The following is a 144,179-nucleotide window of genomic DNA, read 5'->3' as shown; positions in this document are numbered from 1 at the left end:
TTAGCCCTCCCCCCATCCATTTCTTCTTCCTCCCCCATTGCCACCACTCCCATCCCACATTTCCACCACGTCCCATACTCCTCCCATTTCCCAAAATCCCATATTTCCCCATCTCACCCTCCTCTTTTTCATCCCCTATTAACTCCCCTCACTCATTTCACTCCCTTATTATCCTACTTCCCTATTACCTTCCCCTCTCCCATTCCATTCTTCCCTCCCCACTCTCACTTCCACTTCCCATTACTCACTTGCCATTTGAAAACTATTAATATATTATTATACTATTTTTAATACTTATTATCATACACCCCTATTACTTCCCTCTCCCATTCCACTCCTCCCTCCTCACTCCCACTTCCACTTCCCATTACTCACTTGATATACACATTTGCAAACTATTAATATATTATTATATGATTTTTTATACTATTTGCAAACTTACACGTGGGCAAAATCACAGGTGTCAAAGCGATCCTATTGTGGTCATACAACAACTGTGCTTTTATTCAAGGGCGTATTTATCCTCATCAACAAGCTTATTTACTCAAGGTATGAAGTGCATAATTTGTGCACTAGGTGTTTACTTTGTTGTATCAAAATTGTTTGCCACACACACACACATATACATATACCGAGAATTTTCTAATATTATCGCATCTACATTTCTCCGATGGGCACAAAACTTTGTACACGCCTCAACCTAGGTTGTATTGACTTGCATACAAAGTGGTGCACCCATACCATAAGTACTTGTTCGGATAACACACCTCCAAATGTATTTTATGACGATTGTGCATAACACTAGGAACAAAATGGTGTATAATGTGAGATCGACTATGCAAAGCATATCCAATGGACACAAGACTTTGCACGTTCCTCAACCTAGGCAGTATTGACTTGTGTGCAAAGTGGCATCCCCATCCGATAAGTACTTATTTGAAAAATACACCTACGATCGTGTTTTTTGACGGTTGTACATGACACCAAGGCCAAAAACGGTATTTAATACTCAATCTACCATGTAAATCATATCCGATGGGCACAATACTTTGCACGTGCCTCAAAAGCGGTGGTATGGTATTCCATGCAAAGTGGAATGCCCATTCAATAAGTACTTTTTAGAATATCACACCTAGGACCATGTTTTTTATTGGTTGTTGTCCATGACACTAAGGCAAAAATGCTGATTTATGCTTAATCGACAATGCAACCCATATGCGATCATCACAATACTTTGCACACATCTCAACCTAGGTATTATTGACTTACATGCAAAGTGGCGTGCCCATCCCATAAGTACTTAGTCGAATAACACATCTAGGACCGCGTTTTTTGACGGTTGTGCATAACACTAAGGCCAAAACAATGTGTTTAATGCTTGTTCGACAATGCAAAGCATATCCGATGGGCACAATACTTTGCACACACCTTCAACTAGGTGGAATTGACTTACATGCAAAGTGGCACGCCCATCCCATAAGTGCTTGATCGGATAACATACCTAGCAGAGTGTTTTTTTACGGATGTGCATGACACGAGCAAAAATAGTATTTAATGCTCGATCGACCATGCAAAGGATATCCAATGGGCACAACACTTTTCGTACCCCTCAACCTAGGTGTTATTGAAATGTTCTCAAAGAGGCACACCCATCTGATAAGTACTTGGTCACATAACACACCTAAGGGCGTGTTTTTTTGTGGATGTCCATATCACTAGGGAAAAAATGGTGTATAATGCGTGATCAACCATGAAAAGCATATCTGATGGTGACAATACCTTGTACGCACCTCAACGTAGTTGAAACGGACTTGCGTGCAAAGTGGAGCCCCCATCCGATACGTACTTATTTGAATAACACGCCTACGGTCGTGTTTTTATATGGTTGTGCATGACACAAATGCAAAAACGGTGTTTTATGTTTGATCGACAATGCAAATCATATCCGATGGGCACAATACTTTGCACACACCTTGAAATAGGTGGAATTGAGTTACATGCAAAGTGGCATTCCCATCGCATAAGTACTTGATCGGATAACACACCTAGCAGCGTGTTTTTTTACGGATGTGCATGATGCTAAGGCAAAAATGGTATTTAATGCTCGATCGACCATGCAAAGCATATCCGATGGGCACAATACTTTTCCTATACCTTAACCTATGTGGTATTGAAATGTTCTCAAAGAGGCACACCCATCCGATAAGTACTTGGTCAGATAACATACCTAAGGGCATGTGTTTTTGCGGATGTGCATATCACTACGGGAAAAACATTGTATAATGTGTAATCGACCATGCAGAGCATATCCGATGGTGAAAATACTTTGAACGCATATCAACCTAGTTGAAACGGACTTGGGTGCAAACTGGAGCCCCCATCCGATAAGTACTTGTTTGATTAACACACTTAGGACCGTGTTTTTTCATGGTTGTGCATGACACTAAGGCAAAAACGGTGTTTTATGCTTGATCGACAATGCAAAGCATATCCGATAGGCACAATAATTTTCACACACCTTCAACTAGGTGGAATTGACTTACATGCAAAGTGGCACACCCACCCCATAAGTGCTTGATCGGATAACATACCTAGCAGCGTGTTTTTTTTACGGATGTGCATGACACTAGAGCAAAAATAGTATTTAATGCTCGATCGACCATGCAAAGGATATCTGATGGGCACAACACTTTTCCTACACCGTAAGCTAGGTGGTATTGAAATGTACTCAAAGATGCACACCCATCCGATAAGTACAAGTGGTCAGATAACACACCTAAGGGCGTGTTTTTTTGCGGATGTGCATATCACTAGGGAAAAAACGGTGTATAATGCGTGATCGACCACGCAAATCATATCCGATGGTGACAATACTTTGCGCGCACCTCAATATAGTTGAAACGGACTTGCGTGCAAAGTGGATCCCCCATACGATAAGTACTTGTTTAATTAACACACTTAGGACCGTGTTTTTCCATGGTTGTGCATGACACTAAGGCAAAAACGGTGTTTTATGCTTGATCGACAATGCAAAGCATATCCGATGGGCACAATACTTTGCACACACCTTAAACTAGGTGGAATTGACTTACATGCAAAGTGGCACTCCCATCCCATAAGTGCTTGATCAGATAACATACCTAGCAGCGTGTTTTCTTACGGATGTGCATGACACTAGAGCAAAAATAGTATTTATTGCTCGATCGATCATGCAAAGGATATCCGATGGGCATAACACTTTTCGTACGCCTCAACCTAGGTGGTATTGGAATGTTCTCAAAGAGGCACACCCATCTGATAAGTACTTGGTCAGATAACACACCTAAGGGCGTGTTTTTTTGCAGATGTGAATATATGACTCGGGAAAAAATAGTGTATAATGCATGATCGACCATGCAAAGCATATCCGATAGTGATAATACTTTGCACGCACCTCAAAGTAGTTGAAACAGACTTGCATGAAAAGTGGAGCCCCCATCTGATAAGTACTTGTTTGAATAACACACCTAGGACCGTGTTTTTTCATGGTTATGCATGACACTAAGGCAAAAACGGTGTTTTATGCTTGATCGACAATGCAAAGCATATATGATGGGCACAATACTTTGCACACACATTCAACTAGGTGGAATTGACTTACATGCAAAGTGGCACGCCCATCCCATAAGTGCTTGATCGGATAACATACCTAGCAGCGTGTTTTTTTACGGGTGTGCATGACACTAGAGCAAAAATAGTATTTAATGCTCGATCGACCATGCAAAGGATATCCGATGGGCACAAAACTTTTTGTATGCCTCAACCTAGGTGGTATTGAAATTTTCTCAATGAGGCACAGCCATCCGATAAGTACTTGGTCAGATAATACACCTAATGCCGTGTTTTTTTATGGATGTCCATATCACTAGGGAAAAAATGGTGTATAATGCATGATCGACCATGCAAAGCATATCTGATGGTGATAATACTTTGCACGCACCTCAAAATAGTTGAAACGGACTTGCGTGCAAAGTGGAGCCCCCATCCGATAGGTACTTATTTGAATAACACACCTACGGCCGTGTTTTGATATGGTTGTGCATGACACAAAGGCAAAAACGGAGTTTTATGCTTGATCGACAATGCAAAGCATATCCGATGGGCACAATACTTTGCAAACACCTTCAACTAGGTGGAATTGAGTTACATGCAAAGTGGTATTCCCATCGCATAAGTACTTGATTGGATAACACACCTAGCAGCGTGTTTTTTTACGGATGTGCATGACACTAAGGCAAAAATGGTATTTAATGCTCGATCGACCATGCAAAGCATATCCGATGGGCACAATACTTTTCCTATACCTTAACCTAGGTGGTATTGAAATGTTCTCAAAGAGGCACACCCATCCGATAAGTACTTGGTCAGATAACATACCTAAGGGCATGTTTTTTTGCGGATGTGCATATCACTACGGGAAAAACGTTGTATAATGCGTAATCGACCATGCAGAGCATATCCGATGGTGACAATACTTTGCACGCATCTCAACCTAGTTGAAATGGACTTGCGTGCAAACTGGAGCCCCTATCCGATAAGTACTTGTTTGATTAACACACGTAGGACCGTGTTTTTTCATGGTTGTGCATGACACTAAGGTAGAAACGGTGTTTTATGCTTGATGGACAATGCAAAGCATATCCGATGGGCACAATACTTTGCACACACCTTCAACTAGGTGGAATTGACTTACATGCAAAGTGGGACGCCCATCCCATACGTGCTTGATCAGATAACATACCTAGCAGCGTGTTTTTTTACGAATGTGCATGACACTAGAGCAAAAATAATATTTAATGCTCGATCGACCATGCAAAGGATATCCGATGGACATAATACTTTTCCTACACCACAAACTAGGTGGTATTGAAATTCTCTCAAAGAGGCACATCCATCCGATAAGTACTTGGTCAGATAACACACCTAGCGGCGAGTTTTTTTGCAGATGTCCATACCACTAGGGAATTAATGGTGTATAATACGTGATCGACCATTGAAATCATATCCGATGGTGACAATACTTTGCACACACCTCAATGTAGTTGAAATGGACTTGCGTGCAAAGTGGATCCCCCATCCGATGAGTACTTCTTTGAATAACACACCTAGGACCGTGTTTTTTCATGGTTGTGCATGACACTAAGGAAAAAAGGGAGCTTTATGCTTGATCAACAATGCAAAGCATATCCGATGGGCACAATACTTTGGACACACCTTCAACTAGGTGTAATTTACTTACATGCAAAGTGGCATGACCATCCCATAAGTGCTTGATCGGATAACATACCTGGCAGAGTGTTTTTTTACAAATGTGCATGATACTAGAGTAAAAATCATATTTAATGCTCGATCGACCATGCAAAGGATATCCGATGGGCACAACACTTTTCGTACACCTCAACCTAGGTGGTATTGAAATGTTGTCAATGAGGCACACCCATTCGATAAGTACTTGGTCAGATAACACACCTAATGGCATGTTTTTTTGCGGATGTCCATATCACTAGGGAAAAAATGGTGTATAATGCATGATCGACCATGCAAAGCATATCCGATGGTGACAATACTTTGCACGCCCTCAACATAGTTGAAACGGACTTGCGTGCAAAGTGGAGCCCCCATCCGATAAGTACTTTTTTGAATAACACACCTACGGCCGTGTTTTTATATGGTTGTGCATGACACAAAGGCAAAAACGGTGTTTTATGCTTGATCGACAATGCAAAGCATATCCGATGGGCACAATACTTTGCACACACCTTCAACTAGGTGGAATTGACTTACATGCAAAGTGACATTACCATCGCATAAGTACTTGATCGGATAACACACCTAGCAGCGTGTTTTTTTACGAATGTGCATGACACTAAGGCAAAAATGGTATTTAATGTTGGATCGACCATGCAAAGCATATCTGATGGGCACAATACTTTTCCTACACCTTAACCTAGGTGGTATTGAAATGTTCTCAAAGAGGCACACCCATCCGATAAGTACTTGGTCAAATAACATACCTAAGGGCATGTTTTTTTGCGGATGTGCATATCACTACGGGAAAAACGTTGTATAATGCGTAATCGACCATGCAGAGCATATCCGATGGTGACAATACTTTGCACGCATCTCAACCTAGTTAAAAAGGACTTGCGTGCAAACTGGAGCCCCCATCCGATAAGTACTTGTTTGATTAACACACCTAGGACCTTGTTTTTTCATGGTCATGCATGACACTAAGGCAAAAACGGTGTTTTATGCTTGATCGACAATGCAAAGAATATCCGATGGGCACAATACTTTGCACACACCTTCAACTAGGTGGAATTGACTTACCTGCAAAGTGGCACTTTACGGATGTGCATGACACGAGCAAAAATAGTATTTATTGCTCGAGCGATCATGCAAAGGATATCCGATGGGCACAACACTTTTCGTACGCCTCAACCTAGGTGGTATTGGAATGTTTTCAAAGAGGCACACCCATTCGATTAGTACTTGGTTAGATAACACACCTAAGGGCGAGTTTTTTTGCGGATGTGCATATCACTCGGGAAAAAATGGTGTATAATGCGTGATCGACCATGCAAAGCATATGCGATGGTGACAATACTTTGCACGCACCTCAACTTAGTTGAAACGGACTTGCGTGCAAAGTAGAGCCCCCATCCGATAAGTACTTGTTTGAATAACACATCTAGGGCTGTGTTTTTATATGGTTGTGCATGACACTAAGGCAAAAACGGTGTTTTATTCTTGATCCACAATGCAAAGCATATCCGATGGGCACAATACTTTGCACACACCTTCAACCAGGTGGAATTGACTTACATGCAAAGTGGCATTCCCATCGCATAAGTACTTGATCGGATAACACACCTAGCAACATGTTTTTTTTACGGATGTGCATGACACTAGAGCAAAAATAGTATTTAATGCTCGATCGACCATGCAAAGCATATCCGATGGGAACAATTTTTTTAAATTTTTGAATTACGATATTTTTTATTTAAAATGTGAAAATGTAAAAATTTTGTTTTTTAAAATCATCTTTGAAAAAAAAGAGATTAAAGTTATTTTTTAAATTAGAGCTATTTTTATTTAAATAAAAAAACATTTAAATTTTAGTTCATAGGAATAATTATAAAATATTTTTCAAATGCATTTTAAAGTTTTTTTTTTTTTGAATTACAACATTTTTTATTTGAAATGTGAAAATGTAAAAATTTTGTTTTTTAAAATCATCTTTGAAAAAAAAGAGATTAAAGTTATTTTTTAAATTAGAGGTATTTTTATTTAAATAAAAAAACGTTTAAATCTTAGTTTATAGGAATAATTATAAAATATTTCTAAATTTGAAATGCATTTTAAAGTTTTTTTAAATTATTTTTGGAATTACGTAATTTTTTATTTAAAATGTGAAAATGTAAATATTTTGTTTTTAAAATCATCTTTTAAAAAAAAGAGATTAAAGTTATTTTTTAAATTAGTGCTATTTTTATATAAATAAAAAAACATTTAAATTTTAGTTTATAGGAATAATTATAAAATATTTCTAAATTTAAAATGCATTTTAAAGTTTTTTTAAATTATTTTTGGAATTACGTAATTTTTTATTTAAAATGTGAAAATGTATATATATATTTTTTTGAAATCATCTTTTAAAAAAAAGAGATTAAAGATATTTTTTTATTAGTGTTATTTATATTTAAATTAAAAAACGTTTAAATTTTATTTTTAAAAATGATCTTTTTTAAAAAAAGAAAATAAGAGTTTAAGTTAGTGAAGTTTTTATTTAAATGTCAAAAAGTATATAATTTGTTTTTTAAAATCATCTATTAAAATATATATATATAACTGAAGTTTACAAATTACTGAAGTTTTGAATTTAATATAACGTTTAAATTTTATTTTTAGAAATCATGTATTAAGAACAAGAAAATAAGAGTTTAAAGTAGCTTTTATATTATTTTAGTTTATAGGAATATGTAATCTAATTATAAAATATTTCAAAATTTCAAATGCATTTTAAAGTTTTTTCAAATATTTTTTTTAATTACGTAATTTTTTATTTAAAATGTAAAAATGTATATATTTTGTTTTCTAAATTCATCTATTTAAAAAAAGAGAGATTAAAACCGAGGGAAGAGGAGGGGAGGATAGGGGAGAGGAGGAGTGGAGGAGAGGGGGAGAAGAGGAGTAGAGGAGAGGGGAAGGAGAAGGGAGGAGAAGCAACAGCAGGCTGCAGCGGGGGGAAAGCAGCAGCAGGAGCAGGGGGGAGCAGCAGGCTATAGCGGGGGGAGCAGCAGCAAGTCCAGGGGGGGAGCAGCAGCAGGCACGGGGGGGGAGGAGGCTACAGCGTAGGGGGGGAGGCTGTGCGGGGGGGAAGGGGCAGTGCGGGGGAGAGGGCAAGTAGGAGGGGGCAGCGAGGAGGGAAGGGAGGGGGCAGCGAGGAGGGAGCAAAAGGAGCAGCAGGGAGCGGGGAGAGAGGCAGCACGGAGTGGGGAGAGGAGCAGCAGCAGGAGGGAAGGGAGGGGGCAGCGAGGAGGGGAGCAGGAGGAGCAGCAGGGAGCGGGGGAGCACCAGTGAGCGGGGAGAGCAGCAAGGAGCAAGGAGAGCAGCAGTGAGGAGGGGAGCAGGAGGAGAGGGGAGCGGCGGCAGTAGTTCCGCCTCATGCCAACTCTTTCTTTGTCTTCAACTGAAGCAAAATATAGAGCACTCACTACAGGTGCATCTGAGGCTATATGGCTCAGAAGACTATTGGCAGAAACACTAACTACTTTGATGAATCAAAGCCAATAACAATATACTATGATAATCAATCGGCTCAAGAATTGGCCAAGAATCCAGTATATCAATCCAGGACAAAGCACATTGATGTCAGAGAGCACTTCATCAAAGAAAAAGTGTTACTTGGTGACATCACACTGTAGCATTGTGATAGCAAAGAGAATGTTGCATACATTTTTGCCAAACCACTCGGTAAAGAGCTTTTCAAGAAACACTGACAAGCTCTTGGCTTGACATAGAGGAAGGACATTCCCATTAAAGGGGCATGATGGAATGTAATGCTCATTCCTTCTTCGACTCCCCAGAATCATCATCTTGAGGGAAGGCCTACTTCATGATGTTGATCTTGAGGGAAGGTGTTGAGAGACCACGCTCAACATCATGTGATTACATGTGCATAGCACTAACACATATAGAGTGCTATAAAGGAAAGGGTTAGATGCTGTAACTCTAACCCTAAATGGGCTTGTATATATTATACATTTTCAACTAAATCTAGTTTATAGTTAGTCATTTCTGGTATGCTCTCTAGCTGTACCCTCTCTCCTCATCTCCACTCTTCTCCTCTCCCCTCTTCATATTTTGTCAAACTTTACATAGGGAAGATTCAAAGAAATGAAATTTCATAATATCGCTATATTGTTCAACATTCTACATATCATGTTTATGGAAGGTATCTTATCATGGAAGGGGGAAGAGATCTATAAGGAAATACTAAAGTCATACTCCCTGTAAATAGTAAACTTAAACATACATTGTACCTCTTTCAACTTTGAAAAAATCATGAAAACTACTAAGTTATAATTTTTCTTTTTCCTCATCAAATCTATTTTGATTTCTTTTACTAGTTTTAAGAATAATCTCAATCAAATAGCATCCTAAGGAGAAGGAGACAATGATATATGGGGGAATCATATAAATATAAAAGTATTTAATTTGCTAAGTAAGAATTTCTTTCTAAGTCATGATGAAAAAGGTGGGGCTCTAAATCAACTATTAAATGTGATAAACAAGGATAGAATTCAATGCATCCCCCATTATAATTGGAAAGCTTTGTGATTTTTAATTATCTTCCATTTGTTTAGCAAATGGAATACGACAAATGTGTGGAAAATTCTTTATTAGCCATTTTGATTAGCATCTATCAACATTGAATATCGAAGGCTTAATATGTTTATGTGAGGTTTGTGTATATTATACGAATTGCCCATAGAAAGGCTGTAATATTTGAATCCCTATACAATTTTCATTTCCAGATCTACACATGATAAACCTTAGTATTTGAATCTAGTGCTCCCTCGAGGGGTTCAGTATTTAGAAGTCGCCCATATGAGATGCATTTAAAAGGTTTGAAATTCCCTACTTACATTTGTTTTTTCAAATATTTTTGCATTTGAAAGTTTGATTTTTCATCCAATATTAACATATAAACCACTTGCGTAGGATTATATATTTTTAATTTTTTTGCCCCCCCAATGCATAGCTGACCTGTCAGTATCTTGATGTGCATCATATGCTTAAAATTTCGTATTTAGTCTTTATATATTGTCTAACAAAATAATCCTTCTAGAATTAATAAACACCCACTTGATGTTCTTGTAATATTTAAGGCTTTGACATCCACATCGATGTTTCTAGCTTGTACATAGGAGGAGTTCAAATATCAAAGGATGTTTAAACTTGTACATATAGCCTATAGGAGAAGTTCAAACATTAATCAATAGAGATGTTGAGGGAATCAAATGAAGTCGTTCCACGTAGTGTGCAAAGAGTAGAGGAGATGAAGGAGAAAATCTGTAGCCTTAGGATGAGGGAGGCAGAAATCGAGAAGCAACTTCATCATGTACAGAGCAAGACTGTTGTATTGATGACCACAATAGCTAAATTGTATGCCTATCCTATTATTTAGCAAGGTCCAAAATGCATGGTCTGCCACACCCCCATCTTAGATGACTCCATGATCCAATGGCCTACGTGCTACCACCCTGTGCATGTTTTTTGCTTTGGGGTGTTTGTGCATGCAAGATCACTACATAGAGAATGTCATTTGCCATTTCCCAGATCATGGACATATCAAATGTGCCTGCTTGCTATAGCTATCTACTACGCTGAGAAAGTAGATGCTGCAGCTCAATTTGCCATTTGGGCAAAAAATGCAAAAGACAAGGAGCTTGAATTGAAGAAGTCCAAGCCCTAGCTTGTGACTGCAAGGAAAGGGAGCCTAAAGGGAGGAACCAACCCCCTTCAGGAAAGGAGCAAGAAGGGATAGACCTGCAACTAGGAAGCTTAAAGCAAGGGAAGAGGAAGTGACATGAAGGGAGGGGCCGGGCCCCTGAACGAAGGAACCAGCCCCCTTCAGGAAAGGAGTAGGAGGGCCGAGCCTAAAATCAGGGAGCTCAAAAAGGTGACCTACTCAAAGCAACATGGAACCATCCCCCTGAAGGAAAGGAGTATTTGAGATGTAATCTGAAGGAACGGAGTCTTTCAAATGTAATTTATGTAATCTATATGTAATCTATTGAATTATTAATTTTCTCCAGATTTTATTTGGGCAATGTATCTGTTTTAGGATAACACTTTGCAACAATGTGATTTGTTCTAGTGTAATAGCTTCTAGTATTATAGCACTTGTTGGTTGCAACTTGGAGGTTGGTTGTGCACTAGGATATTAAGTGCCACCAGCGTAGTGGCTTGCTTCTATAATTATGAGGATATTAACTTACCTACCACCTATTGGTTGCACACTAGGAATATAACTGCCACCAATGTGGTGGTTTGCTTCTAATATTATTATTACAAGACAAGATGAATGGCATACAATTCATTCGTTTAGGAATTGTAGATATGTGGATTAGTTATGGGATTTCATATTTCTCAATGTAAGTGCCTTCGGGTGCCAACTCCCTTTAGGAAAAAAACCAATCAAAATCTTGAGTAAGAGATGAATTTAACAATATGCCATGAGTAGAAATTATTCAAATTAACATGGTTGTGTTTTACACTAAAAGAGCTTCAAATATGTCTTTACACCTTGAAATTTGGGTAACACATGAAAAAGTTACATTAACTTGAAAGGACATGGGTTTTCATATTTTAGTGTATTTTTTGTTTTACCCCCCCTCATCCAAAAGACCCCCCCCCTTGGGCCTCGCATATTATGAAAAATACATACGAATCTTAAAATCTTGCATATTTTTCAAAGTATATACCTTATATTTTGAGGGTGGGGGGACATGAAATTTTCATATTTTTCCCTTGCATATTTGAAATTTTTTAAGGAAATCCATGCATATTATATATGGACCTTGTCCCCCCATACCTTAGATTTTGGACGAGAGTAGTAACATATTATGTATTGATTTGGTGGCCCAAGGTAAGTGCAGTTGTTAAGATATATATATATATATACATATACATATAATAATATATGTATATGTATATATATGAAATATTATAATATTTTTAAAGTGATTGAAGTGATGTTTTCTCAGCTATGTGACTGGATTATGTCCTTTGATAGGCCAAGGACCATAATGTGAGACGAAATATTTCAATTAAATGGAGTTGAAGATTTGAAAAAAGGTGGTTACAATTGGATAATGCTAATGAGAGAGTGTGTATGTTTAGACAGTGACTCACGTGTCATGGGGATGTTGAAGAGATGTCGTTGGAGCCTCCACTCCAAGCTACTCCTTGTGAGAGCAATGCAAGGCATGATCTGCTGTCCGCATGTGTCACTCAAGTGGCCTCCGGATTGTTGCAATGTGTTTCCATGAGAGAAAGAGGGGAGAAGAGAGGGGAGAAGGAGAAGGGAAGAGGAGAGTGAAGGGGGATGGAGTGGCAAACACAACGAAACAAGGGAACACCCAAAACACTCTTGGAAGAGAAGAGGGAGCTTGTATTCAAACTTGTGCAAACAACAATGAAGACCAAAGTCAACACATTGGCCTTTTATACATGTCACCTTCTGAAGTGAGGGCCAACCCTTTTCGTTTTAGCACTCTCCCTCTCTTTACAATAAAAGGCTCTTGGGCCCATAGGGTGCCAAGGCATATTGCTATTTTTTCCATCTCTCCTTACTAGTAGAAATAGCACTTGTGTTAACCATATAAGAGCGCTTGGGACAAACCTGGCATTAGGAGGTGTTCTGACTCACAAATAGCGCTTGTGCTAGCCTCACACCTTCAAGGCTTAGGCTATTTGGGGATCAAACTCCCTGAGCTCCCTCAAGCCTTAAGCCATTTGTGGTTCAAACCCCATGCATGAGGCTCAAAACCTGGAGTGGCAAGGCTTAACTCCCGCGAGACACTTAACCACATCTTCTAGCTAGAACATACAAGTTGGCAGTTGGAACCTATAACCTAGTAGCTGGAACCTACAATCTATGCACGTTGCCTGAAATCTTTGGCCTTGGGGTATTTGGGGCTCAAACTCCTTGAGCTTGTACGGTACTCCTTCCATGACTGTAACCATTAAAGTAGATCATGAAGCCTAATCACCTCTAATCCTGCATTCGGCAACTGTACTATATGGATGTTAACATGCCCCACTTCTTGTTGCTAATCCGGCTGTGCTGGAGGAGGTGTGTGGTGAGGATTATCTGTAGTAGGACTGCATATCGGTCCAGCTGTCATGGAGTGAGCCAAGTGAGGTACGAGCCATACTTCCAAAAATAGGTGGCATGCATATCCTCATATGTGAGGATGTGGTGTTCGTAGAGATTGCGGATCGGGAGGTAGAGGCGGAGGTCCTTAAATTGCATAGGACCGATGTCAGGATTGAAGACAATCTATTGTGTTGGATTGTGGAGGCGATCGTCAATGGGGCGACTATGGGTGGGGAGATCGCAGAGGGGTAAGAGGAGGAGGCAATTGAATTGGACTATTGCTACGACAGTGGGATCTGGTACCAAGCCATACATGTTGAATTATTGGAGGCAAAAGCAAAATCCCTCCTGAGTCATCTCTTTGGGGAATTTGTACTTCGAGAAGTTGTACAACATATTGGGATACTTTTACTGGAGCTCTCTGAATTTTGCCCAAGTCCATCGCCATTCCATTGGCATATAGAGGGGGTGGATTCGACGATCAACGTGTTGGAAGACAAGCTCGGGTATGCTATCCCACAGATATGTTATAGAGAGTTGGATATGCCTATCGACACTATGATTGGTGTGTTAGTAGTTAGTAGTAGTCAAACCATGGTTCATACCCATGGTTAGTTTTTATCAGTCTAGTTAGGTCTTATCTTGTGGTTTTAGTTCTTTTTAGTGTGTTCACTTGGTTGATGTACTATCTTTTTCCTTCTAGTATGGAATAGACTGTGTGTTGGAGGCTGCTTGCCCACCTGGTGTTCTTCCTCATACCTAGGTGTTCCCACTTCCGCTACGCTATCTTCTTTGACATGGTATTAGAGCACTTCAATGCTTATGGGTGATCTGCTATGGTAGAGTGGTGTGTTGAGGCAGAACCCTGGTCATTTTTGAGGATAAGAAAGATGTTCTAAGCCTGTGTTGAAGAATTCCTGGCTTGTCCTCCCTTCTACAGGCAGCTTTTGGTCACGATGTCGAAATTTTGCAAATGAATACTCTACATTACTCAATTTGCCACTCTGAGCAATTTCAGGTCCATTGGACCTAGGTCTACTGTTTTTTGGCTGAATTTGATCATTTACATCCCCAAATTGCCGTTTTTAAAATTCATGTGAAGAAATCTGGCATATTGAAGCTGTGGAAGTTGCATCTGCTCAAGTCTGTTGGAGACTATCTACCAAAGCTTGGAGGCTAAGGAAAGAAGACCTCTTGAAGGTTCTCAAGAGATTGGTTGCCACTTATAGTTGAAAAAGAAATACAGTGGTTGATGCCTTACTATGCATGAGGTTATGCTTATTTGTTGTCATATTGCCGAGTGATCCTATGCTAGTGACATACAACCGGTGGATGCACCTTGGGGCCTGATATGGTTGATCCATGATTTTGTAGTGATATTTGAATATTTGCAATGGATCAGATGCCTTTGATCTTGCTGTGATACAGTGGTTGTGGTTTGAGGAGGGTTTGACGATCTTGATGCCTAGCAAGCGGTTGTACTTTTTATGCCTGATTCCGACTACATATTGATTGTTGTTTGCTCATGCTATGAGCTGCTAGTGATTGACTGTTGGAATATTGTGAGGCATTATTGGACACCTTGATTGCCATTATTGGTTGGTGTGTTTCTTTGCCTTGCCACTGAAAGGAGCAAAGTGCCATTTTGATTCCTATTGATCAGTTGTGCAGTGGTAATTGGAAGTTCTTGGACTGCAGTCAAAAGTGTGCAGGTGGCTGTTTTCAGCAGTAGATATCAGAAAATCCTTAAGGCGTTTGGATTTGCACTGAACTGGAAGTTTGTAGAGCCATGCACTAGCTACATTTTTGCTTTGGACAGTATTTGCATCCAAGCTAAGGTGTGAAAGATATTGATAGTCCAAAATAGTAAAAAGTTGCAGGAATCTATTTTTTTGTAATTATGGCAAATGCAAGTGGGTTTGATAATATCATCCAGATTGTTGGTGAGAAATTAGATTACCATAACTATCCCATTTGGAAATTTAGAATGGAGAACTTTCTGATTGGAAAAGGGTACTGGGATTTGGTTACAAGTGATGAGAAAGAGCCTAATTTGCTAGAAAGAAATGCTACTGCAGAATAAGTTAAGAATCGTAAAGCTTGGCTGGAAAGAGCACAGAGGGTGCTTCACTGGTTTTCAATATCTATTTCAGATGCCATGGTTATGCAAATTCTAAACTACAAGTCTCCCAAGAATGCATGGGATATCTTGACAAGATATTATGGCACAACTACAAGTGCCAGGAAAATTCAGCTGAAGCAAAAGTTCAACAATATGTCAAGGCAGGGTAGAACAATACAGGAGTACGTGACTGAAATCAAAACCATAGCTAATCAATTAGCTTCTATTGATGCTTCTGTGGATGATGATGACATGGTTGCAGTAACTTTGAATGGACTTGGTCCTGAATATAAGTCTTTTGACACTTCCATTTTAGTGAGGCCATATATGTCGGATTTCAATGAACTAGTTGCTCTTTTGATACATGAAGAAGTGAAGCTTGGGCTGAATACTGGTGCTAGTAGCTCTAGAAATAGAGATGCTATTTTTTACTCTAATCAAAGAGGTAGAGGTGGTAGAGGCAAGAGTGCCTCTCATGGTAGGGGTGATGTCAGATATACATCATAGGCTCAAGCCCATAATTGGAGCAATCAAAATCAGCCTCATAGAGGAGGAGGATATCTCCAAGGCAGGGGGAGATCTGGATCACGAGGTAGAGGGGCTTGGCAGCGACCTCACCATGTGGATCAGCCCAATAATGATAAGGTATGCCATTATTGTGGGAAGATTGGCCATATTGCCAGGGATTACTTCAAGAAGCAAGCGAATTAGAGAGGAAGGGCAAATCAGCAAGGTCATTTCGCTTCTTCAAGTCATACACACGACACACCCGTAGACCAGTTGTTTGCTATGATGTATGTACAAGATCATAAGCCTACTGATGGTAGCTTTGAGGATGTGTGGTACATAGATTCAAGAGCATCTAACCATATGACACCACATGGTGAGTGGTTTGAATAGATGACTCCTGGACTGCATGGATCTGTTTGCACTGGTGATGATACTCAGCATGGCATTACTCATACGGGTGTTGTACCTTTGGCTATGCATGATGGGTAGACTAAGAAATTTTTTGATGTGTTGCATGTGCCTTCTGTCACAAAGAATTTGTTGTCTGTTGGGAAAATGGCTAAGCAAAACTTGCAGGTGCGGTTTAATAAGCATGGATGTTTCATTGAAGAAATTGATAATGGTTGTAAACTTATTGCAAAAGACAAGGAAGAATGTTCATTTTAGATGCAGGCATACCGAAATTGAAGGCTCACATGTTCACCCATGGTACGGGTGTTGTTCAGGATTTCAAAATTTGGCACAAACGCATTGCTGAAAAATATGCAGCATAAAGGCATTGTTGTTGGCCTACCAAAGTTTAAGTATAATGCTTTGGAGCATGTATGTCCTACATGCCTATTTGGGAAGTAATCCAGGTTGCCATTTACTAGGCATATGTGGGAAAGTAATAGACCCTTGTAGTTGATTCACACTGATGTCTGAGGTCCACATCTCAAACTACCTCGATGGGAGGTTCATCATATTATGTCACATTTATTGATGATTTCAGCCCCAGTATACATGGCTGTATTTTTTGAAACATAAGGATGAGGTCCTGCTTGCCTTCAAGCATTTCAAGCAACATGTTGAAAAGGAATTTGGGTCATATATCACATGCTTGAGATCAGATAATGGAGGTGAATATCTATCAAATGAATTTGATGACTTCTTGGCCTATCATGGGATTAGATGGGAGCTTACATGCCCATATACACCACAACATAATGGACTAGCTGAACGTAAAAATGGGGTGATTGGTTTGTCTGGTAGAGCCATGTTGAATGAAAAGGACTTACCTGATTATTATTGGGCAGAAGCACTTGCAACTGCAGTGTATGTGCTAAATCGCACTGCTACTGCTGGCATTCATATGCTCACACCATATAATTAATTGTATCGATAGAAGCCTGATGTCAGTCATTTAAAAGTGTTTGGCAGCTTGGCATATGTCCGTATACCGGATGAGAAGAGGAGAAAATTAGATCCGAAGGCTGAAAAATGTGTGTTTATACGCTATGCTCAAGACCTGAAAGGCTATTAGTGTTACAATCGCTCTACTAGGAAGACTTTGATCAGCCACCGTGATGTTATTTTTTACGAGATGGGATCTTGGTATGGAAAATCCTAATATAGTGGTTCCACATCAAGCCTCGGATGCTCAGTTGAATGATAAAATTCAGCCACATACTACTTCTATGTCGGGACCTACAGCCAGTGGTGATTCCACTGTGAGTCCTTGATCAAGCAGGTTGTGTTCTTCCACCACTGACACCTCTATGTCAGTGAGGGGGAGAGATAAAGGGAAGAACAAGGTGAATGAGATTGTTTTAGTGCCTAATATTGAGGTTGATATGCCCCGTGGACCATCTAATTCAGGTTATGATTCTTCTGGTAACGATAGTTTGGATAGTGAATTGTACATTCCTTCTATTTCCACACGAGGTGTGAAAGTAGCAAGGACATACAGAGCCATCTAGATTCAATGATGTTGTGCATGATGAGCAATGGCGGATAGCCATGGATGAAGAAATGGATGCCCTTGCCTTGAATCAGACTTGGGATTTGGTTGAGCTTCTTGTAGGAAAGACACCCATTGGATGAAAATGGGTATACAAAGTGAAATGCAAGTCTGATGGACCAGTAGAAAGGTATAAGCAAGGCTGGTCGCAAAGGGTTATGCACAGAAGTATGGTTTGGATTATGAGGAAACCTTTAGCCCAATTGCAAAGATGGCTACTGTGAGGACAGTAATTGCTTTAGCTGCTGCAAAAGGATGGAAATTACAGCAAATGGATGTTAAGAATGCCTTTCTCAATGGTGATTTGCAGGAAGAGGTATACATGTCACAGACAGAAGGATATGTCCATCCTGATTTTTTGCAACATGTTTGCAGATTGAAGAAAGCCTTGTATGGGCTAAAGCAAGCTCCACGAGCCTGGAATGAGAGGATCAGTCAGTACTTGCAAAGTCTTGGTTTTATGGTTGGCAAGGCTAATCACTCATTGTTTGTGAAGAAGACAGATGCCAGTTATGTTGTGATTGTTATATATGTTGATTTGATTCTGACTAGCAGTGATGATGATGGGATTGCTAGAATTAAGAGCATGTTGAAAATGGAGTTTGACATGAAGGATTTGGGAAATTTGAAGTTTTTTCTTGGCATAGAGGTGTTGAGAACACCTGATGGCATTTGGCTTATGCAGAGGCAGTATGCCTTGAATATGTTGGAGAGGTTTGGCACGAAGGAATGCAAACCTATGGATACACATTTGGAGCAAAACTTGAAGATTATGGCTGATTTTGGAGCTGAGATTGAGGACATTACCATGTATAGGCAAATGGTTGGCAGCTTGATATATTTGACTATCACTAGGCCTGATTTGGCATATGCTGTGGGACTCATTAGTCAATTTATGCAAAAGCCACGGAAGCCTCACTTGGATGCAGTGAGGAGGATTATGCGGTATGTCAAGGCTACATATGAACATGGGCTCTTTTATGCATATGGCAAGGAAATAGAGCTGGCTAGATACACATATGCAAATTGGGCAGGATGTGCATATGACAGGAGATCCACTAATGGCTATGCATTCAGCCTTGGAAGTGCTATGGTTAGCTGGAGTAGCAAAAAGCAACCCACAGTGGCATTGTCTAGTATAGAAGCTAAGTATAGAGGTGCAACATTGGCTGCATGTGAGATTTCTTAGCTTCAAAAGTTGTTGCAGGATTTGGGATTGCATGTGGATAAGCCAGTCAAACTTTACTGTGATAACATGAGTAGTGTCCAGTTGTCCAGTTGGCAAGTAATCCCATATATCATGCTAGAACAAAGCATATTGAGGTGCATTACCATTTCATCAGAGAGATGGTGTTGATAAGGCAAGTTGACCTCATTCATGTTCGCACTCAAGATCAGGTTGCAGATATCTTTACCAAGTCCTTGGGTAAAGATAAGTTCACATGCTTTCAAGAGCTTCTTAGTGTCTTATTCCCTACTTGAGCTTGAGGGCGAGTGTTGGAAGACAAGCTCAGGTATGCTATCCCACAGATATGTTACAGATAGCTGGATATGCCTATCGGCACTATGACTGGTGTGTTAGTAGTTAGTAGTAGTCAAACCATGGTTCATACCCATGGTTAGTTCTTATTAGTCCAGTTAGGTCTTATCTTGTGGTTTTAGTTCTTTTTTGTGTGTTCACTGGGTTGATGTATTGTCTTTTTCCTTCTAGTATGGAATAGACTATGTGTTGGAGACTGCTTGCCCTCCTAGTGTTCTTCCTCATACCTGGTTGTTCCCGCTTCCACTACGCTATCTTCTTTGACACGACGTGGGCACTATGGTAGTATCACCAAAACTTCTCCAACTTTAGGAAGGGAAGGTGCCAGTGTGGATGTAGACCGCCGGCATCTGCATTGGTCATTGGGGACTGGAGCATCGGGGGCAAGGTTGTATCCTCCTCTTGTGCACTTTGGATGTGTGCATCACCAGTCGTCGAAGGACTAGGTGATGAATTGTGTGAGGGGGTGCAATATTGAGATATCAAGCTCCACTCGTGATATGCCAGAGTGACCGTTGTGCATTTATGTCACCGACTTGTTAGCTGCAGATGCGGTTGATACACCGCCCATGAATAATAGCTAGATGACAGCTATCTTTATGTACTCTAGTTAGTGGCTTAGTTAGTATGCCACCTTAGTTAGCTGACTTTGGTTTGAGACCCACATATAGGGTTCACCTATTATTTCGTACTTAGAGTTCTTTTGGCTTTCACAACTAAGAAGAGGAAAATAGTTTTCAGCCTCCACCTTTGTGTATATTCCCCCATTGTGTATGTGAGAAAGCTGCAAGTCACGACTCCTTCCTTCTCTCCCACTCTCTTCACATGGCATCAGAGCTCGGCTCGTGGTAAGGAGCTCAAGAAAGAAAACCAAGTTCGTCGTGTCCTAGTAAGAGGATCACTGTTGCTTTCCTTCTTTTTTGAGTTTGGGAGCAAATCTCTGCAGGTAGCACAGCCGAAAAGTTTTTTTGAATCGAGGCCATTTCAGGGCCCCGTTTTGGTGGCAGAAGTTTTTTGCAGGCACTCAGGAAAGTGCCTTGTTTTTTTGCTGTGCGACCACTGTTGTGCAGGTTGGTGAAAAGTTATCGCATAAATTACATCGTATGCCTGTGCGCAAAGATATTGGGAGTGATTGAATCATTCTTATTGCCTATTAATGCATAATCGTCACTAGGAAGTGACTGTGTGGTCAAATACCACTCTCGTCAATTTTGCATATTTGCCCTTGTGAGGCAGAAGTTGTGTTTTTTTGCAGTGACAGAATATTTTGCAGTGTTCTGTAATGGCGTTTGATGCTCTTTCACAGATTGTCACTGAAAAGCTTGACAAGAACAACTTCCAAGCATGGAAGTTTAGAATAACGAATTTCCTTAAGGGAAAAGGCTATTGGGAGTTCATTACTGGAGCTGAACAAGAACCAGTTATTCCTAATTTTCCCGATCAACAGGAGTTTCAGGCATTTAAAGGCTGGCATGAGAGAGCCATAAAAGTTATGTACTGGCTGTCTATCAGTATTTCAAACTCTATGATTGTGCATATTCAGGATGCAAGCACGCCAAAGGAGGCGTGGGATACTTTGACAAAAATGTATAGCACAAATACGCAAGCCAGGAAAATGCAGCTCAAGCAGGAGTTGCATAATGTGTAGACTCTAGAGAGAAAATATGAGCATCAATGAGTACCACATGAAGGTGAAGAAGATTGCAGATGCACTTGCTTCTATTGGGTCGCCAGTGGAAGATGATGATTTAGTTTCTGTGACCTTGAATGGTCTAGGAAAGGATTATGCACAATTCCGAACATCCATTGCCGTCCATGAAATTTTTTTGATTTTGAGGAGTTGATTGCTCTTCTAATTTCTGAAGAGCAAAGAAATGGTGGTGCATCTTCTTCAGGAGGAACTTCAAAAGAAGCTGTCTTCTACTCAAATGGTAGAGGCAGAGGTAGAGCAGGCCAATTTGGAGGCCGTAACAAAAATCAAAATATGCAACAAATTCAAGAAAACCAATCCTATGGAGGAGGACGTGGTAACTTTAGAGGCAGGGGGAGCCAAAGAGGTCGTGGTAAATGGTAGAAAGGCCAAAATGCAAACAACAATGTTGAATGCTACTACTGTGGTAAAATGGGTCATATGGTTAAAGACTGCTAAAAAAAGCAAAATGACATCATGATTGGAAAATTGCAGCAAGGCAATTATGCATCCTCTAGTAGACAGGGTGATGACAGAAATGAGCATCTGTTTATGGTGCAGCACATGACCAATTTTGTGACAAGTGTAGAAGAAAGCAATGATGTGTGGTATGTTGACTCAGGTGTGTCAAACCACATGACAGGTCATGCAGAATGGATGCAAGATGCAAGGAAAATGGAAAGGCCAGGATTTGTGGAGACTGGTGATGATACTGCACATCCTATTGTGCAGATTGGTAAAATTCCTTTGTCTATGTAGGATGGAAAAAAAGAAATACCTGTCTGATGTATTTCATGTCCCGAATATCACCAAGAACCTGGTTTCTATTGGTCAAATGGTTGAGCAGGGCTTGCAGGTCAGATTAAATCCTCATGGATTCTTTGTTGAGAATATGAAAAATAAAGGTCGCTTGATAGCAAAAGGGAAGAAGAAGGGCAAGATGTTTACGTTGGATGTGGACATGCTTGAATTGAGTGCAGCAATGTTTGCACATGGGACCAGTGTAGTTGCAGATATTGATATCTAGCATGAATGCATTGGTCATGTTAATGTACAGTGACTTAAATTAATGCAGGCCCAAAATATTGTTGCAGGATTGCCTAAGTTCAAGGTTGCAGAAATGCATAAGGTATGTGAAGCCTATCAATTTGGAAAACAGGCAAGGAAACCATTTCCTAGACATGTTCAAGAGAGTAAGAGGCCATTGGGATTAATCCACTCTGATGTGTGGACTACTAAAGCTGTATCTATTGGAGGCTATCATTATTTTGTCACTTTTATTGATGAATACAGCAGAAAAGTTTGGGTGTATTTTATGAAAAAGAAAAGTGAAGTGTTTGGGCATTTCAAAGCTTTTAAAGCTATGGTTGAAAAAGAAACAGACCTACAAATAAAATGCCTAAGGTCAGATGGAGGGGGAGAGTGTTAGATATCAATGATCCACTCTCGTGTAACTACGCGGGAACCAACTAACTCTACTTGTAAGCCCCCCATATGAGGAGAAGGCATTTGAGTAGCTCGGTTATCCGGTAGGTCCTGGTTTGGACACCAAATGGGGGCCATGTGTGGCCTAATGGCTGGACGGCTTCAGATAGAGTTGGCACACTGCCAACTAGGCTACATGCAAGTGCAGGAAGGCACCCCTTGACTGACCGCACTGAGGGTAGATGGAGCATTTCTCGAGGCAGCCCACTCTCGAGTTGCGAGGCCCGTTTGGAGCCTCAGATGATCCCGAATGGCTCTGGCCCGTAGGTTAGTTGCTTTGTTTTGCGCACCGGTTCTATCGTATGGTCAATGGCCTATTTCAGGACCGACCCCCAGTCGACCGTTTTGGGCGGATTGGGTCGGTCACCCAATTGAGCCTAACCGACTACGACTGGTGGCTATATAAGAGCAAGCCCATGAAGCCCATTTTATCACTGGCTACAGCAACCCTGATTCCTTAGCATCTAACCTCCGTCTTCTACTGTTTCCAGCATGCCATCGAAGCTTCTTTTACAGGAGCGCACGGTTGGGAGGCAGCGCCATCTATTGTATCAGTTCTATAGTAATCAAATTTTTGATTCTCCATACTATCTTGTTTTCTCTCTTGCATACGAGATCCTGTTATCTGTTGAGCATAGACGTTGTATTATTTTCTTACATGGTATTTGATCCTGGACTCTAGCAAGAAGATTTGGTAGTGTGTTTTCTGTTTGCGAGCAGATTGTGAGAGATGGCCCAGCCCGCAAGACTGCGAATCCCACGGTTTGGCGAAATCGGAAAGTTGGACGGCTCTAACTATCCACTCTGGAAGTTCAAGATGAAGACCATCCTAAGCGCATACGAGCTTTGGGACACTGCTACTGGGGTGGACATGAGGCCGGTTGCGAGACCGAATCTAGCCAATACAGGACAACAGATAGTACCAACTGCGGATGAGATTCTTGCGTGAACAATAAGAAATGCAGATGCACTGTGTTCTATTGTCTGCAGTGTTAGTGATTCCGTCATGGCGTTAATTCAACATGTCACCACAGCGGAGGAGGCATGGACGGTCTTGAAAAATCAGTACGAGACCACGAATCAGACGTGAATTCAGAATTTGGAGACTCAACTCGTGAACGAGAAGTTGTCTGAGTCTGAAGCAGCAGAGAAGTTCATCACCAGGGTGAAGAATCTGCACGATCAGATGACTACGATTGGCATCACCATCACCAGCGAGAATCTAGCACTAAGGTGCATATGGATTCTCCCACCAAAGTACGACGGTCTTGTTACAGCACTGAATACGCAGAACAGAAATCCACCCCTCAACTTTAAGGATTTCAGCGCGATGCTTCTGGAGGAGGACATGCATCAAAAGATGAGGACTAGAGAAGATTCAGCTTTCTGGACCGAATCAAAGAAAGGTAAGGGTAAGGACTCTGGTAACCCATCTTCTTATGATGATAAAAAGAGAAAGAAGAAGATCAAGTGCTTCTATTGCAACAAGGCAGGGCACAAGCAGAATGAGTGCCGAAAGAAGATTGCAGATGAGAAGAACGGAGTAAAGAAAGAGTCCAGCAACAGTGTGCGCAGGTAGTACCAGTAGAGCTGTTCATCACAATTGACGAGATTTGCAGGGAGGCAGTTCATGTACCTGCAGATGAACCGTGGATCATTGACAGTGGTGCATCGCACCACAGGACCAGTTGGAAGGATTGGTATACCTCTCTACAACCGGTAGGGAATGACATCCTGGTAGTAGTCGGCAATGATGCAAAATGTCCAGCAAATGGAAAAGGTATGATTGCTCTCAAGTCAGATGGAGTTGTAAAACAGTTGTCCGATGTTCTTTATGTGCCAGATATCAAGAGGAACTTGTCCGTTTCCGCGATCATGGATCGGGACCTCAAAGTTCAATTCAATAAGAATGGTGCACAGATTCTGGATCTTCAAGGGAAGGTCATCGGTAAAGGTACATGGCGCAACAACATTTACGAACTCTCAGCTTTTAGTGCTCGAGCGGATGTGAAGAACACTAAGCTGTGGCATGAGAGGTTTCGTCATCTAAACCTTAGTTCTTTGAAGGAGATGCGTAAAAGTGCAATGATTGCAGACCTACCAGAAATTTCAGATCTGCCCGATGTATGTGAAGCTTGCATGATGGGCAAGCAGCATCGGCATCCCTTTCCTAAAGAGGCCAGCAGGGCAAAGTCTCCTCTAGAGCTCGTTCACATGGACCTCTGCGGAAAGATGGAGATGGAAGCTTTGGGTGGTTCCTACTACTTCATGACATTGATCGATGACTACAGTGAAAGGATATGGATATACTTCCTGAAGACTAAAGACGAGGCTTTTAGTAGGTTCAAGGAATGGCATGTAATGGTCGAGAAAGAAACGGGGAGGAAGGTGAAGAAGTTGAGATCAGACAGAGGTGGAGAGTTCACATCAACTGAATTCAAAAGTTACTATAAAAGTCACGGAATCAAGAGGCAGAAACCCCCGCCACATACATCACAGCAAAATGGAGTAGCAGAACGCAAGATGCACGTCATCTGCGAAATGAGCCGGAGTATGATGAAAGGGAAAGATTTGCCAAAGACTTTCTAGGCTGAAGCATGTAACACTACAGTTTACATCCTGAATCGTAGCTACACGAAGGCTGTGAATGGGATGACTCCACTGCAAGCCTTTTCGGGTAAGAAACCTTCAACTGCACATTTCAAAGTTTTTGGATGTGATGGTTTTGTGCATGTCCCTGATGCTACCAAGACCAAATGGGAACCGAAGAGCCGGAAGTGTATTTTCTTGGGCTACAGTGAAGAGGCAAAGGGTTACCGTCTCTATAACCCTGTTACCAAGAAGGTAATTGTAAGTCATGATGTGGTCTTCTCAGAACAGCCGCATCAATTGGAGGAGGATGCTTCCTTCCCAGACAACCAGGACCAGGATATCCATCCAATATCACCACCAGTAGCAGACCAAACTCCCCCAATGGTGCTTGGGAGGATTCAAGACAAAGAAGATGAAGAAGAGCCTGCAGATCCACAACGGAAACAGCCATTCCCGAAGTGGGTAAAGTTGCTTTTGGACGGCAGAGAACCTCCAACCATTGAGGAGGAACCATCCGAATACCGCCGGTCCAAGAGATTAGAGGAGCAAAGAAGGGTGCAGGAACACTTGATCAACTATGCTTTGATGATAGAAGTGATCCGTGCTGATGAACCCAAGGGTCTTCAAGAGGCACAGGGCGATGATAGGTCGATGGAGGCTATGCAGTCGGAGTATGGCTCCATAATGAAGAACAACACTTGGGACCTTGACACTTGGTCAACTATGCTTTGATGACAGAAGTGATCCATGCTGATGAACCCAAGTGTCTTCAAGAGGCACAGGGTGATGATAGGTCGATGGAGGCTATGCAATCGGAGTATGGCTCCATAATGAAGAACAACACTTGGGACCTTGTGGATCGACCACCAAAACGCAAGGTAATCGGAACCAAGTGGGTGTACAAGACCAAGTACAAGTCCGACAGCAAGTTGGATAAGTACAAGGCTCGGCTCGTGGCAAAAGGATTTGCACAGGTACATGGTTTTGATTATCAAGATACTTTTGCTCCCACAGATCGACTAACCACAATTCGCAGTGTTTTGGCTTTAGCTGCCCAGGGAAGTTGGCCCGTGTTTCAGATGGATGTGAAATCAGCCTTTCTGAATGGAGATCTCAAGGAGGAGGTATACGTGGAACAACCACCAGGTTTTGAGATCCCCGGTTCAAAAGGTAAAGTCTGCAAACTGAAGAAGGCACTTTACGGGCTGAAACAGGCCCCACGAGCGTGGTACCAATGAATTGATGCCTACTTTCTGCAAAATGGGTTCAGGAGGAGCCCATCTGATGCAAATTTGTATATCTTCAGAGAAGGAGGTAGGTGTATGATCGTGGTCCTTTATGTGGACGACCTTGTCATAACAGGGAACCATGAAGAGAAGATCTCACAAACAAAGCATTTGCTAGGAAGAGAGTTTGAAATGACAGACCTCAGACTGATACATTTCTGTTTGGGGATTGAAGTTTGGTAGGAGCCGAAACAGATCTTCATTTCACAACTGAAGTATGCTGGAGAGATACGCAAGGTATTTGGCATGGCTGAGTGCAAGACAGTTGGTACCCCTGTGGAGGTTGACGCGAAGCTCTCAAATGAGGATTCATCACCACTGGTGGACGAAGTGAAGTACGGAAGGCTTGTGGGCAGCTTGATTTACCTGTGCAACACACGGTCGGACATCAGTTTTGCGACTGGTGTACTAAGCAGGCTTTCCAATAAGCCCCAGGAGAACCATTGGAGGGTAGGGATGCGGGTGCTAAAATACATCAAAGGCACACTTGATTATGGCATCACCTATACCAAGGGCAACATCTTGACCGGATTCTATGACTTGGATTGGGCAAGAGACGTGGACAGCAGGAGATCAGTGACAGGGTACTGTTTCTCACTTGGATCTGGAGTTGTGTCATGGGTCAGCAAGAAGCAACCCACAGTTGCTCTTTCTTCTACTTAGGCCGAGTACAAATCTACATGCTTTGCTTCTTGCGAGGCAGTGTGGTTGAGGAGGACTTTGGGGGACATGGGTGTAGTGCAGAACAAGCCTACGCAGTTATCATGTGACAATCAGAGTTGCATGGTGATTGCAAAGAATCCGATGTTCCATGCTCTCACAAAACACATTGAGATTCAATATCACGTTGTATGTGAGCTCATCATGGATGGAGAGGCCGACTTGGTATACTGTCCGACTTTAGAGAATGTTGCGGACATCTTCACGAAGGCTCTTGGAAGAGACTCGTTGGAGAGGCATCTTCATCAACTTGGCATTCGACCGAAAAAGTAAGTTCACTTGCGGGTGGACATTGAGGGGGGGTGTTAGATATCAATGCTCCACTCTCGTGTAACTATGCGGGAACCAACTAACTCTACTTGTAAGCCCCCCATATGAGGAGAAGGCATTCGAGTAGCTCGGTTATCCGGTAGGTCCTGGTTTGGACACCAGATGGGAGCCATGTATGGCCTGATGGTTGGACGGCTTCAGATAGAGTTGGCACATTGCCATGCAAGTGTGGGAAGGCATCCCTTGACTGACCGCACTGAGGGTATACGGAGCATTTCTCGAGGCATCCCACTCTCGAGTTGTGGGGCCCGTTTGGAGCCTCAGATGATCCTCGATGGCTCTAGGCCGAACGGAGACCATAGATTGGTTGCTCTGTTTTGCGCACCAGTTCTATCGTATGGTCGGTGGCCTATTTCGGGACCGCCAGTCGACCATTTTGGGCGGACTGGGTCGGTCACCCAATTGAGCCTAACCGACTACGACTGGTGGCTATATAAGAGCAAGCCCGTGAAGCCCATTTTATCACTGGGGCTACAGCAACCCTGATTCCTTAGCATCCAGCCTCCATCTTCTACTGTTTCCAGCACGCCATCAAAGCTTCTTTCATAGGAGCGCACGGTTGGGAGGCAGCGCCATCTATTGTATCAGTTCTACAATAATCAAATTTTTTATTCTCCATACTATCTTGTTTTCTCTCTTGCGTACAAGATCCTGTTATCTGTTGACCATAGACATTGTATTATTTTCTTACAGAGAGTACCTCTCAAATGAGTTTGCAAGTTTCCTACAGGAGCATGGCATAAAGCAGCAATATTCATGCAGTCATACCCCACAGCAAAATGGAATTGCAGAAAGGAAAAACATGCATATTGGAGAGGTATCTTATGCCATGCTCAACGAAAAAAACCTGCTAGATTATTATTGGGCTAAAGTAGTTGCTACAGCAGTCTACATAATGAACAGGACTCCCACTGTAGCAATACATGGCATGACGCCAGAGGAGAGGTATACTGGTATGAAACCAGATATTTCTCATTTGAAAGTTTTTGGTTGCATTGCCTATGTTCATGTGCCAGATGAGTTGAGATCCAAGTTGGATCCAAAAGCTGAGAAGTGCATCTTTATTTGTTGTTCTCTGCAGCAGAAAGGGTATAGATGCTATAACCCTTCTACTCGTAAGTTTACAATGAGCAAAGATGTTTTTTATGAGATGAGCAGCTGGTATAAACCAGTAAATGTGATTGATGATGTAGATGCACAAAATGGTAATGTTGCACAGAATTCACAGCAGCAATCACAAAATATTAGTGGACGTGTAGTGTCCTCTAGCAATGGTTCACATACTTCACCATGGATAGGCAGATTGAGATCAGGAGGAGCTCCTCAAAGCAATGCAGATAGTGGTATGCAAGTATCATGAAAAGGAAAAGAGAAAGTAGATCAGCCCATGGTTGATGTGAATGCAGGTCACTCTTATGTGGATGGTGAATCCAGTGGCTCAGAACAGAGCCTTGATGATGAGTTGGGTATTCCTTCTGTTGTTACACCTGGAGTAAGGAAGAGAAGGGATGTTTTGAGAGCACCTGGTAGTGAGCCTATTTTGCACAGGTCTACCAGAGCTAGGTATCCTGTGGATAGGTTGAAATATGATGGATTTACAGCCATTCACTATGCCTATATGGTCAAAGTGATACATGAACCAGAACCCACTTCTTTTGAGCAAGCCATGGGAAAAGAAAAATGGGAGAAAGCCATGGATGAAGAAATGGATGCCTTGGAAGCAAATGCTACATGGGAATTGGTGCCTTTGCCTAAAGACAAGAATGCAATTGGCTGCACGTGGGTTTATAAGGTGAAGCACAATGCAGATGGTTCTATGAGCAGATACAAGGCAAGATTAGTTGTCAAGGGGTATGCATAGACATATGGCATTGATTATGAAGAAACATTCAGTCTGGTTGCAAGGATGGCAACCGTAAGAGCAGTCATTGCTATGGCTGCATCAAAGGGATGGTCGTTACATCAGATGGATGTAAAGAATGCTTTCTTGCATGGTGATTTGCAAGAAGAGGTCTATATGGAGCAGCCACCAAGTTATGTTCATGCTGTTCATCCTGAGTTTGTTTGCAGGTTGAAGGAAGCCTTGTATGGTTTGAAGCAAGCACCCAGAGCATGGTCTGACAAGATAGGACAGTATCTTGTCACTATTGGCTTTCAAATTTCCAAGGCAGATTTCTCACTTTATGTGAGAAAAACAAAGAAAGGCAATATGATGCTTGTCATTTATGTTGATGATTTGATCATCACAAGTGATAGTGATGAAGATATCCTTCATGTGAAAATGCTATTGAAGCAGAAGTTTGAGATGAAGGATTTGGGAGAGTTGTGTTACTTCTTGGGCATTGAGGTGATTAGATCCACAAGTGGGATATGGCTCTTGCAGAGGCAGTATGGATTGGACATGCTGTCCAAATATGGGATGATAGGCTGTAAGCCTATTTCGGTTCCTTTGGCCCAGAATGTGAAGTTGAGCACAGATGCAGGTGAGCTTCTGGAAGACCCTACTATGTACATATGCATAGTAGGAAGTTTAATTTATATGACTATTACCAGGCCAGATTTGAGCTATGAGGTTGGGTTGGTAAGTAAGTGTATGCAGGCTCCAAGGAAACCGCATTTGGATGCGGCTAGATGCATACTAAGGTATGTGAAGTCCACATTGCAGTATGGACTATTTTATGAGACTGGGATTCAAATACAGTTGCATGGATACATTGATGCTGATTGGGCTAGTAGTATTTCTGATAGACAATCTACAAGTGGATATATGTTCTCTTTTGGGAGTGCTGCAGTCACTTGGAGCAGCAAGAAACAGCCTACAGTTGCCTTGTCAAGCACAAAGGCTGAGTACATGGGTGCAGCAATGATTGCATGTGAGGTAGCTTGGTTGCATAAGCTACTTTATGATATGCATCAGTCTATAGATGGGCCAGTTGTCATTTATTGTGACAACATGAGCAGTATACACTTGGCAAATAACCCAGTAAATCATGCTAGAACAAAGCACATTGAGGTGCATTATCACTATGTGCGGGAGAAGGTTCTAGTAGGTTTTATTGATCTAGTTTATGTTAGCACAGAGGAACAAATAGCTGACATATTCATGAAGGCATTGGGTGCAGAGAAGCTACGCAAGTTCAGAGACCTGCTTGGTGTGCAGGAATTGGGATTGAGCTCAAGGGGGATTGTTGAGATATCGAGCTCCACTCGTGATATGCCAAGGTGACCGTTGTGCATTTATGTCACCGACTTGTTAGCTGCAGATGCGGTTGGTACACCACCCATGAATAATAGTTGGATGACAGCTATCTTTATGTACTCTGGTTAGTGGCTCAATTAGTATGCCACCTTAGTTAGCTGAGTTTGGTTTGAGACCCACATATAGGGTTCACCTATTCTTTTGTACTTAGAGTTCTTTTGGCTTTCACAACTAAGAAGAGGAAAATTGTTTTCAGCCTCCACCTTTGTGTATATTCCCCCATTGTGTATGTGAGAAAGCTGCAAGTAAGACTCCTTCCTTCTCTCCCACTCTCTTCACATGCACCTCTAAGATTTTGTAGAGATGGAGATGGGAGCTCTCGAGTTGGCGCTTCCAATGGTGCATAAGTGCACTGTCTGACAGCTCTTGAAATGACTACAAGTCGGGGTGCCACTGTACATTTTTTGGTGGGGAGAAAGGAGGAGTGGGTGGAGCCTCATCATCTACAATGGGCATGCGTTGCTGTGCCTGTTGGCATTGTCTCTTTGGCCGCTTGGACAAAATTGGTTGCTTTGAGCAGTGTGTTGAAGGCCTCGCCAGGAAGGTCGACCGGAGCTATAGAGGAGATGGACAGGGAGGTCCAGTGCTATGCAGTGGTGGTGTTAGAGGCATTGGAAGATTACTCAGGCAGTGTTGTCTGAGGGAGGGGAGGTTGGGTGGATTGTTGGGTGGGTTGGACAGGATCCAAAGGAGGTGGTGGTGGCATTTCGACAGGTGGGGCGGTAGAATTAAATATGGCGATGGCTTCTTGGCCTTCTTCCTTGGTGAATTCCTTGGGGTATGCTACATGTATTATTTCAAAATTGCTCACCAAGGACTTGAGTGAGTCTTGGAGAGCTTGTAGCACCCAATTAAAGAGGATTATTATGCCGAGAGGGTTGTAAGTAGTGGACTAGAATGATGCAAGATGCCCTTGAGATTGGATTGCGGAGGCTCGGCCGTACGTCTGGATCCAATCAATGTCTGCTTGTAGACTTTTGGGGGTGCACGCCCACAGGCTGAGCTCCTCGAGCTTTGCAATTTGCATCACTTCATTGTTCATTGGATAATTAGTGGACCTCATGAGTGATGATGTGGCACCAGGCTTGGAAATTCAGGAGGATAGGATGGGCGGTTAGAGTCTGGAGGTCTGAGGGGTGGAGGAGAGAGAGACAAGTGGGTTGGAGATCTAAAGAAAAATACGATATGGCTAGGATAGGGCAGCAATGGTTGGGGTTATGATGGAGTATTGCTTGGAGGGCATTAGCCTGAAGCGATGAGGTCTAGGTGGAAGATGAGGTTTTGTGCATGGAGTGCATCGAAGTGAATCTGTAGTGTTTGGGGGATGGTGCATGGTGCAAGTGTGTAAGTGGTGAGTTGTGCGGAGACCTACCTGTACATCCTAAACTCATGTTGCTGCCGTTCTTCCAAGCTTGAGTCTTCTAATTGACTTGGGATGCGCTATCATCCGTTCTCTTCTTGGACACAGTCTCTGCTCGTTCTTGTGCCAGGAGATCTTGTAGTGATTGGGTCTCATGCTCCTAGTTCTCTTGTGTCTTGGCATGCTATGCCTCTGCTTGTGCCTTTTGCTCCAATGCTGTTCAGAGGTCAGACTCCACCTTGTCGGCCTAGCCCATGAGAGTTTGGACCAGGGATTCGCTTGTGGTGAGCTTGTCCTTGAGCCTTGTCATTGCTAGCTCAAGCTCTTTATCTTTTGCATGGTACTCCTCTGCTCTGGCTGTCTATAGCCGCTTGGCTTGTAGCTTGTGCGGCAACCATGAGTGTTATTAGCCGGAAAAGAAATCGAGACCAAAGGCTAGAGGCTAAGCATGGCGACGCTCGAGGACCATAGAGAAAAGGAGATCGTGAGGGCGAACCATTGTCATAGGAGGGAAAAAGGAATTAGAAGTGGAGGGAAGGAAGAGGGAGACTATGACACAAGGGGAAAAGGAGAGGGGGAAGAGAAGCATGTACATGATAGGAGGAGGAATGTAGAGATGGAGACATCAAGGGAAGAGAACCATACTTTATTTGAAAGAAGGGATGAGAGGGAAATATCAAAATACTAGCTAGGTGGCATTACAAGAATGAGCGTGTCTCATCAAGGAATAGCCCCCTCCTTTTATAGCCAAAAGAGGGGGTCTCTCCCAATTAATGTATCCTCCCACATGCATGGTGTGTGTGGAAAAGTCTCCCATGTGGGCTAGGCGGTTACGCACTCTCAATTGTGTGCGACAACCCTTTGCCTCAATTTTCCACATAAATCAAGCCCCATATCTCAAGTCTATGATACTCCCTTGGTCTCTTCCCAATTTTATAATATGTTCAAACCTCTAGGAGGACAAGTGGAGGGTTGGCACAAGGAATCTTGCCACCTCATCCTACTTTCCCCATTATTTAACTTGCTCTCTTGGACCTTCTATACCTCCCCCACATGGGCCTATCCCATATGGAGGGAATAACTCAATATAATATCCATCTCCACCTATTTTATATTACTTCTCCCATGGACTTTGAGCCATATCTCACTAAATGCAACCTAGGTGGAGGGGAGGCACATGGAGGAGCCATGCCATATTACATTTTATAATATTACTATCATGGATTATGTACAACACACCTTATGGGTCCTCTTACATGGAAGGGTGGCACATGTTCATGCCCTGCCACCTCAACCTTGGGCCCTATGCACACCATATTTTATTGTACTATCGCCACATATACAAACACACAGACATATTAATGCCTTTTTCCTTAGACAATTTTATCCATAACAGTTCCCCCCCCCAGGCAGGGAATGCACAGCATTTCCATGCCTGGGTCCATCACGCACAAAGAAAGGCTTGAGGTAACGCTTGTTGATCACCATTTGGGCAAAAGATCTTAAAGACAAGGAGCTCAAATTGAAGAATGCCAAGATTGAGCCTAACTGCTATGAGGAAAAGGAGCCTGAAGGGAGGAACCAGGCCCCTTCAGGAAAGGAGCAAGAAGGGCCGAGCCTGCAACCAAGAAGCTCAAATCAAGGAAAGAGGAAGCGGCATGAAGGGAAGGGCCAGGCCCCTGCAGGAAGGAACCAGCACCATTTTGGAAAGGAGCAAGGAAGGCCAAGCCTGCAATCAGGGAGCTCAACAAGAAGTCCTTGAAATGTAATCTAAAGTAAATGAGTCTTTGAGAGTGTAATCTATTTAATCTGTGTGTAATCTATTGAATTGTTAATCTTCTCTAGAGTTATACTTGGGCAATGTTTTCTCAACTATGTGACTAGATAGTGTCCTTTGATCCACGCCAGTGCGGTGATAATAATGAGATGAAAGATTTCAATTTGACAAGTAATGTGAGACAAAAGATTTCGATTAGATCACTAATGTGAGACTAAAAGATTTTGATTAGTGAACTAATGTGAGATGAAAGATTTCGATTAGACAACGAATGTGAGACGAAAGATTTAGATTAGACAACTAACATGAGACTGAAGAATGAGATGGTCGGGCTCAATGATCTCTATCCCTATTTAAGTGCTTTAAGTGCAGTTTAGACACAACTAAGAGCCCATTATGAAATCTAGCCCCAAAACTCTGTACACTGATCCAATCTTTGTTCACCGATCCACCTACTACAAATCTATGGCATACCCAAAAGACTTTGGAATGCTTTTGTTCTATCTGAAAATGATGTTGGATGGCATCCTCGCAGAAACAGGCTCGGAGAAGAATAAGTAAAATAGCTGCAAGGAGGACATGCTTCGGTGGTAGGTGTATTACTTGGAGTCGGCACAAGCGGTGAATATTAATTTTCATGGCTATTCTTTTTCCTACTCCTTTAAGATACTTGTCAAGTTCATGATGTAGGTTTCTTTTGGCAAGACATAATAGAGGTGCAAAGATGTATAGAGCGCAAAGACTAGGATGAAGAGGACCCCCAGCAAAAGGAGGAGTTACTATGGGCATATAAGTTGGCAAAGTCAAGCAAGCAGTGTTTATCCGAGTGTGTGAATAGGTCTGCCATTGTGTAGTAGACTAGCCTCAAGAGCTGGGAGATGCTTGCTATAAATAGGTTGATAAGATAGTTGGGAGTCTGGAATTTCCTTGGAAAAGCAGAATGTTGTTGTGTTTTGAAATAATACAAATCTTGCAGACATTTCTTAAACTTGTGGATATTCTCATGGTGCTCGTAATACCTAATTTTTTATCGACCTGCTTCCATGTTAGTACTTAAATGTTTTAAGTAGCCTAGTGGTTGAAATTTGACAGCTAACTATAACCAGTCTAAAGGGCACCAGCACTGTGCAACAAATTTTAAGATAGCATGGCAGTAGTGTAGGGATAGCATGGTAGTAAGGCAAGATTAGTGTAGGATAAGTTATCACCAGCGTGGTGGTTGGTTTGCACTATGATATGAACGGCCACCAGCGCGGTGGTTTGCTTCAATTATTACAAGATGAATGGATTGGTTATGGGAAACCAGAGCGATGGTTGTTGGGATATACTAAAAGCAAGCATGGGATGAAATATGATGGCGGTTAACAAAATGATAAATAGTCTAAAGGGCACCGTTTTAGTATAGCACTGTGCAACAAATTTTAGGATAGCATGGCATTAGTACAGAGATAGCACAGTTGCATGATAAGTTATCGCCAGCGTGGTGGTTGGTTTGCACTAGGATATTAAAAGCCACCAACATGATGGTTTGCTTCTATTATTACAAGATGAATGGATTTGCAAGATATGTGGATTCGTTATGGGAAACCAACACGGTGGTTATTGGGATATACTAAAAACAAGCATGGGTTTTACTGTTTGGGATTTACAAAAACAATTTAATAAAACCACCACGACCATTTTGTAGGACAAGTGGACATATTGTTTCCCTGCAATGAGACTACATACATTTTCTTAATACTATCCCAGTCGTCCTCATCCACCACTCCAAGACACCCCAAGATGTGCTCATGCGTGCCTAAATCCAATTTGAAGACACTCTTGCCCTTCTTTCGTTGTGGCACAAGTTGCATCTGAAACTTAATAGGTCTTCCTATATGAGAGTACACACATGTTTGTAGACTCTTATGTAGTAGCAGCTTGTAATTGCGGCCTCTCTTGGATGTTTTTTTTTACCAAAAATCTCCAACTACTACATCCCACTTCTCATAGGTTGTTCCCCAATTATCCTTAAATGTTTCCTCAACCTTGTACTTAGGTTTTGTGCACTGCAACAGAAAGTATGGGTCATCTTCCTCATTCTCCCCAGAATCTACAACAACTGCAAAGTTATCCCCCTCTTCTAGACAGTGAGGTCATCGAAACTGTCTCCAAATTGTGGCGAGTCATTTGTCTCTCCATTGTTTATCACTCCATCTGGACGTAGAGGGAAAACTTGAACTCGCTCCCATGTCTTCGCAGTTGCAATGTTCTCACAATCGTCGTGATCCCCTATGATGCACGCACTGCACGAACAAGAAAGTTTTTCCATTTTAATCAGTTGGTTGTTTGAAAATCCCCATATGTTTTGCAGACCACGAACTCCTTTAATTTTCTTGCAATCGTGCATGCTTCTCCTTTGCACTTCATCCACTTTCAGTTCATGGAACATCTGCATATTGCAGTATTCTTAAGGCTTTATTTACTGTATGTTGAATGCGTGCCTGTGGAGAGGTTGGCTATAAGCCATGTTATAGCATCATGGGCATCATTGAGTTTTTCTTGAGGGCATGCTAATTGGTGTTTAAATAGAGCTTGCTTAATAAACAGCACCGCATCCATCGTGTTCACCCTTGCCATGGCTAGACCCAAAGAAATTCCACATCATGTCTAGACCACAACAATTTGAACCTTGAGACAAAGTAGAATCCATGTGCTGATTTAAATTGAGAGGCAACACCATCTGACCACACCCAATGTTGTTTTATATTTTTTGCATGGGGATTTTCCTTTTTCAGCCATTCCCAATGCAGTAGAGAAAAGCATGCTGCACAAATAGGGTATCATGTTGCCTATCATATGAAATGTAGAAATGGTAAGTGCGTTGCACTGACCTAGACTCCTATAAGTCAGCAAGTAGATTGGCATCAGGCGTGGAAGAATCAAGAAAATGGCTGTACATGATATGGAGGGTGGTAGCAAGCTAAGGGTGTCCACTTCCGGACCACTTTCGGGTGAGTGTGATACCCGCCCGAGTGAAAATACAAAGGTTTTGCTTCGGTCTCCAATACCTCGATCGAGGTATTAGCTCCAATGAAAATCACACACGAGGACAACCGAGCCAAGCCAATACCTCGATCGAGGTACTGAGCTTTTTCACCGGACCGAGCCTCTACCTCGATCGAGGCTTGCTGGCAAGCCACCTATACATGCCACATCTACCTCGTTCGAGGTATCGTGGCAATCTAGCTCAACCTCGATCGAGGTCAGGTGGCATGTCCAGCATACCTCGATCGAGGTATATGCCATCCGACAGGGCAGCCGACATACCTCGATCGAGGTATGCTGGACACATGACTTGGCATCCCGCTTCTATCGACATACCACGATCGAGGTATCGTGGCATGACAAAACCTCCATCGACGTGGATGTACCGAGATGTATGGGCATGTCACAATACCTCGATCGAGGTATCGTGGCATGCCAATACCTCGATCGAGGTAGATGTACCGAGATGTATGGGCATGTGACAATACCTCGATCGAGGTATCGTGGCATGCCGATACCTCGATCGAGGTAGATGTGGCGAGATGTATGGGCATGTCATGATACCTCGATCGAGGTGTCGTGGCATACATGCAGAATACCTCGATCGAGGTAGCTAAACCCTAATTTTTTTTATAAAAGGAGAGCGACCCCCCTCATTTCGCATACCTCGATCGAGCTCCTCCTCATCCACCGATTTCGGATTTGCGGGACTTCGACGGAATTGCGCGAGCGACGGAGAGCCATCAACGGACATCGACGGAGATGGACGGAGCCGGAGCGGGAGAGTCCAGGTAGGGTTTCTTTTATGTAGCATTTTCTTTTTGGTAAAATTTGATTAAATTTTAGTTTATAAGAAAAATTATAAAAAAATTCTAAATTTCAAATGCATTTTAATGTTTTTCTGAAATTTATGAATTACGACATTTTTTATTTAAAATGTGAAAATGAAAAAAAAAATTTAAAATAGAGCTATTTTTAGTAAATAAAAAAACGTTCATATTAATAATTATAAAATATTTATAAATTTGAAATGCATTTGTAAATTTTTTTTAAATTTTTGAATTACGACATTTATAATTTAAAATGTGAAAATTTTAAATTTAAAAAACATTTAATGAGGCATTTTTTATTCAAAATGTGAAAATGTTCTATATTTCTGTTTTTTTTATGTAGCATTTTCTTTTTGGTAGAATTTAATTAAATTTTAGGTTATAAGAAAAATTATAGAAAATTTCTAAATTTCAAATGCATTTTAATGTTTTTTTGAAATTTATGAATTACAACATTTTTTATTTAAAATGTGAAAATGAAATTTTTTTAAAAAATAGAGCTATTTTTAGTAAATAAAAAAACATTCATATTAATAATTATAAAATATTTATAAATTTGAAATGCATTTGTAAATTTTTTTTAAATTTTTGAATTACGACATTTATAATTTAAAATGTGAAAATTTTAAATTTAAAAAACGTTTAATGAGGCATTTTTTATTCAAAATGTGAAAATGTTCTATATTTCTGTTTTTTTTATGTAGCATTTTCTTTTTGGTAGAATTTAATTAAATTTTAGGTTATAAGAAAAATTATAAAAATTTCTAAATTTCAAATGCATTTTAATGTTTTTTTGAAATTTATGAATTACGACATTTTTTATTTAAAATGTGAAAATGAAAAAAAAAATTTAAAATAGAGCTATTTTTAGTAAATAAAAAAACGTTCATATTAATAATTATAAAATATTTATAAATTTGAAATGCATTTGTAAATTTTTTTTAAATTTTTGAATTACGACATTTATAATTTAAAATGTGAAAATTTTAAATTTAAAAAACGTTTAATGAGGCATTTTTTATTCAAAATGTGAAAATGTTCTATATTTCTGTTTTTTTTATGTAGCATTTTCTTTTGGGTAGAATTTAATTAAATTTTAGGTTATAAGAAAAATTATAAAAAATTTCTAAATTTCAAATGCATTTTAATGTTTTTTTGAAATTTATGAATTACGACATTTTTTATTTAAAATGTGAAAATGAAATTTTTTTTTTAAAATAGAGCTATTTTTAGTAAATAAAAAAACATTCATAGGAATAATTATAAAGTATTTATAAATTTGAAATGCATTTGTAAATTTTTTTTTTTTTTTTGAATTACGACATTTATAATTTAAAATGTGAAAATTTAAAATTTAAAAAACGTTTAATGAGGCATTTTTTATTCAAAATGTGAAAATGTAAAAATTAGGTTTTTAAAAATTATCTTTGGAAAAAAAGAGATTAAAGTTATTTTTTTAAATTAGAGCTATTTTTATTGAAATAAAAAACGTTTAAATCTTAGTTTATAGGAATAATTATAAAATATTTTTAAAATTGAAATGCATTTGAAAGTTTTTTTAAATGATTTTTGGAATTATGTAATTATTTATTTAAAATGAGAAAATGTAAATATTTTGTTTTTAAAATCATCTTTAAAAAAAAAGAGATTAAAGTTTAAATTAGTGCTATTTTTATTAATATAAAGAAACGTTTAAATTTTAGTTTATAGGAATAATTATAAAATATTTCTAAATCTGAAATGCATTTTAAAGTTTTTTTAATTATTTTTGGAATTATTTTTAGTCTTCAAAACCATCTTTTAAAAAATCATCGTTTATGTGGAATATTATAGATTATATAGTTGGTTAAGAGTTGTTTCGTAATTTAGGTAGAGTAAGTAGGCTGTATAAAACACCACATGGGCATTATCCCTAAAACACCACACCACATGGGCAAAGACCCCAACACTAGAGTGGTTAGATGCATAAGCATATGGCTAATTGGATCTTGTAAATGCACCAGCGCATCGAAAACACATACGTAATTTATGATTGTCCAAAGGTCTCCTCTCTCCCCAAGCATGGGAACCAAGTGATGATCTATAGGAATGGCCACTAGTTGAGGTGGATTGCCCAACCAAAATAGATAATATTGAAAAGGCTTAATTATTTTCTCAAAGTTCTCGCTTTAAAAGGTCTGTAGTGTGAACCCGCTCTCTTTTTTAATGTGTAGTCCGAGAAATACTAGATGCGCCTTGCTTGTGTATCGTTCAAAGTAATGTATTAGGTATCCTTCTATCTCCTCCATATCTATTGCAAACCCAAGGCAGTAAAGCATTCAAAGAAGGTCTTATTAACCAAACCTCTCCACTATATCTGTCCTTAGTATAGGGGCCATAAGTGGACAATGTGGTCCTTACACCACATGTGGAAAAGTTTCATATTGGATAAAAAGTGAAAAAAGGGAAACATATAAGGAAAAAATATTTGAGACATCTAAGTTTAAAAATGCAACAACTAAAGTGAAAAAATTCTAATCAAAATTAAGAATTATTAATAATATTGATTAATATTGAGCCACACATTTGGCCCATCTACCGGTAGGTGCATAGGATGATCCCAACGACATCCTACCTCATCAAGGAGTACGTACAAATAGTTTTCATTACGTAAATAGATTATAAGTCATATTGAATAGAATATTATTTTCATTACCCAAATAGAATATTAATTTCCATGTGTTTTTTTTGTGCATGCGCCAGCAAGCGCACAGGTTCTAGCACCACTATTCGTATGCAGATACAGATGCTGAGAGCTGAGATGAGGGCACTGCAGGATGCTAGGGCACCCCCTCACTTGGTTGCGAGAGTCTGGATTCAGTTATTGAGGCTCTGGGTCGATTGGACACAGTTGAGGACGTTGTGGATAGCTTTCAGGCACAGGCTGAGGCGGAGATCACTGGTGGTGGCTTGGATTGGAGAGTCGACAGTTGTTTGAGCGTGAGTCACATCACAGGCAGGCCTTGGAGGATATGTTTTGGGATGGTCACACCGAGGCGATGCGACCACGATCAGGGCTCCCCTTGCATATTTTACGTTGTAGGCACCCCATCATAGTAGCACACATTTATCCGAGATATCTCGCTGCGAATGGTGGTCGATTGCCTCACAACCGTCAGATAGCCAGGTCGTTTGCCATGCAGCTATACGCTGAGTTTGTGCTTGGTCATCGGGTGGACTACCTTAGTACCCGTCCAGGATCAGGAGCGGGACATGGCAGGATGGGGCGTCAGGAGCGTCAGATTGCAGGTGTTCAGCGTCGACGCGAGGCACCAGAGTTGCACACCATCCCTGCACCGGCATTGCGAGCGGTGGGAGGACAGATTAGGGGGGATGTTCATTCAGTGGCATCATCCTTGCAGCACATGGTCTCTGCCCTATCGAGATCTATTGCAATTCCACCTCCCCCACCTCGATCATCGATGGAGCCTCCCACATCTACACCACCTCCCACATCTACGCCGCCTCAGCACGAGTTGGAGGCTCGAGACACACGGATTGCAGAGTTGGAGGCATTGTTGGCCGAGTCTAGGGACGAGGTTAGTTATTTTGATTATGTTAGTTTATTTTTTTGTAGCGTGTTTTGAACTGAAGTTTTTTGGTTAATTCTCACCATGTACGCGACATGTTTGCATTGCAGGCACATCTATTGCGTCAGGAGATGGAGTCTCGCGTACGACTGTTGCGCAGACAGATTTGGAGGAGCAGAGGATTCGGACACGCATAGCATACCATCGCGCAGAGCACTATATTTTGCAGTTGAGGCATATTAGTCGTGATCCATCTCGCCATAGGATCGACCCCAGTGTGGCCCTATACCCTGCTCCTCCTGTAGATGTGCCGACTAGGACACCCATAGACGCAGCAGTCATAGCCAGGCTTCCTACTGCCACTTGTGTCCTTTGCCACGAGGAGTTTGACACCGTAGGGTGGTTTGGACTAGGGTGCGGCCACATCGCACATCTCCATTGCATGACCTGCCACATGGTGGCACGATCAGTGTGCCCTGTATGCTTTGCTGACATTGATGTGGTGACATACAGAGGACTAGGCATGGATGATCTATATCCTGGTCATCGTCAGGATGTTGATCCATTCGCCCGCGTAGTCTTGACAGAGCACTACAGGGAGGAGGCACAGAGAGCGTTGCTGACGCAGGAGGGTGCTGATACATCGGTGGTTGCATCATCCGTTCCACGACGCTTTTCGTATGGTGATTTCATGCCAGGTGACGAGGCACGAGCGGAGGAGGCACGCCCGATTGAGCGAGAGGCAGAGCTGCAGACATCATTGCAGCAGTGGGTGGAGCAGCAGCTAGGGCGGGGCCGAGACCAGCGTCTTTCACATGTAGAGACGATTACTCGCACTGGATTTGAGGCACGAGTATTCGCAGATGCACGGCTATGGGAGCTGAGACGCGCGTACATAGAGGAGGCGAGGGAGGCAGAGATGGCAGCGGTGGCACGTGCAGCATGCCCTCCTCTTCATCAGGATGAGGCTGGCCCATCTCATGCAGGTGATGAGGCTGGCCCATCTGAGCCGGCTTTGCCTGAGGGCACACAGCGGACGGTTGGGCAGCGGGTCATACAGGAGCCACGTCAGCGTTCCACTAGAGGATCATATGTAGAGTTATCAGATTCCGATTCAGATTGATTGTTTAGGCTTCACACGTTTCTTGTATAGGGATGCACTTTTGCAGCATGATGATGATGATGTACAGATTCATTTTCGTACTTTCATGATATTGTTCCCACTTTTATGATGTATGAGCATTTTCGTACTTTCATGATGTTCTTCACACTTTGTTTATCTCAGTTTATCTCAGTTTATAGTTTGTTTAATACATAAGGTATTTAAAAAAGAATGCCATGTGAAGTAATTGTAAACATTAAGCATTGAAAAAGTGTTCAAGTTCCAACTTTATCATTTTGAATATCATATTGAATTTTGTATATATCAATGCTTGCAATTATTACACTAAACCTAAGAGCCGTGCGAAGTTTCATCCCCATGTGCGTATTTAAAATTAAGAGTATGATTTTGAATTTCAAATATCTCAATTCACACATCTAATACATAATGTATTTTAAAAATAATGCCGTGGATGTACGTCTAGGGTAGCCTAAGAGGCGTGTGAAGTTTCGTCCCCAACAGTTTTTTATAGTAATCTAGTTGCTATATACTCGGTCATAGCGATCTCTCCAAAGCTTACAAACTTTCCCATAGGTTTTTTTGTGCGACCCTCACATGATGCCGATCCATGCGCGATCGTCGGTCTGGACCCCACCCACATGCATGCACTTCGATGTTATACTTCACCCAATCCGTATCATGCACAATCTTCTTTACTACATGTGAGATTTTGGATGTCTCAAATGATAGCAACATGGGGAACTGGGTTGGGATTTTGGAAAGACCATCATGGAGGAGGGATTCCATTTAGAATCTATTTGAAAAAAAAGAACCAAATACACACATATAAAACACACATTACAAATCATATCAAGGCACTCATTCAAGATATGTTAAAGAATTCATGGTACAAACAAGCTACATTCACATTCACTTCTATTTAACAAGTCATATATATCGCACAAGAATTATATTCCTAAAAAGATAATTCTAGGAAACTTTAATGCATCCACTCTCCTTTATTCCACAATCTCCGTCAATCACATGATGGACAAATTGATGTAATGGGGTGTACCTAGGGGTACAAGGTTTGTATGGGTGTGTGTCTCACCACATGGTGGGTAGTGTGACTAGGTTTGGTTGTAGAAGGTTCCATTAAATGTGATTGATAGATTCATGGGCTTGATTGAGAAATCAGTGGAGTGATTTATGGATCTAGATGCTCTATTGAGCTCACATGTGATGTCACTCTTGGATGTAACTTGTGCCTATATATGCAGGATATCTCTCATGAATAAAATCCTCCATTTTGCTTCATCTTTTGAATACTTCTTGCTACTCCAACATGTGGCATTAGAGCTATGTTCACCCTCCTTGAGCCCTCTTTGAGTGCCATGTCATCATCTTCTTCACAATGAAGGATTTCTCCCCTCTCTTCCCACGTTTTATCTTTAAGCTTGTTCTCCTCCATCTCTCAACCATTTCACACAACCTCTGAGCCCAAGATTCCTTGTGATGGGGCAAATCCTTGGCTAGGAGGAAAGTGCTTGAGTCATGCCGGTGCCAACACGAATACAGTGCACCGAAGTTTCACATAATTGTGCTTGCTGGAGCCACCATTCATCAAATGCTCTGAGCTGAAGTTAGGCAACCTTATGAGCTAGTTGCTGATGAAGTTTGAAGCAAATGCTCTAGTAACTAAGACGTGGTGATGAAAAGCCCACTCAGCATTTGAGCTAGTAGGGTTTAGTCGTGCTAGTAGGGATTGCTTCTACGTGGCGCAAACCAAATCAGTTGGAGACCAAATCTTGCGTGGATGTACGTCTAGGGAGCCTAAGAGGCGTGTGAAGTTTCGTCCCCAACAGGGTTTAGGATTTAGGGTCCAGGGTTTAGGGTTTAGGGTTTAGGGTTTAGTCGTGCTAGTAGGGATTGCTTCTACGTGGTGCAAACCAAATCAGTTGGAGACCAAATCTTGCGTGGATGTACGTCTAGGGTAGCCTAAGAGGCGTGTGAAGTTTCGTCCCCAACAGGGTTTAGGATTTAGGGTCCAGGGTTTAGGGTTTAGGGTTTAGGGTTTAGTCGTGCTAGTAGGGATTCCTTCTACGTGGCGCAAACCAAATCAGTTGGAGACCAAATCTTGCATGGATGTACGTCTAGGGAGCCTAAGAGGCGTCTGAAGTTTTGTCCCCAACAGGGTTTAGGATTTAGGGTCCAGGGTTTAGGGTTTAGGGTTTAGGGTTTAGTCGTGCTAGTAGGGATTGCTTCTACGTGGCGCAAACCAAATCAGTTGGAGACCAAATCTTGCATGGATGTACGTCTAGGGTAGCCTAAGAGGCGTGTGAAGTTTCGTCCCCAACAGGGTTTAGGATTTAGGGTCCAGGGTTTAGGGTTTAGGGTTTAGGGTTTAGTCGTGCTAGTAGGGATTCCTTCTACGTGGCGCAAACCAAATCAGTTGGAGACCAAATCTTGCGTGGATGTACGTCTAGGGTAGCCTAAGAGGCATGTGAAGTTTCGTCCCCAACAGGGTTTAGGATTTAGGGTCCAGGGTTTAGGGTTTAGGGTTTAGTCGTGCTAGTAGGGATTGTAAAAATGTATGCATTTGTCCTTCCACGTGGCGCATACCAAATCAGTTAGAGACCAAATCTTGCGTGGATGTACGTCTAGGGTAGCCTAAGAGGCGTGTGAAGTTTCATCCCCAACAGATAAGTCCACGTGCGTATTTCATTAGTACGTGCGCCATTTTTCATACGTAGTGGTGCTAGTAGGGATTGTAAAAATGTACGCAGCTGTCCTTCCATGTGGCGCATACCAGATCAGTTGGGCACCAAATCTTGCATGGATGTACGTCTACGGTAGCCTAAGAGCCATGCAAAGTTTAATCTCCAACAGATAAGTCCACATGCATATTTGGTTAGTACGTGCGCCATTTTTCACACGTAGTCGTGCTAGTAGGGATTGTAAAAATGTACGCATTATACCTTCCATGTGGCGCAAACCAAATAAGTTGGAGACCAAATCTTGCATGGATGTACGTCTAGGGTAGCCTAAGAGGCGTGTGAAGTTTCGTCCCCAACAGATAAGTCCACGTGTGTATTTCATTAGTACGTGCGCCATTTTTCATACGTAGTCGTGCTAGTAGGGATTGTAAAAATGTATGCATTATACCTTCCACGTGGCGCATACCAAATAAGTTGGAGACCAAATCTTGCGTGGATGTATGTCTAGGGTGGCCTAAGAGTCGTGCGAAGTTTCATTCCCAACAGATAAGTCCACACGCGTATTTCGTTAGTACATGCGCCATAGCTCATACGTAGTCGTGCTAGTAGGGATTGTAAAAATGTACACAGCTGTCCTTCCATGTGGCGCATACCAAATCAGTTGGGCACCAAATCTTGTGTGGATGTACGTCTACGGTAGCCTAAGAGCCGTGCAAAGTTTAATCTCCAACAGATAAGTCCACATGCATATTTGGTTAGTACGTGCGCCATTTTTCACACGTAGTCGTGCTAGTAGGGATTGTAAAAATGTACGCATTATACCTTCCACGTGGCGCATACCAAATAAGTTGGAGACCAAATCTTGCGTGGATGTATGTCTAGGGTGGCCTGAGAGTCGTGCGAAGTTTCATTCCCAACAGATAAGTCCACACGCATATTTCGTTAGTACATGTGCCATAGCTCATACGTAGTCGTGCTAGTAGGGATTGTAGAAATGTATGCATTGTACCTTCCACGTGGCGCATACCAAATCAATTCAGACCAAATCTCGCGTGGATGTATGTCTAGGGTGGCCTAAGAGTCGTGCGAAGTTTCATCCCCAACAAGTAAGTCCACACGCGTATTTCGTTAGTACGTGCACGAATTTTCTTAGTCACGTTTTTAAAATGTCCTAAAGCACAAAACAAATTACAACATTACTACTAATAAACAATTTTTTGTATTACAAACACAACAAATCCCATTGAGAAGACATCGGACATCATGTAAAAAATAGAATCTAATACAATGATGTGTATGAACGTGTATACAGCCATCATAGTGAAATACAAAATATGAATCCATGAAAATTACAATGGTACGGTCACACAGTGAGCCTATACATATCGAATACAAAAAAGTGTAATCAACTAGTGATACCCAATAAAAATCAATCTGATCAACTGATGATCCCAAAAAATATGATATGTAATGTGCTACTCCTCAGGATCAGCTCTCATGCCAATAGTTGCAAGTATGCTCTCGTGATCCGCCACTGCAAGGCGCCATCGTGGAGTGGACGTCGCCTTGCGAGTGCGAACACGACTCAAAGTAATCTTGATCCCAACAACAAGATGAGAATACATGTATGCCTCCTGATCCGCCATGTAATCCTGGAACTCAATATAGCGACCACGCCTCTGTATCTATTGAAAATAGTGGCCACCTACGATCATGCTATGAGCATTGAAGTGCATCCCATGCCCATCCACTGTATCCTCATTCAGCACACTCTTCAGCATAGAGCATCGCAACAAGTAATAATCCACACCCTCCTCATTGCCCTCCGAAGCAATAACCGTGAAGATATCACCAATACGCAAAATATCTGTAAGCTGGTCATAATCTCTAGAGGAACTGAATCCCGCATCCTGATCATCATGTATCTCCTCCCAAGGCTGGAAGGGAGAAAGCACTCGTCGTACCCATGGATCCGCCCATGGTATCATGGAGCACCCTCCCCAATCATCATCAATGCATGCAGAGCAAAAACATGCAAACCGTCGAGAAAAGATCGCGGGGTGAGACTCACCTACGCTCCTGATGGAATGGAAATCAAGAGTGCCAGGCACAGAACGACAATCAAAAGGCCTAGACCGATCAAGACTCCCAATGTCCACGCACCAAAAATACCGGCTCACCACCCTATCGTCACGCGACTGAAACGAGGAGGTAGCACTAGTGGATAAGTGCTGGCTGCACCACATCATGTGCATCCTTGAAGCGATCGGCACTGTGACGCAACTGGTATCGATGCAAAGCACACTTCACGCAAGCACCTGCACCATCGTGCTCTCCCTTACCGTGCCCTGTCTCGAAGTAGCTCCATGTAATCGGAATGCCTGTCTCACGATGCCATCTGCAGAACCAATAAAACTGTCTAGCGGATTTGAACTGACCACCGCAACCATCTGACCAGATCCAGCGCCGCTGCCATGTGACACCATGATCCCTCAAGAAACTATCATGCAAAGTGAAGCAATGCTGCACAAAATGGGCATCATGCGATCGATCATCACTAATGTAGAAGTGATACTCTCGCACAATGATACGTGAGTCCATGGTGCTATCAATGCCATCCACATGAGCCTGTGCATGACGATAGCTAATGTGCACAAATATAGCAACCTGCAATATGGCATTGAAAAAAAATATGACTATTGAAATAATTCAATATAATGAGGCGGGGAAAAAATCAATACTCAATCACACGTCACCTGTTCGGAGAAATAATACTCCGATTGGATCTCATGCTGTGGTGCAAAGGTGTAATTCTCCGCAAAGTCCACCACTGAGACAACCACCCCTGTAGGAAATGTCCTCAAACATGCACGAAACTGACGATCCTCCCATTCCGCAGTGTGCGAGTGGCGTATTAGCGGTACAGCTTCCCTCAAAAATAGTCAATGAATACAACACATGGTGTCTCCTTCCCCACAAGCTGCAACCTCCTCGACTGTGCACCACCATCTAATGTCAAGGTACAGTACTCATACTGCTGCCAACGAACCATCTGCACATCACAAGTATCTAGTGCAACTCGTGGCACTCTAGCAAAGTCACCACACAAAGTACACGTGCCTTCCACACAATCAAGGGAGTGGAATAAAGCATCACCATCTCGTGTACACAATATGGAATGAATGAAGTCGCGAGGGCTAGTAGGAACCACTCCCCTATGACCATCAAGGGAACGGAATACGTCATACATCAATCCAAAATCCACATGGTAGCGACAACAGCATGTGTCACGCTCCTGAGAGCATCGCACAAACCATGTCCTGCATCGCTCAAATGACCTCTGCCCAATCTTGAACTCCGGGTGCGCCTCTACAAACTGAGTGTACAACTCAGTCTGGGTACACTCCAAAAAACATGCACCATGCTCAATGTACACACCGCGTGACACCCTCTTTCGCAATGCCTTCTTGAACACCGGGGATGCTCTGCAATGCTCCTCCCAAAACTGTTGTATGAAGGACCTAGTGGAATCATCCAACAATCGATCGCTGCGAGGTGCATGACCACTCGAAGCCCAAAGAGCATCAGTCTCACTATCCTCTAGACTCTGCCTCCTAATGATGCCTGCTCGCAATATGCGCGGTGCAATCTGAAGAAGACGTGAAGCGGTACGCACATGGCCTATCATATGAGGTCTACTAATGGCAGCCACAATAGCACGACGTGCTGCCAAGGCATCACTGGAGTTCCTATGCTTAATAGAAGCATAGGAACGTCGAACACTACTAAGGACCTCGCTAGATACAACCCTATCTCTACGTGCACCAAGACCAGCAAGCCTCCTACACTCTACCAAGTCAGGGTGATCAATCAGGGACGTGAGAAGAGAAGACTGCGAAGCTAGCATGAGGTCACCAAAAAAAGACTGCACAATCTTGCTAGTACGACGACGGATAGTGGACTTCGGCAAGTCACGTCGTGAAGCAACACTGCTGCTGCAAGGTGGGGCAAGGGGATCAATGGGAGATGGTAGGGTGGACGGGGGAAGGGAGGCGCCAAGCGGAGCGGGGGGAGGGGGAGGGGGAGGGGGAGGGCGGAGGGTGGAGGGGGAAGAGGTAGAGGTGGAGGCCAAAATGTAGGTGGCTAGGGGAAGGGCGGAGGCTAGAGGTAGGGGAGCGGATGAGGATGGGGGGACAATGGAGGTGGGGGTGGGGGTGGAGGTGGGGGTGGAGGTGGGATGTAGAGGTAGAGCTGGAGGTGGATCAGTGGTGGCAGCGCGAGCTCGAGCTCTAGAGGCTCTCTTGCGCTCACGAGCCTTCCGCTTGCGCTCCTCGTCAATGAGATTTGGGGGGGGGTTCCTACATCTTTCACGTCTACTAGCTCTACGGCTTTGAGAACCCATTCTCAATGAAAGTAGGATGGAAGGTGTGACAAAGTGATGAGGAGGCAAGAATGGCTAAGAATGGGTGAAATGAACCAAAACGTGGTGTCTTATAGAGAGCCTCAACTCATCCACTAGATTGCTCTTAGATTGCTCTTCATTATTATTGGTGGAGAGGTGCTAAGATTGAAACTAATTGGCTAAGTTTTGGTGCTAAGATTGATACTAATTGGCTAAGTTTTGGTGGAGAGGTCTGCTATGCCCAGAGCCCCGATCATATACCTCGATCAGACCTTATACCTCGATCGAGGTATTCAGTGCATTACGCATGTATGTATGAACCTCGATCGAGGTATCCCTAGGTGTCCTCGGTCACATACCTCGATTGAGGTATTGTATGCCTCACCCAGGTTATATACCTCGATCGAGGTATTGTATGCCTCGCACATCGTCATGTGTATACATCTGGCTGATGTGGCACCATGCATGGTCATGATGTGGTAATATAGTCTCTTCCTGCATGGTCATGATGTGGTACTGGGCCTCTTCAATGACATTGAAAGGTGATGTGGCATGATGAGTTGGCATTCATGAGGTGGTAGATTGACATGGCAAATTGAGGTGGAGGGATTGGTGACGTGGCAAGGTTGAGGAGATATGCCAAGGTGGCATTGTGTGATCACATGGCTGATGATGTGGAATGATGAGGTGGCACATGTGGCAGCACGTGTGGCAATGTAAGGTGACATGGCAAGGAGTGATGTCACATCTGCTTGATGAGATGGCACCACGTGGTCTAACAACGTGGCATGGTTTTGATGACTCAGCCTTCCACATGGGCAGCATGCAGACTCCAAAGGCTTGCCACTAGGGTCGGTGATGCTCCTAGCCTACCTCACCAAGCCTAATACCAAGCCTACCTTGTCTTGGTATTAGGCTTGGGTGGCCCTTTTTCCCCCACAAAAGGGAGATTTAACTGTTGGAGGCCATATCGTACGTTTCCCTTACTCAAATTTAACCAAAATTTTTTCCTCTTATTCATCATGCAGAGGACTAAAAATATTGACATTTTTGAAATGTTTGGTTATGTTTGAGAATTACTAGATTTATTTTTAATATTCTTTATTGATCCTCTGAGGAGTAAAAGTAAAAATTAAACTTCAATCTTCCTAAATCTAACCGTTGGATTTGGGATTTGATGATTCAACCACACACCCTTATGTGCCTACTAACCTTCCACCGAATTGGATTTGCTTAATTATTCAAAATACTAAAAAAATGTGGTGTGCTACTAAAATGCATGTATTTTATGACTTTATTTATTATAAATAATTATTTATAATTAGATAAATCATTCAAAAAATTACCAATAAATCAAGTTAAGCTCTACATAATGCAAAGAGACCACTTACAAAGTTTCAATAACATTTAATCTAAAATGAGTGAGAAATTTAGAATTTAATATGACACTCTCTGTTCGTGACAAACGTGTGACCACCCTGGAACCATGCCGTGTGACACAAAGAAATTTTTTGTGTGTGCATCGAATTTTCGATCAGACTATACGATTGTGTGCACAATAGCAAGTGTGATGTTGTGTCAGAAGACTTCAAAGACTAGATCCATAGGGAAGTAGGTGAGATTTGCATTTTTGTGTGCTAAAAAGCTTGTTTTTCCACCTCCTAAGGATTGGGGAGTGAACAAAAAGTGGACACCCTTAGCTTGCTACTTCCCTGGACAAGAATTGTTATCTACTTGTTGTACCAGTGAGCACTTTGTATCTCATCTTGTTCTTGAAAAGAATAATTTTTTGCAAAATCTATGATAGATACAATAGTGTCACTGGGAAAATTGGCAAGGCACATCCTGAACTGCTTATCCTGCCAGCTGGCCGTGAAATTGTGAAGCAGATATCTTGGGATGGATTGAACCACGTGACCTACAAGCTCCCTTGGCTGGGTGCTCTTATATGACAGTAGCCATCTCTTTTTATCGGATCCTTCAACATTGACATTTTTAAATCTCCTCCATATTGGAGCAATGTGATTGTCTTCCCTCATTTCATTTGGACAAACATTGAATGTCTTCTTCTTCAGCTTCAAACTGCAATGCTTGCATGTGCCGTGAATGCATTCAATCCTATGCCACTCATGATCTCCCTTGGATAAACCATTAGCTCCCACAGAGACCTCAGGCTACAAAACCTGCCCTCCCTTGCAACACATGATGAGGATCTAGGTGGCTGGCGCATTCATTGGGGAGGCATGGGCATCGATCCCCATGGAGCAATGCTCCAACATGACCAGATCTCAAGTCATTTATATCTTGCTGGAAAGTCTATGTGTGTTCAACAACAAACATTCCTGTCTTTGAGTTTCCTGACATACCAGGGCTTACAATGCTCAAAGCTCCTTTGCCCAACTAAAATGTCTGGATTTTGATCCAAACTTGAGATCCAACTCCATCTGTTGACCCAACATGCAGGAACAATAAAACAATGAGCCCCCTTTTTGCTACTACTAAAAGAATACAAAACATAGTCTAATTAAAGTATATAAAGCAAAACAATTTTCAACCACCGCACTGGTTTAGGACAGCCACAATTTCAATCATTAGGCTGGTTTAGGACATGTTTAGGATAGTCAACCATCGGGCTAGTTTAGGACAGTCAACCACCCGGCCAGTTTAGGACAGTCAAGCACTGGGCTGGTTTAGGACACAATTAGGACAGTCACAATTTCAACCACCAGGATGGTTTAGGACACTGTCACAGTTTCAACCACCAGGATGGTTTAGAATGATGGTCTCAACTTCACATATGAGAAAATAACAAGTATATTGCTTTTCATTTCTGAATTTCACCATTAGAAAATAACAATATATTGCTTTTCATTTCTGAATTCCACAATTTAACAGTGGTATATGACCCGAATAGCAGGAAATTAAATTTAACAAATTTAAGTACTATGAAACACAATACTTTCAACCACCGGGCTAGTCAATAACTAATGTTTGTTCAACCATGCTAGTTCAGGACAATCACATAACTAGTGATTGAGCTGAAGCAGCCAGAGTTGCATGATGTTCCAACCACCGGGCTGGTTTAGTAAAATAACAATATATTGTGAAATATATTGCTATTAATTTATACTCAACCATGCCACTGGGCTGGAAAACAACACACAAAACATAGTCTAATTAAAATATATAATGAAGCAAAACAATTTTCAACCACTGCATTGGTTTAGGATAGTCACAATTTCAATCATTGGGCTAGTTTAGGACACGTTTAGGACAGTCAACCACTGGGCTAGTTTGGAACACGTTTAGGGTCACAGTCACAATTTCAACCACCAAGATGGTTTAGGACACTATCACAGTTTCAACCATCGGGATGGTTTAGCCTGACAGTCTCAACTTCACATATTAGACAATAACAAGTATATCGCTTTTCATTTCTGAATTCCACAATTTAACAACAGTATATGACACGAATAGCATGAAATTAAATTTAACAAATTTAAGTACTAAGAAACACAATAATTTCAACCACCAGGCTGGTCAATAACTAATGTCTGTTCAACCACGCTGGTTCAGGACAATCACATAACTAGTGATTGAGATGAAGCAGCCATGGTTGCATGATGTTCCAACCACCAGGCTGGTTTAGTAAAATAACAATATATTACAAAATATATTGTTGTTAATTTATGCTCAACCATGCCACTAGGCTAGATAATAACTAATGTATGTTCAACCATGCCAATTCAGGACAATCACATAATAGCAATTGAGTTGAACCAGCCTATGGTTTCATGATGCTCCAACCATTGGGCTGGTTTAGGACAATCACATTTAGTCCAAGTCTGGTTTAAGAAATAAAACAAGTAAACTATCCCAAAGCTCAATCACAAACAACCACCAGGCTGATTTAAGTGCCACTGACCTGCGTTGTATCTAGCATGTGTATGATGTGCTCCTCCAACACCTTATGTCCCATCCGCTTCTTACAGATGTCCTTTCTATTTGGAGAAAGTCTCGTATTTTCGTGCCAAAACGTCGTCACTATAGCAATGACTTTCGCACTTAGGTTGTCTCTCCTTTTCTGGCGTTCTGTTAAAGCCCACAGACTTCTTGGATCGGGATGATCGTGCATTGCTTCTAATCTATGTTCAACCGCTAGAGCCACATTGGTCCTTTTGATTGAAAACATCTTCGACATTGTGCACCCAAGCCGTTTCTCCTTTGTTTCAGGGGACACCAACATAGCTAATGTTGCCCTCTTTGTAGCTAGTTGATCTAATCTATGCACCCCTTTGACTTTCTGTAGGCTATTTCTCAAGCTAGAGAGCATTGCCTCTTGGGCATGCATCTCCCGAGGTGTTGGTAGGGTTATCACTCTATGAACTTTAGGGTGTAGGCTAAAGCTTGTGAAGACTCAAGACTGGTAATCACTTGAATGGCTTGATGTTGTTGCCTTGAATTCTCCCACCAATCATGACACCACAACTCATGTTCTTTGCTCTAATAGCAATGATCGAATGCGTGCATCTGGAACCGCTTCTTGTTATTTCTCTGTAAGGAGTCTTCTTTCTTCTCATTGTTTCTCCCATCACAATTGTTGCAAAAGTGTCTTACGTTGCCGATTCGATACCGTGCCAACGCTTTCCTCGACCCGCACTCTGTTCCTTGTGCCTTGACCTGGCTTTTTGCCTTTCCTTTCTCACTTCCCCTGTCTGCTTCTCTTGCAAGCCATGGTGAGCTGCATGTTTCCATTGATGCCATGGCCACGATCAGTCTAGAATAGACCTAGAGAAGCTAGCTGGTGAGGCAAGAAAAGAATAGAAGACAACTTACCCGAAAGAAGACAATGGCAAACCAAAGTCTATGCAAGGTCACGTCAAGGTGCATGCGGGTTGCATGGCATTTGCAAGGCAAGGGTAGGTTGCGGGTACTTAATCTTCCAAGATTTGATGAATGGGAGGTGTGAAAATTTAAAATTCGCAAAATTTTAGCCACCAGTCTTCCCCCCCCTCTAGCGATACATGTCAGCAGACTTGGATATCCCAAACAAGTGCAATGTGGCCTAAAATGCTTCAAAACACAAATAGGCCAAAGGGCATGCTATCGGGTTTGATGCTGTGTATTATTAAATGCAATGACCTTTGGCATGCTTATGAGCCATATAGCAAGCAAGTGCATGGAAAAAGTAACAATTCAAAATTGTAAATAGTGTTGGATTTATTAAAATATCTTTGCACATGCACAAATTGCACTTTTCCAACTTCTTTAATTTTAGGGTGAATCTAGATACCAATACCAACAACTATGAATGTTTTAAGACCACCATGCACTAGTCCCAATAGTTTGGATTCCGAATTTGCAATCCGTTTTGGTTATCAACAAATCAAAAAAAAGTTATGGAGCATGCCCTCAAATGGGTATGCATCACTTTAGCACAACATTGGAGTCCCATTAACCCATGCATAATGATCTCATTTAGGTGTGTCCTTGGGTTGAGGAGAAGCTCAGGTAGTGTTCTTTAGAATGATTACTTGGTTGCATGTATGTATAGAACAAAATTTTAATGTTTTTGAATAAATTGCTATATCTTATAATCTTTAGGATGCATGCTTCACATGCAACATAGCACTTGTAATGCTTTGACGGTCTCCTTATTCCAAAATTTTTTGCTCTCATGTTCAAGTTTGGAATGTGTACTACAACTTGAAGACAAAGTTTGCCGAATTCCATTGAGCAATGCATAAGTTATGGATCATGCAAGATACCCATATACAGAGAAGTCCCTAAACCTCACCAAAAATGGCTACACCCAAGCAAACAATGACCCATCTTGCGGTCAGGATATCCACTGAGTATGGTCAATAACAATGATATGAGAGCTGCATGGAATTGCATTGCTAACCATGGACCGAGCTTCAAGCTACCTTCATACTACCTTCATACCACACATTGCATACGGAATTGTTAGACAAGCCATATGCAGAAGAGAAAGATCACATAAGTCGTAGCATTTTTGAGCAACTGCATAACATCATATGCATAATTGTCTCAGACGCATGGACAAGCATAAAATGGCATGCTTTATTGAATGTTATGGTTATATCACCAGGTGGGGAGGCCTTCCACACATCAATTGATGCCTCACATGTAATGAATTTTGGGATATATATAGTTGGTGTATTATCAAAGGTTATAAGAGAGTTAGGCCCTAAAAAGACTGTGCAGGTTGTCATGGATAATTCCAAGAGTTGTAAAAATGCAGGTAGAATATTGAAAAGGGAGTATACCAATCTATATGCATCTGTATGTTGTACACATACTTTAAATCTTGTATTGAAAGATTGGTATAAACAAGTGCCATGGTTTAAAGAGATTTTTTGTGAGGCTCGAGACATCGTGAAGTAAATATGATCGAAGCAACATCTCAAAGCAATCTCTATGTCTCTTGATGGTTCTACCATGTTGCAATTGCCCAGCAACCACGAGATTTGCTATGTACTTCTACACTTTGTAATCCCTGGTGAAAAATAGGAGTTTTCTTATAGAGACATTTCATTGTGATGCATTTCAATGATGGATGTTAGAGTTGACCGATAGGGCAACAAAGGAAAAAATGCATGACCTAATAGAAACATTGGAATCCCCTACATTATAGAAACGGTTTGAGGATGCTGCTAATATTATGAAACTTGTATTGCTCAAAGGCTCCAACAAACAAAAAAAAGGGATTTAAAGAGTATGTTTTTTTAAAATAAAATATGTACTTTGAGATTGAAGAACGCGGCCTAACGTCCTAAACGCCAAATAATGTGGTTCTTTACACTGGCTGTCGAGACCGAGAGCATACCGCTCGGTTTGTAATCTTACCACATGGTATAATGTCTAGATTACCACGTGGTATCTAGCCATACCAAGCGGTATGAGCTGCCCCGCATGGTCCCGCATCAATACTATGTGGTTTCTTAAGGGAGCCAGGAGACACTGCACAATAACCCACCTATACCACATGGTAGATGTCATATTGGCACGTGTGCCACTGTGGATCATCCGATTCAGAACAATTTGCAATCTCGAATGTTGACATACCGTGCGGTGTAGGAAGGTACCGCATGGTGTAGCAGCAAAATCCTATAAAAGGACTCCACCCTCACCACCACTACCGTCCTGCTAATTACCTATCACTTTCTGCCGCAGTCTCTCCTAAATATTTGGGTGAGTTTCTATAGAGATGGAAAGAGAGGGACTGTGTCTATGTGTGTGTGTGTGTGAGAAAGAGAGAGAGGGGGGGGCCGAGGGAGAGAGAGGAAAGAGAGGGAGGAAGAGTAAAAGAGAGAGAGGGAAATAGAGAGAGGGAAAGAGAGAGAGGGAGAGATGCATGTTTATGTATCACTCATGCCAGGAGATGATCCGCTTCGCTCGATCAGATTTGCCTCACCTCAATTTCAAGATGTTTGTAATAGTAATGATCAAAGCCGAGTGATGGCTCACCTCTGTCAGTCGGTTCCTCCCACTTTGATCTTCTTATATATCATATCTATCTATGTACATAGGTGTCAGTAGAGCCAGGTTTTATTCAGATGATGGCCCACTTTTGCCGGTCGGTTCATCTCGATAAAAATCTTCCCAACTGGATGTGTGATTCGCAAAGCTAATCTAGATCATCTTGGTTATGTGATGATGTTATATGTTTCCTGTTCTTGCCTCCACTAGCTAATAGATTGACACTCGATAGTGACTTTACGAAATTTGTTCTATAATAGTAGATCATGTAGTGATTGCTATAGTAGTGGATTATGTCATGAGGTACAAATTACTTGATGTAGTATACCATTGCCTTGGAAAGCTAGTAGTTTATTCTAAGGATCAAAAGTCTCAACTCATGTGAAAGTTATTTAGAAACGTTAATGATGTTTCATGTTGCATGTTGCTTTTGAGTGGTTTAGTTTACACTCACATTGCAAATTTGCATGTGTATTTTGGATGTTCTTTATTTTGAAGTTTAAACGCTTACAAAATGATTATTGCATGCACTAGATCACTACACACCCATCCTTGATGGCAACACAACAGTAGTTGAAGATTGAGATTCAGATGCTTGTCTGTAAGACAACAATCAAACACTTAATAGGATTGAGTGACGAAGAAATCCATGCCCATGCAAGCTCAAAATTTTTACGTGATAATGGTATCCCGAATATTTGACCTTATCTACATGAGCTGGTTGTGGTCGAATGGCACGATCTAATGTTAAAGTGATACTTGATCAATTTATCCCTCGAGTGTTTGGAGGTCCAGTAGGAAAATGGGAATTATATGCAAAGGTGAGCAATGTAGCCTTGCCTGTCAATGGAGAGAATAAGCTTGCACTCTAGATGACTGAGAGACAACTGAATGGAAGGCATCATAGATTTCTAATTGTAGAAAAAATGCAAATGAGAAAGGGGCCATTGGAAACAATAATTCCCTAGTCCATATGACCAATATGGCTAGTGGATTATGAGCAAATGTAGATCCATCCCAAGCTAAAGGGAGAGCACAGATAGAACTATGTACTACATTTGCTGACATGTGCTCCCACACAGTACACTTTCCATTGCAAGTGTTGACCTTGCACGAACTAGTGGGAAAGGAAGGAGAAGGGAAGCTATTTAGGATACAGGTTGTGGGTGTCCCAGGTCTTAAGCCAACATTGTGGTATGCTTGCAAGAAGAGCAATACAGATGATGCCCATGCTCATCTGGCACTAAAGCGCGATGATAGTTTTCCATAGAGTTTTCTATCAAGTATTGGGGTTCTCACACACCCAAGAGCTTTGGTTCGTCACTCCATTTTTCAATGGTGGAAGTGTGCACGATATGCTGATGTGTCTCCCACAGCGTTGCGGGACATATGTGAGATGGGTTAAGACCACACATCCCAAAGAAGAACCTCACTTTGATTGGAACTCTCCACTCACCAGGTTGGGAGCAAGGTTGTTCCATCATCATGGATTGTCCATTGCTGCTGCTTTTGCCAGTGGTTTGAAAGCAATTCATGAACAAAGATATGCACACACTAATCTGCAAGCAACCAACTACATGTTGGACTTCATGAGGGATGACAAGTCTGTCCGAGTTGGGATTATTGATTGTGGAAGAAGCCTCCGCTGGACCAAAAGTCGATGGCCGCAAGAACCGGCTTATGCTCCTCCAATGGCATTTCCATGGTTAGCACCATAATTATATGCCAGTACAACTACATGGGCAAATCCCAAGGGCGCATGGGCACCAGAGTCAGATTGTCTTGCCGTTGGTTGGCTATTTAGGGAACTTGCCAACTTTCTCATAGATGTTGCAGATGCTCTTAGTGCCAACTCAGTGAAGGGAGACATTGCTCTTGGTTGATTGTGGTAATACGCTATGCAGGACTGATCCAAAGGATCAACCTACAATGGGAGCAATTTTAACAAAATGCATAGTTTCAATGTAAACGAGGATGTGGCAATGCAACCCATTGAGGAAATGGAGACGTGTTGTTGAATATAAGCTACATCTTTTTTTAGCTTGACCCATATGATCGCAATTTGATTGCCAAAGTTTTAATGTCCTTGAATTTTACACGTGCATTTAAAAATTAGGACCACATGTATTTTTTTTTAAAATGTAACAATTTGCCAGAGTTTGCCCTTTCTATTTGTACAATTTAATCGATCGTGGTCAATCCACAATCATAATAGTTGGGTAAACTCTTAGATGGTGCAATTTGCATGAGCATGTTATAATTAAATGTTGCAATAACACATCGCTCACTCAATTTTTGCATGGTTGTTAGATCTTCTCTCAGGGGGGCTAGTCATCATATGTAAGGTCCCTATCACATGAGTTCAATAGAAGGATATTTTTAATATGTAAATTTTACAAAAATTGATTTACATAAGGGAATGTTTAAAATACTTTTGGGAAAAAATTACTGATTTGTATAGAAAAAGGGTACATTTTATTAACGGAAAAATCACAAATAAGGGATTTTACAAATAGGCCTTGAATGCACGTGATATAGATGGTTTATACAATGACCCCCCCGAGGATCTTCTCTCGCTCTCTCACTCGCCATGGCATCCATGTCACAACGATTAACACAAGTTGCATATGCCTCCCAGGATCCAAATGTGAGGGGAAACCAAGCAATGAAACACATAATGTACATGGCTGATGCTACCCTCCTACCAACAAGAAGAGATGAGGCGTGTGCAATTGCCAATGCAAGCACCTTTCATGATCTGAATGATTAGAAGTACAACTGGATCAACACAATGATCTCCAACAACGACATAGCTACTATGTAGGATTGCGGCAATGCCTCACATGGACAGTGGCCCATAAAAAACTGTCAGCACCTAGCTATGAGGCAGAATGCATATTACATTTATTGCATGATCAAGTTTGAGAAGCCTCATAGTAGAGTCGTGCCACTTTACTTTGCAAAGATGTTATATGCAAAGTTCGTGCTCAATGTGCCTATAGACTTAGCCTCCCAATCCAGGACATGCAGCAAAAAGCCAACACAACCAAGGGCAACCGGCACCACCCCTTTACCCAGCATTGCAACACCACTTGCTTGAGCGTAACATAATCACAGGCTTTTGCATGGTTTTAGCCTCGTTTCTCTGGAGCCATGTTCAAGTCTGTATGCACATACTAATAGATCAATAATGTGCAAAAGTTTCGGAGGCAAAATTACTAATTGCCACGTATCAAAAACTTTTGTTCAATCTTGAACAATTTTATTTCCTGAATATACAGTAGGGTCTACATTGCATGCTTCGTTGAAGCGGATCTTTTCATTCCCAATAAAGCTATCAACCCAAAGCATGGCATCTGTCTCCCATTGCACCCATCTGGCAAGGTCATCATGACCTTCAAACTGCAAACTACTCTTAGCATCATCAAGAATCCTCCTCTTCATAGGGTTGACTTCCTCTAGACTAGACAAGGTTGATTCCATCTCACTCTCCTTCATGTTGCACTCCCTAGCACAAAAGGCATCCCGAATGCTTCTCATCACTCTCGTGTGCTCACCCTTACTTAGCTCTTCCCCTACCTTTTGCTTAGTGCTAGCGGTTGAGGCCATGCTTGCGAGTAGATCTTGTTGTGTGTGTGCAGAAAGCTTCCTTGCTTGACACTAGCAAAGAGCTACATTTGCCACACAATAGTGAGCAGGCAGGCATCTAACAATAACTCCCACCCTATGCATTCCTAATTTTTTTAATTACATGAAATGCAAATGAGTTTTAATGCATTAATGTAAAAGTTTGAAGATTAATAATTTTCAATGCATGCATGCAACAAATGATTCTTTCAATGTATGCATGCAATAAATGCAGAGTAAATTCTTAAAAATTTTGACCAAAAATCCCCCCCCCCCCTTTTATATGGAGGGCCAAGGAAACCTAGATCCAAGTAGTGGTTCCAACTAGCCCCCTGTCTTGCTGTTCAGGATGCAGGGCCAGGAACCACTTCTTGGACCAGGCCCCTCGGCCAAGACTTGGAGAGAGGAAGATTTTCACCTCTTTTCAATCCATTGTTGGTGAAAATGAAACCAACGGTTGGCATATATCTTGGGCTGGTAGTACTATAGATGGTAATTATTGTATTACTTCCGGTAGTAGTACTACTACTACTATTAGTAGTACTACTACTAGTTTTGCCAGGAGTAGTAGTAGTACTATCAATAGTAATTATTGTATTACTGGCGGTAGTATGCTAATTACCATCATAGTAATACGATTCCTAGCACGAATACTCCTACTACCAGTAGTAATAATATTACCGACAGTATTGTTCATACTACCACCAATAGTATTGTGTTAAACTACCAGTGGTAGTATTAGCACTACCATCGATAGTAGGATACCACCCGTAGTACTAATACTACTATATGTATCTAGTTTCAAGGTTAGGGCCACCTAATAGCGTAAAGGCATCATTGTACCCATGATTGCACGAAATACATAATCACGACACGTAATCACTAAGAATTTCATATGATTACATGAATATGCAATCCCAGCAATGCATTGAAGGGTTTTCATATTTTAGTGTATTTTTTGTTTTACCCCCCCTCATCCAAAAGACCCCCCCCTTGGGCCTCACATATTATGAAAAATATGTACAAATCTTTAAATCTTGCATTTTTTTAAGGTATATGCCTTATATTTTGTGGGAGGGGGGACATGAAATTTTCATATTTTTCCCTTGCATATTTAAAATTTTTAAAGGAAATCCATGCATATTATATATGGAACTTGTCCCCCCATACCCTGGATTTTGGAACGAGGGTAGTGACATATTACATGTTGAGTTGGTGCCCCAAGGGTATACCTTGGATTGTAGATGAGATCGATGGTTGGGAGTGAAGATCATGGATCTAAACCATGGGTGAGATGCCTCCCCACCCATAAATTCTCAACATTTCCTTTTGTACACCTCAATGTGCCATTGCCCCACACAAAGGAGCTCTCTCATTGGTACACCTCAAATACCTCTCTAATCCCTTGAAATTAGGAAACACTAATTGGAGGCCCTTTTGAGACCCCAAATCTCCCCTAATGACTGTATCTGGTCATATACTAGATCCATAGTGGTGGGACTATTATACAAAGATAGATGTAAAGATTATGCAATCATGGCATGATCTTCTCGGATGTTTCTTTGAGGATAGGACTGAGTGTGCCTCTGCTATTAAGGGACTCTCTACTTTTCAAAATAGAGAAGGATTGTTTGCATATCCAAGAATTAGAGAAGGATTTTTTACCTATCCAAGAATTAGAGAATGAGCCAAGGATATGCCATCATGGAGATGGTGGGAAGAGTGTGGAGCATCCACTCCTCATTTGCAAGCCTTAGCCATGAAGGTAATCATCACAAGGAACCACTTAACATCAGAGAGATTAGAGAGCTTGTATACCTCTGTGCAAATGGCAGAGTGTTATACAATATAAAAGAGGTGTGCAGTGATGGTGATATGCCAAAGTGGATACTATTAACTAGAAAAGAAATCAAGGCATGAGGCTAGATGCTAGGCATGGCGATGCTCGAGGGCCATGGGGGCAAGGGAACGTGAGGGGAGAAGCATTAACATGGGTGGGGAAAAGGGATTAATACGGGTGGGGATGAAGAGGGAGACTATGGCACAAGGGGGAAGGGAGAGGGGGAAGAGGAGCATGTACATAATGGGAGGTGGAATGTAGAGATGGAGACACCAAGGGAAGAGAGTCATGCTTTATTTGAAAGGAAGGATGGGAGAAATCAAAGTACTAGCATGGTGGCTTTACAAGAATGAGCCTGTCACATCAAGGAATAGCCCCCTCCTTTTATAGCCAAGAGAGGGGGTCTCTCCCAATAAATGCATCCTCCCACATTCATGGTGTGTGTGGAGGAATCTCCCATGTGGGCTAGGTAGGTACGCACTCTCAATTGTGTGCGACAACCCTTTGCCTCATTTTTCCACATAAATCAAACCCCATATCCCAATTCTAAGATACTCCCTTGGTCTCTTCCCAATTTTATAATACGTTCAAACATCTAGGAGGACAAGTGGAGGGTTGGCACAAGGAATCTTGCCACCTCATCCTACTTTCCCCATTATTTAACTTGCATTCTTGGACTATCTACACCCCCCCCACATGGGCCTATCCTACATGGAGGGAATAATCCAATATAATATCCATCTCCACCTATTTTATATTACTTCTCCCATGGTCCTTGGGCCATGTCTCACTAGATGCAGGCATGGGACCACTAAGGTGGAGGGAGCATGGCGACGCTTGAGGGCCATGGGGGAAAGGGAACGTGGGGGGAGAAGCGCTAACATGGGTGGGGAAAAGGGATTAATAGGGGTGGGGATGAAGAGGGATACTATGGCACAAGGGGGGAGGGAGAGGGGGAAGAGGAGCATGTACATGATGGGAGGTGGAATGTAGAGATGGAAACATCAAGGGAAGAGAGTCATGCTTTATTTGAAAGGAAGGACGGGGAAAATCAAAGTACTAGCATGGTGGCTTTACAAGAATGAGCGTGTCACATCAAGGAATAGCCCCCTCCTTTTATAGCCAAGAGAGGGGTCCTCTCCCAATAAATGCATCCTCCCACATGCATGGTGTGTGTGGAGGAATCTCCCATGTGGGCTAGGTGGGTACGCACTCTCAATTGTGTGCGACAACCCTTTGCCTCATTTTTCCACATAAATCAAACCCCATATCCCAAGTCTAAGATACGGGCCCTCGGTCTCTTCCCAATTTCATAATGCATTCAAACATCTAGGAGGACAAGTGGAGGGTTGGCACAAGGAATCTTGCCACCTCATCCTACTTTCCCCATTATTTAACTTGCATTCTTGGACTATCTACACCCCCACCCCCCACATGGGCCTATCCTACATGGAGGGAATAATCCAATATAATATCCATCTCCAGCTATTTTATATTACTTCTCCCATGGTCCTTGAACCATGTCTCACTAAATGCAAGCATGGGACCGCCTAGGTGGAGGGGTGGCACATGGAGGAACCATGCCACCTTAACATTTTATAATATTACTACCATGGATTATGTACAACACACCTTATGGGTCCTCTTACGTGGAATGGTGGCACATGGTCATGCCCTACCACCTCAACCCTGGGCCCTATGCACACCATATTTTATTATACTATTGCTACACATACAAGCACACACACATATTTAAGCCTTTTGCCTTAGTCAAATTTATCCATAACAGTACACACAGATCTTCCAAGTCCCTTGCGTGATGCTCATGTGCATATGCATCCTGAACCAAATTCTTGAAAGAAGAGGTGGTGTCATGATGTACATTGATGTCATCAATTAATGTTGAAATTCATTTAAAATTCAAATGAGAATTGCAATTCATCATTTAATGATGCAATCCATTTAAAACATGGCTAAGGAGATGTTGCAATTCAAGATTCTTTTACATCATCGTTTAATGGAGCAACTCATTTAAAACACAAATGAAATGTTGCAATCCATTCCTCTTTTCCATTAACATTTAATGATGAAATTTATTTTAAATTCCTTACAATGCACCTCATGTCTTTGTAAATAACATGGGTGGAGCATTGTAATATTCATTTTGTTTTGTGATAGCCATTAATGAAGTTATAAATCTTTCCCAGCACACTTTCGAAGGTAGTCAGTGGCATAAGACAATGAAGAAAAGAGACGTACTCAGGAGATTTCTACCTCATGAAAGTGTAAGGGAAAGATTTATAACTTCATGAAAAGATACTTTCATGTGTTACATGTGCATGGCAATCTTGCAACTACAAAACAATCTGTAAAACAACATCAGAGTGTAATTTAAATTGTAGTTTCAGTAAACACAAACCAACGTTTGACATTAAAAAAGCTTAAGTATTGGCCAAACATGGCAAGAGCTTGTTGTCACATTATATATGTTAATAGTGTGCATGGTAAGGCATGTTGGATAGGAGCAAAGTACAAGGATTGCTCATTTTGCAAAAATTCTAGGGACATTAGATGTGGCCAAAAAAATACAAGGGCTCCCATTCAGCCAAAATTACATTTACATTAGATGTGGCCAAGTAACCCAAAAAAATCCCATATTAAGATAAAGAACAAAAAAACTCGTCATTTTGTAGTGCTCCAAGGTAATGTTAATTCGCTACTCCATATGCATAATTGCACTGTTGGCAATTGTTCAGCAAAATGATGAAAAGGCCGCACAGCAAGACGATCAATACGAGGGTAGCTAGGATGGAAAGTAAGATCACGAACATGTTTGCGGTTGAAGAGTGTCTGAAGAATATCGATTTGCAAAATTCAATGACTAAAATCACATGTAACACATTTGTAGAACACGTAACATTTAAAACACAACACTCAAAACTCAATTCTAGAAAAAAAAGACAAAACAAGCTATAAATTTGCAAATACACAATCCAATATGGGAATTTATTATAATTTCTTAGAGCATCTCCAAAATCCATTAATAAAATTGATATATGTCATTACAATATATGTCTAAAGTGCAATAGCATATTTAACTTGTATAGGAGTTCCATCATGCTACAATCTCTGCAATCGAGGATCTGCTAAAAATGTTGCTCTGATGCCAAGAACTTCATACAATTGATGGGCCTGAGGAGCATTACAGGAGGTTGGACATAAACTCCTAACCTTTAAACTATTTACCAGGCAAGGCAGGTTAAACCAATGGTGACATGAGAGAGCACAATAACTGGTTGTTGTATCAAAATAGTCTTGGCATATAGGACATAAAGGTCCATCATCCACATAGGTAATATGGACTAGAATGGTACAGGGTTTTCTAATAGCCAAGCCCATACAGTTTGGATCCAAGTTATGAACCCGGCCTCCTTCTTCAATATGATGAAGTGCAGCTTGTGCATTGCGTGCTTGTTGACAATATGTAGCAGAAATTCATGATTGCTCCTCATAAGAATTTTTTATGTCTTGCTTGTGACTAGACTGTTGGAGCAATGCATTCAAGAAATTCATTTCATTGCACAAGGAGCCGTTTGTTCCGATTCACTAGCGGTCGATATTCAAACAAAGCATCACAAACTATGATGCTAGGAAAAGTGATATCTTCCCTTGCTGAATCTTCTTATGTGGGATTTGGGACCTTTGCACAATCACCCCCCTCTACACTGTCACCCCCCTCTACACCCTCACCCCCCTTTGGACCTTCATGCACATTAATAAATAGTTCACTAGAAGTCATAGAAACTACATGATGCAAAACATGGCTAATGAGTACATGATCATCAATATAACAAGTATTCGCACAAATGGAACAAATTGGCATGCACTTCAAGAGATATCACTTTACTCACCTGAAGACAGGCTTCCCACATTTGTGGGTGGTGATGCTACCATGGGGATAGTGGTTGCGATTGCTATCCTTGGCTACGATGACCATTTGCTACGTGTCCGAGGAGAAGAAGCAAAGTCTATAGGCACGTCTAGCATGAACTTTTCATATAACATCTTTGCAAAGTATATTGGCATGCACCCTTTATGAGGCTTCTTTGATTTGACCCTGCAATAAATATAATATGCATTGTCCCTCATAGCTCTTTCCTTGTAGCATTTGATGGGCCAATGTCCATGTGAGGCATTACCGCATTCCCAAATAGCTACTGCTACATCATCATTGGTAACCACGATATTGATGCAATCAACCTTCCAACCATTTGAATCATGGTAGAGGCTCACGTTGGCAATTACATGAGCCTTGTCTCTCCTTGTTGGTTGGAAGGTAGCATTAGCCACATCCATTATGTGTTTGATGGCTAACTTGGTCTTGTGATGACTGGTATGCTTCTTGCATTGACCGTTGTGAGGAAGTTGCCATGGTGAGAGAGAGTGAGTGAACATCTGATCACCATGCTGATAACCAATGAGTGACATGGTATTGAAACATGTAATTGAAGTTACATATTCAAATTACAAGATGTGAGAATTTATCTTACTATTTTAATTGTGGAGTGAGCATGTTTGATTAAATTGAACAAGATGTATAGCTTGAATTTTCAGTTGTTTTAGAGTGCGCATGCTAGATTTTCAATTGCAAAGTGAGATGCTTGTGCAAGTTGAAGGACACAAATAAAAAATATATTCTCTCGCAAATTGTTACAATAGAGCATGAATCTATCTCAATCCGACAATGCTTCCTAGAGTTGAAGATACATGTTACAAACACGTCAATAATCCATATATACAATCCAAAGATATTACAAATTTAGAAATCAAAATTGTGGTCATATGGTTCAAGCTCAAAAAAGATGCATCCTATGTTCAACAACACGTCTTCATTTCCTCAATGGGTCGCATTGGCACATCCTCATTTACATTGACACTATGCAATTTTGTGAAAAATACTTCCATGGTAGTTCGCTCCTTTGCATCAACCTTGCATAGCGAGTTCCCGCAATCAACCATGTGAGTTCTCTCTCTCTCTCTCTCTCTCTCTCTCTCTCTCTCTCTCTCTCTCTCTCACAGACACACACATACACATCCTACAGTCAGCTAGGATAAGGTGATATATGACTGATTGAGGTGGGCCATCACCTGGCCAAATTGACTAACACCAAAAGAGCGACCAAAGCAAAAACCTAACCAATAGAAGATGAAACCGGGAACCCTAGCTCTCCAAAAGTGGCAGCACAAAACAGCTCTTTTGCAAAGAATGTGGGGTGGGGTCCTTTTATAACCTATCATAGAGCTACAACATGATACCTTGACTGACCGTGTGGTAGTTCAACGTCCCTAATTGAAAACCCTAGAAAAATTGAAGGTCTTAGTTGTGATGCATAGCCCCCTAAAAAATACTATGCAAAAAAATGTACTTTTTAAATCCCTACGATGGACTTAAGAAGACAAAACAACTATATTATTTAGGTTTCTTTAGATTCTTTTAGCATGATACAAGAGCCAAAATGAATTAATCTATCCTACTCTCTAGGGTTCTCAAGATATAGGAAAGGTAGAGTAATGAAGATACGTTATAACACACAACTCATGTATGTTTAGCATATCATACTCATACATGCAAAACATTGCTAGATATTGTACTAGTGTGTGTGAAATATTGATATTCCTTAACAAAACTTGATGTCACAAATGATCATAGTGCAATGTGCAAATATACATTAGGAAAAAATGGAGCACATTTTGGGGCCCCGTAAGAAATTCATCATTTCTTCCTTTTTCCTTTGTCTAAAATACTCATTAAAATATATTCAAATATTGTAAACATGTAAGAGGAAAGAGGAATAAAATATGAGACTATTAGTCTCACATCAGAGGATGGAGGAATAAAGATATTCTTCCATATTCAACACCCATATCCCACGATCTTTTGCCTTCAATGCTCCTATAAGCCAATTCTCCTATAAGTCAATGCTCCTATAAGCCAATTCTCTCTTTGGTCAAATTTGCAACCATCAGGGTAGTCCATTTATCTTCTCTATTAAAACCACATAACTAATCATGCCATATCCTTGTTTTTCAAAATTTCCAAAGCTTATCACCATCATCAACACTTTAGTTCATGAAAAGGTGGTGAAGCAATTGGACAATGTTGCTCGAAAAATGATAGCATGCAAGGACAAGACTACAGAATAGTCCAAGAAGAGATGACACCACCATCTTTATATTGACTTAGTGGAACAATATGCACCTTCGCCAAATGGAAGCACATAGGTGCCATGCAAAGAGAGAACATGAGAAGAGACGGATTACATCATATCGACTTATGATGTGATGGAAGCATTTATCCAAAATGTCTACTCAAAATCTTTATTTCCCAATCTGACAACATTGCTAAAGTTTGTGGGTGATGGAAATAAAGGTACGGATGGATATATATCATAGCTCAATATGAAGTTGTGCAAATGTATAAGTGTTTATACAAGCAAGAGGAGACCACAAAAATGCAACAGATAATCAAAAGCTCCATATTGAAATATCAACAACAGAACAAAATTCAAGAACATACAAAGACAAAGGGGAAGTTGTGGAAAGCACAAACAAAAGCAACTCCATTGGGGTATAGACCTAGAAATAGAAAATTTCTCAACCTTGCATAATTGAAATCGAAAAGTGGAGGGTTCCAATGGTGAGTTCAGGAATATGGTAACTTTGTTGCTCCTTTGTTGTTTCTTTATTTTGCTATTTTGAACGCAGCACAAAGAAAATGTTCAGTAATATTTAGTTAATGGCAATCGAAAGAACTCTTATATGTGTGTGCTTATTGTAGAAAATTTTTGGAGCCCCAAAAGGAGAATGTTGATTCCAATTTTCTTCCAACAAAACAAATGAAAGGTATATTTTCAACTACTATTGCAAAAATTATACTTGATGGAAAAAAAATTTTAAAACCATCAAACGTGACGTTGTGCAACATTTTTGCAGATAGCAACAAAGGTGATGTGAACTTAACCCAAGAGGCTCTTAATGAGAGGGGAGCTAGTACGAAAGGTTACTCTTCTATTTTCAAAGAAGCATCTTTGACTTTAAAAGATCAGAGGATCAAACATGTGCTCCTTCCAAATCCTACAAAATTGTGAAAGTTAGTAGGTCTACTCAGCCAGCAACAAGTAGATGACTTTATCAGGCATTGTTAGGGGTATGCAAAGGTAACAAGGGAAGCACTATGTATAACCCTTGGAACAACATTTTTGTTGATCTTCAATAGTTACAGAGGCAAGACTATTTAGTAATGTTTGGGAAATTTGAAGTCCCACTATTATAGAAAATTCACTATTATTTTCATGCCATGCTTGAACTTGTTGGAAATATGAGCCTTGTCGTGTGGTCCTAACCCCTCTCATGGTGGCAGCTTGGATATGTGAATATTAGAGGGGCTAAGGAGACCTGGCATGCGTTAGTGACACGTGGAAGTGGGGATTTAAAAATCCCACATACAATGGTGAATTGATGGTTCCTTGGTATATATGAGGTAAAATGGTAGACCCTCCTTCAGTTCCACCAACCTTTTGCTGGGGGTTAAAGGAGGTTAAGCATGGCTAGGAGGAGAGGGTGTGGGACCCCCTCATACTCGATGCATCCAATGGTAGGCTACCATGTGGCAGCTATCTGAAAGTGGTATTAGAGCAAGCAATCAGTCTACGGACTATGGCAATGACATGTGGCGATGATGACAATGATTGTTCATGGTGGAAAGCCACACATAGGCACGATTCTCTTGCGATTACACACATGGTAAGTGATGACCCTCATGTGCTATGTGTGCATCCGTGATGTGAAGACTGGCATGGGAATTAATGGCTTACATCAATGGACTGTGTAGTATTGATTGGCAGCCTAGGCTCTTAGTGGGCAACTGCATATGATTGGTTGTTTAGGCCCCTAAGTGGGTGCGCAACATCTATTGACTAGCAGTTCTACATTCATGGGGTTAGGCCCATGGGGGGGTGTTGGAAATATGGGCCTTGTTGTGTGGTCCTAACCCCTCTCATGGTGGCACGTTGGATATGTGAATATAAGAGGGGCTAAGGGGCCCTTGGCACATGCTAGTGACATGTGGAAGTGGGGATTTAAAAACCCCACATACAATGGTGAATTGATGGATCTTTGGTATGTATGAGATAAAATGGGTAGACCCTCCTTGAGATAAAATGGATAGACCCTCCTTCAATCCCACTAGCCTTTTGTTGGGGACTGAAAGACGTTAAGAGTGGCTGGGAGGTTAGGGCGTGGGACCCCCTCATACTTAGCACATCCGATGGTAGCTATCCTATAGAACTTCGGTTCGAGCATGGCCAATACTTTTCATGTCTTCCATGCTCAAGCTTAAGTTTAAGCACTAGCTTATAGTTTTCAATAAAGAGGATAGAAAGAGAGGGAGAGAGATGATCAAAATTATCCCAAAATTATGAAAATACACTGAATGGTTGAATTTTATGGTATCACATTTGAAGAGTGCCAAGGACATCTCATATTTGTTATAAAGCTAGATGAATGTGAAATTGTCAAGGAGATGACCATCACACTTATGAATAGAGCTCTCGATCCATCAACAAAACTCGAGCAAAACTCAAAGCATTTAGTGTGCAATTAGAGAAGCACATTTGGTGGCTAGGCTCATTTGAGGTAAGCACAAACTTGTTCAAATGGTTTTCCATACTTATAATGTCTTGATATTGATTCTTTATCCACATAGCTCAAATGGGCTTGTATTTTTTAATGTCAGGTTAAGACAGAGGACCATCAAAGTGTGAATTGGGTGCTCCACCACACAGAAATATCAACGATCATTAAAAATCATGTTCAAGAAGGGCATCTTCGTATCAAAGGAAAAGGTGATTTCCAAGTGGATTGGCATATGGCAGGGGACCTCAAGACCCTCAAGTGCATGTTCAATATAAGCAGAGGCAATTCAAAACCTCCATGCCTTAACTGCAAGGAGCCACCGCATGTCGTGGATCCTAAATGTTGGACAAAAGAACCTAATAGGGATAAGATTAATTCAGAGTTCAAAGCCATCCTTGACATTCCTTTGTGCAATGCACATATATGCAGATTTCATGCTTTATGTCTAATCATTGAAAAGTTGGTTTTTTATATATTGGATTTGCTTGGAGGCTTCAACAAGAAAAGCATAGGAAGGAGGCACTTAAAGAATTGGAAAAAGTATTGTCTAACATGGGTCTCCATGGAGGAGATGTTCATATCACAATAGACCTCAAGGAGTATGCCTGGGGTGAACATGCCACTCCCTAGAGGACCTTCAGGACTACCCGTTAGGCCTGGTCAACCTCAAGTCACAAAGCAAATTCCTACTAGGTTAGGATCCCCGAATCCTACATTTGTACAACAACCAAATACATGGAACCCTCCATCGAGACCACCAATGTATAGAGTAGGGTCACCATGCTCCACCTACTCCATGAACATTACTTTTACTAATGAGGCAATGAGAATCCTAGTGGAAGCACTAGGAAGGGGGGAACACCTCCAATATTTACGTGGCAAGAGACCAAAATCCTTCTAGAAGTAAACCCATCATGATCTCTAAGTTGATCACCAAGGTCTTAGGGGAAGGAGACCTAGTCTCCCATGTTGAGCATTTTAAACAGATCTACGAGATTTGATGATATAGGGGATCTACACAAGGTCAATGCTTTTGGCTTAAGCCTTGATTGGAAAAGCTGGACAATGGCTTAGAGCACTGAGTTTGGAGGGAAAAATTAATTGGGATACATTGCAAAAATCCTTCATAGTGGAGTTTGCCCCAAGTGGACCCAAGTGGAGTCCACTCAACTAGCTCTATGAGGTCAAGCAAAAAGAGACCAAGTCTCTTCAAGTAGGATATTGCTAGAATCAAACATTTGAACTCCCATTGTGAACCTCATGAGAGAATGAGTAATGCAGAACTATTGCCACGCTTCCTCATAGGTTTGTGGGACTATAAACTTCATGACCATATTTTTACCATGAATCCCATGTCATTTGAATTGTGCAACAATGCTATTGTGCACATAGATGAAAACATGAAAGAAAAGGCCCAAGGAGTGAATACCACATCTGCCTCCTCAGAAGTATCCCAAACCTTGAAGCCCACTATTTCAAGTGAAGTCAACAAGACAACCCCTCCCACCAAGGGCGTGAACGTGGAGGACTGGCTACTAATTTATTAAATCAAGTGAGCCAGTAATTGGAAGGAGGGATGGCCAAGGAATCCCCTAGTAGCTCCCACCTATTCCCAAGTCATGATAATGTGTGGTGTGGGATCTATATTGGGAACCATTCAACCAACAAGTACCCTCGCCTTTAGGCACAAGGCCAGCACTCTATTGTGCCCATTTTGCACAATGGGGGAATCATGAGGCATCACAATGTTGAGATTCTAAGATCATTCCCTAGTCAATGTACTAGAATAACCACCTCTTACTTTACTTACACCACCAAATCTGTCCAATCAGGGGTAATTAGCTATCCAAGGAAACACTTCTGGAAACCAAGGGCAATTTAGGGCTCAAAATTCCCCATTACTCCCGCCTGTAATGGGACCTCAACCCCCACCACCACGAATCACTCCCAAGAACAAGTAATAGTGGAGTAACTACCTAGCCATCATTGGGAAGAACCATTGCACACTAGGTGAGGAGTTGACCACCTCTATAAGGAGTGCCAGCTACTACACCTAAGAATGCAAGTCTTAATCTTATCAGCATTGAGAGAGGCCAAGTGTCCTTGATACCCTTAAATGTAATTATTACAAGGGCACAGGCTAATGCCTTCAGCAAGGAACTTCAAAAGCAGGCCAGAAGAGATAAGGCTACCACATCACATCTTAGAGAGTCAACTCCATCTACGTGTGGAAATACTAAACGAGCCACTAAGATTGGGAAGGGCCATGATAAGGTCATTTCTAGGATGGGTCTGATGAATACACTGCCATTGTGGCCACATCATCTTCTTTTGGTGGTACTTCCTCAAATGGAGGCTTGGTCAATCCTCCTCTCAAAGAAGTCAAGGAATCACTAAGGACCCCTGTCCAAGGTAGTGCCATAATGCCCAAAAGTCAAGGCAAATATCCAAACACCTTGCTAGAGAAACAACGCTTTATCGAGGCGTAAAACTTTAGTACATGAGTGCCAAGAAAAGTTTGAGCAAAGACTCAAGGAAATCAAGGGAGTTGATACGATCTATACAAGGCACCATGCAATAAATAGAGCTTGTAAATCCTTGCAAATGCTCGAAAGAGTGGAAGAGAAAATTATCTCACACTCTTCAATAATGGAAGGGTCCATACTAATGCAGCGGATATTTGAAGAAGACCCCGCCTTGCAACAACTAAAGGAGGATGACAATATGTCCTTATATGGCTTAGAAGAGTCAAAATAAATAGGCAGGGAATCTATCACTGGGCCTCGAGACATCGCAATACTAGACTCATTCCTATCCATTGAGATCAAGATGCCCATTGTGACACTGTTATGGAGTAATCCCAGTCTGTGGAGAGACCTCTTAAATTGAATGAATGGACAAATAGTAGTTCCTAATTCCACCAATCTTGAGATAATCAAGCCCATAAATGAACCCCAACACTTTCACAAATTGCCGGTTATAACAAATTGGGCCAGTACTTTGAGAGTGACAACACCAATGTAGTATTTCCCATCTCTGACCAAGGTAGGGCATGATTGCAATCTTGGATGGTGGAGCTAGTGTAAGCATAGTCACTAAGCAGTGCTATCCTAATATGGATAGCACAAACCTTGTAGTCAAATTGGCTAATGACCTTTGGTCTGACCTACCAAGTGTGGTTTGTTGTAATGGACACCCAACCAACCGAATGGCTATGACATCATATTGGGTAGACCCTTCATGTGAACTACAAGATTGGTCCATGACTAGAGCTCAAATAGAATATATTTACATAAGGATGAGCAAGTACCTCCAAACTTGGAAGGCTCACCCTATGTCGGGGAATCTATTCGTAACCTGAATCTGACACCGCCAATAGGTCAACATCAATAAGCATGTTCATAAAGAAGAGGACAATGAAAAGAGTCATGAAGACTCTTGGTGTGCTCCTATACCAAAGTTAGAAGACTCACTAAATTGGATGCATACAATGGCTAAAATAGATCCACCAAGTGCAAAAGGAACTCAATTTATGCACCTTGACAAGGATACACCCACCACGATTACACCTTTTTACACCATCGGAGCGGTACTTCCTAATTAAATTGAACCTGAAATTGATAATGCCATTGATTTTAAGGAGATAGATCTCAACTTAGAGCTGACATCAGTAGGTGCAACATGCCGAATATAGGCTGTGGCAGATTGGCGAGCAAGAAATAGCCTCATCTCCTAGGAAACATTAAAACATCTCGGCCAGGTATCTCTTCAAGTTTGTGATTTTGAAGTTTAATCCATAGGAGGTACCTCAATTAAGGTTATTGGTTCTTTAATGTTGAATGTTTCCATGGACAATTACGTTGTGCCTTGCAAGTTTTTAGTAACTCCTGCAAGTACCTTAATAGGATCCACAATTCTTTGTAAAAGTTGGCTGCAAGACACATACAAAGGGTTGTTTGTTGCTGATAAATCAACCCATCAAGATGTGCTGATCACTACCAAACTGGCCCAACGTTCAAGCATCAGCATCAATGTCTACTTACATCTCTCAACCTCCACAAGAGCCTTACCAGCAAAGACAACAAAGAAAAGCAATGAGCCAAGGATGAACTAAAATGACTGGATAGGCACCAAATCTTGCTGGCATGACATGAAAATCAAGCGTAGCCTTCTGCCCTCCTAAATTAACCTCAAGATCTTCAATACAACCCAAACAACGTACCTTTGCACTGTTGGCCATCTTTTCCCGCAAAAAAGAAGTTGCATTCATCTTCAGCTTGAGTTGCCTCATGGTGTCTTTGAGTTGCCTCATGGTGTCTTCAGTAAGCACACAAACCTCTGCTCCTCCATCCACATAAGCCTGTGTCAATGGTCAGCCCTGCAACCATACTTCTAACATTGGGGATACGTCCTTCACATGAGTAATATGAATCACACCTGCTACTGCTTTCTTTTTTAGACGCTTCAAGCTTACCGCTCTATGCCACTGTCTCCTAAGGGACGAATTGAGTTGCAGCAACTGACCATAATTGATGTCCACTTTCTTCTGCTTCAAGTCCTCGAAAAGATCATAAGCGGGCTGATCTCAACCTAAAGCATAATCCTCCATCTGGACCTTTCGTCTGGTGGTGTTCTTCCTGATACTAGGTTCCGCTTCCTCTCGGATTTGTCTCCCCTTCTTAGCATGGGTCTCCCTTTCTCCCTGTGGCTCTTGAGCCCTCTTGTTGGCCATCACTTCTACCTCATCATCGGATTTGCTGATTCCAATCACACTTACATTTCCTCCTTCGACCGGGCCTCTGATCTAGCTCATGTCTGGCTGGCTCTCCATCTCTACGACCTTCAGCACCCCTTCCATCACTCTGGCTGTCGGTGATATACATCTCCCCACCTGCTCTCCGCGGATGAGGACAATCCAGAGCTATGTGTCCCCTCTCATGGAAATTGAAACAAGTTGCCGCCGCTTGCCACTGCTTCCTTGGTCTTCCGCCACCTCTCGAGATTCGGAGTATGCCCTCTTTGTTGCAACAATGCCAATGACATATTCGTAACCCCTTGTGCCAACAATTGGATATCCTCATCCGAAACAGTTTAAGAATCCACCTGTTGCACAGGATGTATAGGAACAGGAGGAGGTGGGATAGGGTTTGGACTTTCCGATTAAGGGACTGGCGTCGATAGAGGCTCTCTCGCTTGAAAGCTCAAGGGCTGAGACACCACCATAGATGTCATGGCCAAAGGACCTCCCACCAACTGCATCTTCCGGTATTTCTCCTTGGCAATCCGCACCGCTGCTGCATAGGTGTCTGGATCCTTTGTTGACTACAACTACAATTGGACCCTTTAGCCTCACGGATGCATGACGTGTATGACTACAAGCATGGCCACTGGAATCATGCTCCCTACCACCACTGTGATGGTGTTGCAAACCGCAAAAGTAGTGTTTAAAAGTGTTTAGAAAGTGCTAAGAAGTGTTGACAAGTGCTAAAGTAAGTGACACAAAGATCTAAAAGTTCTAACACCTACCGCGACAAGTGCTAAAAGAAGTGACACAAAGAGCTAAAACTATTGACAAGTACGGACAATTGTGACAAGTGCGAACAAGAGGTCCACAGTAACAATAGCTACAAAAAGTGTCTAAAATTACTTACAAGTGCTCTCAAAAGTGTTCTCGTAGTGCTCAAAATGTGTGGGAGGAGGTGAAGGGCGTTGAAAGTGTCAAAAGTGATAGAAATTGGAAATAAGTGGAAGAATGTGCTAAAAGAGTATTCAAATTGCCCTCAAAGACTAATATGACAGTTCTCTACATTTTGAATACATCTAAAATCAAAGTGATTATACTTAATGCATGATAGTATGAATGGATATTGTAGTTAATACATCTAATGTATGCTACTACATCTATGATGCCTTCACTTTTTCATCATTGAAGTGCTTAAGAACAGTACGGTGGCTACAACCAATATAACTAGCACAATGGCTTGCAACTAGCACGGTACAAATGTATAGAGCTCTATCCTCAAGCTTATATGAGTATGCCCTCATAACCATCTAATTCGTAGGCTCGGATTAGCATTGAGCCAAAAGCATACTATTAGAACAATAGGAAGTTAGATTCTTATAACAATACTATGCACTCAGTACCATCTAATTTGCAGGCTTCAATTATATCAATATATTATAACATTAGGAAATCAAACTGTTAGAACACGAGGAAAGCAAGCTGTTAGAATAATAGCTATGCACTTAGGATCATATAATTTTGTAGGCTTAGATTAGCATTGAGCTAGAATCAGAGTATTAGAAGAATAAGATGTCAAATTATTAGAATTTATAAATTTTTCATTATAATGCCACTCAAAATCAAATTACAATTTTCAATTCGCTTAATGTATGACAGTACAAATGTACACAACTGCATGAATGACAATTTGCTTAATTTTGAATTTTTAGTTTTCAATTCAGTTAGAACTTATTGAATGACAATATGAATGTATATGATTGTTTGAATATATCCAATATATGCTGCTACATCTGTGCGGCTTTCACTTTTTCATCAATGAATTGCTCAAAACCGGCACAGTGTCTGCAACCAACACAACCAACAGAGTGGCTTGCAACTAGCATGGTGGTTCTTACTTCACTTGAATCATTGTATTACTATTTGAATACACGAGACTTTTTTCAGTACAAATTTTCCTTTGAATCCCCAATGTTGTTGAGGTTATTGCAATTCTCTTCACATCCAAGGATTTAGTGCCATTTGAATTCAATAACATCATGAGAGTTGATCTCATCAAGAAGAGCTCATTTGTCGACCTTGGCATCTTTACTTGTGTCGCAGTGTTATGGATGTTGCACAACGTTCTTACCTTGACTTCATTCCTTTTATTCTGCATATCTTCGAGACTGATATGGAGAAAAAGCTCTCCAAACATTGCATTTTGGGTGGTCTAACCACCCTTTGGCAATTGTTCCAAACAATGTGCCACTTCACTACAAATCTTATTTCTTTTATGTTTCTCAACCTCACCATCATCCCCAACAATAAGAGCTTGCTATTTTTCCTTCGGTCATCTCCTCTACTCCCGTTTTTTGGAAGCCTCGTATTCCTTGATTATATTAGATTTACAAAGGTGACAAGAGTTGCAAGGCATATCATCGTGATGTCATGGTTGCTCCAACCTTACTTCAATTTTCTCATGAGAATCTTTCGCCATGTCCATGATGAGTTGAAGGAATTGATCAATCTCTTCTATTTCTTTTTTATAGCAATTACTCTTCTTCCTATGTGCTAAGCACTCTAATGAAGAAAACCAAACAGAGTGAAAGGTAGAGTTGTATAAAGCCCAACCACATAAATGTATATACTGAAGATAAACAATGCATTTACTGAGACAAAGAATGTATATAGCTCATTTAAATAATATTATACTTTACAATGCTAGAATATTATTACTTGTTAATAATGTTACAATGAACTTGGTTTCCCGAATGACTGTCATAGAATGAACCAAACATGACATGTTAAAACATAGCTTTTTTACTAAAGTAGAGTGCTTCAACGATATTAGAACGAACAGAATACTCTTACTAAAATAGAGCATGATTGTTATTTAAGACACAAATCAAATAATTTAATGTTATATTTACAGAGTTAAAATTAAGGGATGTTTTGTTTATGGAGGATATACTAGCTCAAAGTGAGAAAAAATTTAAAGGTTCTCAAAAGGAAGAATTAGACGTGGCTATCTTAGAGAGGATGGTAGACTAGAGAACATTTATAGAGTTACATTAAAGACAAGGAGATGATATACTAATAGGCCACATTAATCCTCCCATCCAACTACCACACTCCTCTTGGTCTTACATTTTTCTCTTCCTTCTCTCTTGTTTCTGAGTGCCATTTCACACCTTCCTTGCTTGAACCTTAATTTTAAATCTCTAAGTTTTCTTTTGAGTGAGAAGCTTCTTTCTCTGAACTCCCTATCATGCGATGAACTTTAACATCAAACTCTCATTATTTTCCTTCTCTACATTTGTTCCCTCCCAATTCATATTTATTCTTCCAAAACATTCAAGATTTTTTAGGGAGATGCACCTTGCCTTCTTGCTCCATTGTGGGAACTTCTATTTCAAATCTCGCCACTTCCTCTCTCATTTAAGATTCTCTTTCGATTTCAAATCCTGTTTAGTAAAAAATGTGAGGCAATCAAACGTGGCTAGATGAACCATGAAGGTGTTCCAAGCTTGAAAGAAGCTACTCGAATGAGATTCCTTGAGAAAGAAGAAAGAGGGTTGCCTTTTAGGCATTAGACTTAGAAGAAAGAGGATTAACTTTCAAATATTATACTTGCTTATGCATGAAAATCAATCGTTCTTTCATCTATCTCTCAACATCGATCTACTGTAATCTCTAGAGAGGCACTATTTTGAAACATTTGTGAATGTGTAGGGTCTACCCAAGTAGCTTTCATGGAGGTTGAGGTGAAACAGTCTTTGAAACAATGCAATGTAGAGACAATGATGAGATCTGAAATTTTATGATGCAACTTTAAAGAAACAATCACATCGTAACTCATTTTATGCAATTGAACCATTTTCTTTAAGTACACGAATTGAAAACGACAGAGACCTTGTTTGTTTTCAAGGATCTTTAACTCATTTTGTGAAATTGTGATGTTTTCTTTCAATACATGATCTAAAAACAACAGAGACCTTGTTTGTTTTTAAGAGTCTTTTTAACAAGGGAGCAAGTAGAGTTTCAAGTACATATAGTCTTACTATTTGTAGCTTTCTATAAACGTTTTACAAAATTGATTTCAAGATGTTTGGAAGCATGTAATTTCTTAAAGAGTGAGCTCCACACACTCCAGAATACAACACAATGAAGTCCACTCGGAAGAAAAAGCTAATGAATCACTTTAGCAACTTCGAAGATTCTTTAATACCATCATTAGATAGTTTACTTTGAATTTTGATTAACAATGCTTATGGTATTTAAATGTAAAATATGTGTTGTTTCTTTGTAATTTACTAAGGCAAGACTGCTAGCATAGAGTCACGAAGGCAGCACCAACATGGCATGCTATTTCTGTGCATGTAAGAAGGTCTACCGGAAGAGCAAATGCTGATTGTGGAACAAGTAACATGACATGACAGGAGAAGCTAACTTTTCCCGTAGCCAAATGGCTCCAAACAAAATCACAAGGCATTGTTGGTGATTACATGTGCTTCCAAACATAATGATGCCATGAAGCTCATTCTGTGGTACAGATAGTTGATTTGCATGAAAACGAAGCAGTGGACAAAACACTAACATTCCCTTTAAAGGTTATCAATGTCAACATGGAAAAGTTAGTTTTATTCGGAAGGACCCCGAATTTGCTTCGAATGAAAGTTCTTCTGATCAGTAGTTCTTTTTACAACATGGGCATCTGATATTTAGTGAGACATTATGAATTTGAGAAGCCTTCAAAGCATGGAGACACTGGTCTCATGCATGCCAGCTTAATTCGTTGTATGCACATAGTGAAGTCAATATCCATATCAGCAGAATGCAACAAAACAGCGAGTAGGAATACCTGCTGATCTGGAGCATTTTCCCTCTGCTAACCGCAACAAGCAAGATACCACTCTAGATTCCTTAGCTTGTCCATCGAACAATATCAATGTAGTGACCAGCACGCATATTATAGCTACCGATGTCCATTAACATGCTGCTTTCTAATAATGAACCCATGATAACAATAAAAGCTTGCAATCATAAACACAGAATCTCATAATAATCCTCAAAACATTGCAGCAGGATATGGCACCTATGATAGAAGCAGCAGAGCAAGTGATACATATAAGCGCACATATTTTATCCATTTTATTTGCCCATGTTCACTCTTTAGTAACAGCTTCAGTTCATGGAGAGCTAAAAATTGAATATCATTTAATAATCCAATAACCCATATATTTTATTGATTTCGTTTGCTGATGTTCACCTAGGTCACTCCTCTCAACGACAGTTTCTGTTCATAGAGGGTTCAAAATTTTAAATGTTAAAATCTGGCAATGGGGTTGAGAGTGTACTCTTTGGGCCCATACAAAAGACGTTTGTGTTTAACTTCACACAAAAGCGAAAATATGAACATCATTATGAACAGAATGTGACCAATATAAAAATGAATTTTCCCTCTAGTCTACTCCTTTCAAAATACCAGTCAAAAGAAGACTCATTTATCATTCATAGTGCAAACACATGTGACACTAGATTACGTATTAAGAATTCCTCACTTCAATAATATGCACATGTCCTTGGCTGCCTTTCCTCTTATATTGCGAACTCAGCACCATCCTTCAAATCTGGCAACCCAAAATCACATAAAACCCTGTAAGGAGACTTTAGGGACTAATATAACTTATTCCATCAATATCCAATTTTTTATTCCTCTCAACATTAAACTAAAGTCTGTCAAACACAATCCCAGATTATCTCTAGCTACTCCAGCTCTTCACAGCTCGCTTGTTCCTAGGTCGCTTGGAATTTCTAGCTTCTGGTCAGAGGATGACATGTGATGGTCCCTGGTTCCATTCAAGTAATCTGAACCATCCTACATTATGGCAGAAATCAAGCAGTTATTGAAAGCTCAAGGATCTCAAACTAAGAGACCTCTTTGGTGCTCTACATACTCTTCTCCAAAAACTTGGTTTGTCACAAAGAGCCTTGATTTTCTCCAATTCCTCAATAATTTCTGCGAAATTCGGTCTTTGCATTGGATTCTTGTCCCAGCAGGCTGTTATCAATCTGGGCAAGACAACATCAATTAAATTAAAAGCAAAATTGGCAAGATTGAAATTGCTCCAGGAATACTCTTTGACAGACTAATATAAGGAATCCAAAGAGTCAACTGAGACAACTCTGGTGTCTGAAAGATCTGAGAAACAAATCAGCACAAACAGCAGCTTGCAAAGAGCAGACAGCCTAAAATCAGAATACAACTTCTAAACACTAAATACCTTAAAAAGAACAACTTGGCATTGTAGCAAACAAGTTTGGGCTAGCCTGAATACTGTTCACTACAAAGCTTCAACTTAGAACTTCACGATGCATACAAAACAAGGAGTAATGAAAGGGATTAGGGTTAGACGAAAGCGCTAATACAAATATATAGCCTTTCATTTCCTGTAGTAGAAGTAAGCATTTTGAAGCATGGTCACTGAAAAACATGCCATAAAAACAAGTTTACAGAAGGAATTGGGTGGACAAATCCACTGCTAGATTAAATGGAGCTTGCCAGCTCATAACAGGGAAATAAAGTTGGGGAATATGAACTGATGAGGGTACAGAGGACCTCCTTCATGGCTGCATTTAACGATCAATGGAGTGCCACTAAAGAATTTGCATTATTTCTGTGTCTAAGACTAAGGAACCCACTGAACCAAACTTAAAATACATCCTAATCCTTACAGCTTCTAAATATGCTGTTGTTTTCTGTTCAAAAGGCAGAGCCATAGTTATCCATGAAACATAGATGCACACCATTAAAATAGACGACATGAGATTTTATGAAAGCTGCTCCAATATTTGTGCAATCATGTAAACTTACTCTTTCAATCCGTCTGGATAGTATTTATCTTTTGCTTTAAAAGGTGGCCGTTCATTCTCGTATGCCACAGCATCCAGGACCTCCTCTTCTGTCTTGGTGTGAAAAGGAAGACACCCTTCAATCATCTGCAATAAGAAGGACAAGCAGACTGAATGATTGACTTTTTTTTTAAAACCTGCAATCCTATAGACCAGAAGATATAAACCATACAAGGACAATGAAAATTCTTCAAGGACAATGAATATTAGCTTTTGTAACTGCCTTCCCAAACCAACCACTGCAACTGGGGTACCCACAAGCACACTTATCTCTAAACAAATCACCACTACTACACACCCACAGCCACTTAGATGCTTCGATGGGGAGTAATCCAGGTCCGCGTGGTGACGTGCAAGAGGCGTCACTGGCTCCAAGCCCACCTTGAGGGTCCAAGACAAGGTCAAGACTCCTAGCAGGATTACACACTTTTAAGGACCCATGCATCACCAACCTGGCTGCTTCTTGCTCCTCTCCAAATGAATCATTGGCACGACACGTGCACAACCACGCCTGTCATACAGTAATCAATCTAGAAGGCAGCACTTTGACCAGGCATTAGCCACAATTCCCATCCCGTCTGTCCCAATCACTCCTCTAACATCTCTATCATCTAGACCCTGAACATGAGGTCAAAGAAGACTGGGATCCACTGCTCCAGAGCTTTATCACGGGAGTGGCAAGGCTTCCCACCGCTCCAATGGTGCTCCCTTTCAAGAGCCACAAGATCAAAACCAAGATCTCTAGGCCAGGACTTGGGGGGAAGAGTTGAGAAGTATACAGGGGGTGGTGGAGGGGGTTGCCATGGAGGAAATTGAGACGGGGTGATGAGGCCTAGAAGGAGGTCAGGAGACGAGGTTGATAACAATGGCCTAGAAGGAGGTCACGTGACAAGGTTGATAACAATGGCAGGGGAGGGATAAGGGATGGAGGGGTAGGGTGAGAGAGAAGAGAGGTCTGGCTTGAGGAAAAGCAAAGGGGGGAATCAGAAGCAACTGAAAGATTGAACAACAGGGATGGTAGAGACAGAGGTGAGAACCAAGTAGCATGGGATGAGGCATATGTGACTACTCTCACGAGGGATAAGGGACGGAGGGGTAGGGTGAGAGAGAAGAGAGGTCTGGCTTGAGGGAAAGCAAAGGAGGGAATCAGGAGCAACTGAAAGATTGAACAACAGGGATGGTAGAGACAGAGGTGAGAACCAAGTAGCATGGGATGAGGCATATGTGACTACTCTCCCGAAGGGGAGGTCTCAATCTGAGGTGTCACCCTCGCTTATTGCTTGCAATTCTTTCCTACTCTTGCTATTTTTCTTGCCTTCCACTCTTGTCCAAACCCCCTCAGATGGATCACGGGGCAACAACATGAGTGTTTATTATTGAGGAGGCTATGGCACTATCCTAGAAAGGGAGCGGGTCTTATCCCCTCTGGTATTATTGTTAGCAATCTGAAGGGACCTGGGAATGAGGGAGAGGGTGCGTCTGCAATGTGAACCTTGAGTGGGTGGGCTCACAAAGTGTGGACAACCTTGGCCAAGTGGCTCATTTGTCTGCAACGTAAAAGCCTAGAACCTCTACCCTCTACCTAAAGGCTCCACCATCCAAGGTTTCTAGAAGTACCAAGGAGGATGTTTGGGTCATCCACAATTAACCACATGTTCAAGATTCCATCTTAAAAGAGCCATAGTAAAGAACAAAATAGATTTGCACCCCTTGGGGAGGCTTGGGAAGCGAAGCATGATTGGGTACCTTGGTGTGTGTTCATCATCTTCAAGTTACCCACTATGAGACCGTGGCACAAAGGGATGAAGCAAACTAGATGAGGACTAAAGGCTAGGTTCTACTCCACCAGTGCCTTAGCTGTGTTTGAGGAGCTATGCTAAAGTAGAAAAAAAGAACCTCTCCATAGACGGTGACATCCAGCGCTAAACTCGTCTGGACCCCGTCGCCGTGTAGGAACAATCCAGATGGCTGAGGGTTTCAATGGTGAGCCCCTCTTGCTAGACCAAATGATCACCTTCTAGATCGCTGTCCCTTTCGTCAAACGAAATACACCAGAAGAAGGGGAAGGAAAAATCAAAGGGGAAAGGCAAGGGAAAAGAAAAAAAGAACAAGAAGAGAGAACGGGGGTAAAGGGACAGGAGAGAAAGGAGAAAAGGAGCCCACCAAAGGCTCCAAAAAACCACCTAGAGGACTTGAAAGGAATAAACAGAAGAGGGAGGCAAATTCAGAGCCTGCACATGGCACAGAAAGGGGAAAAAGGAGCCCACCAGGGGCTTAAACAAACCATCTTAAGGGCTCCAATGCCCCTGAGGAGGGAGTCCAATTAGAGCAGAGGGCCAAAAATACCCCATAAGCTAGTCCCAGGCACTGCTGAGAGAAATCAGGGCCTTTCTAAGCCCAAAAATGGGGTGGAAGCTCGCAGAAACAGAGGTGGGAAGTGGCGGCACTGGCGAGCAGACCAAACCAGAAAACGGGCTGGTTAGCAGACCAAAACGAGCTGTAAACACCTCGTCGAGGGCTGAGACAGGGAAGCAAGGGGTGGAGGGAAGGTGGGCCGAGGGGAAAGGCGCAACAGAGGGAAGGAGTGGCAGAAGAGGGGGAGAGTGGGAGGGGCACAGGTTTCAAGCAGAGGGCATCAGCTCTCCTCTTGCTGATGGAAGTACCTTCTATGAAGAAGCAGATTCCAACACCATTCTCCTGATTCAAAAACTGAGTCCCACAAAAAACTAGATTGGAGCCACTACCATTTAAAAGCCTCGTTCCCCACCTGTAGATTTTCCCCGCCTGGAATCAGTTACTAGAGAGTATGTAGTATCTTCGATCAGTGCTTAGAATATTTTTGCAGGATGTTTACACCAGTATGAAGAAGAAGATTATCTTAATGGGTGGGAGCCTTCCTAATTGAATCATAGGCTTGACAAGAAAACAGTTGTGCGGCTGACGGTGTTTGTGGGGAGTGCTTGATGTGGGAGTCTCGAAACTAGAGTTGGAGAGAACCAACCTAAATAACAAGTTAAAATTCAACTTTGACTAAAACTTTGTAACCATCGCAATGTCTGGCCTGTATTGCAAGCCCAACACAATAAGCACTAAACCTATTATAGAAGATTGCAAAAGCAGCACCTGTTGCAGAATCAGAGCAAATGAAAACACATCCACACTTTTATTGTATCCTTCGCCTCGCAACACTTCTGGAGCCATGTAATAACCTGCACCTCCACCAAAATTTCCAAAAGCCAAACCACCAAATAATCAAACGACCCGCAACCATGAAAGACTATGATGACTCTTTAATTCTTTTCCCTCTCCTAGTGACTTACTTTAGCTCATATTAGGGCAACTAAACACAAATTGCAATCTTCAATTTTTGGACACGAGACTAAATGCGGTAGCATGTGATGTGCTGTCAAGTGGATTAAGTACATTAAACTGAATGCCTAGCAATGAGTTTGGTGCAGTCACCAGCTGGAACATAAAGCCATAAGTACAGTATTTAGTTGTAAATGTAATACTTACGTGAACTGTCACCAAACTTGGGTCCATTCAGACCTGAAGGCGTTTCAGAAGCTCCCTTCAAAAGTTGGCTCAAGCCAAAGTCAGCTACCTTTAATCGGCCCACTCGATCCCGAAAAATGTTCCTGGCAACTTACTGAGAAGATAAAACATTAGTAAAAACTCTCTCTCTCTCTCTCTCTCTCTCTCTCTCTCTCTGTAAGAGTAGGTGTGTCTCTCTCAACCTGCATTGCTTGCCTCTTCCACAGGTCGCCTCTCTTGCCTCGCCACCCTCCCTGCCCTCTATTCACCTCTCCAAGAGACAGGGCAGAGGTAGGACAGAGTGGAGAGGTGAAGATGGAAGCTTTGGGCTGCCCTCAGGATGGTCAAGGTGATAGGACAATCCAACGTGGGCTGTTCCAGAAGCAAAACGAGAGGCAAAGTCGAGTGGAGGGATGCTGACTATGAGGTAAGAAAGGGTAGCACAGAAGGGATGGTACTGGCGACTAGGTAGACCTTGCTTTGGGCATAGTACTTGGCCTTGATCTGCAATGAGCAGCCCATGTGGGCTGCTCGTCAACCCTTACCCTCATCACACACACAGAAGTTACAACACTCTCTTCCATCAAGAATCAAGAACGTCTATCAAGAACATGGAGCAGCAAATCGACAAACAAAGTAGACTCAAGAACACCACCGAAGGGAAACCCATCCGTTGACGGACAGATCGACGGACATCCTCCAATGGTGCCTGAAAGTAGCCCACAAGCGCACCTACAGGCACAGAACAATGGGAGGAAAAAAAAAAGAGGAAACAGTTTGCAGCAGGTTCGCACATAGGAGACTTAAGTGCATGACTAGCGGAAAATACATCAGTAGACAGAAAGATCACTTGTTTGTTGATGGAAATATCTAACCATGACGGAAAATCCATCTGTCAACATCAGCCTGCCATCTACTGCTCTGATTCCACCCACATGCTTGACTGCTACTGCATCCATGCATTGTCTCCTCCCCATGCACTACTGCCCTTAATCACCCGGTGCCCATAATACCCTATGCCAGACCATACATGCTGCATCAGTGGCTTATGAGCTGAAAGTAGCCCACAAGCGCACCTACAGGCACAGAAAAATTGTGGGGGGGGGGGAGAGGAAACAGTTTGCAGGAGGTTCGCACAAAGGAGACTTAAGTGCACGACTAGCGCAAAATACATCAGTAGACAGAAAGATCACTTGTTTGTTGATGGAAATATCTACCCATGACAGAAAATCCGTATGTCAACATCAGCCTGCCATCTACTGCTCTGATTCCGCCCACATGCTCGACTGTTTCTGCCTCCATGCATTGTCTCCTCCCCATGCACTACTGCCCTTAATCACCCGGTGCCCATAATACCAAATGCCAGACCATCATGCTGCATCAGTGGCTTATGAGCTGCTGTAAAGCAGCCATTGCCCCTGCAAAGGGGCCCGGCAGCCCAAGGCTTCTGTGAGCAGCCTTTGCTACTATGCAAATAGCAAGATGAGGATCTCACCAAATGCAGATAGAAGGGGCTGCAATATAAGGGAAGGGAGGGAGGGCGGAGGGGGGAAAGGGGGGGGAAGGGGGGGGGGGGGGGTCCTGTGTGGGCTGGGCGAGTGTCACATCAAAGGATAGGTGGGAGTGGTCTGGTCCTGGCATAAGCGGTGCAGTATAAGTTAGGAAATATGTGTAGCAGATCCCATTGTGGCCGTGTAGTTTGGGTAGCATGTGTATCTCTCTGACCCTGGCCACCTTTGTAGCCCATTACATATGAGCAGGTCATGAGTGGTACACACGTTCAAAGAAAATATCTCCCATATTGCATGACTATGGACCCAGTATGTCCTTTGACTTGCTTTTGAACTCTGCAAGTGAGAGATCTGGCAGTGCTAAGGCATCTTGGAAATCTAAAATCTCTACATGTGTCCTTGGTCTTGGCATTGAAGTCCCCAATGAGTAGGATCTCTTCCTACTTTGCATGTACCTCTAAATGTCCTCATACAGTGCCAAGAATGGTGAGATCTGCCCTTTCCCTAAGGCAGTGCAGGCATAGTCAAATGTTTGAGCAGTGTATACGCCTGTGGTTTGAGGTCTCTTGGGTCGGATCCACATATGTCTGGCATGCTCATATGTCCTAGTAGTTGTGATATGTGTCTAAAGTTGGGAGCATAGAAGCAACACAACTCCTAATCATTGTACACCTCCGTTTGTATGGGTCTCCGATCAAGATGCGGACTGACATGTGTACCCATGTGCTATAAGTAGCCCTCTTGGGGCTTTGGTGTGTCTTGGTATAGACCATGAGGTCTTTCCCTTGGAAAGTCTCAGCAAAGTTGCTTGGTGAGGATCATTGGGTCCCAATGCACATTCTTGTTCCAAAGAGCTATAGACAAAGCACCAATGGTCCCCCAAGCTGCGTACCACATATTTGGGAGAGCAATAGACAAACCACTGATGGTCCCACATGATGCATGCCCCTATTTGGGAGGGAGAGGGGGTTTCTGGCCCAAGAAGATGGCTCTACCTTCTTTATAGTCCATTTTCCTTTCTCCCTAGCCCTCCATCACCTTCGTGATACCTTCTTTCCTCTACTGCCAAGAGCAGACCACTTTCATTTATCCTTTGATATGACACTCCCCCTACCCATACAAGACACACATGAGGAGGCAGCGACGTTGTAGTGAACTATGTCATGGGATCTCCTACCTTTACATCACAGATTTATGATCTTATAATACACCCCCTTATGTCATGGGATCTCCTACCTTCACATCATAGATTTATGACCTTATACTACCACCCCTTATGCAACAAGTAGACCATTCCCACCTATCCTTTGATAGGACACTCCCCCAAATCACACAGGACACACATAGGACCCCACCCCCTCCACATACCATCAATATGACTTTGATCACTCCTTAGACCACATCTATGGTAGCTATCTTGCTACTCTCTTAAAGCACATAGACAACGAGGAGCCCAATATCAATGCCAAAACCCTCCTCACTAATTCTCTTCACATAGCAATCCAACACTCCTTCCCCTACACAGTCAAAAACACAAGAAATCCACCCAAAGGGTTGGTATCCCTAAATGGTTGGTGCGATGACGAGTGCAAAGCACTTAGGCAACATTGGCCCTATGACACCAAAAAGGACACCCGGACAAGCATCATACTAGAAAAGAGTACAAACATTAAGTGCAGCACAATATAGCAGTAACTCCAAAGCATTTTGGATGAATCTCTTGGAAACAAGATCACCATGTCCCTTCCAAGTCTTTGGAAAGCCTATGTAGATAAACTCTGCGATGTTCCTCACCAACCTGGGCCCAACCTAGAAGAAATACCATGTCCCACCACCTCCACTCTCTTCACCACAACCTGTCTCAAAGAGGCGATTAAGAAGTTGCAAAACGAAAAAGCCACGGATCATAAGGACCTTCAAGAGGAGCTCCCAACCCATGGTTTGAGTTGGTTGCTCCAATCCTAGCCAAACTATTCAATGAAGCCATCTACACAAGTCCATTCACAAGGTAGGGCAATTACCAAGCTATCATGGCGGGCCACCCAATGACCAAGGTGTATGGATCAATACTTGTAATGACATCAATGAGTTTGCTGAGAGAGAGTGATTGAACAAGCAAGATTTAATTGAGACCGATCCACACTAGATGACATCTTACCTTACAAACAACCATAGAGGAGGCCAAACATCGGAAACAAAGAGTATAATGCTGCTATTGTGGATTTTTGAAAGAGCTTCAATTCAGTACCACGCACTCCCCACTTTGCACAACTCAAAGCCTTAGATATTCCATATTGGTTATATGGGCAATTATGGCTTTATATGAGAGAGTTAGAGGCAAAGTATGCACAACATAGGGATTGTCACAGGAGGTGAACCCCACCATTGGGGTAACAACAGTGGTAGCCCCTATCCCCCCCCCCTTATTTGACATGTGCATTGATGGACTGGCCTCTTTTGTAGATTTTATTCAATTCAGTAACACGTGCTCCCCCCTTTGCATGACTCCAAGCTTGGATATTCCATAGGATGTTATATGGGCAATCATGGCTTTATATGAGAGAGTTATAGGCCAAGTACGCACAACATAGGGCTTGATAGAAGAAGTAGACACCACCATTGGGGTGAAACCCTATCCCCCATCTTATTCGGCATGTATGGCCCCTATCCCCCACCTTATTTAGCATGTACATTGATGAGATGGCCTCTTTGTGGACACACTAGAAGGTTGAGGCTCAACTTTGGAGCAGTCTATCATACCTATCCTATATATGCCGATGATGTCGCTCATCTCAAACACAACAGAGAAACTACAGATGATTTGACAACCATTTGGACCTGTTGCCAAAGCCGAGACATGAATGCCAACTAGGTGAAACGAAGGTTATAAGCTTCAACATTGATGATGCTTAGCTTCGGTGTGAGGCATTCACACTTGTAGGGGGAATCGGTTGGGATAGTTAGACCCTAAGAATATTGGGATGCACTTTCATAGGTCCCAAATTTATGATGAAACCGATAGCTTAGACACGCTTGACTAGAAGGGACACCTTACTATCGAGACTATGCTTCCACGCACACACTTCCACGATGTGAACACAAAGTCACTCCACGCACTGTGGATCTTGATTGAGCAGTTCCAAGCATCCTCTAATCAACTACATATTGAGACAAGATGGGCTACACAAATCTGCACTTTAAGCCATATGCAGGAGGGTGAGACAAAGGAGCACAGTGCATATGCCCTGTGTACTATGAGATCTATGGATGGCATCACTATCTATTTAGAAGTGACTTGGGTGCACTCAAAGATTTATTAGCCCATCTTGGTCAACGATGGGCGGTGACTTTCCTCCTCAAGGCCCAATGACATAGAGACTAACTACTGTGACCCCAAAGGAGAGACAAGGAGGGCCCATCAGAGTCCAACAAGAGGAAAATCATAGAGGAGAGACAAGGAGGGCCCATCAGAGTCCCTCTGTGAGCCCAAAGGAGAGACAAGGAGGGCTCATCAGAGTCCCCAACGAGAGGACAATCACAGACTTCTTTTCTCATGACTCGAGCCAAGGATAGCAAGGGACACGATGTAGTTGAGACCCAAAGTGCGCAACACGATATACTAGCCCTCGAGTGGACCCTCAAATGAGGACCACAGACATCTTCTCTTTGCTATGGCTTGGGGAGACAAACCACCGGAGTGCCGGTAGCGTGCACCGGACATGTAGCTTACCAAAACGTCACAGCAAGTTCCCCCCGACTAGGGGGAGCCTTATGCCTAGCCCGTAGGAACAATCTCCGGAGTGGAAAACCTCATAATATATCGGGGTGCACTTGTCAAACCACCTTTCCCTCCATTTTTATCCTTTCCACTTTTATACTCTACCCTAGCAATAGCAGAGGATATCTCTGTATATATTTTCTCGTTTTCAAACATCAGCCTTGGGTGTGGATGCCCACTTTAGTGGCCCCACCCATTAGATTTGATTGTATGGGTTTTTCCAGTCTCACAGACCCCTCAATCTTTCGAAGCGTTAAGAAACTCTCTCTCTCTCTCTCTCTCTCTCTCTCTCTCTCTCTCTCATGTTATTTTTCACACTCTCCTTTGTAGTTTACTTGGCAATAAGCGTACTAAACACTTGCAATAGATGCTAACAGCTAAGCTAGATATCTACTAGCTATTCTAGAATTCACTATCTCCAGCAATAAAAAATTGTTAATCTACTCTCTTCTCCCCTTGCTTTCCTGAAGGCTTCAAACACAAAAAGTTGTGGCTGAACCAGAAGAGTGTTTGCTCATGTCTTCTTACAAAAATCTATACGACATCATTTGTGTCTCAATTTTAAGAGCTGATCTCTGAAAAGAGAGATACGATATGATTGTATTAAACATTGGTTGACACCCTTCAAGATCTATGGGAATGGACACCATTATCCACTAGATATTAAAATTTTGTTAGGAAAACATTCATACAAAACTTGCTATGCTGCGAGCATGTGTCTAGCTAGCCGGTGTGCTACGTCAAGGACTTCTATTTTTCCTGATATGCGTGTATGCTCAGCAATGGAGAAGCATGTGTTCTTCCTTTTCTACCTCCCCTATGGAGTAATTCTAGGTCTTCTCCATCTACACCTTTCCACCTCTAGAATGTAGAGCTGGTCCTTATTCTGTAGATTGAATGTTGTTTGAACAGTGATACATTTCATATTTATCCATTGGATTGATTTCCCATTTGCTCAACTGCATTTTCAGTCCTGGGTCTTGCCATAATTACTGTAGCATTTTCTGCATAGCTAGATTTCTGATATCTCCCACATCCTCGGAGATATCTACAGCCTATATTCCCCACAGCTCCACCCAGTTGACCCCTTCTCTGCCCCATCCCATGGTTTTTGTGGCCTCCACTGCCCTGCGTGGGCTCCTGTTTGCCCCCCTTTTCTCAAGCTTATTGAGGTAGACCATGTACTGACAGGTATCATCCCTGTTTGTGCTAGCAGAAGAGGACAAGGGGCTTCTACTTTGGTCCCCGACTCCACAATGACAAATCGTTTGTGGATTGTCTCTATTCTTTTCCAATATGCCTTAAGAGGCTGGGTGCCCATGCAAGGAGTGTATAGGAATTTTATTTCCCAGCTCCATAAATTTGCTTTCTTGCATTTGTCTTGAAAGCCATATAATGTTTTCAGCCCTCCCTGTACTCTCCTTTCTACGCACTCATTCCACTTGTAGCTATCCACAAATTAACACCGTAGGTATTTGTATGATACAACTGCTTCTAGAGGTTCCTTTTCAAGTGTGAAGGACATCTCCTCGTTTCATGTAGCAATTACCATGACTTTTGTATTAGCAATGTTTACTTGCATGCCCAGGTGTTTTGCAGAATTTACCGAATGTATTCAAGTGCGCCTACATGCCATTTTTGTCTTTTGTAAAGAGAATCATGTCATCTGCGCAGATGAGTAAGAGTAAGGCATAACCTGCACTTTTGACTCCACACTACTCTTCCCTTCTTCTAATTCATCAATTCATAAACCGAAAATAGTCGGTGAGGGGTGAAGCCTTGCTTGACCACTATGGCACTGCTTAAAATTATCTTTTCTTGGAGCTTTACAAGTGGCTGTGCCACTTCGGCTAGTACTTTCTTGTACAATCTGAGTGTCTAAGCACTTGAGGGATTTGCAGTTTTTTAATCTTTCCCCCAGTTTTTTATGAAGTATGTGTCAACGGCTTTCTTAAGTTCAACAAAACAGCAGTAGATAGCTTTCTTTCATGACTGGTCCCCATCTGTTGAGGCTCAAATAGTGACCAGATGGTCATTGTTGAATGTTTGGGCCAAAACCTTACTTGGGATCCCTTATAGCTTGTTCCTCTACCCCACTTGCTGATTTTCTGCTCAAAAATGGTGCCATACGGCTTATCATGACTGTTCTTGTTGATTTTTGCTACCTTATTGTCTCCTCCTTTGTGCATCAACACTATCCTGTGAGTTTCCAGTTTATGGAGAATCCCTCTTCCAAATCTTTATTTATTATTGTGGTCAGCATTTCTTTTTCTTTGTCCCCTCCCCATGTCAATATCTCTGCTACTAAGCCTTGTGAGTCCAGAGCCTTCTCAGTGGCTAACTTCCTCAGTCCTCTCTCCACATCTTCTTGCGTGATGATGCCATCTATAGCTTTGATGGACTTGGATGCTTCTCCCTTCGTAGAGTTCCTTGTCGAACTGTTCCCTACTTTCCAGGTTAATTCCCTGCTTGAGATTTGTTTCTATATAGCTTTTGGAAAAACTTTCTTGGGTCTTTCTTGAAGTCTTTAAAGTGCCTGAGCTGTTTGTGTCTTAGGAAATCTCTCTTCTTTATTCTTGTTTCTTTATCTGCTACCTTCATTATTTATTTACTGTTTTACAGTCTTGCTTGTACCAACTATTACAGGGCATGCCTATGCTCCTCCCCTTTCTCTTTGTGAAACATTTATGTTTCTGCAATATTTATGTCACGCATTTATCCATTCCCAGGCAGATGTAAGGCATCCAGCACTGTGAAATTGCCTCTTCTAGATCCTTCTATGTAATCCATTTTCACGCAGGGTGTGAGGTGTGCTTCTGTTTTTCTGCAACCGACCTTGTCCCTTCGACCCAGAGGGAGATTTGTCCTGCGATCGGACTCCAATGCCTATCCATCACACTTGAGATATTTCACAATGTGTCTTTCATTTGGGCTTATGACCATGTAGTCAATCATGCTTGAACATTGACGGGGTTGCATGTGTAGCCTCCCATGTCTTTGAAGAGGAGAGTGCAATTGCGTATTTGCGTGCCAAAACATTTCCATAGTGTGAGGAGTTGTTTTCCAATGTGGGTGATCTCTCTTGCATCTCCTAACGTCCTCTTCCAGCCCCTCCTTTCCTCACTATCCTCGTCAATTTCCTCCATCCACAGTGGGTCTTTCCCTTCCACTGTTATCATGGCCTGCCTTGAGCCTGTTCATGCATTTAAATACTAATGCCACTAAACCAATCGAAAATAAGAGGTTTCAAAATATGTATAACATGCCCAAACTCACCTATGAAAACACATGACAATCACTCAAAGGGTTGGAATCCATGAACTCCATCTGCATAGCAAGGAATAGCTACTATGACATCGCCACTGATGTCATCAATGCCCCAACAATGGGTGAAGATCCTAGTATAAATCGATGCTCTCACAATACATATCCACACACTTCACATACTTGAGCTATGCAAAGGAGATTCTGTCAGCACTCCTAAAGGGGATGGCTAATCAAAAAGTAGCCTACTTTCTCTTCATTCAAGCTATAACTACTTGTGAAGAATATGTGATTCCATTTTGGTCTCTCCCGCACGAACATGTCTAAGCGAAAAATACTTAGACAAACTCGTTGTTAACAAGGAAACACACCACTTATAAGGGAAAAACACTTTACATACCTTGGTTTCAAATCCCGGTGTATGATGGCTTCGGGCTTACATTCATGCAAATAGTTCAATCCCCTGCAACTATCACACGGAAGCTTAAGATCATTCCCATTAAGAAGTACGACACATGTTTAAATCCATAGTTCTAACTAAGCTTCTCTACAAACTTAAAATAGATCATTTAAAAATTCAATACAAAAGCCGTTCCAATACAAATTGTATGCTCTCATGTGGACATCTTAAGATTAGCCACCTTAGGACATCACAAAAAGAATGTGCCTAAATACAACCGCAAGAAAGAATCTCTTAAAGCATGCATAGTGGTTGTCACACATTTGTACTTCTCCCAAGAAATAAAGAGAAATCTTTTATATTGACTTTGTCAAAGAAAATCGAGTCCAGTTAGCCAACATTGGTTTGATTTTCCTTTGCGCCACATTGGTTAGTGAACACTGTGGGGACGCCCACAAGGGGCTAGAAATAGTCCAAGAGCTAGAATGCATGCACTTGACTAACCTCTAATGGGTTAAAGTGTTGGATATTGTTTGTGCAGTGTAGGACTTTGGAGAGTGCTTAATTCCCCAGTTTTTGAGAAGGAAAGCACAAGACAAGTGGTGCCCCATTCAATAAAGGGCTTGCTTGAGTTAAAAGCACTAAAGGCGCCTCATTTGATGGAGAAAAGCGCTTGCTTTTGGAGAAAGCCCATGTTTCTTAAAGAAAGCCTAGCTTTCTTGGAAAATTTGCCTATTCTAGGCAAGAAAGCAAGCGAAGCTTTTAGAAAGCACATGCTTTCTAGCCGGGTGGCCTGGTCTATCAATGAAGGGCCTCTAGGCTCTCAGTAGGACTAAGAATTGTAACCAGGCTCTGCTCCCTCCTGAGTCACCTTATACAAAGAGATTTCTATAGTAGTAAAGTTCCACAACAGTCTATAGTTACCACGTGTGAACATGTGTGTGTTTCTAGGCTTCCCCTTGCTGCTTGGTTTCCTTTCCATTGTCTCTTGTTTAAATTTTGGCACTAGTTCTTACTTGCTAAGAATTCCCCTTTTGCTCTTTTTGCTTTACGAGTTCTTTACTTTTGAATTTCCTCTTTTTATCAGTCCTTTGGTAGCCTACTTATTGATATCCTCGGGTACCTGAGTTTTCAAGAACTCTCAGATGGCTTCTTATCAGTCTTGAAAAAAAACCTTCAACAAAGACGGATTAGCCCAGAATAAAAAGCAAAAGCAAGTCATGGGTCAAGATGACCCTCCTAATGTACCGCATGAGGCCTGACTTGTCAATGAAGTGATGCACAGCCAGGTGTCCCTTGACTCTGGCATATTTAGAGAGTCAAGAGATGCCCATTTGTCTCTCGTTTGATTGCTGATTGGAAGCACATACTCTCCCATCTTAAATGGAATGGCAGGAACACTGTTGCAAGCAACTCTTTGTGTGCTGAGAGTCTTCATTGGTCAAAGGCCTTTGCACTGTGAGAAGTGCAGCCGAAATGAATGGGAGAGAGAGAGAGAGAGATAGCACACCTCACACACACACACTAAGAAGGAGAGAAAGGAGAGAGAGAAAAGGCACAAGAGAACTGCAAGTGATATCTGGAGAAAATCCCACTACAACTGGGGGGGAAACCTCAGAAACAACGGGCTGCTCGAGAGCTCCGAAAACACAGCTCAACAACCAAGTGGAGGGAGCACTAGGGAATGGATGAACTGCTCCACTACCCTGCTCCTCAGGTGCACAACAGGACTGCCTCTGCTCCTCTGCCAGGCCCTCCAACAAATCATGATCTGCTGCTCCAGAAGATGGGTGAAACACCAAGGAGGGGGGACCTATAAATAGCCCCAGCCTCTCCCTGGTCGGTCAGCAAGAAGGGGGGCCGACCAGCTGCTCTCCCTGGCCGACTCATATGCAGGGGGACCGACCCCCCTCTACCCTCTATAAAGGGCTGGCTGGCAGCCCTACTTACACCTCCTAGAGGGCCGACCACCTGCCTTGCTCATGGCACACAGCCCTATAAGAGGGCACACACCTCTATGCCTAGAGGGGGCCGACTCAGCAGGCTCTACATGAGCCGGCTAGGCCTGCTGCTCTCCTATAAAGGGCTCACCTCCTCCAGCATACAAGGAGGCTGCCTAGCCAACTAGATCTACTCTCACAGGCGGGCAAACCCATAGCACAAGCCCTCTCTCTACCTACCCTAGCCTCACACTAGGCGGGCATACCCACAAACACGGGGCCCCACTCATCAGGAGATGTAGATCTCTAACATACACCTCCTTTGGCCTTACAAGAACCTCGCCACTCATATTTTCTTTGGTCCAAAGGCCTTACAAGAACCTCGCCGCTCATATTTTCTTTGGCACACAGCCCTATAAGAGGGCACACACATCTATGCCTAGAGGGGGCCGACTCAATAGGCTCTACATGAGCCGACTAGGCCTGCTGCTCTCCTATAAAGGGCTCACCTCCTCCATCATACAAGGAGGCTGCCTAGCCGACTAGATCTACTCTCACGGGTCGGGAAAACCCATAGCACAAGCCCTCTCTTCCTACCCTAGCCTCACACTGGGCAGGCACAACCACAAACACAGGCCCTCTCTCATCAAGAGATGTTGATCTCTAACATACATATACCTAGATGAATCCAGGAACATTCCCAAACTCATCCTCTTAAAACACAACATAGTGCAGTTTCAATCTCATGATAGTCACTCACAAGGTTGAAAACCATAAACTCAATCACACATAGCAAGGACTAGCCACTATGACATCCCCACTGACGTCATCAGTGCCCAACAGTGGGGGTAGACCATAGTATAAAAACATGCTCTCACACATACAAATCCACACACCCACACATACTTGAGCATCCATTTATACAAAGTCTTCGTACTGAGTTTCTGTCGGCACTTCGGAGGTGAAGGGCAGACTCAGCTATGATGAAGGCTAGCACTAAAGGAGAAGGCTAATGAAAAAGTAGTCCAACATCTCTTCATTCGAGCTACAACTGCTTGTGAAGTCTAAATGATTTCATTTTAGTCTCTCCCAAACGAGCATCTAAATCTAGCTGATAGGGCAACGCACCATTTAAGATAGAAAGAATTATCGCAATACCAGTAGGCCGCAACATGGACGAAAACTTCACATAGTGAAATTTGCATGTCCGCTAATATGGCAGAAGCATAAACCTAGATGAATCCATGAACATTCCCAAACTCATCCTATTAAAACACAACATAGTGCAGTTTCAATCTCATGATAGTCACTCACAAGGTTGAAAACCAACACCTCCTTTGGTCTTACAAGAACCTCGCCGCTCATATTTTCTTTGGTCTAAAGGTATCCGCCATGTGGAAAGTGTGCAAGATACAACTGGTATGGTTATCTCTTTTCCTGCAACTGTCCGTCGATAGTATGCTTTCGGACAACATTATAGGCCTTTATGGTATTTATTCTCACAAATGCTCTGTGGTTTTGAACCAATACCTCGTCTTGAGATTCATGATCGCCTCAAATACTGGGTTCTCCAATCAGATGATCATGCTTGCCGAGCATTACCATTAGCTGACATCACAATGGCATCTTTGTATCGGATTTTGTTGCCTTCGTCTTGGGTTTCTTCTCGTGTTAATCACATCTAGTCTATGACGCGCTCCTCTCGGTGGTGGTAGACAAAATTGCAGCACATTTGGGACTCCGACTCCCTCTTCGACAAAAGTTTTTTTTATGGTGGGTTATGCTTGGGATTCTTCCCTTTGGACAGCTCTTGGCTCGTCGCCCTATTGCTCCTGCCACTTGTCGACGATGTCTATCTATACGTGTTACATCCCCACTAGGATGTTACCAACTATGGGTTCGCACACCTTAAGCTGACTGACGTCTAGGGAGTTAGCGGGGGTCTGGCTAAGGGTTAGGACTAACCTAGGGCTAAGACCTAACTAGCAGAAGAGGTCTAAAAGAACTGGCCTAGCTTCAAGTGTGGCTAAACTTGAGTGGAGTGTTCCCCAAGCTAGGGCAAAGCAAAATATAGCTGAGGTAGCCCTAAAGTACGAGTTGCTAGCTATAGATGGCTAAAGCCACATAAAGCAAGATGCCTAGCCTATAAGGCTAGGGAACTCAATTGAGGCGGTCCGCAAGATGCATTCCTCAGAGACCGGGACCTCCTGGCCAGAGGCCAACAGCTAGGGGCTCGTGGTATGGAACGCAAGTCTACAGCTTGATGCTGGTTGGCCCCTAGGTTGTTTAGACTTCTAGCTCGAGGGTGGCTCGGATGAGCCTACAGCTGGGAGGTGAGATGGTAGATTCAACCCTTATGGGTTGGTTGCGGGTGCATCCGGTGGTGGGTATTGTGAGATCTCATCTAGAGGACGGTCCAGGATACCTCATCAGGGTATAGAGTTGGCTAGACTTGGCGAGGATTGTCACATTTGGTATCAGAGCCACTCTAAACCTCAATGATCTCTAGCCTCAAACTGAGAAGCGTGGTTGAACTCCAGATTAGAGTTGATACCTTGCCAAATGAGATTCCTAGTTCTCCCTTTTTGGGATAGCCTTTTTTTGTAATATAAGTGTGTGTGTGTGTGTGTGTGTGTGAGGGGGAGGGAGTGTGTATGTGTGTGTGTGTGGAGGAAAAGCGATGGAGATCTCCTCCTCTGCACAGCTGGCCTCATCCGTACAGTTTTCCGCCCTGATTCCATCCGTACAGCCCTCGTCTGTAGCGTCCCCTGCCACGCCTCTGCTACCTGCTTCGTCTTCCGTACAGCTACCGTCAGCTATACGGATTTTCGTACCACCTTCGCTCACCCTACCTTTGCCGCCCGTACAACCTCCCGCACAGCCTCCCGTACAGCCACCGTTCGTTGTGGACCTTTTCGTACATTCCGTCAACCCTGACGTACGGCCGTCCGTACAGGCTGTACGGTCGACCGTACAGCCTGTATGGACGACTGTACAGCCCGTACAGTTCCCTGAGCAGCCTCCTTCCTCTTTTATTTTCTCTGCCTCGGCACCTCCCTCTGCCTCTGCTCCTACTCGTGTGTTTCTTCACCGAAAACATGGTGGTCCACCTGCCTCTCCTCTCGTCAAATCGGCAAAGCATATTTTTGATGGCCTTCTTCTTCACTCCAGCTGGATCTTCTTCGCCAATTGTGCTCTGCCTCTGTCACAGAAGTTCCTTCATCGAGTTTCCCGCTTGTTTGCTCCTTGGATTCTGCCCTTTTGGTCTATGGTCTTCGACAGGCTCAACAATTTGGAGTCTGCCTCTACTTCATGGGCAAGGTTTTATCCTCAACTCAGCTCCGTCATTGGGCTGATGTTGCAGTGGGTCTGGACTATATTTCTTCCTTTGTCTTTCTAGGCAAAGGATTTTACTATGCCCAGTGCTCTTCGATTGAGGTGGTAGAGCGCCTTGTAAATGATGCTGGTGTTCCTGGATCGGGTTTCTTTGCTTATGTTATGCCCTGGGATCCACTTTTCGATCCTTCTGCGACACTTCTGACTCACTGTCCGGTTTGGATTACTCTCAAAGCGCTGCCTGTGCCTCTTCTTCAACATCTCCCAACTCTTGCAGCTTTTTTGGAAAGGCCTCTCCATATTCCGAGACAGGAGTTCCTGCAAGTCTCCCGTGATGTTCGTCTTTGCATTCTGTGGGATATGACGCAGCCCGTGCCATCTACTCTGGATCTTGATTTGGGATTTGCTCATCCGATGCGCATCAGGCTCCATTTTGCATCTTTTCCCATTGCATGTTATCGGTGCCGACAGGTTGGCCATTTTGCACGTGCTTGCCCTTCCATCTCCAGGCCCATACCACCTGCTCCTTCTTCAGCTGTCAAGGTTACTCTCCCTTCTCCTCCGGTTTCTGCTCTGGCTTCTTTGATGAAGTCCTCTACTGCTCCGAAGCACTACTGGAGGAAGGTTGATAAATCACAGGCAAATCTTCCCATTGCTGAAGAAGCTCAGGATTGCACTCTTAGTGAGCACCATCAGTTTCCTTCTATTCAGGATATGGATGTAACCCTTGCAGAGGGCAAAATTGCAAGATGATATGCATGCTCTCTCTCAGGATACTACCCCTGCTCTTATTCATATTGATCCTCCGAATGAAGCTCAAATGCGGAACCCTATTTCATCAGATGTAGCTTCTTTATCGAAAGACATGGACGTTGAGCTAGCTCCTATGTTGATGCATGTGCCAGAGCTTTCTTCTGTTAGGGATGCAGAAGTACCTTTTTTATTGGAATCTTTCCATCCCATGTTACAACATAAGGGCAAAAAACAGCTTGTTTTTATTGATGGTGTGGTTTTATCACTGCATCAGTTTTTACAGAGCAACAATTTGAAGCTGGAGGATGCTGTGTTTGATTCTCCTCCAGCTTGATATGTAATATTTTTAATTGGCTACCTCATGACTTTTGCTCTGAGGTTTTACTTGTAAAAACTTTTCCCTTGTACTTATTGGTGGTTACCTCTTTTGAGGTTTTCCACACAGAAATATAAAGATTTCACTATTTTTATTAAAAAAAGTGTGTGTGTGAGGTGGTGTGTGTGTGAGAGATGGAGGAGACCTACTTGCAGCCAGCACCCTGCGCGCCCTTTGTTTAGGGCTCCCTGCACCCTTTCTTGGTTCTCGCGCCAGCCCACATGCGCTACAACTGCTCGTCCATACACTTTTGTTTTTTTGCGTACAAAAATCCATACCGTTGGATGGACAAAAAGAGTAGAGCCTAACCCGCCTTCACAGCCACCCTCATCCACGTTTAAAACACCCGAACAACACAATCACAACGCAAAAGGCATCCATTCAACATCATTGCTCTACACATACCTTCTGATACAACTCACACTCTGGCCACATTTTCTCCAAAAAAATGACAACTTCAGAATTGCATAATTTCCATGACCACATCCTGACAACTCATTTTATAAACAACCATGCTCATATCTCCCCTGACTAAATCCGTGAAGAACAATCCCGGCTCTCTTTGGCTTCAAGCTTCTTCTAAAATCAACAATGAGCACCGGGTATGCTACAAGCATACAAGCATACACTATATCTCTACAAGATCTGCACGGGGATGTACATAGCCATCAAATGCTACTACCCCATAACCTATGAGCAAACTTCATGGACAACATGCTATATCGAAACCTGCCACAAGGAGATCACCACTAATCTATAGCCCAAGGTATTTTTCAACTCGTACAAGAAACTCTCCTAGCCTCTCGCTATTAGGTCCTCTTCTCTGTGGTCAAAGCTTTCATAGTCGTATTGTAACCATGTTACTTCTCCTCTACATCATAGAGCTCTCGGTTTCGCAGCCCAAATCCCCATAGCATAAGTAGTGCTCCCCCTTTTCAGAAACTTGCTGCCCTTCTCTTTCACTCCCGCATAATCCTTCTTCTCTGTGTTCTCAAGAATTTGCAGTGTCGCGGCTCCTCTAGGGGACCTGGCTCATGCACTTTCCTTCATTCCAAACACTCCACTTCACCATAGAGATACTAAGCCTCTGACTAGTAACTCTCGGCCTGTGCAGTAGCGACGCCTCAGCCAATATCTCTGCATGTCTTCAGTAAATACCACCCGCACCATAGAGCTCGTCATCACGGAGCACTTGGAGTCCATTTGTGCCAAGTATGCAGTCGAAAATCCACATCTCATCATGTACGTATGCCTTCACATTCCGGTTTTAACTTCCTGCTCACACGACCTTCCATCCACTAGGAACCTCTCTTACTCACCGAAAATTCACGAAGATAGTTGTAGCGACGACCATCCTCGTCCAACCACCATTAATTGCTTCTCCTTCTAAGACTCTTCAAGATCTCACAGCCGCTACCCTTCGTCATCACGAAGGTCCTTCCATGCTTCAGCTTCAGCGCTCGTGTAGTGGCGACCATTCTACCAACTAGGAGCTACCAGCTGCTCCTATCAAGTCACCTCAAATCCTCCTGTAATTACGTGCATCCCCCGGCAAGAACCCTTCTGATCCTCAGGCTCCCGTGAGGCAATGACTCCCTCTTCCAAACTCCTCCTTCCATCGTAGAGACCTCCCCGAGGCATAATCGACTCCCTCTTCCCGTGAAGTCCCCCTCCTTTTTCCTGTACTGCGCTCTTTGTTCTGAAAAAAACTGCCACCCCAAAGCCCGACTTGGCATCCTCTCCTGTTGTCGAATCCTTCTTGTGCCACCTACAGCCCGCCATGCACACACGTAACCATGCACAGCCACCTCACCCTTCCACATAGTCCCCTTTAACCTTACACATTTTCACCCCTCATACACATATTGAATAACACCCCCAACAACTAATTGACTCCATGCACTTGCACATTTTTGAATACAATTACAAGTATCCCATGTTTATTTTTTGGGACCCGCACACATACAAAGCAACCAAATAAGTGACACCATCTCAGGCAGGCCACTGGACAAGTCTATGCTTCCAAGATCTCATCATTTTCTTCTCTCCTGCTCACTACGGAGCATCCCGACCTTGGATACCATGAAGTGCTCGAAAGATGCTCACACAAAATCTGATTGAATGCCAGCAAGCACACACATAAGTTGAACATCACACATGTACCTATGTACAAGACAAGTTTGGGGTTCTCAAAAATCTTCACCCACCTTTAGCAACCCCTTTTCTTCTGCTGTGACATTCATGTCCAGCAGCCAAAGAAAAAACATCCGCAAACCACCTGGCTCAAAAACAAAGCAAGCTTGTGCTTTATGTCTCTGCTTTTCTCCTCCCGGATCAAAAGGATAACTTTGAACCCTCCATTGCCAGATATACATAATCCACCATCCTCCTGGATCAAATGGAATCATTAGCACACCAATTTGATGTAGCCACCAGCTCCTTCCATGTATCCACATCTTCATTAAGCCTCCAGGATCCCATATCTTATCCTGCCAAGATATTACACAACTCCACTGGCTATCAGCCGTCACACTTATATCATGAGTCTTGCTCATCTTCACATGAGCTACATCTTTTGAGGTCACAACCTCACACACAAATCTCACGGGCACAACCAGCTCATAATCCGTGATTAGGGACTTCTCAGCATTCCCTATTGTCTCAACCTTCGAAGCTGCAAAACTCAACCCATCACATGAATTATCAAGATCACTCAGGAGCAAACAAACATCTCTTCCACCTGAAGAATGCTCAAACATACCAGCATACTCTTTCTTGTCATTGCCAACCACACATGCAAAATCCATGAGGGTATCATCAAGTAAAGCATCCAGCTGATCATCAATCACACTATCACTGCTGTCCTTCTCAACATGCATACTGGTGTTTACATTCTCTTTCAAAGAGATCAATGCTAACATATCATCCAGTGCATCATCAAGAACACAATTCAGCTCATCCTCTGAATCACCATCATCTTGTAAACACTGAATCTTAACCTCATCATACTCATCACAGTTTACATGCACACAGTCAACACTTGTTGATTGTAGGTCTTTTACTTCATCAGTAATAGCCACATCAGCTTCATCTCCGTCACACATGATTGAGCTCTCACCCTCATTGCCAGTTTCACCTCTTTCTTCCTCACTTGTTGAACCTGAAATCTTAGCTTCTTCAGTATGCACAATCACAGTGTCAACCACAAATTGATTGCATTCAGCCATCATATGCACATCATCACCACACAACACTGGAGCATGATCATCATCTACACACACAGACTTATCCTTAGCTGCCTTTAATGGGCTCTCAACATTTCTGCCATCTATGGTAGCAACCCCTTCTCTCGGGCTCTCTTCTACCACCTCACACAGATCTAGCTGAGCAACACCCTCTTCCATAGCAAGTGACAAGCCTCCACTCATAAGTGTAATGATATCCAGCTCCCTTACATCATCAACATCCGGTTTCTTCAGCAGTGAAGACAACTGACTCTCTTCCTCTGATGAGATGCTCTCTTCCTCTATCTCACTCAAAAAATCTATCTCTTCATCTGTGACTGTCTCCTCAAGTTCCTCTTCCAACTCCAGCCTACAGCTCATCACATAATCTGGTACTCTCCTTGCACCAGCTGAACTTCCTTCTCCTCCATCCATAGCGTCTCCGCTGTTATTTTGACCTCTGCTTCTCCCTGCAGTCTCCATCCAATTCAGGCTGAGTGTTTTCATCAGCTCCACAGCTTCATGCAAATCCTTTCTCAGGGAATCATCCTGCATAGGAATAGACACTGGCTCTCTCTCTACATATGCCTTGATCATTTCTGGCCTGCTGACCAGGATTTTAGACTCCTCTTGCATGCCAAGCTGCCTCAGTCTCTTGACCTTCCATTCTTTCTCTCTAGCCACTCTGACTGCGTCCTCAAAACTATCAATATTCCTCAGCTCCACCTTCAGATGGAGTGAAGGCTCTAGACCAGCCACAAACCGGTCTCTCTTTATCATCTGCGGGGGTACTTCAGGAATCAAAGCCTCACACCATAGACTCCACAGTCTACTAAACTCTATCAAATACTGATCTACATCCTGATTATCCTTTTGCTGAATTTTGCACAACTCCTTCCATACTTCATTAGGGTTCCTGCATTGTGCAAACCGTGCAAGAAAAGCTGCTCTCACCACTGTATACTCCGGACTTTGCTGCTGAGGATGAGCAATCTTGAAGGCAGCCACTTGAGTCTGCAACCATGCTTTTGCATCTCCCTGCAAACAATAATTCAAGATCTGAAACAGAATCTGAGGGGTTGCCCTATCCTTCATCAGTGCTGTAAATTCCATCTTTTCCAAGAATCTCACTGCATTCTCATATGGCATCCCCCAAAACTCTGGAAAGTCCTCTGCCATCCTCACAATCTTTCAACTGCCACACACCCTGGCTTTCTCAACCACAACAAAACTGGAAGGCAACAAAATAAACACACTACTGAAGAAGCTCACTTTGCATCCGAAGAGCATTCTTTTTCCTACGGGCAAGCACTTTCAAAGCTCTCTGCACTCTAGCTCGGAGTCGGATCACACGTAGCTGGACTTCAATACATCTGTCCTTCCTGTGACCACATTTTCCACACCACTCACACTGTATCACTCTCATGTGTGGATTTCTCCCCATTGCTTGCAACACGTCTCAGAACACCTGCTCCTCCAATCTTGTAAACTGAAGTGAACTGCCTCCGTGGAGGCACCAAAACGTGGATGGACAAAAAGAGTAGAGCCTAACCCGCCTTCACAGCCACCCTCATCCACGTTTAAAACACCCGAACAACACAATCACAACGCAAAAGGCATCCATTCAACATCATTGCTCTACACATACCTTCTGATACAACTCACACTCTGGCCACATTTTCTCCAAAAAAATGACAACTTCAGAATTGCATAATTTCCATGACCACATCCTGACAACTCATTTTATAAACAACCATGCTCATATCTCCCCTGACTAAATCCGTGAAGAACAATCCCGGCTCTCTTTGGCTTCAAGCTTCTTCTAAAATCAACAATGAGCACCGGGTATGCTACAAGCATACAAGCATACACTATATCTCTACAAGATCTGCACGGGGATGTACATAGCCATCAAATGCTACTACCCCATAACCTATGAGCAAACTTCATGGACAACATGCTATATCGAAACCTGCCACAAGGAGATCACCACTAATCTATAGCCCAAGGTATTTTTCAACTCGTACAAGAAACTCTCCTAGCCTCTCGCTATTAGGTCCTCTTCTCTGTGGTCAAAGCTTTCATAGTCGTATTGTAACCATGTTACTTCTCCTCTACATCATAGAGCTCTCGGTTTCGCAGCCCAAATCCCCATAGCATAAGTAGTGCTCCCCCTTTTCAGAAACTTGCTGCCCTTCTCTTTCACTCCCGCATAATCCTTCTTCTCTGTGTTCTCAAGAATTTGCAGTGTCGCGGCTCCTCTAGGGGACCTGGCTCATGCACTTTCCTTCATTCCAAACACTCCACTTCACCATAGAGATACTAAGCCTCTGACTAGTAACTCTCGGCCTGTGCAGTAGCGACGCCTCAGCCAATATCTCTGCATGTCTTCAGTAAATACCACCCGCACCATAGAGCTCGTCATCACGGAGCACTTGGAGTCCATTTGTGCCAAGTATGCAGTCGAAAATCCACATCTCATCATGTACGTATGCCTTCACATTCCGGTTTTAACTTCCTGCTCACACGACCTTCCATCCACTAGGAACCTCTCTTACTCACCGAAAATTCACGAAGATAGTTGTAGCGACGACCATCCTCGTCCAACCACCATTAATTGCTTCTCCTTCTAAGACTCTTCAAGATCTCACAGCCGCTACCCTTCGTCATCACGAAGGTCCTTCCATGCTTCAGCTTCAGCGCTCGTGTAGTGGCGACCATTCTACCAACTAGGAGCTACCAGCTGCTCCTATCAAGTCACCTCAAATCCTCCTGTAATTACGTGCATCCCCCGGCAAGAACCCTTCTGATCCTCAGGCTCCCGTGAGGCAATGACTCCCTCTTCCAAACTCCTCCTTCCATCGTAGAGACCTCCCCGAGGCATAATCGACTCCCTCTTCCCGTGAAGTCCCCCTCCTTTTTCCTGTACTGCGCTCTTTGTTCTGAAAAAAACTGCCACCCCAAAGCCCGACTTGGCATCCTCTCCTGTTGTCGAATCCTTCTTGTGCCACCTACAGCCCGCCATGCACACACGTAACCATGCACAGCCACCTCACCCTTCCACATAGTCCCCTTTAACCTTACACATTTTCACCCCTCATACACATATTGAATAACACCCCCAACAACTAATTGACTCCATGCACTTGCACATTTTTGAATACAATTACAAGTATCCCATGTTTATTTTTTGGGACCCGCACACATACAAAGCAACCAAATAAGTGACACCATCTCAGGCAGGCCACTGGACAAGTCTATGCTTCCAAGATCTCATCATTTTCTTCTCTCCTGCTCACTACGGAGCATCCCGACCTTGGATACCATGAAGTGCTCGAAAGATGCTCACACAAAATCTGATTGAATGCCAGCAAGCACACACATAAGTTGAACATCACACATGTACCTATGTACAAGACAAGTTTGGGGTTCTCAAAAATCTTCACCCACCGTGTCAAAATTTCCGTGCTTTTTGTCAAAAAATCCATACAAAAATCCGCACAGTCCGTACATAAAATCCGTACAGTCCGTACTTTTTTGTCGAAAATTCCATACAGTCCATACTTTTGTCAAAAATCCCTACAGTCCGTACTTTTCTCTGCTTTTCCGTACAGCTTCTTCAGTTAGTACCTCTGTTCTATTGGAACTATCGGAGTCCTAGTGTGTGTGGTCCTAGAGTCCTAGGAGTGTCCTACAGTTGTGTGAGTGTGAAGAGTCTTGAGGCCACTTGTGCCACCTCATGTGGTAGGTGTGATTCCTCCCCTAGATTATAGGATCTAGATTCTCTTGTGCGTGACCTCATCTATGAGGTGTCTGTGCGGGAAGATAAGGCTTGCCCAGCCTATAAATGAGGCTATGTACTTGCTATGATAACACAATCTATCAACATCAGTTTATGCCTCAACTCTTGTCTTCAATCATGTGATCAAGTCTCTCACCCTCTCCTCATTTCCATCAAATGGTATCGGAGCGGGTCTTCCCTGACTAAGCCTTACCTCTCGCAATGAAGCGTCCTGCCCATCCTTCACCACTCTTCGGCTTGCCCATCCGTCGTCGTCACTCTACTGCAACAAACTGATCTCCTTCCGCTGCGCCACTCTGCTCGTTCTCTGCTCGCCACTATGCTCGTTCTCTGCTCTCCCCTCTGCTCGTCATCTGCTGCACCTCTCTACCCACGCAGCTGCTCCTGCTGCCCATGCTTCTCCTGTTGCCCACGCAGCTCGCCATTCTGCCCGAACACCTGCCAGTCCGACCTGCTGGATTCGAACCTGCTGCTCCCACGCTGCTTCTAGTTGCCCACGCAACTGGTTGCCCACGTAGCTAGACCTGCGACGGTGCCAGCCATGGAGCTAACTTGGCGACTGACGATCTGAGGGCTGTGGCCATCGACTCGCACAACAGACCTGAGTTGTTGCTCTACGCTGCATCCTGAGTACTACCGTAACTCGTCATCTCTGGTTGAGCGCAACAACTCGTCACCTGCCCGACATATCCTTTGAAGCTGCATCGCTTATCTGCAGCTGTTCATCGTGTATCTCTTGGGCTGATCTAATGATGTTCCTCTTTCTTTTGGAACTACGCTGTTGATCTTCTTCGTTCGCCTCTCCACATGAGCTCCATTGACCAGCAAACAGTCCGTCTAAGATATTCTGCGTTTTTGAAGATTTTTGCCTCATCTTGGGTGAATTTGTTGGGGCTTTTATGTTCTGAAGCTCCCCTAGTGTTGCTAGAACACTATGCTCTAGGAAATTTTGAAAAGCCCCAATTTTCTGCAAACCCTAATTTTTGCAGCAAACCCTAACCCTAAAATTTAGGGCTTTTCTGTTCTGTGTCTTCCTTTGGCATATTTGAAGCTTCTACCATGTAAAATTTGGGCCTTTTTTGAAATCTGAGTAAACATTGCAAGGGATTTAGAAACTGGTTGTAATAACAGCTAAGACCTTCCCACCAATGGATAGCATAAAAAACTCCTTGCTCATCGAGAAATTCTCAGGGAGCAATTTCCCAACTTGGCAGACAAAACTCCGGCTTCTTCTTATGCGAGAAGGGATATGGAATATCACCAATGGCAAGGAGCCAAAACCCCAAAGTGATGATGCTAGAATCAGTTGGTGGCAGAACCAAAATGATAAAGCAATGGCTATCATTGGCCTAGCTTTAGCTGACAACCTTATCCACCATGTGGATTTTGATAAGACAGCAAACGACGTTTGGGAAAAGTTAGAGAATTTGTTTGGAAATAAGATCAATAATTCCAAAGTATTTCTCAAACAAAAACTCTTCAAGCTCAAGATGAAGGAAACTGAAACCCTCAATGAACACTTGAGCAATCTTGGGTCAATTCTCCAACAATTATCTGCCATCTGAGCCATTGTTGAAGATGATGATCAAGTTGCTGTACTTCTCTCAAGTATTGAAGACATTTCCAAGTACAATGAGATCCTTGCTGTCCTAAGAGTCAGCCGCAATATGAGCTTTAAGGATATGGTAGCTCATCTCATTGATGAGGACCGTAGGCTTACAGAGAAAGCAGAATCTTCCTTCGAATCTGGCAAAGCATTCTTTCTAATGAATAAGCCCAAGAAGAACGGAAAACCTCTTAAATGTAATTATTGTCAGAAACTTGGCCATCCAGAGGATCGTTGCTTCAAGAAAATGGCAAAGGTACAAGCCAAAGAACATGCCAATCTGGTTGCGGAGCAGCAGAGGGAGGACGAAGACGATGAAGCTACACCTTCTGGACCTGAGGAACAAGCCTGCACTGCTGCTATTTCTGGTCTATCCCTCCATGAGGTGATAGATGAAGAGTGGGCTTTCTAAGAGTCATGTGTGTTAGGTACTCTGCCTTGGGTAGTCCCCCTAAAATGATGTAATAATTTGTCATTTTGTGTGCCTTGTCCTATAAAAGGCTCCACTTATTTCCATGTACCCAGTTAGGAGACAGGGGGGTTGTTATGTCTTTCCTTTATCAAGCCTGGCCGAGTTCCAGAATGTTGGTGTACTCCCTAGACCTATGAGTTCGTCATGCATCCATGCTCAGATTTGAGTCTCTGATCACGTTGACACCTAAGCCATGAGAGTGCTTGGTTCAACAACTAAATTATGCTCAGCTGTTAGCCTCTGAGATTGCCTGGGATGCACAGTCTGGATGATGTCATAGTTTCTCACCCTAGCTCCGAAGGGGGGTTTGTTGGAACTATCGGAGTCCTAGTGTGTGTGGTCCTAGAGTCCTAGGAGTGTCCTACAGTTGTGTGAGTGTGAAGAGTTTTGAGGCCACTTGTGCCACCTCATGTGGTAGGTGTGATTCCTCCCCTAGATTATAGGATCTAGATTCTCTTGTGTGTGACCTCATCTATGAGGTGTCTGTGTGGGAAGATAAGGCTTGCCCAGCCTATAAATGAGGCTATGTACTTGCTATGATAACACAATCTATCAACATCAGTTTATGCCTCAACTCTTGTCTTCAATCATGTGATCAAGTCTCTCACCCTCTCCTCATTTCCATCATGTTCCGTACACTCTTGCATGTCCGTACAGGCCATGTCAGACCGTACAGCCTCGATTGCTCCCTTTTCTTCTTTTCGTACAACTTCTGTCAGTCGTATAGTTCGTTTACTTGCTGCTAGTCTCAGCCTCTCTCTCTTTTTCCTTTCGTCTTTCCCTTACAGCATCTCCTTTTTACTCTTTTCATTTTCCCATGGATACTGTCAAGACCTACATGCACAAGAAGCAAAAACAAGACTCGGGTCAGGATGACTCGATGCATGCCTCTCTTGAGGCTCAACTGGTTTTTGATGCTATGGATGAGGGCTTTGAAGACACGCGCCGGGATTGGAAGGACTCTACTCATAATGGAGGTGGATGAAATCATTGATCCCGTGCGTGAATACGCCAAGCATGCTTTTTTTTTTCCCGGGACGCATGCCTGTAGCAGCAGATGTGGAAAATTGGCTCACTAGGACTTTGGGTGGTTGTTTTGTTCGGAAAGTGCATTATGCTGCTCGGGGGTTTTTGAGGTTATTATGACAGATGAACTGCACAAACAGATGCTCCTTGAACACTCCCCTTTGTTTTATGGGCAGCAGATGGTGCATGTTTTGCCATGGTCACCCACCAAGGATTATCAGGCTTTAATTCGCCATCAGTGTCCGGTATGGGTGGAAGTGGTTGACTTCCCTCAGTGCTTGGCTTCTCTCTAACCCAAAATTGCAGCATCATTGGGTAAGGTGGTGTGCCCTCCGCGACCAAATGGGAACTCCAACCGATTTTGCAATTTGTGGGATACTGATCATCCCACTCCTGACTCTTATTCTGTTACGGTGAATTAGGTGGATATGGGCAGTGCTTTTTACAAGCTCAAGTGGGGCCTATTTGCAGGTGCATGTTTTGAATGTAAGAAGTTTGGCCACATGGCTTCTCAGTGCCCTCTTGTTATTAATAAAAGGCCTTTGGAAAATATGCCTTCTCAGATGCCTACTAAAGAAATGATGGGTCAGCCCATTCTCAAACGGGTGTCAAGCCTCTTACTCTAGCTCAGGAAAAAGGCAAGACACCTGTTGTGTCCGATGGGAATGCCTCTCCCTCTATGCCTTCCACCTCTCAGCCCGAAGGGAAAGACAAAACTTTGCAAGAGGTTTAGCAAACTCCCAGGAAAACTGTCGCAGCTAGACAACCTTTACCTTCTCACACTTGGAATGGTGCATCCTCGACTGGTGGTACTCCTGAAGAAAATTCAGGAGTGGGTATTACATGGGCAGCTGTGACAGCCAGTCGGACTCTCTTTCCCGAAGAAGATGTTGTTGGTTTGCTATCCACTTCTCAACCAGTTGTGATACCTCAAGACCGGGGTCTGGATCTTGAGGTTGATATGCAGGCCTGATTTCAGTTCTCCCTCTGCTGTACATAATCTGTAAATATGCTGTCGAAACTCATATGTTTGACACTTAATGTACAGGGTTTGTATGATGCTTCTAAATGGAAGACAATCTGGGGGTATCTCAATCACTTACAGCCAGATGTGGTAGCTTTACAGGAACATAATCAGCATGTGTATGCTGGACAGCATGGTCATTTTCACAGTTATGAGATCTTCTATGCTGGACAGCATTCCTTTTCGGGAGTGGTCTTTCTGATCAGGCATGATCTTCAACCCTCTGTGGCCTTCAATGATTCATAAGGCAGATGGATGGTTATGCAATGCATTGTAGAGGGTGATATCTTTAAATTTGCATCTGTCTATGCTCCCCAATCCTCCCGTCATCAAGGACAGATTTAGGAAGATATGCAGAGGTATCCATGGAGGCAGTATGCTTTTCTTTGTGGTGACTTCAACAATGATCCTCAGCCACGGGATAATACATCTGACCATACACATATGTTGGCCTCTCAGAGGCAGAGCTGGTCTAAATTGTTGCTTGATTTCAATTTTGCTGTTCTTTGGACAGCATCTTATCCATTGCTGCCTAGGTTTACTTTCCAGCACAATGCTCAATCTACATATAAAGCTAGACTGGACAGGTGGTACAGAGTTGATCCTCAGCACTCTGATACTTTTACTACTACCTTGTCAGTTGATTATGCATTTGTGCATTCTGATCATGCACCTCTACGTTTGAGGATTTCTCTGCATGACATGCCAGATGATCCGCTTCCACACAGAAGGCTCCTCATGGTTAACAATAGATATTTGGATCATGATCATTTTAAGGCCATGGTGTATGATGCATGTCAACCTCTTTCACCTCAGAGTTTTATTGATACTAATTATGCCTGGGATGCATTTGTTGCTCGTATGCAATCAGTTATTCGGGATTATGGCAAAATTTATCTCAAAACATTGAGGGATATGGTTGCTCGAGCAAAATCTACTTGTTAGTCTTTGACTGAACTCAGTCATTTTCAGTCTTTGTCTCTTGAAGAAAGCACATCTTTATGCCAAGCTAGACATTGTTTGCAAAGTAATGATCATAGAAAATTTGCCAAATGGGAGACAAGAGCTCGTCAGCGAGCTTTCTTGGATAAAGGTTGCTCGTCGAAGGGTTTTTTTAAAAGCTTACATCATAATCGACAAGCTACCAATATTTGTCGTACTCTGCTTTCTGATGGACATTGGACTTCCTCTCGAGCTCAACTTGCTGCAGCTTGTGTTCCTCATTTTTCCAAGCAGTTTGGACAGGCTGATCCTCTTTCTCCGGCAATACTGGCAGCCCAGACTCAATTATTGCAGCATGTTTTCCCTATTGTTTCTCATGCACAAGCTCTTGAGCTTGAATGCCCTTTCACTGAAACAGAATTGACCACTGCTGTCTGATCATGTGGTAAATGGAAATCTCTGGGATGGGATGGCCTTACGGAGGAATTTTTTCTTGCATACTGGGATCTTCTCAAGCCCATTTTGCTGCGTATGATCAACCATGCTGGGAACAGCAACATATGCCAGTTTCTTGGAAAAAAGGGCTAGTAAAGCTTCTTCCCAAAAAGCAAATTTGTGAATCATTGGTTGATTGGAGACCCATTACTCTTATGCCTGTCATTTATAAAATCATCACCAAAATGGTGGTCGATCGTATTAAAGGATACTTGCATGATGGTTTATATCCTGCACAATATGGTTTTGTTCCTCGCAGGCATATCACTGATAATATTGCTATTCCCCGCAATACAAAGCATGATCTTTTTGAGCTAATGCAAGCTCTTTCTTTATATGGTTTAGTTGCTAAGGCTTCATGTAAATTTTCAGAAATCAAAATTGTTGCCTTTGCATTCCAAGGAATGGCACTCTCTCTTATGGCCTAGAGAAATCATCCCACCAACTCAATTGGTTCATCATATTGGCTATCCTTTGAGTTTGACACTTTCTCCTCGTCAACAATCTGATTGGATTCTCGCAGCACTCAAGAAAAAGATGGAGTACTTGAAATTGGCAACTTGGCCTCTGAATGTTCGTCTTGGAATTGTGAAAGTGGCTAATATTGCCAATTATAGGCCAGAAAAGTATTCTGGTCGAATGTCTGACCGTAGTTTCGATATCATTGAGACCTGGTTACACAAATGGGACGAGGCCTTCGCCATTTGTGAAATCATGAATGATATCAAGAAAATCCGCGAGGCCACCCACATGTTTAATGAGGCAGCAGATAGGTGGTGGATAAAACAGCAGAAAGATGGAGTGGCATCCACTACTTGGGAGAGGTTTAAGAAAGAATTTAGAAAACACTTCTTACCTCCTGATGAAGCATCCCAAGCTTGGGATCAGTTTCGAAACCTTCGTCAGAGAAATTTATCAGTGGCGGAATACACTGATAAGGTCAGAGAAAGTGTAATGAAGGTTGATGAACCCCCTACCTCAGTCAATCCAAGTAAAAGATTTTATCCTTGGATTGAATGATCGAATCAAGATGAAAGTTTGGGCTAAGTATGCGAACACGCTAGATGAAGCAATTGCCATAGCCCTAAACTATGAGGATGTAAAAGGGAACAGACCAAGTGGGTTTGTGCAGGTTGGGACTCAGTATGGGTACCCGAAGAAAACTGGTTTTAAGAAGAAGTGGATTGGGAGTGCCTCACAGCCTAGTGGTCAAGCCAAGCAGGCGAAACCAGTTGAGACTCCTAAATCAAGTACCACTATTGGAATGAAAAGAAAAGTAACACCAATGGCAGCCCGGGCTTGGTCGAAGTCTTCTTTGAACCAAGAGCAAAGGGAAAAAGCGAGGAGAGAAGGCTTGTGTTTTGGATGCCTTCAGCCTCATCAGTGGAAAGATTGTCCACGAAACAAGGATCGTCAGATGGCTGAGATGGTGGTCTTAGAATGCGACGTGAAAATGGAGGGAAGTCCCAGAGCAGAATAGATGCAGATTCAGCTAGCGCGATCTTCTCAAAGGTCAGTATCTGTTTTGTTATGTGTGTCTGTTGCTAAGTTAGTAACTAGTGCATCTGATAATATCCTGTCAAAGCCCGCAGCAACAGGATATACAACCTTTAATGATACCGAGTTAATTAAGATGAAAGGGCAAGTAGCTGATCATGATGTCATTGTGTTGTTTGACTCAGCGTCAACGCACAATGTAATTAACTCCAAGCTTGTAAAGAGGCTGAAACTAAAGACTAGTCCATCTGACTATGCATATACAGTCAGAATGACAGATGGAAGTTCAACTGAAATATGGGACTAAAGGGTTACCCAGTTGAAGCTTCGAATTCAGGACTATGCTGAGAAGCTTGATTTTGAAATGACAAAGCTTGCTCATGCAGACATAGCCTTGGGCAAGGCTTGGCATTCTAGGAAGAATACAGACATAGATTAGAAAAAGCACATTTATCAATTCAAGATGAATGATGTGATGTATGTCTTACGAGGTGAAAAAGATATACCTCAAGGACCGTTGGTTTCCGTAATGGAAATTCGAAAAGCTCAAGAAGAGTTTTTGTTTCTTTGTACAGCATCGGTAGAGCCAATTGATGATTCTTCGACTAGCACTGATGTTGCTCAAAATGGAGAGATGGCCAAGCTGGCTAATAAAATAGCAGAGGAGTTCTCTGATTGTTTTAGGGATGAGCTACCTTATGGGTTACCTCCAGAGCGGAATGTTCAGCATAAGATTGAACTAATCCCGGGGGTAGAACCTGTAAATAGACCTCTCTATAGGTTGAGTTTTACCGAAGAGGCGGAGGTGCGAAGACAACTGGAAGAATACCTCAAGCTAGGGTAGATTTAACCAAGTTTCTCACCTTTTGCTTCGCCAATGATATTAAAGAAGAAGAAAGATGATACTTTTCACCTCTGTATAGATTACAGAGCATTGAATAATATCACTATTAAGCAGAGGTATCCAATGGCTCGGATCAATGATTTGCTAGATGCATTACATGGGGCCGTAATTTTCAGTAAGATAGATCTTAAATGTGGCTACCATCAGATCCGTATTAGAGCCGAGGATGTGCATAAATCTGCTTTTAGAAGTAGGTTTGGACATTATGAGTTTTTGGTAATGCCCTTTGGACTTACCAATGCTCCAGCTACATTCGTCATGCTTATGAGCGATTTACTACGTCCGTATATCGAAAAGTTTATAGTACACTTTATTAACGATATTCTGGTATTCAGTAAAAGTAATACTAAGCATCACGAACACTTAAGAATAGTGTTCAGTACTTAAAGGAAAGCCAGTCTTTATGTAAATAAAAAGAAAACTATACTGTGTATGGTAAGACTTGAATATTTAGGATTCATAATTACTCCTGAGGGGGTAGAAATGGATCCAAAGAAAGTGGCTGCGATACTAACTTGGCCAATCCCTAAAAATTGACCGCTTTGCGATCATTCTTGGGATTTGTCCAATTTTATCGAAGCCATATCAAAGGATATTCCGAAATAGTATCGCCATTGACTGATCTGACCTCAGATAAAGTACCTTTTATATGGGGACAGAATCAACAGAAAAGTTTTAACACCATAAAACAAGTTGTGGTCTCAGGACCGGTGTTAAAAATAGTTGATCCCCAGAAACCCTTTTTCCTTGAAACCGATACAGTGGCATTGCGGTAGGAGCAGTTCTCCTCCAAGAGGAAAGGCCAGTAGCCTTTGAAAGCAGACCGAGGAACAATGCAAGTACGCAATCGGAAGATACCCACGGTGTTGGTTGCATGGCATGGTTTACCTCTATCAAAAGCTATCTGGGAATCCGTATACCAGGTACGAAAAGTATTTCCAAACTTTATCATCGAGGACGCTGATGCCTGAAGAGGAAAGGAATGTTACGCTTAAGTCGAGGTAACATGACCTCAGAAGGGTCAGTCGGCATTTTCCTCTAAAGAATCAATGCTTGTATTATATTTGTTTGGGCTTCATGTAAATGATCAAAAAGGAATCAAGGTCAAGGTCCTTGGTGAGGGTGACATGGCACTAGACTGGGTGAATCTAAGGCTAAGGGACCTAAATGCATGAAATGTGCCAAGGGGCAAATGGCTTTAATGATATCCCAAGAGAGGGGTAAAAGATGCATTAAGGAGGGACCCTAAATTGAAGACATGTGGCATACTAGCTCCACCTAGAGAATTTTGGGGCTTGGTGGAAATTTAGTAAGCAAGAGCTTCAACGTAAGAAATTTCAGATAAGAAAGCTCACTACCACCGAGATCGGCTGGGAGGTGATTTTGTGTGCCTGTGCTCGTGATTCAATGTAAAGCTAGGAGTAAGCAGTTCTAGATGTGTCAAGGTTTTCTTGTGAAGAGCTTTGTTGGGTATTCTCCCTCATGGACAGCTCTTGGCACGACGACATATTGCTTCCTCTATTTGTCGCAGATGTCTGGCTCCGAGAGAGACTCTGCCTCGTCTCTTTTGGCATTGTCCTTCCTCTCGTGCTTTCTTGGACTTCCTTGGGCAGATTTTGAGAGCCTGGTTTCCTCAGATTGCTTTTGGCAAGTTCTTCTGGCTTTTTGGTGTACATCCCACCCAAACAAGAGTTTGATTTCTTTTTTGTTTGGGTTCCGTACTGGGCACTCTGGACTCTTGGAAGGATCGTAATCATGGGGTCTTTGGTGATCTTGTTTTTTCCACTTTCCCTTTCTTCGGACACTCTTTGCAGCAATCGCTTTTTTATTGCTTGCAATCTCGTGTCTTTGATCATGATGTATATTTGTCCTACACTGAGATTTTCTCTTGATGTATTATAGCTCTCCCTTTCTCGGATAGCTTCTTTGTAATATAATGACTCAAAGATTCCACCCCAAAAAAAAATGTGTGTGTGTGTTCACATAAAGTATTACCACATTAAAAAAAGTCTGTATGTTCACATGTGCGTGTTTTGCCATTGCCACCATGATATGAAATAATGGAAGGTCATCTCATCCCATGAAAGTTCAATTATATGATAATGCATACAAAAGTGCCTTACAATACATTAAGGTTTATAGCAATAGCAAAGCTAAGGTTTTGGCGTGTAAAAGCTGACTTTTCTTGTTTCATCTTGCATATATCATTCTTTATGACAATATAATACACTAGGTGCATCAAGATATGTACTTAATCCTATAGCCACAGTAAAGGACCATAACTACATTGTTTCAATTAGGAGTTCTTATTCATAACTAGTTCTTGTAGACTCGAGACTAAACACTCATAAATAAGCCGCAAATTGCATAATTTTGACTTGAAACTAGCGTAATAGCAACTAAAACTTATGGGATAAAGCTATGCTTCTAGCCTCTTTGACTTTGTTCTACACTAAAAAATCCACCATAACAAGCTTCAATTGATTGCTTGAAATTAGAGGAGAAAGTTGACCTTGCTATATCAAGAGCATATCTCACAGCTTTGCTCGTCTCCAAACGGCCCTTCTTTTGTAGATAAAGGTGTAGGTCGCCCTACAAAAAATAGTGATCATGAGGCATTAGCATCCACGCAATTATAAAGCATGCTTAAACCACAACATCTATCATTTTTCCTACAACACAAATACCATTGAGGACAATCTTATATGTACTCTCTCTCTCTCTCTCTTTCTCTCTCTCTCACCACTTCTTGAGAGTATCAGAGGAGGGATTCATCATCAGACCCCACTATCATGAGGACAAAGGAGTCCATGCACTGAGGATTGCCATTGGTCAAATGCCGGTTTCGTCCCATCAGTTGAGGATTGAGGCAGAGAGAGCGACAGCTATACCCAAAGAGCAGCCTGTCTTCACACTATGTACGCTAGGGGCGGTTGAGACAGAGGAGCATTTTGTTTGGGTTTGCCCAACCTATCCGAGGGCTTCGGTCCTAGAGGGGAGTGGCTAGAGGGGAGTGGCTTCGGTCCTCTATCACGACCGATCCATTTAACTGACCAAGTCTACATTTGGCTCTTACACCTAGATGAATCCAAGAACATTCCCAAACTCATGCTCTAAAAACACAACACAGTGCAGTTTCAATCTCATGATAGTCACTCATAAAGTTGAAAGCCATAAACTCCATCACGCATAGTAGTGACTAGCTACTATGACATCCCCACTGATGTTGTGTGGATAAAAATGTAAATAAGTTTTCCACTTGTTGCATGCTGATGGGTAGGCACATAGCTAGTGGGTGGTAGTTTTGATTTATGGACACTCTCTATACTGATGTAAATATTTTTTGAGATTGTAAATGCTTTTGCAAGGACTCTTGGGAAATGATGACAGCAGTGTGGGTGCACCAGACATCCTACAGCATGGTATCCAGTGTGTGACTGTGTGATTGTGTGGGATGACAAATGTTTTCATGGTTGTCCTGAGCTAATATATGTGCATGAAAGCATGAGCATTTTTTGTCGTGGATGCCTTGTCTCCCGTGTGTCGGGATTATTTCACTATATGTGGTTAGTCGGTCGGCAATTAGATGCTAAGTGCTTGTGGCATGCATTAGTGTGCACAAAGTCTAAGTGTGGTACATATAAGCCTTGGTTTAAGCTGTGGGAAAGCTTGGCAAGTGGTAAAAGGCAAACCGCCGCAAGCATGAGGTGGCTAATCAAGATGACGTGGCTGGAATCAAGAAAGGCATGCATGCAACTGTGACTACGAGAGGGAGATGGGGAGTTTCTGGATGAGGAGCTCGCAGGAGGCGATGTCGGATTCTGCTAGAAGAGGGATGGTGTCTCATCTACTAAGGGGGAGTGAGCTTCTGAGGGGACGAGGGCTACGATACGGTATGGAGGCTTGTGAGCGACAAGGAGCATGCGAGGAAGGCGTCCTTACTATGCAGGCCGTGAGGATTTCAGAGAAGGGAGGGTGTGAGCTTGTTGGGGGAGAGAATTGTTTCCTATGTGGAGAGATTCTTGGTGGCTGTGGTGATGATATTGTGCAGCAAGGAGTATCTTGGGCAACAAAACTCCCTGAGCTTTGTGTGTAAGAAATAGGCCATGATGCTTAGATTCTCACGTGAAGGAGAGGCTCGCTGTTGATGGGAGGTCGCGTGTGAGCAGGAAGCTAAACTTGGGTGTGAAAGTTATTGTGGGTGACGGGTTCCTGGAGGTGGCGTCTCTACTGTGTATAAGGAGCTCTGAGAATTTTGTTGGTGCACCTATACTCTATAGCCGGGTAGAAGGGCAATTGCTTTTGGAAGGAGTTATATGGCTGTGGCGTGTCGACTATGGAGTGTTGGGCTTGACGATTGAGAGGCCGTAGCTCTGTTGGGAGGTGCTAATTGGAGGTGGTTTGATAGATGACTACGTATGGGCTCGAGAGAAGGGTCATTGCGAGTGCTGCTGGTATCTTCACGCGATGACGATGGGGCTATTGCACTAGGAGTGAGGCTGCTGGACTTAGGCCTGGTGACACTACTACATGGAGAACCTTGGAATGGGAGAAATCTCCTTGAGCTCCAAGAGTAAGACAGTCACAGTGCTGGGGATCAAAGCGTGAAGGCAGAAATGGGTTATGAGCTGTTGTTTTGGAGGTTGGGAGCAGCTTGGGTGACGGAAGGCCATGAGTTCGTGAGCTCCGCGACTCCATGAGCTGAGAAGCTAAGAGATAAATATAATTTCTTGAAGGTGACAGATAACGGGGGAGCTTTGAGATAAGGATGGTGACTCCATAAGAGGTTGGTGAACCCTGTCAACATGTGAGCACTGTGAGCAACAAAGAAAGAGAGTCTGTAGGAGAGTTTCGCTTGTGCATGACAAGTGCGGGCCTTTGCTTGACCGGGAGCTTCTAGATGAAGGGCGTCTCTAATATGCAGGCTGACGGGAAGCTGGAGTACCTTGGACGGAGAGAGCATGAGCTGCAGCAAGAATGCGGGCTTGGGCTTGCAGGAGATAAAGAGGCTGAGGCTGTTGCTTGAGGTGTCTTCCGTGTGGGCTTGTATGTGGCTGGTTATGAGCTATTGCTTAGCAAAAGCTTGAGGAATAGCTGTGGTATCATTTTCTGCTGGCTGGAGGACTGTTGGCGACATGATGCTATGAGCATGGAGTATTCTATGAGCAAGAGAAGGATGTAAACAGTAGAAGTGGTTGTGTAAGAGTAGAGATGTTGATGTGATCTGTTAGCCAGTTCTTTTCACTCTTTGGTTCGTGAACTGCGGCTTTGGGGAGAGTTATGGAATGCTGGAGCTTGGTGATTGAGAAGGAGATACTATGGTGCAGTTATGATCACGTGACGAGTTACAAGCTGTTGCTCTTGATGGAGGCTTAGGCGTCTTGGCTGTGGAATTCCTGATTGTGGGTTGATGTCTTGAAAAATCATGAAGATAACCTTTGTGTGGGTTGTGGGTTGAAAGCATTTTGAAGCTGACTGCTCTCTGAGTTGTTGAGGGAAGTTCAGTTCTGAAGTCTACTTGTCTTGGGCTGTGTAGTCTTTGGGTTCTCTTTGAGTTTGTGTGGTCCAGTTTTAGTCAGTTTTGAGGGGGGCTTGTCTCGGTTCCTAGTACGAGGATACATGCTCTAGTTGCTGGGATATAAAGCTACCCACGCTCTTCTAATCTCATTGGGTCGTGGCCATAAATGCTTTTTACCGTTACAGTAAAAGAATGAAATGATCATATCACTGGAGCTTGGGCCGGGGATTTGTGATCTGCCATTTGAGGGATCCAATGTTGAAATTTTGATGTCCGTGGTCCATGGTGATTATTGGACTGTAGTAATATATGTGAGTGATGAGGAGTGGGCAAAGGTTGTTTGGCTTCCGGAGGAAATGTAGCCAGAGTATGTGCTGAATGTAGATGTATGTAGAGACGAGGATTTTGAATGAACGTCTTTTACCTTGTGATTGTGTTGTTCAATTGCTTTAAATGTGGATGAGGGTGGCTGTGAAGGCGGCCTAGGCTCTATCTTTTTTGTTCATCCAACGTCATCAACGCCCAACAGTGGGTGTAGACCATAGTATAAAAATATGCTTTCACACATACAAATCCACACACCCACACATACTTGAGCATCCATTTATACAAAGTCTTCGTACTGAGTTTCTGTCAGCACTCCAAAGGTGAAGGGCAAACTCAGTCATGACGAAGGCCAGCACTAAAGGAGAAGGCTCTGTTTTGGGGCTCAGTCTGATGGAGATGCGCCGACACAGGGAGACTACTGCAACAGATCTGAGAACAGCAGGGAATGGCCAGACCACAGGACAAAGAGGCGGACCGGGCTCAACAACGCGTCACAGACTTCTATACATTTGAGTCACCCCCAGGACACATCAGGATTCAGAGTTGAGGAGGAGGAGCTAGCCAACATGAGAGCAGCCTGGATTAGCAGCCAACAAAGTCAAAGTACCACAGAGAGAGGGACACTGTCATGTGCACGGATTGGTATCTGACGTGTACTGGGTACACAAGACTAGCTCAGGTAGCCTGGGGAGGCTTAGAGCTAGGCAGGCTTGATTCTCGGGTTGAGTGGCAAGGGTACGAACCAGTTAGAGGTCTTCGCTATTTTTGGCGCTTGGGGCCCGAGTTTATAAAAGGGGCCCAGGGGTTCAATTCTCAATAGAGCCGATGGGAGCAAGTTTCGTTCCCAAGTGCTAGGTCTGATCCTGGATTGAGTCGCGGACGCGCGCCTGCATCATAGCGTAGCCCAAGGCCCAGTAGCAGATCCCAAGCTTCACAACGCCACCTGGTGGTATGGGACACCAGGCTGGTTTGGATCTGGTTGGGAGTTCGTGCCAATAGCTCAGCTCGTGGCTCGGAGGGGACATCTCTTGATTCGGGATCACATCCCGTAGATGTCATGGTTGGGTGGTGAGCAGCCTGTTAGAAATGACCCAACAGAGGGTACACGCAGCGGAAGACTTATAGTAATGCCCAGGAGCTCACACAGTGTGCGGTGTGGGTGTGGAATCACATACTTCTTTACTTATGTGCATACAATAGGTGTGCAGACTCATCAATAGACAATGAACCAATCAGATAGAGAAACCACCAAAATATATATTTCCGTCCACAACTATGGACACAATACAAAAGAGACAGATCCAGAGTCCCACCAATGGTGTGGTCCTCTGATCTTACCACAAAGTCCTTCTCCTTTCTGCTGGCTATCTCTAGACTCGAGCCCGCGTGCTCCACCTCGAGCTTCTGTAGACTTTCCGTCCAGAATGATCCTCTCCACCTTGCTGTCTGGAAACTAGCCTAGGTGGGCAGCCTCCTGCAAGCTAAGTCTGCAGCACAAGGTACTTCTTTCTCCTCCTGACTATAGGCCCAAAGGTAGCCCTGCTGCTGCTCCTTCTGCTGGTGGACTGGCTGCTCCAGATGATGATGAAATGAGGCCCAAGGCCTCTCCTTTTATAGGCCCCAAGGCCTGCACCAAAAAACCGACTGGTCAGCCCTAATCTGGCCGACTCAGTCTGTCTGAAAACCGACCCCACAGCTCCCCATTTATGGGACTGTGGGCTGCCCTTTTGGGGCTCTCATTACAAGGGCCCTTGGCCCACCTTTCAAGGGCAGATGCCCTACTATATATACAGTGTCCAGCCCAGCCTCTGCTCCCCCGCCTTGCCACATGGCCCTGCGCCACTGTTTGCCTCCATGTGAGGCCTGTTCCAGCCTGCTGTGCTGGCCTGCTGTCATTGAGCCTTGTCCAGGGCTTGCTGCAAGTCGAGATCCTGCCTGCAACCCTTGCCATCCGGGTCGCCTAATACGTGACTGCATCCTGCCATGAAGGCGCCTTGAGCTGCCTCTGCCAGGCCCTTCACTAGCACCTGGGTACCATGCTTTTGTGCTTAGGTTCACCCCCCCCATGCTCTCCTCATATGGGGGCTTACAGATGGGGAGGTGACCTTTCCAACACAGCCTGCTCAGTTTTCTCACGTTGTGTGTGTTCTTGTGTTTGCTTGCAGATCAGAGGTTTCAGGAGTGCTGGGACGTGTCAGTTGGTATCAGAGCCAGCTCCTGAGGTAGGAACTTCTGATGCAAAAATCTTGGACGATTTGATCCTCCAGGTATGCCCTAATTTCGAAATTTGTTGCTGCAAGATCTTGCTGGTTCATGGGTTATGGGAAGTGGTCAGGATTTAGGGAAAAGGTAGGAAGAAGGTGAGTGATGATTTCGAAATTACTGAAGGGAAAAGTGAGAGAGGGTGTGAGGTGTAGCTAGGAGAGAGTGGAGAGGATTGGAGGAGAGGCGTGAGAGGGGCTGTTGGGTAGACGAAGGGTTGACAGGAACCCTAGGGGATCCCGTGTTTTGGTCAGGGCTGCGTAGGGGTTAGGTGACGCAAGTAGGTGAGGCTGAGGGTGCGCCTAGGGCTGGAGCGTGATTCGGCCAGGCAGGGGGGTGCGCCATAGGCTGGAGCAGGGTGCGGCTAGGCTGTTCGGGGAGGCTGATGTGCGAAAAAAGCACCACCCTCCAAGTTGGGAGGGTGGGGCGAGAAAAGCATCGACCCTCCAAGGTTAGGAGGGTGTGCATGCTAAAAAGAGCATCAACCCTCCAAGTTTGGGAGGGTGGGCTTTTCTAGAAAGCATAGCTTCCTAGAATAGCTGCACTGTCTCCTTTACAACCTGGCGAGATCCCAAGCTCAGCCACAGCCTATGCTAGAGTGCGCCAGACGACCTCTCCACACCTCTACCAGAATTTCACCACCTAGGTACGGCTACAGCTGCAGCAGATTTCCGTACAGTACAGCCTGCAGCGGAACCAGCAGGAGGAGTCTCCGGGTTCACCTACTCGAGCTGATCGTCAGCTTTGTACCCCTTCTTCTCGGCCAGCTTCTCTTCTTTCGTCACCTCCTCTTGGGACGGTTTTTTTTCTCTGCTCCACTCTCCTTCCAGCTTCGATTCCACCAGTCACTTCTCTCAGTTCGCTACTCTTTTCAGATCAGATTTCAGACATGGCTGATTCTGTAAATCCTGAGTTTGCCATGGGTGACCAGGATTTGGACTACCCTACGGAGGAAGACCAGGGTCTCTACGACGATCTGATTACGAAGAAAGCCTTCAGTGAATTCACAACTGCTCTTGATGGAAAGTTTGAGCAAGTTAATGCGAATCAAACGGGGTTGACGCAGCAACTCCAAGGGATTCAGACTATCCTCACACTTCTGACTAGCACTGTTCAGGCGCTCACGCATGTGGAAGCCATGGCTTCAGTGTTAGGTCCGAACATAACTCCAGATCCTTTTCCCAGAGATCAGAAGTCTCATACCAAGGAGGTTGTTGACACTTGGTTGCACAAGTGGCAAGTACACTTCCAGTTCCACCCATACCCAGATGAAAAGAAAATACAGCTTGCAGCCGGCTTCATGTCAGGAAAGGCTTTGTTATGGTGGAAGGACCTCCAACCTAAGCCTGTAAGATGGATAGATTTCAAAGGGGTCTTCAGGAAGGAGTTCCTGAAGAAGGAGGACGACTATGATATCGTAGGCAAGCTTAAAGCCCTCGATATGTCCAAGCTGAACTTGACTTTTGAGGTTTATCTTCAGAGGTTTCGGGATTTGCAGACCAGAGCTACAAAGATGGATCCAGTGACCTTGTTAGGTTTCTTTGTGGATGGTTTGCCTGACTCCTACAAGTTGCAAATTAAGAAGAACAAGTGTACCACGTTGCAAGAGGCCATGAATTACGTGTTGGAAAGGTCACCTCCCCATCTGTAAGCCCCCAAATGAGGAGAGCGTGGGGGAGGGAGACCTAGGGCAGAAGATGCCCAGAGAAGAAAGAGAGAGGGGGCTGCCACATGGGCAGCACCTCACAAGAGAAGAAGGCTGCAAAGGACGGAACCTGTGGAAGGAGCAGAAGGCGGGGACAGCAAGCCCTAGATCTGACCTGGCAGGGCGCGATGACATCAGCAGTGTACGGCGCAGGACGCGTGGCTGGGAAGAGGGCCTGGCAGAGGCACAGATATGGCAGGATGTGCAGGCCCAGATATGCAGCAGGAAATGTGGCTGTCAGTGGGCAGGAGGCAGGCCTTTTATAGGCTGGATACCTGCCTTGAATGGAGGGCCAAAGGACCCTGGAAGTTTGGGCCAAAAGCCCTGGGGTGTGTGCCCTTTTAGGGCTGGACCAGCCACAGACTGGTCGCAGGCCTTTTATAGGCTGGATACCTGCCTTGAATGGAGGGCCAAAGGACCCTGGAAGTTTGGGCCAAAAGCCCTGGGGTGTGTGCCCTTTTAGGGCTGGACCAGCCACAGACTGGTCGGCCAGTCTGTAACAGGCTGGTCGGTCTTTTTGCCAGCCCCCTTGGGGCCTATAAAAGGAGAGGCCCTGGGCCTCATTTCACATCACTTGGAGCAGCAGAAAAACCCCATCAGAAAGGAGCAGCAGGGATCTTGTCTTGGGCCTCATCACTGGAGGAGAAGAGAGCATTCAGTAGCTGCAGACTTAGCTGAGGGTGCTGCCCACCTAGGCTGGTGCAAAGACAGCAAGGTGGAAGGGATCTAGACGGAAAGTCTACTCACGCTCGAGGTGGAGCACGCGGGCTCGAGTCTAGAGATAGCCAGCAGATAGGAGAAGTACCTTGTGGTAAGATCATAGGACCACACCATTGGTGGGACTCTCGATCTGTCTCTTTTGTATTGTGTCCATAGTTGTGGACGGAAATATATATTTTGGTGGTTTCTCTATCTGGTTGGTTCATTGTCTATTGATGAGTCTGCACACCTATTGTATGCACATAAGTAAAGAAGTCTGTGATTCCACACCCACACCGCACACTGTGTGAGCTCCTGGGCATTACTATAAGTCTTCCGCTGCGTGTACCCTCTGTTGGGTCATTTCTAACATTACGCGCGTATTTATGATGATACCATGGCCAGTGCAAAGGGAACCACAGTTTCCGACTCGAGTGGGAAGAACCAACGGAAGTTCTTCCAGTCTACCACTGGTACCGGGGAGACGAAGTCTATAGACAGCGCCTCCAAGAAACACTTGACTCGGGCAAAGAATGATCGAGCCCGTTTCCTTCGTACCTTGAAGCTTCAGAAGGAAGGCCGTTGCTTCTACTGCGACGAGCGGGGCCACACCAAGAATGAGTGTCCAAAGCGCAAGAATCAAAAGCAAGCGCTGGGACCGAAGCTCCAGGCGGGTCCGGGTACCAATACCAAAGCCAAGGGAGCGAACCAAGTTTCGATGACAGGTATTTCTGTAAATGTTATTACCTGCCCACTTTCTTGTAATTGCACTTTTAATACTTCGTTATTTGGTTCCCATGATCTTTTCCGAGTTTATGGAGAAGTTAGGGACCAAAGAGTTCACATTCTCTTTGACCCGGGCAACTCTCACAACTTTGTTAATTACAAACTTCTGCAGAAGACCAGTTAGAGGTCTTCGCTATTTTTTGCGCTTGGGGCCCGAGTTTATAAAAGGGGCCCAGGGGTTCAGTTCTCAGTAGAGCCGATGGGAGCAAGTTTCATTCCCAGGTGCTAGGTCTGATCCTGGATTGAGTCGCAGACGCGCGCATGCATCATAGCGTAGCCCAAGGCCCAGTAGCAGATCCCAGGCTTCACAGTTCCACCTGGAGGTATGGGACACTAGGTTGGTTTGGATCTGGTTGGGAGTTCGTGCCAGTAGCTCAGCTCGTGGCTCGGAGGGGACATCTCCTGATTCGGGATCACATCCCGAGGATGTCATGGTTGGGTGGTGAGCAGCCTGCTCAGTTTTCTCACGTTGTGTGTGTTCTTGTGTTTGCTTGCAGATCAGAGGTTTCAGGAGTGCTGGGACGTGTCAGACACAGAGACCTCGGCAAGACAAAGAGTGCCCAGAGCACATTCTATTGTGGTCCGACCTATCACAGCATTCCTTGGGGGTGACCGACAAAGACAAGGGGTCACTCTGGACAGCCTAGAGAGTTCAGAGATCGAGGAGACCACGTCCCCCACCACCACTGCACGAGGCAGCCTGATAGGCACAGATACGGGATATCTTCACAGCTCATTCAAAGAGCCATCACTCTGACGTGCTTCGGTTTCTGAGTCCCAGCTCCGAGACTGACTTGTCTTAGTTTGTATTTGGATAGATTGATTTGATTCAGTTTGCACTTGAGTGATTATGATCATGACTATAATTTTGCTAGCATAGATTAGTACTCAGCAAGGGCCCTAGCATGCCCTTTGCTGAGCCCATTGAGGCTTGTATGAGTTCGCTTTTTCTGTGCACTTTGTCATATAGTGCCCGCTAGGCCTCCCACGGACGTTAATACATCTCTCTCTATCTCTCTCTCTCTCTCTCTCTCTCTCTCACACACACACACACACACATATTAGGCCATCATGGAGCCGGGTTATATAGAGCTTGCACGTGTACTTGGAGCTCTGCTTCTGAGCAGTATTTGATTGCTCTTTTCCTACTATTTTGTACTAGCTTTTTTGCATTTTTAGCACTTAAAGGGCCTCAGTGAGCCCTTTGCTTCAGCCCACAATGGCTTGTATGGGTTACATGTATTTTGTACCTTGTCTCATAGACCCGCAAGGTCTCCTGAAGACCTCTCTCTCTCTCTCTCTCTCTCTCTCTCTCTCTCTCTCTTTGCACTTGTGCTCTCTAGAGCATATTGGAAAAGAATAGAAACAATGCATTAACGCTTTCTCATAGGAGAACTAGGGGCAAGGCACGGACAGCCTATCCCATGCAATCGGCTTAGACGGATATGATACCACTGGAGGGAGAAGCATTCTGCCAGTATATGGGGTACCTCAACAAGCTTGGGAAGACCGATGCAAGTCAGATACCACATAAAGCAATGGAGGTTACAAAGACCAATGGCTGGCGCAGAGACAGAGCGAAATGGATGGACCTATGGTGCATAAAGGCTGCTGATATACCTGAAATCAGAGAATTAGTAATGCAGAAACACTACAGAAAATATGGCTAGACCCAGGAACAAAATACAATTTTACGAGTGGGAAATTAACCCAATGGACAGTATGAAAGGCAGAAATCACTTGCCGAGGATATAACAATATTCAAAAGGCATTTAATTGCAAAATAAGAACCAGCTCACATGAGCTAGAGGTGGACATTGGAGATGGGCAGGTGGGCAAGACCCAAGATCTCAAGACAAAAAAAAAATTGCAAAATCTGCCTCGCAAGGGAGGTAGAAGATGAGCAACGTGTGCTCCTAAAATGCTGAACCTATGCACACATCAGAGAAAAAAATTGTGGCAGCAGGGGTAACGTGAAAATCCTGCTGGAACAGCCCGCCCAAAAGCTTGGAAGCTACCTAAAGGAAGCCTTGGAGTGCAAGTCCTCAGGTTAGCACACAAGCTAGCCGAGCAAATACTCACAACATATAAAAGTTTGTAAAGGTTTATTTTCACTGAATGAAAAAGACCACTATTATTTGATAGTAATCACCAGTCTAAGGGCCTCAAGAGGACTTTAATACTATCATATCATCTCTCTCTCTCTCTCTCTCTCTCTCTCTCTCTCTACCATATATGACATGATCCGGCAGCACCACAGGATGATCTTACACAGAGGCCGTACCCGTCGCTTTATTTCTAGACGACGGAGGATGATGGCAGATTTTCGGAGGAGATTGCTCCATGGAGACTTGGCACCGCCAGCAGCCCATTTGACACTTGCCCAGATCTTCACACTCATGGCAGGAGGCATGGTCGATGGCCATGACTTCCATCATTTCTTTGGATCACAGACCCCTTAGGGAAGACGATGTTCCTCATATTTCATATTTTACATTTTGTATCTAGGCATTTTTGGTACTCTATTTCATTTCATTTTGTATCTAGGATTTTTGTAGCCATTTTTGGCATCTTAGCGGTATTACGATGAGGCCACCTAGTTGGCGCATCGTTGATGATGTATTTTCCTTTCGGATGATTTCGTGTCCCATAGGCCATGTATGGCCTTCCGTGGACCTTTAATAAAATTTCTTTCTTTCTTTCTTTCTCTCTCTCTCTCTCTCTCTCTCTCTCTCTCTCTCTCTCCTCATTACCATAGACTCGCCTCATCGGACAACTCCGAGCCTTGGGTACACACAACGTTAAATAGGCAGTCATGACTTTGAATGAAAGTGTTACAAGAAGAATGTGCACCACACAGGAGATGAGTAGCACCATTGGGGTAAAGCAAGGTGCCTCCTCTCCCTTGCCTTCTTTGAAATTTATTTTAATGAGTTGCCCTCTTTTGTGGATATATTAGGAGCTCAAGGACAGATTCTAGCCCAATCAATTCTCCATGACTGAAAATGCCACTCAAAGTCTTCTTCGTGGATTATAATATTGATCCACGTTACCCGGTCTTCTACAATATAGGCCTCAAATATTCATTTCCATAAAAGTCCAAGACCAAGGATAGAGATCCAACGTATGCTGGGGTCTTGTACTCCATTGACTGGCAATGGATCAGAGAGAGCAGTTTTGGCCATCCCAAATTGGACAACCAGAGCAAACAACTATTCCCCTATACCACCCGCATTAGGAAACGGCTATGCTTGGATGCTTTGTCCTTGACCCCTTCATGGGAGTGTCATTGGTTGGTGGAGCAGCAAGTGCCTCATGAGGTCCTTACTAAACTGTAAAGAGAGATGGGCCATTGACCTCAAACTGTATAGAAAGGAATACTGTCATTGGCAATCATAATTAAGGGAGGGCAAGCCATACGGAGTGTAATGGGCCCACAAGAGTGGTGCTAACCATTCTAAATTGGGCAATTAGAGCAAACAACAAAGGTGCCCTTCTACTAACACCCAACATAAATAGACGGGTATACTTTAATGCCTTCTCCAAAAGCTCTTTTTCCAGTGGTTTGGCAAAAATGCTTGCAATATTACCCTTGCTATCACAATGTTACTATCATGTCACCAAGTAGCACTCTCTCCTTGATGAAATGCTCTCAAACATCAATATGTTTTGTCTTGGAATTGTATATTGCTAGTTCTCAAGCAGACCGAGTATCACAGTTTATCATGGTTCGCTTTGTCTCGTCACTACAATATATTTCTGTCAATTTTCTTCTAGGCCATATTGTTTCATAGGCTCCTATGGTAAGGGGCCCTATATTTTGCTTCTATAGAAGACAAACAAATTGTTGGTGGGGCCAATGTGCCACATGTCTGATCCGTGGACCTTGAGCCTACTGTTCGTATCAACGTTTGCGACAACAGCCATTTGCAGCTCTCTACTTTGAGTACCTACTGTTGTGCTGCTGCTGCACTAGCTGTCGCATCATATCTGCATCACGATCCACACACCACCACATGGTACATGGAGCTACGCACATTCACAGCTGAAGGTCCATGAACTGATACCATGTCAGAGCCTATGTAGGCTCTCAGACACCACCTATTGATGTGCGCTGCCTAATCCAGGGCTGCCTAGTCTAACGGTTAAATCATTATGAGGCCTAACTTTCTTCACAATCACGGGCGTAGGCACGTATTTTCCTCCCAACCAACCTCGATGGTTGCAAGCTCTCAAGATGATTACGTTACGTGAAAGCTCCTGCTTGCCAAATCCCAACAAGCCCCAATTCCCTAGATGGATCTAGTATGCCACATGTCTTCATTCTAAGGTACCTCCTAAATGCATCATTTACCCCTCTCTTGGAATATCATTGAATCATTTGCCCCTTGGCACATTTAATGCATTTAGACCCTTTAGCCTTAGATCCACCTAATCTAGAGCCATATCACCCTAACCAAGGACCTTGACTTTAATTCCTTTCTAATCATTTACGTAAAGCCCAACAAATATAATACAAACATTGATCCTTTAAAGGAAAATGTCGACCGACTCTTCCGAGGTCATGTTACCTCAACTTGAGCGTAACATTCCTTCCCTCTTCAGGCATCAGCGTACTTACCTAACACTAAAAACAACGTGTCACATATTCATGAATATGCTTTTTCATCTTTGGTCAAAAGAAATATCGTCTCACGAGATCATATGTCTTCTCGACTCCTAAATGTCCCGCACATGGGCTATCATGGCATTCTTGAATGACTCTCTGCCTGAGATCATTCTGATTAGGTACTACTACCTTCCCATTTCTTTTCAGCATACCATCTCTTATGGTATATCTTGCATAAGTTTGGCCATTTCTGGATGCCAGGTCATCCTTTTCCCCGGATTTGAACACATGAGCCTTAGGCGAAAGGCTCTGGACGAACTTGTCCACCTTTTGAGTTTCTCTAATCTCGATCATTAGAGCACTCTCTAATACCGTGAAACTCATATTATGCATAATGCGTGACAACACATCAGCAACTTTCTTATTCTTCCCTCTTCGGTACCGAATCGTCAAGTTAAACTCCTGCATGAGTTCTACCCACCTAGCTTGGCGGCCCCTCAAGTCAGGTTGTTTACAAAAATGTTTCAGAGTATCATGATCAACATCAACATAAAACTCTGACCCATACAAATAATGTCTCCATGTTTTCAGAGCATGGACAACAGCATACAACTCTAATTCATGAGTTGGCCAATTTCGTTGAGAGGGAGAAAGCTTCTTGCTTTCAAAGGCTACTGGCCTTCCCTCTTGGAGGACAACTGCTCCTACCGCAATGCCACTTGCATCGATTTCAAGGAAAAACGGTTTCTGGGGATCAACTATTTTTAACACCAGTCCTGAGACCACAGCTTGTTTTATGGTGTTAAAACTTTCAGGAAAGTAGATCTCCATATAAAAGGTACTTTATCTGAGGTCAGATTAGTCAATGGCGATACTATTTCGGAATATCCTTTGATATGCCTTCGATAAAATTGGACAAATCCCAAGAATGATCGCAAAGCGGTCAAACTCTGATGGATGGCTAAGTCAGTATCGCAGCCACTTTCTTTGGATCCATTTCTACCCCCTCACAAGTAATTATGAATCCTAAATATTCAAGTCTTACCATACACAATATAGTTTTCTTTTTATTTACATAAAGACTGGCTTTTCTCGAAGTACTGAACACTATTCTTAAGTGTTCGTAATGCTCAACAATACTTTTGCTGAATATAAGAATATCGTCAATAAAGTGTACTACAAACTTTCCGATATACGGACGTAGTAAATCGTTCATAAGCATGACGAATGTAGCTGGAGCATTGGTAAGTCCAAAGGGCATTACCAACAACTCATAATGCCCAAACCTGCTTCTAAAAGCGGTTTTATGTACATCCTTGACTCTAATATAGATCTGATGGTAGCCACCACATTTAAGATCTATCTTACTAAAAATTACGGCCCCATGTAATGCATCTAGCAAATCATCGATCCGAGCCATCGGATACCTGTGCTTAAAAGTGATATTATTCAATGCTCTGTAATCTATACAGAGGTGAAAAGTATCATCTTTCTTCTTCTTTAATATCATTGGTGAAGCAAAAGGTGAGAAACTGGGTTGAATCTGCCCCTGCTTGGCTATTCTTCCAGTTGTCTTCGTACCTCCGCTTCTTCGGTAAAACTCTACCTATAGGAAGGTCTATTTACAGGTTCTGCCCCGGGATTAGTTCAATCTTATGCTGAACATTCCGCTCTAGAGGTAACCCATAAGGTAACTCATCCCTAAAACAATCAGAGAACTCCTCTGCTATTTTATCAGCCAGCTTGGCCATCTCTCCATTTTGAGCAACATCAGTGCTAGCCGAAGAATCATCAATCGGCTCTACCGACGCTGTATAAAGAAACAAAACTCTTCTTGAGCTTTTCGAATTTCCATTACGGAAACCAATGGTCCTTGAGGTATATCTTTTTCACCTCGTAAGACATTCAGCACATCATTCATCTTGAATTGATAAATGTGCTTTTTCCAATCTATGGCTGGATTTTTCCTAGAATGCCAAGCCTTACCCAAGGCTATGTCTGCATGAGCAAGCTTTGTCATTTCAAAATCAAGCTTCTCAGCATAGTCCTGAATTCGAAGTTCCAACTGGGTAACCCTTTGGTCCCATACTTCAGTTGAACTTTTGTCTGCCATTCTGACTGTATATGCATAGTCAGATGGGCTAGTCTTTAGTTTCAGCCTCTTTACAAGCTTGGAGTTAATTACATTGTGCGTTGACGCTGAGTCAAACAACACATTAACTCATTATGAGGCCTAACTTTCTTCACAATCACGGGCGTAGGCACGTATTTTCCTCCCAGCCAACCTCGATGGTTGCAAGCTTTCAAGATGATTACGTTACGTGAAAGCTCCTGCTTGCCAAATCCCAACGAGACCCAATTCCCTAGATGGATCTAGTATGCCACAGGTCTTCATTCTAAGGTACCTCCTAAATGCATCATTTACCCCTCTCTTGGGATATCATTGAATCATTTGCCCGTTGGCACATTTAATGCATTTAGACCCTTTAGCCTTAGATCCACCTAGTCTAGTGCCATATCACCCTCACCAAGGACCTTGACTTTAATTCCTTTCTGATCATTTACGTAAAGCCCAACAAATATAATACAAGCATTGATCCTTTAAAGAAAAATGTCGACCGACCCTTCCGAGGTCATGTTAGCTCAACTTGAGTGTAACAGCTAGCCACCCATTCCAAGGTCTGGTCACTCCCTCAAAAGGGCCCAAGGGGAAGCATGGGAGCTCGAAACACTTGGCCTTGTATGGAGTCCAATGAAGGATGCACTAATCTATAGTCTGCATGGGTAGCCATAGTCACTTTGAGGTTACAGGTTCTAACGGGTCAGCTCTCCATTCCATTGTAAATAAACAAATTATGGGTCGGATCCTAGTAATGTGTCAGACACTAGGTGTTCTTGTTAGATTCTCACTGTGCCCACCTGTGAGCCCCCGATTTGAGGGGACAAGGGGCAGTGAGAGATAGGAGGGCTGGGAGAGAGACTCAGGCCAGAACCAGAGGGAGGAGAGCATGGCAGGTATAGGCGACCAGCACACGGGCTGGTCGCAGCCTGCAACAGCAGGTAAAAGGGGGCTTTAGGCCTCACATGGAGGCTCCTGCAGCAGCGCAGACTGGCTGCACAGGGCACCCTTATATAGGGGCCTGCGGCAGGCCAAGTCGGCCCAACCAGGGCCACCGACCAGGGCCAACCCTGGTCAGTTTTATGGGGTCCATGAAGTCGGCCACCAGACAGGGTTCCGACCCTGCTGGTCGGTCATCTGAAGGGGCCTGGGCAGTGCCTATAAAAGGCCCACTTCTCCATTGATCCCTGCATCCAGTGCACTACAGAAAGCCTTCTCCAAGGCAGCGTTCAGCACTCAGATCTGGGAGAGTTTGTGAGAGAGAGTTCATCAGTTTGCTCCAGCACCCTGCTGTGATTTGTACTGCTCCCTTGGAGCCATTTTCTGCCCACCATCCGGTGGATGAATATACTCTCTCTCTCCATCTATTCCATCTATATTTCTGAGTGTGTGTTTGTTGCATCTGTGATCATCTATCTGAGTTGAGTGTGTGAGAGTTGGAGAGATCTTGGGTTGAGGATTGAGTGATTCATTCCCTCCTACATAGTTTTTTCCATACGTTGCCATACGCATACAGCATACGGGTACGGAAGTATGATTGGAGTACGGATCAGCCTTTGGGGCTGAATCATACGTGACCCTAATTTTACCCAAAAAAAAGGAAGGAAAATATATATGGTACACATTTAATTGACAGAGAGCTACAAAAATTTCAACTTCAAACTTGTATTCATTTTAAAGTCAAGAAATTGATTAAAAAACCTTTTCATAGAGGTCAAGGAACCTCGTTTTCCGTCCCAAAAAAAGCCAAGTATGATTGGCCATACCATACGCGTATGGAATAATTATTTCATATGTGTATGTATCAGCCAACCATACGAGTACGGAAACAACTATGCCCTCCTATTTTCTAACAGTTCTATCCCTCTGCTCTGGTCCACTATGAGCATCGAAGTCTCCCGGCACAAAAGCTTCACCTTGAACAATGCAATGTCAAGGAATAGAATAAGGATAGGCCCTCATCGGAAAGACCCGAAGCATGTCAAGCCGTCGATGGAAACTACCAGACTGCAACCTGGAAGAACCGTGAGGGTGTCAACTGTATCATCGACCAAATGTATCTGCCTCTCTTCCAGGAGTAGTAACAAAGCTAGACAGCTTGTTCACAAACAAGGTCATGGAAAAGGCGTGGAGTTTAGCATGTCAGGGCCCTAAGGGCTTGCTGGCAGGCCGCCTGGGAGTTGTGCTCTCTGCGTGTCTTTCCAGGACAGCTGCAGGTCTGATGCAGCAGTATACAAGGTCTCCTTGTGACCTGTTCGCTGCCACGTTGGAAGCCCATTGGAGGCGCCTTTTGTAGGCCTATACAGAGGGCCATTCAGGAAAACCTTTAGGGCAGCAGACCTGACCTGCTGGTCGGGTTACCAGGCCCCAACAGTCAGGTGGTTTGCAGAGGTGGACTGACCTGCTGGTCGGCCACCTTGGCTGCTTGGTCAGCCACATGGAGTAGGTGGGTCAACCCATTTTAGGCAGGCTGGTCCGCCTGTTGTAGCAGCCAACTAGGAGGGGGAGAGGCTGTATATAGGCCCCCCGTCTCATTGTTGTATCATCTCACAGTTGGCTTTGCCCAGCAGATAGATGGCTTTTCCCTGATATCCCTTGCAGTTGCTCTCTCCTTCTCTCTTGCAGTTTTGGTACCTTTTGTGTGTGTGCTCTCTCCTTTTCTGTTCAGTTTCCACTGCACTCTCACAGAAGTGACAACTCTGTTCAACCCCAGTGATGCATACAATCTCTTCGTCCACCAATCTCATATATGGATTGATCTTATAATTCTCCAATATGGCATCCACATGTGAGACCAGAAACATGTCGCCTCTCATGATTTGCAAGCAAAAATGGTAAGTACAGTTTTCACAACACAATATATCCCCTATCTTCCAAAGAAACTAACCCTGTAGGTTTTACAGAAACTACAATTTAAAATTTCCAAAACCTTCTCTGCCAAGGCCACTGCATTGCACTTTATATATAATAGCTAAAGAAACCTTACCCCAGCACAGTACTCCACAATGATACGCATTGGAGTACTTTGAGTCACAGCACCAAGAAATTGTACAATATTTGGATGTCGCAGCTTTTGTAGTAGAGCCAATTCATTGCGGAAGGCCTTCCTGTGACAGAAGGGACATTATTCATTTGGAAATTGAGATATAAGGAATTTATTAGAGTCTGCAGACAAGTATGCAGACTACAAACTCACAAAGCGCTTAAAAATAAGCTCAAGTTTCCCTGTGTAATCAGATCTTCCAATTGCTAATTACAGTTTGCCGTTGCCATGACGAAATAATATTCAATAACAGAAACCACTCACAGATCCAGAAAACACTACGAGCGATCCTTTTGTAGTATCGTTTAGTTAACAAACTTAGACCAACATTTCAGCTCTTCTGCAGTGATTATCCATTACTTACACCATCTGCGGCTGACTTGAAAGGTGACCTGGAATCTCCTTAACAGCAACGAATATCCCATGCCATTTGGCAACCTTGTACTGCAAAGCATAACTCAAATTATAAACATTGAAATAAACGAATGGCTTCATACGTTTTAAGGAGAAATTTTTGAAACGTTCAAAATTGTGTTGTTATGAAGCACAAATCGAAGTAAGATTGGCACGCAACAATGCCTGATTAAAGAAATACATAATAGTATAAATTCTCGAAACTTAGCTTCTAGAATCTGAGACACCCCCAAAGATAGTGACTTTCGTGTGCACACCTACATGGGAGCATGCGCCACTTGCAGCCTGCACTTACCTTGAGACTATCCACCATTCTTGTTCTTCTTGAAGCTGAGGTCAGAAATTATCACATTGGTTACCTTGTGGAACCACCTTGGGTGATTGTCAGGTAACTTACAGAAGACTCAACTTACAAAAGCCTGGGCATACATACGATGTGAGTCTTCTCCTATCATCTATCTACATCTTGTTCTAGATAAAACATAGTTCACATCACGTGGACACATGGAGGCATCTATGTGAAACGGAATCTTCCTCAACAATTTGTGAATCTTCTTGGCCCTCAATAAAATTTTTGTCTGTGTTTCCCAAGTGCGTTCCTCAAACATCAACCAGCAGACATGCATCCCAATCGCAACCCACATATCTGGATGATGTGAGTCCTGTCCTATCATCTATCTACAACATCTTGTTCTAGATAAAAAATAGTTCACAACACATGGACACGTGGAGGCATCTATGTGAAACAGAATCTTCCTCAAACAATTTGTGAATCTTCTTGGCCCTCAATAAAAATTTTGTCTGTGTTTCCCACATGCGTTCCTCAAACATCAACCAGCAGACATGCCATTAATGTTGGTCATCTTGCCGTGCAACAACCTGCATTATTTTCACCAACCTCTGTAGCAACATCCAAATGCACCAAAGATCTTCATCACTGGGCAGGATTCTATACACACATGATCATTACCTCTCAGCGAATAAGATTTTACCAAATTCTATCATCGCTTATCTATAACCTAAGGAATCCGGTGAGCGACCATGCACAACATGGACGATGTGAATATGTGCTGCCACCACAGCATGCTCTCAGCATAAGTCAGTATTGACGGGGGCTCCTGGGGACATTCTGATGTGGGCCAACCCCAGCAGCTCAGTGGCCATCAGGCATGACCTCCTTTCAGCAAGAAGATGAGGACATTTAAGGCCCATTGTGGCCCTAACAGAGTTGAATTGTTCGGCAATTTGAAATTTCCTGGCCTGTGGGAGAGTGTATTGTGCGAACATTAAAGACTGTCTCTCGCATAGATGTTTCAAAATTCAGATGCATGTTTCATTCATGTGATTTTCCACAAACGCCTCAATGACTCACAGGACAACCACCTTCCCCAGAGATACAGACAACTTGATTCAACCTAAAAGACCATTTTTTGCAACAATAGCTACGATTATCAAACGGAGAGAGTATAATTCAGGACCACTCTAACTGCTTTTTTAGCGACACTCCATATTTTTCAAAAAGCAGCAGCTGCTGACGTTCCCTTGGACTGGAAAGGACTTATCCATGCGGATCAATGACCATAATAAAAAAGGTGCTTTGCTTCACCTCTGTCAATCTGTCGTCCTTTCTTAAATTAGTTAACTCATCGGGCTTGACTTCGTACTCGGGCACGTCGGTTGGATTTGAGACTTGCATTGGTACTTTCTTTGAGCTTTCCTGCCAAGGAGCACAAGGGGGTATGCGGATTAGGTGCTCTATTACCACCACCACGACCAGCCAAATGTACACGAGGAGAGGAGGGATGAGCTCTTAAGGCGAATCGTAGTGATTACAGGAAGCTTAGCACCAGCAGCTTCAAGAATTTTGCCGACGTCCTTATTGCCGTAATGTTTCGCATCTGAAAGAGGCTGCCAAAATACAGCGAACGTAGGGATTCATCAGATCGGGATCCATGAACAAAGTAGTGCATGAGATCTGCGAATGAGAACTTTGCGCAAAGGTAAGGGATGCAGTACACGAAAATTAAATTCAACCCGAAAGCCCTGTCGAACAGCAAGGTACTAGTAGCCGAACGATTTCCCAACGTGCGAACAGACTTAAGGACATAACATGAAGTTTTCTCGTACACAATAAACGAGGACATAAGAAACACTCGTCATCGAAGTCAGAGGTTTGAATCAACGTAGAGTTTTGAGTGGAGGACAAGTTGCTTACCGTGCTTCCCCAGCGATCTCGGGCATTCACATTCGCTCCCTGCTTCACCAAGTACTCCACTACGTTAGCGTGCCCCTCGCAAGCAGCAACGTGAAGAGCTGTGCGATCGTCGAAATCACCTATGTTCACATCTGCGCCTTCTGCAACTAACGCACGAATGCCTTCCTCATCCCCTTTGTTTGAGAGGAATAACAATTGCATGGCCTTATCGAGCTTTTCCGGAAGACAATAGGTGCTAGATCCTCCTTCGCCATCGGGATTTGGCGGAGCTAGGGAGGACTGCCTCCCTAAGGCGAACCTTTGCTTGGGAGTTTCCATAGCAAAGCTATGAATTGGGGTTTCAACGTAGTTGATGATCTATGCCTTTTTAGATTGTCAGAGCTTCTTCCTTGAAACTGAAGCTTCGAAAGAGAGAATTACTGCTCTGCAGTTGCTACCGCAGCTAGTTCGTCCTGTACTGAAATGCTTTTTGAGCGGACTACAGAAGGGGACTCTGTAACAGCTAGAAATGCAAGGGGGATCGAGAGCAAAAAAGCAGGTTCCCGTGAGCGAACCGGACCACAAAGGCGGAGCCACAGTTCCGGTGCGAAAAGAAAAAGGAGAGACAATATGTGCTTCACGCGGAAACACGCTGAGTTTGTCAGGAGAACGCGGGAAGATTTTCGTGCTACGGAGGAGGGGAAGGCGACGTGAGGAGGAAATCCAGAGCAAAAAGCGACAAAGCTGACGAAGGGAGCAAAGAGCTTTAAACGTGGTCAGGTTCCCGAGACCACGTGGGAGAGAGTAAAGACGCAAAACTGGCAGAGCTGGTGCTTCACAGAAATGACGGTGGAAGCAATTTTCATCACCTTCGCTTTCTTCATTCATTCACAACATTTCCGGCGCTTTGCAGCCATTCCGTTTCCTTCATTTAAAACGTTTCCGGCGCTTTGTAGCCATCCCGTTTCCTTCATTCTAAACATCTCCGGCGCTTTGCAGCCAATTCCGTTTCCTTCGCCATCGCCGAGAAAACAAATTCTTCCTGCAAACACTCAACCAGCAGTTTCGTTTCCTTCGCCATCGCCGAGAAATTTCTTCCTGCAAACAATCCTTCCTGCAAACAAGTCTTCCTGCTAACAATTCTTCCTGCAAACAACTCTTCCTGCTAACAATTCTTCCTGCAAACAACTCTTCCTGCATCAAACATGTCTTCCTCCACACAAACAAGCTTTCCTGCACATAATTCTTCCTCTTCCTCCAAACAAACAAGTCTTCCTCCACACGATAACAACACGGCTTGCTTTATGCCATCGCTCAACGTCCAACATCTCCATCTTTGAGCTCCTAGCGATGGCAGAAAAGCTCTTTCCGCAATCGCTGAAAGCTCAAAGATGGAAACCTTGGCGACCTCCAAAACCTGCGCAAATTACGACACATACCTAGCTTGCTTTATCAGTCACGCCATCGTTGCCGATCACCTCCCTCGCCATGCCTTCCCCGTCCAGACCTGATAAGCACCTTTCCGACCGATTTTTTGCCATTCCTTGCCGCATCACGGCCTCCCTACCGCACCGCATTGTCTGCTTGAACCAAACCGGAATTCCTGCGAGCTTCGACCTGCACGACGCAAAATTCTCTCGCCGTTCTCATATTCCTGTCGAATAACTTCCGGCATTGTTGAAATCCTCCTTGCAGCAGGATCAATGCTTCTCCAACTTGTGATGAATCGAGTGGATTGTGAAAGATGTTGAAAATCTGTTGATGTCTCCCTATGATGGATTTATCGTGCCCTGTAGCAGTGGCTTTCCAACACAAAGCTTGATCAAATGTCCTATCAGGGAATGAGAAAGGGAAATGCCATCCGGAGAGCGTTCCCCCTGAGGTTGCGTTCACACCAAGCCACGGGAGCGGCAAAAGAGCACACGCGTGTCGACCAAGAACCAACCCAATTTATGTCACGGAAGTGTGATTGGTGTAGACCTTGAAGGAGATGGAATGGCCCAATTAGCCATGGAATAATTAGCAAAACACAAATCTTTTGTGTCAATGCCTCGGCCAATTAGAAGAGTTGTCACCAACCTTCATACTACCTTTTAGAGGATGGCCGGCAGCGGGTATAGTGAAGCCAGCCTTATTCATACTCGAGGAATCTTGCAAGCCTCTGATTGATACTACTGCTTTTGTCCAACCGTTGGGTGAGAGAGGAGGGGCAGGGGGGAGGAGGGGAGGGAACACCCTTCACTTCAAGTGGACAACTCAAAATCAAATGGGCTTGGGCCACATCAAAGGACACCCCTATTCCAAGTTGGGCAGCCGAGCATTGTCAACCCAGCCTAAGGGTGTATACAAATCACATGAGAACCACATGGTTGCCATGCATTGGATCATCAAAAAGGGGAGCTCCAATGAGTTTGGGCAGCGAAGACCCCCCGCCCATACCTGACAACATGTCTTTGAGACTCAACCTACTAATCAAATAACGTCTTCACTCAACAAAATTGTCGCTTCAAAGTTTTTCCTTTCTGACCATCGTGTAAGCACACATGGCACACTGCCCAACCCTTTTCTCCCATGGGTGAGCATCAAGCGGTGTGTAGCCACCCTACAAAATCCTCCCTACCTATGGAGCCAAATTTCGGATGGCAAATATCGAACTCCTCTAAAATTCCAATCACATCTCATTCTCAAGAATCCTAATCAACCCTCTCAACATTTTGTGCATAATTTTCTCTAAATCAATGGTGGAGATAAATCCTCTCTTGACCCACGTCCCTTATGAGCCCATCGCACGAGAGTCCTACCATCGAACATAGCTTTTTGACCCATATGTTCAATCATGCTTCATCTTACGCTTAGAGGGGCAAAGGGCACCTCGATCAAAATAATACAAGGTGAAAATCTGTAACACTTATTAAAAAAATCATCTCAAAAGGTTTGGATCGGACTACACTCAACAATCCTTGGACCTCTTCAAATAAAATTGTAGATAATTTTGTAAATTCTTTTCCAAAATATAAGGACTACATGAATTTGGAAGATTTCGTAACCTTCTTTAAAAAATGATTTTGTGATTTACTTGACATTCAACTTTAGTTTGTTATGAACACTTACAACGTGTATCTCCCCCTAGTTTGGAAAATTCCATTTTTCATTAATTAGTATTGAGGATTAAAAGTGAGAGGTATAAAGGCTAGTGATGGTTTTTGTTTTTTAAGTTTTTCATATTCACTATTTTAAGTCATGATTTGAGCTCTTTCCATGCTTTGAGTTCCCTCAAAATCTATATGAGGGAACAATGAGCATGGAACTCTATTTAAGTCATAACTCCCTTTCCATGCTTCGAGTTCCCTTTGCATCAACTTCCTATGACGCTGCTAATCCAAGATATTAATTTGTCCAACCTCTAGTTAACTTATAGTTAGCTGTTATTGCTTGTTCACAACCTTCACGCTAGTAAATTTAAGCTTTGAGCTCAAACATCATGGAATCTATAGTCAACTATTGTGTGACTAGGAATTTTAGAAATAGACTTACGGAAAAGATGGTGATAGTTACTTAAACGTTTAATACTTGT

The 144,179-nt window shown here is 43.0% G+C and overlaps 1 protein-coding gene across 1 annotated transcript; it reads right to left on the bottom strand.

Annotated features, from left to right (window-relative positions):
• Positions 1-81,673: 81,673 nt before the first annotated feature.
• Positions 81,674-141,329, bottom strand: LOC147888617 (integrin-linked protein kinase 1-like). The gene is made up of 11 exons (XM_087392480.1): positions 140,627-141,329; positions 140,245-140,319; positions 140,018-140,128; positions 138,362-138,441; positions 137,941-138,061; positions 119,442-119,521; positions 95,533-95,595; positions 86,562-86,683; positions 86,169-86,254; positions 83,008-83,132; positions 81,674-82,205 (listed from the first exon to the last, which is right to left on the bottom strand). Exons 1-11 carry the CDS (start codon positions 140,942-140,944, stop codon positions 82,037-82,039), a joined length of 1,350 nt encoding a protein of 449 aa, XP_087248606.1. The 5' UTR covers positions 140,945-141,329; the 3' UTR covers positions 81,674-82,036.
• Positions 141,330-144,179: the final 2,850 nt, after the last annotated feature.

This window comes from Dipteris shenzhenensis, chromosome 21 (assembly GCF_047967505.1).
Source record: "Dipteris shenzhenensis isolate YYH24624 ecotype China chromosome 21, Dip_SZ_1.0, whole genome shotgun sequence".
In the NCBI taxonomy this organism is placed as follows: Eukaryota; Viridiplantae; Streptophyta; class Polypodiopsida; order Gleicheniales; family Dipteridaceae; genus Dipteris; species Dipteris shenzhenensis.
Note: the sequence above shows the minus strand (reverse complement) of the source record. Positions and strands in the feature narration are given on the sequence as shown.

Coding starts and splice junctions, on each gene's coding strand:
- LOC147888617 (XM_087392480.1), bottom strand. CDS start 140,944: ATGGAAACTCCCAAGCAAAGGTTCGCCTTAGGGAGGCAGTCCTCCCTA. Junction 140,320..140,626: donor GAGATCGCTGGGGAAGCACG/GTAAGCAACTTG, acceptor GTATTTTGGCAG/CCTCTTTCAGATGCGAAACA. Junction 119,522..137,940: donor TTGTGGAGTACTGTGCTGGG/GTAAGGTTTCTT, acceptor TATTTTTTGTAG/GGCGACCTACACCTTTATCT.